The 144,179-nt window shown below is 37.1% G+C and overlaps 1 protein-coding gene across 3 annotated transcripts; it reads left to right on the top strand.

Annotated features, from left to right (window-relative positions):
• Window positions 1-40,420: 40,420 nt before the first annotated feature.
• On the top strand, window positions 40,421-130,134 carry LOC149840779 (oxysterol-binding protein-related protein 1D-like). 3 transcript variants are annotated; one of them, XM_090003325.1, is made up of 9 exons: window positions 40,421-40,617; window positions 40,826-41,576; window positions 53,848-54,201; window positions 102,969-103,050; window positions 103,379-103,833; window positions 127,151-127,306; window positions 127,396-127,704; window positions 127,922-128,266; window positions 129,690-130,134. In XM_090003325.1, exons 2-9 carry the CDS (start codon window positions 41,016-41,018, stop codon window positions 129,876-129,878), a joined length of 2,451 nt encoding a protein of 816 aa, XP_089859451.1. In that variant the 5' UTR covers window positions 40,421-40,617; window positions 40,826-41,015; the 3' UTR covers window positions 129,879-130,134. The 3 variants fall into 3 exon arrangements, with proteins under 3 accessions (XP_089859451.1, XP_089859449.1, XP_089859452.1); XM_090003323.1 differs by lacking the exon at window positions 40,421-40,617 and having other exon boundaries at window positions 40,639-41,576; XM_090003326.1 differs by lacking the exon at window positions 40,421-40,617 and having other exon boundaries at window positions 40,682-41,576; window positions 103,400-103,833.
• Window positions 130,135-144,179: the final 14,045 nt, after the last annotated feature.

Raw genomic sequence — 144,179 nt, 5'->3', positions numbered from 1 at the left:
CGCAGGATATATGATTCTGAACCCGTATTCTTTATATTTTTCACAGCCTCTGAAGCTTAGTGATGAGACCAACTGCTATAGGGAGCCTACCAGGACTGAGTGATTGTTTGACGTTTTACTTTAAGACAGTGTGGCTCTATTTTTATTGATACTCATTTGAATAATGTTCTCAAACTCTAGTTATTGATAAATAAAGTTATTTTAGTTGGTTGATGGTTAATGTAAGGTCCCTTGTGGTGTAGATTGCGATTATGTTTGTAAGGCCTCAGATGTCTAGATATGGTTTCTGCAATTGTTTTAAAGAAAACCCACTTTTCAACGGGGTTGAGTTGGGGTCGTTATAGTTGTCCCCAATCATGATGCAATTGCTAAATTTGGATCTACGAGTCATTGGGCAAGAGGCCCAATATGAATCATAGTAACTAATGACTTGAAACTTGTTGGTGGATGGAATCAGAACCCTTTGCTCTGGAGAACTCTTAATATAAAGAAGGACTCACATGGCAACATCTATAAGAGGCCATCATGGATTGCTACTGAACTGGCTGAGAATGTTGACCGTGAATACGATGTGAGGTCGGGTTATGGTCAAATACAATAGGCGACCCATGAGGCACCAATCTGATTCTGAATCCTCCAACAATGCTCCATCTTCATTATTAAGTTTGATATGTGGTTCCATGAGAAACTGGCTTATCTTGATCCGAAGATAACCCATATCTTGTAAAATATTGAGAGCATATTTTCGTTGGGATAAGAAAATACAACTTTTGTATCTTGCAACTTCAATGTCGAGGAAATATTTAAGTCGTCTAAGGTCCTTCAATCAAAATTGTTCATTGATATGGGACTTAAGTTGCTAAATATACGTGACATCATCTTTTGCAATGATAATGTCGTCCACATAAACAAGAACAAAGATGAGTTCCCCATTTGTAGCCTTTAAAAAAATGAATAATCAACTTAGATTATGAGAATCTTTCTTGAATAAGGTGAGTGGACAACTTGGCAAACTAGTTTCTAGAGGATTGTTTGAGACAGTATAATGACTTATGCAACTTACAAACTTTATGCTCTCCCTGAATGAAAAACTTTGGTGGTAAGTCTATATACACTTTTTCATCCAAGTCTTCATGAAAAATGCATTGTTGACATCGATTTCGTATAGATGTCAATTCTTTATCGTTACAAAGGCTATCAAGCAACGTACAATTACCAATTTGGCAACGAGAGCAAATGTTTCCCTATAATCGAGTCATTCAATATGACTGTAGTCCTTTGCCACGAAGCGAGCTTTATACCTTTCAATAGATCCATCAAAGTGATATTTATTTTTATACACCTATTTGCAACCAACGGGGTGTTTATCCACAGGTATATCCATAATCGACCAAGTATGGTTTTCTTTCAATCTCTTAATCTCTGAAGTCATAACATCATGCCAACATTGATGATTTATAGCATGAGAAACGGTTTTGGGTTCTGAATATTGGGAAATGTCACTTAAAAAATTAATGTTTTGAAAAATATTCATAACATAGGACTTGGGATAGCTCATGATCTGTGTTGTGAACCTTTTCTCTCATGTTGGTTGACTATAGTATGGGGGCAACCGTGCAACAACTATAGTCTTTAAAATTCGGTGGTGGTTGACAGGTTCTTTCAGATATTCAGATATGAACTTGAGTAGGTTCAAGGATTTCATGGTTGAGAGGTTCATATTTTAGATAATGGAGACTAGGATTATTGATCCCATTGCCTTGAACACCAATGAGTTCTTGATTCTCATAAGGTTGAGGCGAGAATATAGATATGGGTAGAACGTGTCCTTCCTCTTTATTTAGAGTATTATGATCTTGAAAAGAAAACAGATTTTCATAAAATTTTACATCTCGACTAACAAAAATTTTCTTTGTTACAAGATTATACATGCGATAACCGCTTGACCATATGGATACCCTATGAAAACTCTTTTGCATGCTCAATTATCAAATTTATGAGAATGATGTATGTTATAAGCATACTCATATGGTGTTTTGCCCATTAAAGGTTTGGAGGAAATGCAATTAATGATATACGCAGCTGTAAGGACACATTCTCCTCAAAACTTAAGGGGCAAAGATGCTTGAAATCTCAAGGCTCTTGCAATATTGAGTAAGTCTCTATGCTTGTGTTCAACCACTTCATTTTGTTAAGGGGTTGCAACGCAGCTATGTTGATGGTCAACTCTATTTTCCTTAAAAAACTTTTGCATGTCATTCGAAAAAAATTTAGTTCCATTGTCAGATCTAAAACTTATAATTTTGCTATTGAATTGATTTTCAACTGGCGAGATATTTTTTTTTTATCTGGACTATGGTTTTTTATTTATTCTGCATAAGATGATCCCATGTGGTTCTAGAATAGTCATCCACTATGGCAAAAAAATATTGTGCTCTGGATAAAGAGGTAGTTTGGTATCCACACCATATGTTGTAATAGATAAGTTGAAAGGGTTTTGACGAAGAAATTGACCCGCTAGGAAAAGAAAAACGAGTTTTCTTGGCCATATGACAAATATCGCAATGGTTGTGGGGAACACAACCACGTAATTTCTTAAAATCTATAAGAGTTTGCAATCTAGAATTTGAAAGATGTCCAAGTCTCAAGTGCCAAATATTAGAGTTAAAAGAAGAACTATTCAGATAAAAGTTGTCACCAATCTGAAACACATAGAGTCCACCATGTTGCTTGCCCACACCAATCTTCTTCTTCTAGAGATGGTTCTGAAAAACACAATGATCATCATAAAAATAAACATCACATTTTAGATCATGAATTAATTTACTCACAAAAATGAGATTGAATTTGAAGTCTAAAACAAAAAAAACGCTTGAAAGAAGAAAGTTTGGCGCCAATCCAACACTACCCACATGAGTCGCATGGATAGAATATTCGTTTGGTAATCCAATTGGGGAGAAAACGTGATTGAAAAATTAGGTTTGATAAGGAATTTGTAATATGGTCAGTTGCACTCGTGTCTATTATCCAATTTTTTGACGATATGGAATCAACAAAAGGCGTATTAAGATTACCTGTTAGATTGATTGCATGTGCTAGTTTAGAATTATCTAAATTTATCGTAACAACTATTTGGTGGAGTTGTTCTTAGGTAAGTCATTGAGAGGTTTGAACAGGGTAAGATTTGTTGCTTTCAGAAGACACAAAGTTAGCGCTAACTTGATTCCATTGACAAACATTGAAGGGTGTACCAGATCGATTTGGAAATCCATGGAGATAAAAGCATTTCGCCTTTACATAGCCAAGTTTTTCGCAATGATTACATTTTGGATGGATGCAATTTTGCTAATTCCAGCTTGGATCCACGTTGATATGAGCATTGGATCCATTTGCAATAACTGCCATTGATTCTTGGTTAGTCGTGACCCTAAGGTCACGTTGCCTTTCTTCTTGCACTAGCAGTGCAAAAGCTTTTGATATGTTTGGCAATAGTGTCATCAATAGCAGTTGGCTCTTTATGGCACTATAGCTTTCATTTAGTTCTATAAGGAGTTGCATTAGTCTTTCCAAATTTTGTTGCTCGTGAATGACTTCTCTCGCTCTGCATGTACACGGTGGACTAGTCATGTATGTGGATAGCTCATCTCATAGGCCCTTCATTTTCGTATAGTAGGCTACTACATAGGTTTGCATCTGTTTGAGGTTTATGAATTTTTGTTGGATCTGATATATGCGTGAGGCATTAGACTGAGAGAATCGGTCACAAAGTTTGACCCATACTTCAGTAGCAGTTTCAGCATAGATGACGCTTGAGGACAAATCTTGATGTAGTGAGTTGAGAAGCCATGATAGGATCATGTTGTTGCATTGTTCCCAGGCAACAACGAATTTGATGAGCGAGGTCGGTTTTAAGATGGATCCATCTATGAATCCAAACTTGTTTTCGCAGAGAGTGCCATAGTTATGGCACAACACCATTTGGTATAATTGTCACTTGTTAATGGCTACGATACGAGCAACATGTCGGGGTTGTCTGAATGATGGAGGAAAAAAAAGCTCTCTATTTCTTTAGGATTCTGGCTTAGTGCACTTTCATTTCTACTATCCATCGTATCAGAACATCACCTAAGTGCTCTGATACCATGAAAGAAGATGAGAATGTGGAGAATTAAATTTTATTCTCTCCATTTGATTCAAAAAAATAAAGAAGAAAAATAATACATATCTATATTACAAAACATAAATTAATTATTGTACATGAAAGGGAAAAAATGTGATAGCCGATCCTCTCTCCTTAATCTTAGTAATTGTATACCTGACTCCTTGATTATCGTTTGATATGGTGGGCTTATTAGATTTCATTTGCTCCTTGATATCTAATCTACCTGATTTCTTGATTATCGTCAGATAATATGGGCTTATCTAATCTCATTTTCTCCTTGATTATCGTCTGCTGATCTCATTTACTTCTTGATTATCGTCTAATAATATGAGTTTGATTATAGAAATTGAATCCCCTTGATTATCAACAGATATTATGCCCTTGAATATAGTAACCGAATACATTAGTTGGAGAGGATAATAATGATAATGGTACACGTACCTGCTTCGCATCTGAGAGGGTGGTGTATGTTCCCCCCCGATGATTCACTGAATCCCACGTCTGTGTTCGGAGCTTTGAATGGGCACCACGTATACAAGCACATGGGCTCGTATTCCCGTGTATGTTGACATAACTTTGCATCGGACTCTGGTGTTGTTGCAAAGACTTAAGTACCCTTTCTTGCTATTCTTCTCATAAAATGATGGTTTGAAAAAATGACAAAAATGCCCTTCATTCAAAAAAGAAAAAACAAACAGTTCAAAAAAAGGACAAACATGTCCTCCATCCAGAAAGTCGAGGATGATGTTGACTCTTCAAAGTCTTCTTCTTCTTTCTCCGTTCAAAAAAAAGACAAACATGTCCTCCATCCAAAAAGTCGAGGATGATGTTGACTCTTCAAAGTCTTCTTTTTCTTTCTCCGTTTAAAAAAAGGACAAACATGTCCTCCATCCAGAAAGTCGAGGATGATGTTGACTCTTCAAAGTCTTCTTCTTCTTTCTCCGTAAAACACTGTAAAACCCTCTCTCTCTCTCTCTCTCTAGAGAAGAAATCAAGGGAGGCAAAGAGTTCTCCCTGTAGAAGGCCATGAACATCAACCCTCTCACACTCTCTCTCTTCTCTCTCTACTTCTGTGCACATCCAACAGACGATCCTACATTGCTCCATCAAACACTGACTCACATGCACACTGACTGTAGCATCGTTCAACTTGAAGAGTTGTGGAGTCTGATTCAGAGTTTTTGCCCTTACAGGAGAAGAGTTTGGGGGCTCCTCCCAGCGTGGGTAGCATCGTTCAACTTGATTCGTTGTGGAGCCTGATTCAGAGTTTTTGCCCTTACAGAAGAAGGGTTTGGGGGCTCCTCCCAGCGTGGGTAGCATCGTTCAACTTGATTCGTTGTGGAGCCTGATTTAGAGTTTTTGCCCTTACAGGAGGGAGGTTCGGGGGTTCCCCCCGACGTGGATCCAACAACGATTTGTAGTATTATCGGGCTTTCTTAGAGCAATTTGTAGTATTTTCGGGTCTCCAACGAAACACTATAGTGATTTACGGAAGACACTATAAATCGCAAATCGCTATAGCGATTTGTAGTGTCTTCCGTAAATCGCTATAGCGATTTGTAGTGTCTTCCGCAAATCGCTATAGCGATTTGTAGTGTCTTCCGCAAATCGCTATAGCGATTTATAGATTCTTCCGCAAATCGCTATAGTGATTTATAATGTCTTCCACAAATCACTATAGCAATTTGTAGTGTTATTCAGTAAACAAATCGTTGTAAATCGCTACCCAAATTAGGATCAACTTGTCAGAGCCATATCTCCCTAACCGGAGGTCATATTCCAAATCCGTAAAAAGTGGTGTCTTTGTTATTGAGTCTAGTTTATTTCTGTAAATTTTCAGCGATTTTTATTGTCATTTCATTCCTCATTTTAACTAAAAACTAGACCCCTATTATTTTGTGTTATTTGAGTTGCACAACACCATTCTCGCTTGACATCCACATCTTGATTCTGGCATGCTCCTTGTTAGATTTTCCATTGATTTCTTCCAACCTTGCTTGAAACAAACATATGTTTTTCTCACCACGACACCCTATGCATTTTTTGACCACGACACCCGAGACCCGTGCCAGGGGGAGCCCCCGGACCCCCCTCCTGTAAGGGCAAAAACTCTAAATCAGGCTCCACAATGAATCAAGTTGAACGATGCTACCTACGTTGGGAGGAGCCCCCAAACCCTTCTCCTGTAAGGGCAAAAACTCTAAATCAGGCTCCACAACAAATCAAGTTGAACGATGCTACCCACGCTGAGAGGAGCCCCCAAACCCTTCTCTTGTAAGGGCAAAAACTCTGAATTAGGCTCCACAACGAATCAAGTTGAACGATGCTATCCACGTTGAGAGGAGCCCCCAAACCCTCCTCCTATAAGGGTAAAAACTCTGAATCAGACTCAACAACTCATCAAGTTGAATGATGCTAACCACGCTGGGAGGAGCCCCCAAACCCTCCTCCTGTAAGAGTAAAAACTCTGAATCAGGCTTCACAACAGTCAATGTGCAGGTCAGCCGGTGCTTGATGGAGCAATGTAAGATCTTCTGTTGGATGTGCATAGAAGCAGAAATAGAAATGAGAGAGAGAGTGAGAGGGTTGATGTTCATGGCCTCCTCAAGGGGAGATTTCTTTTTCAGATAATCCTGCAGTGCAAAGACTGGGTCTTAAATAATCATCTTCGGGGCACTTAAGTCTTTACAACCACTCCTTTTCAAGAATCGTCATTTTTTTGGCACCAATGGAGGAGAGGGTACTTAAGTCTTTGCAATCACATCGAACTCCAATGCTAATTAATGTTGACAAACATGGGGATACAAGATGCACATGCTTACATACGTGGTGCTCTTTGGGACCCCCGAACATGAGATGTAGCTAACTGCCCTGTTCGGGGGGGGGGGAACATACAACCTGCTTCGCATCTTTTAAGCCCATAGCGACAGAGTGCAGGCCCCACATAAAATGTGGTCATAAACTTTCTCTTTGAATCCTTGCTCGATATTTGGTAGTGAGTAGGCTTAGAAGTTTAGGGTATGCGTTGCTTTCCCCAGTTGAGCAAAGGTACCACGACCATTTGAATAAGAGGGATATGTTATAGTGCCTAAGGGATCTGATTCCAAGACCACCCCGATGCAGACTTGTCTCAGATAGCTCCCATTTGACGAGGGGAGCCTTCCCTTTTTCTTCAGTATCGCTCCATAAAATGTTGCGAGAAATAAAAAAAAATCTTTAATTATGGGCAGGATCTCGCATAGAGAGAGGTAGACAGGAATTGAGGCGAACATGCATTAATCATGATCACTCTTCTCACGCGTTATAGATACTTCACCAGCAGAGGTTGTAGTTTCTTCCTGAAACTAAATCACACTGCCCGCTAGTGTTGTCTCTCTCAGAGAGAGAGAGATGTCTTCTGAATCGTCACCCATGCCATACCATGCATCAGTCTTAAATTACTTAAATGAAGGTTGGTTTTCAAATTCAAGTGCATCTCATCCTATGATGCCAAGACCTGAACTCTCTCTCTCTCAACTTCGATTATCAAAGCAGTGACACCGTTAAAATCGATAATGGGATAGGTTTTTTCATCTCACATATTGGTTATTCTAGCATTACTAGATACAATACATGTTCCTCAACCTAGGAAGCAACTTCTATATATTCAAAGTTTCAGCCAAAATAATAATGTTATTTCTGAGTTTTACCTGTCTCACCTGACAACAACCATCAGTTTAATATTGTCTGTGTTGACATGAAATTTGATGACCAATCCCAAAAATTTTAAGAAGCAAATCGAGAGTTTTTTATTCTCCTCCATTATTAGATTGTAAAAACTTGATTTTTGTGTCGACAACATTTTTAAGATGGGATTTAAACTTTTGAAATATAATGGCCACATCAAATTTATTTTTCATAAAAAATATCCAAATAAAGCGAGAGAAACCATCCGCAAAACTAAGACAATATTTAAAACATTGAGTATCAGATATTGGGGCAGATCCTCACACCTCAACAAAAAATCAAATATAAGGGTTTAGCAATCTCATGCATACTACTAGAGAAGGAAAGTTTATGGTGTTTCCCTTTTTGACAAGCATCACAAACTTTAGAGGCAATATGATGAAAGGCAAAATAGATTTAGAAATAACTTGGTGAACGATTCTTAGCGCCAAGTGGCCCAAACGACAATGTTGTTGTCATGTGGCCATTCGCTCTCCAACATAAGTTTTTTTATTGGGACTGAGTTGGACGTGATACAATTCATTCTTGGTTGTTCCTTGAAGTATTTTTTTCCTGTTACTGGATCCTTAATACAATAGTACGACATATAAAACTCAAAAATAGCATTATATTTTGAGTGAATATCTGAACAGGTAAAAGCTGCTTCCTAAGCCAAGAAACATGTAATATATCTTATAAAGCAAAGTTAGACCCAACATTATAAAAGGTAGAATGACCAATACGAGAGATAGGAAAACTTGCCTTATCGATTTTAATTGGATCACTGCCTTGATAATCGGAGTTAGGGAGAGGGAGTTCAAGTCTAGTGTCATATGATGAGATGCACTGCAATCCGGAAACCAACCTTGATTCCTGTAATTAGAGACAGATGCATTTTATGTCATGGGCAACAACTCATAAGACATCTCTCTCTGAAGTAGATGACATTGGCAGGCTGTGTGAATTGGTTTTCCATAGCATTGGCAAGTAACTCCTAGAGTGTTTTGTTGATTGTTAAATTGTCCACCTTGACACCCACGACCATGACCCCTAAATTGACATCCTTGTTGGAAGTTTCTACCATGTCTGCGACCAGAATTGTTATTGAAATTGTTGTTGAACCTTTAATTGAGGTTGGCTTCTGGAGCAACATCATGACTGGTCATGGTGGAGTTGGTTATATGGGCTTCTTTTGATAGAAGCAGACTGTGAAGCTAGTTGACGGAGATGGGCTCAGATCGGGTAGATGTAGAGACTTAGAAGGCTACATACTCACAGGGAAGAACCCATAAAATAAACAAGACAAAGTCTTTATCTAAGAAAGGTTTGCTTGCCATGGCCAACTTATGGGTGATGGATTTGGTTTTTTGAAAAAGCTCATCAATATTTTCTCTCCCTCTTTGAGCATATGTAGTTGCCCTTTTAATTGCAATACACGGGATCGAGAGTGGGCAACACAGGTTTCTCTCAAGGCTTCTTAGACCTCATATGAGGTTTTCAAGCCAACAACATGCGTGTGAACACGTTCAGATAAAGAGGAGATAAGTCAACTAAGAAGTAGTCGGTCTTGGTGTTGCCACTTAATGAACTCGGGATTGAGTATTTGTTTTTCATCTTGGGTGATAAGTTTGACTGGGACTGATCTTGATCCATCAATGAATCTGTGTAAATCATATGAGATCAATAGTGGGATAATTTGAGATTTCCAGAACAAATAGTTGTTTGTGGATAACTTTGTACTCAAGAAATATTATAAGGTAGTTAGAGCAGGAAGAATATAACTCATCTCTGAGGTTGTGCTCACTGATGTTGACAAAGACATGATGCCCAAGGTTGTGCTTTGATACCATAAACAGGTGCAAAAGTATGAATGAAGCACGAACATCACACATTAAACTTGTTTTTTAACATGGTTTGGATCTGAATGATCCTATGTCCACGGCCCTTCACCTCACGATTTCTCTTGGTGAGGGTTAATCTCCACTAAGATGTGTGTATATATATAACATACAGGTGGCCAAGACCAATGATCTACAAGAATTCACGTTTTTTGGAGAGTCCGATTGGGATGTTTTCTTATGTGAGAAACCTTCCTTATGTGAGAGTCCCATAGTTACAAAATTGGTCTTGCATGCCTTTCTTGGATTCCTTGATGGAGAGGACTTCTTGTTGAGTGAGATCTTCTTGAATCTTCACGGTACTAGATCTGAACCTACATATTGGATTCAGATATGATACTCTAACAAACCACTCGGTTACCAATTAGAGGAACTGATACAGTTAGCGCTGCATAGGGAAGAACTCCCTCATTTCACCACTAATCTGAACAACTGCAGATACTATTGTGACAAGCTCTTTGATTCAATTGCACCAACGGGAACCGAAACTCATACTCAGCATGCAGTTAAATAAATACTACCAAGAGATAGAGTCAAAAGCTTTGTTAAAATCCACCTTGAGGACAAAGTATGGTTGGCCGTTGTTTGCTATGTTGTGCGAGATCTCATTTGCCAATGTGGCACAATCATGATATTATATAAGTCACTAGAATATGATAATTAGAAATATAGGCATTGTCAATGCTTTTTTGCAAATCCAACCATGTAGATGTGTTCGGCATGTTCAATTTGCTAGGAATCAACAGTTGGATTGTGTATTTTTGGTGAAAAAACAAGTGATCTTTGAATGGTTGAATATTTTGGAAGATTATGAACTGCTGATTTTAAAGCCTTTAAAAAAACTCACTTATGTATCATAATCGGATGATTCAAGAACTGGTCCTTATAAAACCAAGCATGTAGATCACATACGTATGTATAGATTTAAGAGAAAAGAACAAAAAAATCATGAAATCACGATTCACATGTAGTTCTCAAATTTTAGCGACTCTATTATATAATATGCATAATGCATGTATAAAACATATAATATAATATATATTAACAAACTTAGACGACCCAAGCTGAGCATCCTATGTTCATATTCAAATACATAAATGAGTTGGCTTATAGTTTGGCTCGCAAAGCCCACTTCCTGAATTTTGTTGTGCATTTTGAGAGCCAAGTTAAGCCGAATAGTGAGCTGCATGCCTCATTTTCCAACCTTATATATATATATATATATATATATATGTTTTTCTTGATTATGAGAGCAACCACTAGCCTCCTTCAAAATATGTCCTAGATATGTAGACAAAAAATGAGAGCTTATTGTTTGACTGGTGAGAGTAGAGTTCATGACAATGTTTTCATTTAGTAAACACATACATAGTTATACTAATCATATAGTCAGTCTATTTTTCTTTCATCAACTACATCGGTGAATCGGTGATATATATTATTCAAAAAATCCATAGGAAAAATGAAAGATACCAATGTCAACATAAGTTTTTCCATTGTAAAATTATGACACCCACTGCCAACGATCCAGTAGTGTTGTCATTTGAAAATCATTGCTGGAAGATATCCTTATCATATGCATATTTGTAGCTTTACAATACATTTATTCATGGAGACCGTAGTTCATCAAAGCATTTCAATGTAGTAGGTCTCCCAATTAGGCATCAGTTTTCCTGTGCTATAAATAATATATATATATATATATGTGTGTGTGTGTGTGTGTGTGTGTGTGTGTGTAATATCTAATTTCGACTCACATAAATGGGGTAATGTTTGCTACCTTCGTATGTAAGGAACCCCCTAAATAAATAATATATTTTTTAATTTTTTTACACGACACTCAAGATGTGATCTACATATTAAGTTCAATAGAAACTAACCTTTGGATCATATTTTTCTGATGTATAAACCAGAATTTACAAGGGTTGAAAAATCAACGGCCTATCATTTATCAAAATCTCAAACCTCAAAAAACATACTTTTATGTCAAAAAAATATGATCCAAGGATCGATTCCTTTAGTTTTTTCCATGCGAACAAATCCATGATGTTCGGTTTGGTCAAAACAGCCTTACCCTATGAGTTCCAGCCAGAGGATTCCATACCCATGAAGATTGAAAATTATATCCCCATATAAATGAATGCGGTTCATTGTTTTTCTTTTTTCTTTTGATTTTTTATCAAAATCATGCATAAGTGGGTTTTGATTCATACATATGTCCCAAAGAATATTTTGTTTTTGGCTCTCGTTTTGCAACTCTTTTTACACTAGTGGTAGTGAAAATTTTGAAAAAAAATTGTAGTGTCACTGTGACGTATTTGCATCCATGCGACATAGATTCATGCATGCAATGAAATGGTAACAGGATGCTTGTTACATTAGATTTTCCTTGCCATAATCTTGTTGACTTAATTATGCCCTCATATGAATCTATGAACTTATGCTTCTCTCTCTGATAATAATATTTGAATAGGCTTTTGATTCATAAATGAACATGATCAAACTTATTTTAAGAGATTTAAATCCATTAACATCCTTTTTTTAACCCAAATACACTTAAGATTATATGGCCACATTCCTATAACACTTGGTTTTATTCATCGTGTTTGTTCTAGGCATCAAAGCTAACATAAAACTAATTATACAAGCTGTTTTATTGTATTTATATATGCAACACTTTTACTCAATGAAATCCCAAAATACCTAATTTCAATTCCTATATGAATGCATGTACTTAATTGCTTTTTCTTGTTTTCCCTTCCTATCATAATTATGCTTAATGGGCATTGCTTAACACTAAGCAGATTCATACCCAATTTTGGGAGACTCACCTCTATTACTACATTTGCCTTTTCACGGCTTATGACCGAGATTGTATTGTGATTTATGTTTTGAAATAACGAACTTTGCCCAAACATGACTACAGTATGTTGACTTGACCTACTCGTGATTTTAACCATGCACTGATGAAAGTGTATTAAAACCCACGAAAAAAACTTTTGGGTCAGACCCGGGTCAGGTCCGGACCCGAACCAAGTATACCCTCCCCCCCTAAGCCCTATTTAAAGAGCTCAAGGGTTAGGGTTTCTCATACGAGAAACCCTTCCCCCTATTGCCACAGCCCCCCCTACTCGCACCTCTCCGCCCTCGCGCTCTGGCGACCCACCAGCCGACAGGCCCTCCCCTTCCCGATGACCCGGTTGGCACTACCTCGTCGACCTCCCCTTCTCCTCCCTCGCTCGCTCTCCCATTTCCTTTTTTGGCCACACACAACCCCCGCATTGCCTCCTCTCTTCCTCGTTTCTCTTTAGTTCGACGGCGGAGCTCCGACACCGGTGCTCGACTTTCAACTTTGTCGTCTCTCTCAGGTAACTCTCTCTCTCCTCCTACGTTGTCTTCTTATTAGTCTTCTTCTTCTTCTTCTTCTTCTTCTTATTCTTCTTCTTCTTCTTTTTCTTCTTCTTCTTCTTCGTTCTCTTCATCTTCTTCTACTCTTTTCGGCAAGCCGACAAGGGCGACACCCCCGCCACTTGTGCACGATCGACCGGCAAAGGCTTTGCCTCTACCCACTTTTATTTTTTCGACAGCCAGGGGCAAAGCCTCTACCTCCCTCTTTGTTTCCTTTGTACACTAGGGAGGGATCAGGACCCCTCCCTGTGTCCTCTGTCTGTTGGGTAGGGGTCGAGCCCCTCCCTGCTTCTCTTGTATGTAGGGGAGGGGTCGGGCTCCCTCCCTGCATCCTTTGTCTACAGAGGAGAAGTTGAGCCCCTCTCTTCTTTGTTTGTACGCAAGGGAGGGGTCAGGCCCCCTCCCTGTGTCCTCTATCTACAAGGGAGGAGCTAAGCCCCCTCCCTGTTTTCCATGTATGCAAGGGAGGGGTCGGACCCCTCCCTGCCTTTTTTATACGTAGGTGAGGGGTTGGGCCCCTCCAGTGTCCTCTATTTGCAGAGGAGGGGTCAAGCCCCTCCTTGCTTCCTTTGTGCCTTCTCGGTAGGCAGGGGCAAAGCCCGCCCTGCCTGCCTCTTTGCTATTGTCAGACAGGGGATTCACCCTTGCCTCTTTGCACTTCTAGGAGGCCCTTTTTTACCCTCGTCAAGCAGGAGCTTTGCCCCTGCCTCCTTGCCTTCTTGGCAGGCAGGGGTGAATCCCCTACCTCTGCCTCCTCTTCTTCTTGTAGGGGTTTTTGCCTCTGCCTTCTCTCGATTTATGGACATGCCACCTCTTGTATTCTGTCAGGTAGGGGTGAAGCCCCTTCCATACACATGGTCAGATTGATAGGGGCAAGGCCCCTGCCTGCTTGGATTTTAGGCAGGCGGGGGCTAGGCCCCTGCCTCCTCAAATTTTTGGTAGGGGCCTCGCCCTAGCCCTTGTTATCTCTTCGGCAGGCAAGGGTGAGGCCCCCTGCTGCCTTTGGGTTTCCGTCAGGGGGGCTTCGCCCCCTGTCCCTCTTTGTTCCCTTGTTCGGCAGCAGCATATCCCCTGCCCCTTCTTGATTCTTCTTTTTTATTTTTATCTTACTAACATGATTGTACCTTTATAGCATGTGTAACGACACCCTCCCGTGCTCGTGGCTCGATACCGTCATCACTTACTCTTGACGATGCATGCAACCCTAAGCCTCCCCAAGGTAAGGAAAAGTTGTGCAAAGGATAGTGGACAAATTAAAAATTAAAATAATTAAATTTAAAGTAATTAAAATTAAAGATTAAAAATGGAAAAGAAAGGACCAAGGCCTATATATATATATATACGTATATCTATATACATACGCCTTTAACTCAAGAACGTGGTTTCATGATCCTTGTCCTTTTTACTTTTCTGTCTTTACTGTTTTCTATTACCGTCGCGCTTGATGTGCTGAGGTTTTTTTTTTGCATTTACTTTCTTGTTTTTACTGTTTTCTATTGCCATTGCATTTGATGTGCCCAGGCTTTTCTCTTTGAATTTACTTTTCCGTTTTTACTACTTTCTGTCTTTACTTTGTCACCGCGCTTGATGTGCACAGACACTTTTTCGCATTTAGTTTTTCTTCGTACATTTTTGTCTTTACTTTCTTGGCTTTTTTTTTCTTGTCGCCTTACTTTGGGTGACGACCTACCTCTGGTGGCTCCTCCCATGCAAGCCTCGTTGAAACTCTTACCAACTTTGCTCTTTTTTAGAAAGACGCAAAGTTGTGTACAAGTTCTTTAGCCTTGAGAATAGAATTCCCCGTGTGTGGCTTCAGCTTCTCAAGCGCACACACTACAAGAAAATTGTTAATTAGCGACGGAAATTTGTGACGGATTTTTCTCGTCGCTAATTAGCGACAGATTAGCTAGAGATACAATCTGTCGCTAATTCGCGACGGATTAGCGAGAAAATAACTTTTATCGATAATCTGTCGCTACTTAGCGACGGATTAGCGACTGCAATTTTTTGTCGCTAATTCTTATTACAAGAACACCATTTTAGCGATGGATTTAGAGAGGGAACTCTGCCGTCGCTAATCCGTCGCTAATTCGCGACGGCGTAGCGACAGAATATATTCCGTCGCTTTTTTGGTATTTTGATTTACGACGGCTTAGCGACAGATTCCGTCGCTAAGCCGTCGCTAAATGTCGCGTAAATCCCTAATCCCATCCCTCTTTCTCTTTTTCCTGTTTCGCTGTCTTGCTCCCGCCCGCCGCCCTCTCCCTCCCGCCGCCCGTCGGCTCTCGCCACCGCCCGGCCGCCGCCGCTCGCCAGCTGCCGCTCCCCGTCAGCCTCCCGCCACCGCCCGGCGACGCGCAGGTAATCTTCATTCTTCTTCTTCTTCTTCTTCTTCTTCTTCTTCTTCTTCTTCTTCTTCTTCCTCTGATTCCTCTTGTGATTTGCCTTTGAGCTAAGGTCCAACACCAGCAGAACGATCTACTTCATCATGAGCAAAGTTGTTCAGAGAGAAGTGAGGCTTTTGCTGTCTTGATATAGCCTCTGTTCCTCTGCCCCTTTTGCTTGGTCTATTCAGACCTGCTGCACCTTCATTTCCACCAGATGATCCGAGCCCTTGTGGGTTTTTCTCTAATGCTAATTGCTAAACTAGATGGAATACGTACCTTCTCTACCAGCTCATCATCCAAGCCTAGATCTTTTGCTTTTGACAGAAGCTCGTCATTCAAGTCTTCAGGGTCTTCATGTTGGGAAAGGGCATGGCCAAGCAAGAGCAGCTTGGCGTCCTCCATCTTCAGTTCTTGCACTTGATAAATCCATTGGAACTTACGGAACTTTTTTCTAGAGGTGACCAGGGTTTTAATTAAGCCCCCTCTTTCGATGACGAGATTGGCGAGATCGGATTCGGACCAAACATCATCAAGAACTACCAGAACGCGTTTCTGGTTTGGTGTGCTGTCTTGTACAACCTTTCTTAGCTGCTCAATTGCATCTTTCTCGCCAACAAAATTAGGCACGTCTTTTGCATGCACCAACTTCCGCCATAGTTTCCGAACCACCTCTACCAAATTGGGTGACTTGGAAATAGTCAAAACAACAATATCAAACTCTGCTGCAAAAATGTAAGACGAAGAAGGTGGTCACTAGTCAGCAGTATATTCCGATGGCAAAAAACAAATATTTTGCTTTATGGATCGTCTTTTATATGGATAGTAAGCAAAAAATTTTTAATCATGTGATTGCAAACTGTAATTATGTTTTCCAACAGCTGCAAAAGTCAATATTCTAAAATACACTAAAATTTCTCATATGACATGATGCTGCTTAATAATGATTGACTGCTCATGCATTTTCACAAAACATATATGCACTTATTATTAACATGTTAATCTCAAATTTATGTGACAAATTCTATCAATAACATGTGTTGTGCGGTAGAAAGTGATTAGAGCTTCCCCAAACACTGACAACACCAGCAAGAACATGCAGCATAGGTTCAAAGGATTGGATGAAGGTCTATATGACATGAACATCAAACCTCCGATTCCTCCGATTAAACTTGTCACAATGAATATCTTTGGATGGTCAAGAACATATGATTTCTTCAAACTCTCTAGAAAAGAATTATTTACTTGAAAATATTGATAAAAAAGATAATGCTTAGCAAAGTTATGATTTTGAAAACTATAATCGTTGGGTTAGGGCTTCAAAGTGCCAAACCTAACACATGGATGTCCAGATGCCTTTCGTGTCTTTGTGGAGTCTTCCCTTAATTTTAAATGGTGATTGCCTATCTAAGTTAAAATAACCAGTATTTATGCTATCAACTATAAGTTGAAACTATTTTGGTAACCTTCTTAATTTTTACCTGTTTTCTTTTCTTTCATTCAAAATTTTGTTTGTCCAGTTTTATGTTTCATGTTTTTATCTGATTTTTTTATGTCTATTTCATTCAAATTTTATTTTCCTGAATTTTTTTACAAGTTCATTTTTCTGTTTTCCTGTATTTCAATTTCCAATTGTGTTTTTCTCGTTATTTTCTTGTTTCATTTTTCTGTGTTTGCTTTTCATCATTGCATTTCATGTTTAGATAATTCCTTGTCTGCATTTCTTGTTCTGCTAATTTTTGTTAATCTTTTAGTTTTTCATTCTTGTAAAGTTCTGTTTAGTCTTTTTGCTTTCTTTGCATAAGTGTTTGTGTTTCCCTAATTAGCTTCAATATTCATTGCAGTACATTACTTGCACACTTTATTTCATCGCATTTCATCATTAGATATATCATCATCAGTTTAGTTGTTTTTTGCATTGCATAAGTGTTTGTGTTTCCCTAATTAGCTTCAATATTCATTTTAACACAGTGTTTTTTGCAGATTTCTCAACGGAACTCGCTTGTGCCCCGCCACCCGTGGTAAGTAAGTGACAAAAACAATGCAAATCGGGTAAATACCCGTGGTGAGTAAGTGATGCAAGCGTATCACATGTTATTTAATTTATTGAATGTAACACTTTATTGTTCACACACTCACTTAGTTGTTGATATCTAGGACTGCTTTGTTGGAGTTCGGAGATCATGCTGAGCATGATTTTAATATATGAATATGAAAGTATTCTTATTTTTGGAGTACGGAGTCCATGCTATGCATGGTAGTAGTTAGTGGGATATTGAAGTGTGTTTGCTGCAGGTACATGTTTGACATTTGTTTGATATGAATTATTTCGATGTATTGCAATGTTTGATGTGATTGTATCCATGCTTACATGTAGTTACTTTCAATTTGATTATGTCTTCCATGTGAAATTGTATACTGAAAGCATGCTTCAAATGAATGTATTGTGTCATGAATAGTTTGCACATGAAAATATTAAGTTATCAATGCATGCATCATAATTCTTGTGATTGTATGACATCATAAATTGCATGATAAATTTGATATTTTCTTCATCATAGCATTCTGATGGTTCTCTTTTAACTGGTTAGGATACTATTCGTAACATCATACGACAGAATGATTTGAATTAGTGCAATACTTGATGTCAATGATTTGAATTATTTGAATGCATTGCAATGCTTGATGTGAATGACTTGAATGTTAGAATATGGTTCGTGGAGGTTATAGTGGTCGCTCATCTAGTAGTAGCCAGGCTCAGCCTTCATCTTCACGGGCTCCTGTGATAGGTATATCATATAACTAATTAAATGCTTGATTAGTTCAAATGCACATTCTCAGAATTTTTAATGTATTTTTTTACAGATGATGTTGCGCCTGTACACGACCCACCTACACCAGTTGATCACACAAGTCAACAGCCAACACAGGAAACAGGGTCTTCTCAGGCTGGCACAAGAAGACTCATTCGAATAGTGTATATCGATAATCGACCGTAAGTATTTTGTTTTCAATTATTGCATATCTTTTAAATATTTTATATTGATATTTACTGTGTAACAATTCATGTGCAGCACGAGGTTTGAGCCACAAGAAGTAGTACAGGAGATTAGGAATTCACTTCTTCAACATCTACCAGGACCAGTTGCTCAATGGAAAGAGTACCCAAAGGAAGTGTTAGACAGATTGTGGTCCTCATTCATGGTATACAGTTGTTCCTCATAGTTAATGTGTTTCATATTTAATTTATTTAAGCAATGTCTACTAACTTTCTGAAAATATTTATAGGCTTCGAATCGCTTCACAACTATGGTGGAAGAAAATGATGCAAGGAAGGTGTGGCAGAAGGTGGCTGCCAATCGATTTGCAGACATGCTGCACACTATGAAGACTGCAGCAAAAAAACATATGGCGTAGTAGATGATCCATTACTGTGGAAGGGCCATGGTCCTATTACTATCAGGAGAGATTACTGGGATGAAATGTGCGATAAGTGGGCGGGAGATGCATTTAAAAATCGCTCTGTGAAGGCTTCACAAAATCGATCGAAGATGCCCGAAGCCCATCTATACACAGGTGGATCTAAGACATTTGGGAGCCACCTAAAGAAAATGGTAACTCATCAATATATAATATTAATTTTATAAGTATTGTTGCAAACTTGTGTACTAAATCTTTTGTCATTTAACTTCGCAGGAAGCAGAAAAAGGAGGCAGTGTACCATATAAGGATGTGTTTGTAGAAACACATAAACGAAAGACCACGGGAGTCTTCGTATCAGAAAAGGCGAGAACGACAACGGTATGTATTAATTCTATTAATAATCATTGCAATATATATGCAAGTTATCATAATGTTATCATTAATTATTAATGAATACTTTAAACATTATTTTGTAGGAGGCATATGAGCAACAGATGGTAGAGCGATATGACGATGACGCTACTCAGCATCCATCATTTGATCCTACAGCATGGGTGACTGCAGCAGGTGAACCCAAAAAAGGTTGCGTGTTCGAGTTTTGGAGTAATATGAACACTTCACCAGTTATTGGTTCTTCCAGTTACGGCTCACCGACTTCTTGTGCCGACATAAGCTCCAAGCAGCCGACTATTCTTTCCGGTGATGATGTACGCCTAAATCATTAATGAATCACTGAATAACTACTTTCAATACACCGTCGCCCCCTTTCTCCGAAATGAGATGAAGGCCGTTGTTCAAGATAGGGGATCTTCGATTCCAGGTCCCTCTCAGGTATAATCACATATTCAATTTTTTTACTGCCTTAGAGCACATATGAGCATGCTATAATAAATATAGAGTTTTTTTATTGCATTAGAGCACATATGAACATGCTATAATCACATATAAAGTTTTTTTGTCTGCCTTAGAGCACATATGAGCATGATAGAATCACATATAAAGTTTTTTTGACTGCATTAGAGCACATATGAGCATGATGGAATCACATATAAAGTTTTTTTGACTGCATTATAACACATATGAGCATGCTATAATCACATATTCAGTTTTTTGACTGCTTAAGAACACATATGAGCATATTATAATCACATATTCAGTTTTTTGACTGCCTTAGCACACATATGAGTATGCTATAATAACATATAGAGTTTTTTTACTGCCTTAGAACACATATGAACATGTTATATATCATTTATGATAGAATCACATATAAAATTTTTGGCTTTGTCTGCCTTAGAGCACATATGAGCATGCTATATTCACATATTCAATTTTTTTACTGCCTTAGCACACATACGAGCATGATCGAATCACATATATAGTTTTTTGCCTACCTTAAAACACATCTGAGCATGGTAGAATCACATATAGAGTTTTTTTAGATGCTTTAGAACACATATGAACATGCTATAATCACATATTCGATTTTTTGACTGCCTTAGCACACATATGAGCATGATAGAATCATATATATATATATATATATATATATATATATATATATATATATATATATATATATATATATATATATAACTTTTTGTCTCTCTTAGAGCACATATGAGCATGATAGAATCACATATAGAGTTTTTTTATTGCCTTAGATCACACATGAGCACATGATAGAATCACATATAGTGTGTAATTTATTTCATTATATTTTGTTTATCAATACTGACTGTTCTTTTCTTGTGTAGGCTGCTAGCGATAATCAGGGTAGTGGAGCTGAAGGGACAGATAAAGACAATGAACAAGAAGACGCACAAAATCTTGGCGATGATTAGAGGACTGTGTTGAAGAAGTTCTATTTTTTTTATTTTTCCTAATTGTAATTGTTGAATTGTAAATAATTAAACTTCTTAATTTTAAGGTGGAACGATTAATTGTTGTAGATTCTTGTTATATGAATTTTTTTGTGTGGTTTGTTTTTTATTTACAGGAAATATAAATTGTACAGGAAATAGAAATTGTACAGTTCTCTGTATTTAATTTTCAAATAAATTTTTTTTAATTTTTTTTCGTGTTTGCGACGGATTAGCGACGGACCCATCCGTCGCTATTCATATTAATCTAGCGACGGCATAGCGACGGAAGTAAATCCGTCGCCAAGCCTTGGTCGCCGTTTAGTACCGGCGGATTGGCGACGGAATATAGCGCTTGTTATTTCGTCGCAATTAGCGACGGACCTGGCGACGGAATAATTCCGTCGCCAGTTAGCGTCGAAAAATTCGCGACGTAAGCATACTGTCGCCTCATTGTCGCTAATCCGTCGCTAACCATGTTAGCAACGGATTAGCGACGGAATGTGGTCGTCGCTAATCTACTGCTTTGTTGTAGTGACAGTTGTGCAAAGCCAAGCTGAAGAATTTTAGCATCTGGCTTCACCCCGAGTCAATGCACTTGGGAGAGATATTTCAGATACGTGATGATCCTAGAACATGTTTGGTGTTGTCTATTTCGCAAGATTTAGCATGCCAGACTTGTTGTACATCATGTTATTACGAAACTTTATGTTGGGTTGTCCTCAAGAAACCCATACCCTTATTATCGTAACCATACCTTTAGATAAGTATGATTCTACAATGAGTAGGATGAGAGGTCGTTGGTAACCTCGAAGCATGCGATGTGCACTTGTTGAAACATATAAGAATGGTGATGATTTGCCTTCACAGGTAAGATGCTCGACTGGGTCTAACAGACCAGAGCATATAGGATGGGGCGTCAGTTAAGTAACCCCTGACATGCCCATTCTTCTCTTGTTTCCATAAAGGGAGATGATGGATGGTACAAAAACTTTGATGGATAGGTTGTTAACAACCACCCATTGGGCAAATGACTCGGTGTCTCTAGTCATCAAAGTTAGGGGATAGGACTTCTAGAAATTATCCTAGGTGGTAGATCCCATGAACTTCTGTAGACGTAGGATGCATTCGTGACCACGAATGCCTTTGGGGAACCCTCTCTTGGTTGACCATCCTCTTAGGAGCGGACTCAGCTAGCAATCCGGGATATCATAAAATGCATAACATAATAAACCCTCAGATTCATCTCAATTGTTTCTATGTTTCGCGTCTGTACGTACCCACAAACAAGCTAATATCAAAACAAAGAATATCCTATTCACAATATCTGCTTGAATGTGCATTTTTGATATGGATGAACTGCATATTACATATGCTTATATCCTATCTTAGTTAATTGTTTTAGTTAACTGATCTCCGGTTGTGGAATCAATTATCCATGTTATAAGTATATTATTTATTTGCATAAGATAATTGCTCATGCTTAGCTAAATTTTTGTTCTAGACTGTTCATCATGTTAGTGTAGCTCAATTATTGTTTTAAACGGCTTAGCATGCTAGCATAATATGTCCTGCTTTATTTTTTATTTCATATTGTTTTGCTTGCGTACATGCCAGTTTTTCATGAAACCGACTTATTTTAAGGTGACAAGTAGGTTTATCAAATAGTTGATGGCGAGAAGCGAGATGGCCTGAGACCTCACTCCTCTTCTCACAGTTTTGTGTCTGGGACACCTGTTTTAGCTAGAATTTTGTGTAAGGGAAACCCTAACTTTTGTACAACTTATAGTTTTCATAATGAATATTTGGCTCACTAATTTTTTTGTAAAAAAATATTTTTTATAATGATGTTTTGATGATGGATTTTTACGGTAACGTGCCCAAAGTTGTCAACTTATTTTGTTTTTTCAAAAAAATTGCGTTCTCCGATAAAAACTCGAAAAAATGGAAGGTTTTCTAAGTATTTTAAAAAGAGTTTACAAGTTGAAAATTTTGAGGCATTACTGATGTTGCACTCTTGCATGCAACTTATGCATGTGTATGATATATTGACCATCATTTATTTATTGTATGGTCATTGTGATAATCCTTATTGACAATTGTATAACAATTATTTAACCATTGTGAAACTATTATGGACAGTTTTGTTTTGTAACCACTAACAACTTATTTTTTGTTGGGTTGAACATAAGTCTATATAAACCCAAGACCTCCCCCACTTTAATCATCCAACAATCAAATTCCCTTTTCTCTCTTATATTTCCTATTGCACTTTTTCTTTTTTCAATCATTTTTGTTTGGTTTTATGATAAGCTACCTAAAGATAGTTGCATTGATTTTTCAGCGTTAGCTAGTATAAAACATTAACCTGACTTTGCAAGTCAAAGAAAACTCTATTAGACCATAGTTATTTCAAAAACTATTAATCAGGTGATAAGTGAAGCAATATTCACTTAAACGTAGACCACATTTAACACGTCTCCAAGCCACTTTATTTTGTTTATAAGTTACAATTGTTTGCAGCTATATATTAGTAAATTGCTATCCCAGGGTTAATTTCTCAGTTGAGTTTATCGTATAATTAATCATGTAAACAATATTAGCTCATATCTATATAGTTTAACCCAAACCATTCCACATAAGCTTGTGGGTTTTCATCATATCTTTGATAAATTTTACTTAGCCAAAGATTTAAGCAAATAATAAAGGATTAACTAATTAAGCTTTCCATATGTTTATTTAAGCTTATTTAAATTATCAATTTTCCAACCTTTTACATTCTTTGCATCTTAGTTGTTTTGCCACAAAGTTAAGCTCAGCTTCATTGAATATCTAATAACATATTATTATTTTAGTAAATTATATCATTTATATACACTGGATTAATGTCCCACCCTCATGGATGAGGCAATATAGAAAGCAACATGCAATTTCGAGGATAGTCATATAATCCAAAATTAAGTTTACTGTATGTACAATTCAAGGAAAAAGAAAATGAAATAATAGCTATTATATGCTCCTCTTTCAAAACTAATATCTCTGCCTTCATTTTCATTCAAGGTTGAAGAAAGAAAATGCTGGCGACAACGTCTTTCATTATGAAGATGACCTTTGTGTAATATGGAAACTTGGTAACTTTAAAAAAATCTACAATTTTATCTATTTTTTTTTTTTTAAGAATGAAAAAAATGCACATAGATTTAATCAACATTCTAATAAAGTAGAAAGTAGTAGTTTATCAGGCCAAACCAGCCATTCTACCAAAAATTGATTTTTAAACCGTTGAGTTTCAACATCCATCAATATGCAATTGATTAGGGCTTCCAGTCCCAAGTTTAGTTAAGCCTGTTAATGGTGCGGTGAAATCGTTTCTAAAATGGATCATTGAGTGGAGCATCGTAGATCAGGTGAAGGCAATCTATTCTCACTTTACCACTAAGAGCTCTCTCTCTCTCTTTATTGTTTATTATGTTACTTTAGATAAGTTTTATTATAATTTTGGTAGGATTCCCTACTCTCTCTCTCTCTACCTCCCTCTCTCACTCTCAAGTTGATTAGTTGGTTTTGGTAATTTTATTAGGATCTTTCTGATTTAACAGTCTTGTAGATTATCTCCATAACGTCCTCGTCTACATAAAAACATTCAATCTCTTTCTTTCTCTATCATGTGCATGATAGGGGTATTATGACCAAATATATTGAAAAATAAAAAATGCCATTCCAACGTACTAAAATCTCAATGCAATTTAGCAAAAGTTTATTAATTATTTTGTTGAAGTAGCATGATTCTTAAAGGGCAATGGCATGGTGGCTCACACATGATTTTTGACCCATGTCATAGGGACAAACCATTTTGGGATTGTGTCCCTAGAAACAAACACAGTGACATGCATGGATATTATTTTACTATATTTTAATAAACTATTAATATTTTTTAATATTGCTAACATCCATGTCATTGTGTCCTATTTTTAAAAAAGAGTTCAAAATTAAGAGTTGAACTCTTGTTGCGTGATGGGTCATACTCATACCTTTGCGACATATATTTTGACACATTGACATGTATGGATATTATTTTAATATTTAGTAATTTTAATATTATTTCTATATAAATATTTTTTAAACATTAAAAATGTCAAAAATTAGTTTTCAATGTGGAAGGGATACAAACAAGATTTTTCTATTCTTTTATATTTTGGTTTTTTCATTTTCACTTTCCTATTTGCATGAGGGGGGCTCTATCCTAGATAAGATAAAAAGCCAATGCCCCTTTTTCAAAGTGCTAAGAATCAAGGCTGAAAGAGATTGTGATGAAAAAAATTCTCCAATACACAAACAAGTAGAAAATGACCTTGATGAATAGGGGATAAAGCCTTGCTTAAGAATCTATTTTTTTTTTAACTTTGAAAAAAAAACATTCAAGCTAATTTTTGAAAAGATGAAATATACAACAAGATTTTTTTATGAAGAAACTTGATATTTGTTTGGGTTTTCAGAATTAAAGCAATGTTAAGGGATATGCAAACCTTTAATCTCTTTGAAATTCATTTTAAATGATTGCTTTTTGGCATGAGAATGAAATCTATGATTAAATGATTATTCATTGATTGCATACTTGTCTTTTGTTTTAGGGAACTCTTTCGAAAATAGTGATGTTGGTGCATTGAGGTGGATCTCTTGTTTCATTTAAAATTGATATTCTATCTCTTATTTAAACATTGAATTTTGAATTCAATTGATTCTGCTTTCCATCCTCTTTTGGGGGTTGTTATGGATGAGAGACCTGCTTTGCACCCACAAAATTTAGTTTTCCTTCCTGATTCTAGGTTGGGAACAACAAATATGTACTTGCCCCAATTAGGCTTTTGAGACATTTGGTCTACAAATTGAGATTTTGTAATTGAAAAAAAATATTTATATCAAGGAATAAAAACAATGTCTTTTTTAACTTAGCCTCAAAAGCTTATTTTATTCTAACCTTTGCTTTGCATTAGACATATGATTGGAGCCTTCCTCCTTGCCATACACTCGGAGGTAAGTGTTAGCCTAAGTTCACTTTTCTTTCATTTTTGCATCTTTTTTCTTTTTGTGCTTTTATGTTGGCATAAATATAAACCTCTCATTCCTTTCTCTTACATTGTGTTTTTTGTGTTCTCTTTTTTTTTCAATTTCGTGTTTTTTCTTTTTCCTTCCTCATTTCACAAAATTTCTAAACATGATTTAATACTAGGATCTTAAAAATTCATTGTTTTTATTTCTTGAGTGTATAGAGTTGGTCATTGGCATGGTTCCTTGGTGGGCTTACATCGATCCCTCAAAGGTTAGCTCGAACTTCACAAATGAGTTATTTTCAAATGAACTAAGATTCTCTGCTTCACTGTGACTTTAACTTTCCACAGTGACACAATTCATTCGGATTTCGAGTAGGATTGATTGAATTTAAGAATCATTGCTTTAAGAAACAATAGAATGCGACTTCTTTTCATGCAAGTTTAGATTATATATATAATTTATAAAAGCTTCCAAAATAATTGCTCATACCCCTAGTTGAGGTATAAAAATGTTCAAATTCATTATATCGATTGGGTTCAAGAAGTTCATCACTTTGTGGAGCACATTTTGCCCCATATGCTATTTAAACAATCTTTCAATCATATATTGAAAAAAAATCATATTCCCTTGAGAGTTTTGAAAGTGTTCAAGAATGCAAATTCTTTTTGGGCAGATTCTAAAAACATGAAATGAGTGTTGTTGTAAAGAACCAAAACATTTGGGATACCAAGATTTGTTTGATTTTTTTAGATTTTTACAACATAAGCTTCTTTAGTTTTTTTTTTTGATAGATTTTACTATGTTTCAAAATTTTTGGGGATTTTTGAGTTTTTTGAATTTTTAGGTTTTCCTTTTTTCATGGATTTTTTTTTAATCTTTTCAATTTTTTTTGGAATTTTTGGGTTGCTTATTTTTAGTTTTTAGTGATTTTTGGAATTTTAAAGTTTTTTTTTTTTAGGATTTTTCTTTTTTTAAATTTTTTAAGATTTTTTGTTTTAGTATTTACATATTTACATCCATCTCCCTTAACTAGGGAAACGGAGATCCAGTAATTGACCTAATGAGTCCTCCTAGATCAAAAGGAAAAAGATGATGAAGACAAGATTTTCCTTATCACTTCTAAAGATGAGAGTCCAATCCCTCTCCCGTTTTGGTATATGAACCCTTGGGCTCAATAAATTCAATCATAGTTTTCAAGGCGAGACTCCCTATTCTTTTTTGCTTTCCTCTGCTTTGCAATTTTAGCACTTTTCCCTCTGCACTTAATATCAAAATGTGTTAGAGAATAGACTTAATGTTGGATCACATCTTATATAGGTTGAAACACAATAACACAAACACATGCACACACACACGGTTTTGCGTGGTTCAATCAAGTGTGCCTATGTCCATGGTAATCTCTCTCTCTCTCTCTCTCTCTCTCTCTCTCTCTCTCTCTCTCTCTCTTTGTTTAATATTTTTCTTGAGAGAGGAGAGGTTTATTTATAATGCTCGTTTGATTAAAAGAGGGAATATGTTTCTTGAACATTCCCTATTCAGATGATCTTGACTCTTAAGATTACATATGTTTAGGACTCTCTTTTGAATATGTTTATCTACCTTCAAGTCTCCTTGATTGATGAGGTGCATAAGTGGGTCATTCTTGAAGTTGAACTCTTGATTCCTCTTAGAGTCTTGATCTATCTTGAAACCATGTGGGCCCACTGAAGGATGCCCCACATGCCCATCTTGATCATCTTTTTTATCACCTTCTTGCAAGCTCATCCCCTGAGCAGTGAGATTGAGCTTGGATCTAATATCCTTAAACTACCTAATGGATAGAGGTTTGGTCAAGACACATGTTATATGATCCTCTGACACAATGAATTTAACTTTAAGTTCTATCTTTTTTACTTTTTTTCTACCAAAGTGAAAATCTATTTCAATATGCTTCATGCACTCATGAAAAACTAGATTTTTTGCCAAGTATGTGGCCCCGAGGTTATCACACCATATTACTAGGATTCTGGTTGCTTAGCATGTAATTCACGTAAAAGATATCCTAATCACGTGAGTTCATACATAACTCCTGCAAGATCTTAGTATTTGGCCTCAGAATTCTAATATTATTGAGCTTGCAGTGCCATATATCAGAGGGAAATCTTAATATTTGGCCTCAGAGCTCTAATACCATTGAGCTTGCAGTGCCATATGTTAGTTGGGGTATCTTTTTTAGCATGAAACGTCTATACTCCTTTCTTTGGTTCCACATTTTCTTGGTTTCAGATGTATAATCCTCCTTCACTTCGTCCCTTTAAGAGGATAGCCCTGTTCTTCAGATCCTTAACATAAAAATATGTAGGGTAAAATTCAGAGATACAATTGTTATCATGCATAAATTGAGCAATAATAAGTAAATTTTTCTTGATTTTAGAAACAAAAATGTCTATTAGCATAAAGGACCTATCTTTCCAGGGGAGTTTTATATTACTTGTTATGGATATGAGGAGATTAACACCATTACCAACTATAACTGAATTTGGACCCTAATATTCCACTTTATTTGTCATACCTTCTTCTACTGTGATCATATGATGGGTGGTGCCTGTGTTAAGGTACCAACTAGAGTTTTTAACTAAAGATGTATTCAAGAAAGCAGTGAAAGCTTTAGGAATACCCTAGCATGGTCTTGTGGTATGATTTTTTCAGCCACAAAACTGACAAATAACCTCCTACTGATTTCGACTTTCTTTTTCTTGATTGCAATTACCTCTGCGCTGATTATTCCCTGTAGGAAAAACACGGCAACGACACCAAAGTTTTTAAATTTTTTGTCTCTACCTCTGCCGCCTCTAAACTATCTTGAAAAGTCCTAACTACGACATATGCCTTATTGAGTAAAGAAAGCGGTAACAGTAGTCTTGAGATAATATCTAATTTATCAATTGGATCATTTTCCCTTGATTCAACAATATATCATAAGATTTAAAAATAGAAGGCAGCTCGTCAAGCGAAGTAACAATGGTAACAAAGCTCTCATATTCATGAGTGAGACCATTTAAAGTATAATGTACCGAATCGTCATCACACATGTTTCATTCACAAAACTTAAAAAACTAAAAAAAATGTAACATGTTTTTAAATATTTTGTTATGAATTTTTCTTCCTTGCTAACATCTTGGAGATATTTCTTTGATTGCATGATTCTAGGGGTTAGATTGAAAAGCATAAGCTTTTTCAAGGACTACCCATGCATCCCTAGCACTGGAGATTCTAACAATTTGACTGAGCATAACCTCAGTCATAGTTTCCTTAATCTAGCTTAGAACCAATTGATCAAATCTTTTTCACACAAGATATTCATGATTTATAAGATGAATTTTACCTTCCTTAGTCACACTTAAATATTGCTCTGGAGAAGGGCATGAGCCATCAACAAATTTAATCAAATTCTGACTAAACATAACTGATTCAATCTAAGATTGCCACAACAAATAATTAATGCGATCAAGTTTTACCGCAACAAGACTCGAAAAGGCATTCCACTGGATCGCGACATTGAGAACCAAGGATGCAACCATGGATGATCCAGACCCATATGAGAACAGGACATGTTATTAACAATTCGTTAACAAAAATTGACAAAATTAAAGACAATGTGGCAATTTCTAACAAGTATACCTCTAAGGTCAAGGATAACAATGATTCATTAAATCCTAAAGACAATTCACAAATTCTTAATTGTATCCTTTTAATTCACAATAACAAATCAATTATCGTTAACATTAAACCAAGATTGTATCAATAGGTTGACTTGTTTTGGTCATATATCTCCTAACTGAGTTAGATTGAGACGTGAATTAATGTGTTGGAAAACTAACATCCCCAACTTTAATTCTTTTTTTGGGTAAAAAACTAAATTCAAACTTTTATAGATAAAATCACACTCAAAGTAGGTCCTACCTGAAAAACATGATTTTAGTTAGATAATCACCTTGTTTTGGTCATAACTTTTGGTTTCAATTTGAGATTGACCTGATTACTATCACGTCGAAAAGCTAAGGCTTTCTAGTTTTGTTTTGTTTTATAAAAATCTTGAGGATGCCATTTTGAAGGCAAAAATATATATGAATAAAACATTGCCTTGAAAAATATCCAAAATACCCTGCTCTTAAATAAGAACTTCTAAGAAAACTATTTTTGGTCAAAATTAGGGTGTCTACAACTTTGAAATTTGGTTTTGTTCAAGAAATTTAATGAAAATATTGGACTTTGCCTTGAAAACTTGGTTTTTGATGTTATTGTCCTTGTTGCTTTCACCAGGATTTGTGTCAAATGTCACTGCCCTGGGCCTCATCTTTGAATGTTGATGGCTGTTTATGGCTGCTTTGATAAAGAATTGGAGGTGGAGTAACCTATCTGTTGAGGTTCTCCAATTGGATTCATGACCAGGTGGCATTGCCACACTTCTTTACACATGAGGTTTGGTCTAGATAGAAAGATGCTTTGGAGAGCACTCTCAAGGTTGGTTTTTTAGAATTATTTTTGGGAATCCCACACGAATCTTCTAGCAACAAGATCAGAACAAGTGGCATTGGGTTTGAATTATGGTTTTGACTCAGTTTCTATCCCTTTGAGTTGATATGGACCTACTTTCCTCTCAAGGTTGGGGTCCATTTTTTAATCAAGCTGTTGTTGTTGAACAAGATCTTCTTTAGGAATTGCAAGGACATTTGGAGAAGGGAAGTTCCTGTTTGATGAAGAGATTTCATCTGGCGAAATTCAATGGGATTTGCATTATAGGCAAAACTTTTGTAATCATTAGTTGTGATTGCAATGAGTTGGTTAGGGAAAACAAAGAGTTCATAAGAAGCTTCAGTTGGATTGCAGGGCACTTCACTTAGATTTGAAAAGATGAAAGTTTCATAAGCAAAAATTCCTTTTTGGGAAGATGGAATTTCACGAGGCAAGAATTTACCAATAATGAATTTATTTTGAAAAGCTACAAGTTTTTGGGAGCTTTATGAAAATTCACTCATTTTTGACGTGCTTGGAAAAGCAAAAATTTTATAATTTGGATTTTCAAAATTTTCATGGTAATTGAATTATTCAAAGGAAGGAAGTTTCTCTTGAGGATTCCTTAATAGGAATCTCAATTTTATTTTGAGGAAACATTGTTTCAATTGGGTTTATTGGGTCAGAGATTCAAGAATTTCTTCTGAAGGGAGTGGGAGCCAAATTTGAGGAAGTAGAATTATAAATTTCAGTTGATTTTGATGGAGATTTTTTTTTGTTCTTCAAAAGGCATGAATTTTATTTAAAGAAGGAAGGGATAAGATTTCCTATGAACTTAAGAAATTCTATTTTGAGTAGGCTTTCTTGAAGTAGAATTTTTTTGGGAGAAGTCATTTTGGTAACCTCTATTGATGAAGTCATTTTCAAATGAGGTTCCTGCATCACAATATTGACTTGCTCTTGTGGGGAATAACCCTTAATTTTGTTGACTCTATGTGAATAAATAATTCCTTCATACAACCCTCTATTGATAGCAATCTCTATCCATTATGCCCATTTGATTAGCTCTTCAAAGCTTTCAACCTGAATTGTGCTTAATAACCTTTTGAGAGGTTAACTTCGCCTGTGTATAACTCTTTAGTTATACACTGTCGGTCCCAAGCCCGGATAAAGGAGGAGGGTTGCGGTAGGCCTGTGACAGCCAGCATAAAAACTTAGTCATACCCTATGAATATGAACCAATATGAGAATTTCGTTGGGGCGTTCCCTACTGAGCGACGCACTGTACTCTATAGGCCCGGAGGCAGTGATAAATGGGCAAGGGTTGCTAGGTCGTCGTCTGGAAGTGACGCGTTACACCGGCGCCCGAGTGTGGTGTCAAATAGGCAAGGGTTCCCTCACTTTGTTGGACGGGTGGGGGTAAAGAAGTTAGTCCAAGACCATAAAATTAGGTTAGCCACTTGGAACATAGGGTCTTTAACTGGTAAGTTGGTAGAGTTAGTAGATGTTATGTGTAGGAAAAAGATTGATATTTTATGTCTACAAGAGACCAAATGGGTAGGTGAGAAGGCAAAAGTGATAGAACCTTGGGGATATAAGATTTGGTATACAAGAATAAATAGAAATAGGAATGGAGTAGGGATTGTTATGAGTCGTGAGTTTATAGATAATATAGTTGAGGTCCATAGGAAGGGTGATAGGATTTTACTTATTAAATTAGTATTAGGTACAAATATTATTAATATTATTAATTAGTGTTTATGCACCTCAAGTAGGTTTAGATGATTCCATTAAGCGTCAATTTTGGGAAGATTTAGATAGAGTAGTACAAGGGATATCTTATGGAGAAAAGCTTTTCATCGGTGGTGACCTTAATGGACATGTAGGCATTAGTAGTGATGGATTTGAGAGTATCCATGGAGGCTATGGTATAGGAGAAAAAAATGAAAATGGAAAAAGGATTTTAGATTTTGGTTTGTCCTATGATATGATCTTAGCAAACACTTGGTTTAGGAAGAGAGAGTCTCACCTAGTAACATTTAAAAGTGGGGTTAATACGAGTCAGATAGATTTTTTCCTACTTAGAAAGAGAGATAGGGGTTGTTGCATCGATTGTAAGGTTATACTGGGAGAAAGTGTAGCTACACAACATAGAGTCTTAATTTTAGATCTTAGAATTAGACAATGCCGCAAAAGGGATAGACATAGGATAGATCCTAGAATTAAGTGGTGGGCACTGAAAGGAGCTAAACAAGGAATGTTTATAGAGCGGGTAGTTAAGGAAGTTGATTGGTGTCTCGAGGAGGATTCAAAATCTATGTGGAATAAGGTAGCGGGTGGCATGAGAAAGGTGGCTAAGGAGGTATTGGGTGAGTCTAAAGGCGGTGCACCGCTTGGTAAGGATACATCGTGGTGGAACGAGGATGTCAAATTAGTTATTAAGGTTAAAAGAGAGTGTTATAAAAATCTAAGTAAAAGTCGTGATAATGAGAATTTGGAGAAGTATATGATACCAAAGAAGGAAGCTAAAAAAAGTAGTTCGGAACGCGAGGGATAAGGTATATAAGGAGGTTTATGACAAGTTGGATGCCAAAGAGGGTGAGAAGGATATTTATAGGATTGCAAAAATGAGAGATAGGAAATCGAGGGATCTGGGTATGGTTAAATGTATCAAAGATGAAACGCAAAAGGTTTTAGTCAAAGATGAGGAGATTAAGGAGAGATGGAAAGATTATTTTGATAAGCTATTTAATGAAAGTCATGCTCAGAATCTTGGAGACTTTTCCATTCTTTTTCATAAGATGAATCGTGACTTCATGCGCAAGATTCAAAAGAAAGAAATTGCAGAGGCTTTGAAGAAAATGAAATCAAGAAAGGCAGTTGGCCTAGATGGTATACCTATCGAGTTTTAAAAATGCTTGGGAGAGAAAGGTTTAGAATGGTTGACAAATGTTTTTAACAAGATTTGGTGACAAATAAGATGCCTAATGAGTGGAGGAAGAGTACTTTGGTGCCTCTATATAAGAATAAGGGTGATATACAAGATTGCACAAACTATCGTGGTATAAAACTCATGAGTCATACTATGAAACTTTGGGAGAGGGTGATTGAGTCTAGGTTGAGGAAGGTTGTCATGATATCGGAGAATCAAATTGGTTTTATGCCTTAAAGATCTACTATGGAAGCTATACATCTTCTTAGACAACTTATTGAGAGAAATAGAGAGAGGAACAAAGATTTGCATATGGTTTTTTATTAATTTGGAGAAGGCTTACGATAGAGACCCTAGGGACGTTCTCTGGTGGACAATGATGAATAAATGTGTTTCTCTCAAGTACATTAGTATAATTAAAGATATGTATGAAGGAGTAGTAACCAATGTTCGCACTTGTGGAGGGGTGACAACCAATTTTCCTATAACGGTTGGTTTACATCAAGGATCTGCTTTAAGCCCTTTCTTATTTGCTATAGTGATGGATGAGCTTACGAGATCAATTCAAGAAAATGTGTCGTGGTGTATGTTGTTTGCTGATGATATTGTTTTGATTGATGAGTCTAGAGTTGGGGTTAATGCTAAGTTAGAATTATGGAGACAGACATTGGAAGCAAGAGGTTTTAAGTTGAGTAAGAGTAAGACAGAATACATGGAATGTCGATTTAGTAAGCAACGAAATAGAGATGGGAGTGTAGTGAAGCTTGGTGAGCAAGAAATACCGGTGGATGATTCTTTCAAATATCTGAGATCTATCATTCAAAAGTATGAAGAAATTGATGGAGATGTAAATCATAGGATAAAGGTTGGGTGGATGAAATGGAAGAGTGCAACTGGAGTGTTGTGCGATTGTAGAATGCCATTGCGGTTGAAGGAAAAGTTTTATAGGACGACTATTAGGCCCGCTTTACTATATGGTACGGAATGTTGGGCTGCCAAGAGACATCATATTCAAAAAATGAGTATAGCTGAGATGCGTATGCTGAGATGGATGTGTGGAAATACAATAAAAGATAAGATTCGGAACGAGGAGATACATAAGAAGGTAGGCGTTGCACCTATTGAAAATAAGATGAGAGAGAATCGTTTATGTTGGTTTGGACATATTCGATGAAGGCCTAATGATGCTCTAGTTAGAAGGATGGAGAAATGGGGAAATATATTAGTTAAAAGAGGTCAGGGTAGGCCTAGGAAGACATGGATGGAGGTGATAGAAACAGATATGAATGCTTTGAACCTCACCGAGGACATGGCATTGGATAGAAATGAATGAAGGAGAAGGATTCATGTGGAAGACCCAGAATGATTTTCTTTGTTGGTTCATATCTTCGACCCCAATTGTTTTGCGATGAAGGCGTAGTTGTTGTTGTTGTTGTTTGTTGAACCTTTTGAGAGGTTGGGTGAAGTTACCCAAAATAATGGTTTGAGCATTCATTTCTAATTTGGCTATGCCATCTTGTTGTAGGTGGTCCTTCATTTATAAATGAAACTTGTTGCACTCTCACCCTCCTACTTTAATTCATAAAAGCGATTGATGGTCGGAAGTGCCACAACATTAAATCAAAATCTTTTCAGAAATAACTTTATCAAATCTCTAAATGTCTTGATTTCCTAGAGATCCACAATTGAAAACCAGATTAGAGAATCATCTTCCAAACTTCTTGAAAACCACCTCATCATAAGGCTGTCATTCTAGTAATATTTTTGACAAACTTGTAGGTAAAGGATTTCTTGCCTCATTGAAATTGATGAATTTTGGGCATCAATAATCCCATATTCATCATCTCGGTTATGCAGGAAGTCTTCAAATGCATATTTTTTCTTAGAATTCTGCCTTTGAATTTGTTGATTTAATTCTTTTATTGATTTTTCTAATTCATTTAGCTTCTGTTCACACTCAAAACTCCATGATGACCCTCCTTTCTCAAAACTCCATGATGGCCTTTCTATCCAAGAAATATAATACTTGGAAATTTTTGGCACAGGAAAATTCAGTAGCTCCAAGTCTAAAGAGAGAGGATAAAAGAAGATCACATGCAAAGTGGACATTGTTTTCCATAAAGTTTTTTAATATTTGTTGGGGGTAGAAAAATAATTACCTAAGATCTGCTTGACATGGAATGCCCCAATTATTGTGAGAAAGCAAAAATTCCTTGGGAGATACCAACATGGAATGCCCCAATTATTGTGGCCCCAATTAAACATACAGGTGATTCAAAATGCAAAAAATTCAAATTATCATCCTCAAATATTTCAAATAAACACCTCATCTTAAAAAAAAAAATCAAATAAGCTCTCCTCTCACAAGGTCAAGCTGGGGTGCCAGAGTTTTACATTGCCGAAACAGTTACCTTAGGTACCAACGGGGCCTCAGCTTGTCTGGTAGGAGCAGCTAGTGCACGTCACTTTGTGTTGGGACGTTGCTAGTTCGAATCCCAATGGTATCATTGTATAACTGGGGGTCTGCCTAACCCCAGCTTGCCTTTAAAAAACAAAAATACATATTTTTGTGCTTGGAACGTGCTTAGATAGCCCGGTATTGTCTTTATAAGTTTTTTTCTTCACGAAATGTGTCCTCTTGGTTAGTGACAAAACATTTCCAAATTCACACTCAAAATTTCTCAAATGTAAACAAGCTTTGCATTTTCGACAAGTCATCTTGTGTGACTCTGTCAAGGCCAAAGATCAAATATTGGTTAGGAACCCAAAAAGTTTTGGGTGTCTACAAATTTATCATATGATGAAACCACGAATTTGAATAACTCATAAAAAACAACAAAAAAATTCAAACTAAGAATCTATTTAAGAAATTAAAATAGCACAAAATGTCAAAAAAAATGCAAAAAAGATTGTACTTCCCACATGTCTAAGATATTTTTTAAAGTTATGCTTTACTTTAGGAAGAAATTTCAATAGTATCAACTACATACATGAGGCCTTAAGCCTTAAGACTATGTGATAAAATATCAATAAAGTAGGACAGTGATAGGATTTTGATATAGCCTAATATAGCTTAAAGAGGCCAGCAATAATGTAAAAAGACATATTAAGATAATATACAAGAGTAACTAGGTGAGAACCTTGTGGCCATAATAGATCTTTTGAAAAAAGTAAGATGTTACTCACGTTTGCAATTGATGTAGATTCTAATATCTAAGTGATATAATGCATTAAGTACGTACAATCTGTTAGAGTAGAATGATCCTTATGATGAATTAGATTTATATGATCAAAATTTAAATTGGCCAAAATTGTACAAAAGTCTTATCTTGTCAGCTTTACTTAGGATAGGAATAAAGTTTCACATAAGAATGCTACATTAAGTTTCATGGAGATTTTTTTATAGGTTTGTAACGTACTGTCTAGCTAAAAATCATAGGTACAAGCTTTGTCCAGTCAATTATGGTTGCATGACCACGTAGATGCATTCAACATGGTTTATTTATTAAAAACATGTTTTGATTCATGAAAAAATAGTGGATTGTGAGCTATTGATTTTTTTAACACTTGAAAAACCAACTTACATGGCATAATCACATGATCGAAGATATGTTTTCCACTAAACAAACCATGAAAATCATATCCGTAAGGTTAGATTAAAAATATAAAAAAAACATGAAAAATATGTTTTTTACTGGATTATACATATTATTGGTAATGACAGATGTTTACCCAATATATACACATATTTAATCATGTAAAATTATCTAATTAAAACATTCTCAACATCAACAGCAATCATTAAATACGTAGTAGTAGTTTCTCAAATAAAAAAAATTTACTTTAGTCAAGCATAAAAGGCCACGTCTTTTCAAAGAAACAGTAGGAATCCGTTCTTCAACAATAAAAGACATACTTTATGCCATTCGTTTATCAAAGTTAAGCTATGATCCAAGAGTTGATTCCTACCATTTTAACCTTGTTGAACACATTCGTGAAGTCAGGATTGATCAAAACAACAGCTCTAACTAAGGTAGCAAATGCTATATATATATATATATATATATTATCAAGACAACAGCTCTCTCTCTCTCTCTCTATATATATATATAAAAGAAAGGTACGGCAAAACACATAACAGACTCATTGTTAAAAAAGGAGAGGAGTAAATGTGGGGCGATAGAGAAATAGAGGAGGTTAGCAAACTGAGGCCTGAAACCAAAAGAAACTTTAAAAGTTCAACTCAAAATGCTATGCACAAATAGAAAGACAAATAAGCTAGCTAGTAATTGGATTGTTTTGTCAACGAGCCCAAAGAGCTTAGCTAAGCTAAGCTTTCACTATTCGTGCTTGGGTCAGTATTCAAGCTATACGAGTTGGCTCATGGCTTGACTCACCAAACACATGGGATGAGCAGATATGGGTATGTTTGGTTGCATCTCACGTGAGATGGAATCAAATGGGTTTTGAAGTCATATGACTTGAAATCACATATTCCACCATGTGATTTCGAAAAGTCACCTCAAATGTTATTTCAAATCACATATCTTTTTTTTATTTGCATGAGATTTCAAATCATGGTTATCCCACCAAATGAGATTCATTCTCGTTTGCATGAGATTCCAAATCACATGTTTGGTTAGTTGCAAATGAGATTTATTCTCTCATGTGCATTTGAATGCAACCAAACATACTTGAGGTTCTTGCATGTTGAGATTTGCCAAACAACGAGTTGCTTATTTTTTGTTTGGCAGCTCTTAGTTAAGGAGAATTGGATATTATGTGCATTATTTGTTTAGTGAAAAACAAAATTGGGGTTGTGATTAAAATGTGCATGGTGGGATTTTATGTTGGATCCAGATAAGATTCAGATTCATGTGGCCATGCAAATTTCAAATAGGTCTCATGCCATAAGATCAGATGTGGGCTCACTCTCACCTTATTCGCATAGGATCCCCACTAAATACAGTTCAAAAATTGCTTTTTTTCTCTGTGCGGCAAAACCAGCAGCTAACCTGAGGAGGAAGAGAACCCAGCTTATAAGAGGGCTTTTTATTTTTGTTCTCTCTCCTCAACTACTGCGCATATCCTAGCAATCTCCATCATTTTATTCTCTACAAAACCCAACAATTCACAATGCACCAAAATTTACTCCGTAGAGATACCATCTAAAGTATGTTCCTCTGCAAGCGATTCTGGTTGAATGCATCTCAGGTGACAGATTGAGTGAGAGAGGTTTTGTTGACCTAAGAACACAATTAATACGTGCCCTATAAACATGGCACACTTACCAGCTGCTACCTAAGCGCACACTTCGAAATATACGTAAAGATCTGAGCAACTCACCATATTCAGCCTCGCTTTGTTTGTACCGTCAAAGAGGTAGGTGAGAAATTAATAAAAAATTAAATTTGAAAATTACATTATAGTGCAACACAAAATTGCAACACCTGTTTTTGAAGTAAAAAAAAATAATTTTTAATAATTAGTCATTGGGCCAAGCCTCTCAAGGTTGTTAAATGCGATGAGGCGAAGCGAGGCGTTGAGCCTGGGCTTCGCCTCTGAGGCGTACGCCTCTCACAACTGGAATGGAAGTGAAGCGGTGGGAGGGGAGGCAGTAAGAGAAGGACCACCCGCCCAGCTGGTACGGAAGCAAGGGATATGCCGGTCGTCCGGTGGTCGGAGAAGACTGAGCAGCAGCTGCAGCACAGCAACTCCGATGGTCGGTGGTCACAACTGGTCGGAGGTTGATGAGGGCGCATCACAGCAACGCCTCAGTACCTTGAGCGTGCGCCTCGCCTCTGAGGCGTATGCCTCAGGTGCTGAGGCTTACGCCTCTCACAACACTGAAGCCTCTTGTCGTTCATACACAGCCTGACCCATTTGAGCTGAAGTAGGCCGGAAGTTTTTAAGTCCCTTCAGCTGATCAGCGGCCAACTCATATAATAGACCCACGGGGAATTAAAACCTCCCAAATGAAAACCCTCCCAAACCTTCTCAATAGAAATTTTTTAGTAGTTTTTTTTTTTTTTCAAAATTCTGATGGTACAGATGTGTTCAGCATGATTGATTTTAATATAAATCAATATTTGAATCATGAATTTTGGATAGAAAAAGCAGTGTTTAGAGCCTCGAAAATTTATGAAAACCTTACCCAGTTGATTTCTAAACTTATGAAAACTCGTTGATGCATAGGAATCAAATGTTTTAAGAACTGATTTTAAGAATTTTGAAAAAAACACAAAAAGTCCAATAAAACATTCATTGAGGAGGTTTTCATTTCCCATAAACCCACCAGCCAACTCATTTGCCCCTTACAACAGGGCAGGCAGCTAATGATTCGACCTATTTGGGTCGATCTGCATTAGGCTTTTGGGCCCATGGTCTAGCCTAGATCACTGAGCTTTGGCCGAACCCATCATCTTCGACTCGGCAACAGCCCGTTGACTATATGACCCATCGCCTACCTTTACTACGAGTTGACCATATCTAGTCCGGGATGGACTGTGTCAAGACTTTTGAGCCATGCTCTAGCCTAAAATCGTTCACTAGGTTAATCGGTTTTAAAAATAAAAAAATAAAAAAGTCAAATCGTTCTTGAGTCGGCCCTTTTTACCACCAGATGACAATTGACATTAAAAAGTTAAAAAATGCTACAAAAAAATAAAAAAATGAATTTAAATAGACTCTTTTTGTATTTTGACAACATTGGGCCGAACCCATCAACAATGTATATCCCGGTATGACTGCGGCTCGGTCCATTGACTGTCTAGCTCAGTGCTCACCTTTACTCCGAGCTGACCTGATCTCCACGAACCTTGATGAGTTGGTCTGGTCAACGTAGTCTCCACCTACGTAAGCCTCTTCTTCACCTCTCTCTTTCAAGTCTTAATAATCCCTCTTTTCAAACCATGACAAAAGTAATTACGTCGCACATGCACTTTCGATGATTTGCACGTGATGCGAGCTGTTGGATTTTAAGATCCGACGGTTGCGCTTTAAAATCGTTCGTGGGGTGGTACAGCGTACACATGTATCATAGTTGATCGCTCGTCCCTGCTCGAGTAATCAAAATCTTAAATAGGACAAAATAGAAGAGAGATTTATAAAAAAACAAGAAAAAAAAATTGGTATTAATTATCGAGTGGTAGAGTGCGGAGTCAATAAGGAACATGATTACAGAGTGTCGACTACCGTTGCATGTCATTCAATGAGATCCGGCGCTGCCTGACCCATCTCCATCAACCTCTTGCCTCTGCTGCTACTGCTGGGCAATTGTTTTTCTCTCTTTTCACTGGTATTATTCCTTCAATACCCCATTGCGACTTTCATTTTGCTTGGCAGAGAGAGAGAGAGAGAGAGAGAGAGAGAGACGGTGGGTAATTATAGTTTTGGGTGTGCACCCTGTGCTTTTTATTTTCTGCTCCTTGGAATCTACACACAACCGTTCCACCTGCAGTCGATGTAATGTCAGTGACAGAAGCTTTCTTGATCCCTTTCTTCAGCGCCGTCCTCGTCTTCTTCTTCACGGCAAGAGAGATGCTCTTCTCCGCCGATCGGAGACCAGGGGCTTCTGCTGCTTATTGCGTTGCAGGATTTGGGTTGATCTTCTGGAAAAACTGAGGGGACTGATTGGGAGCTTCTTTCGGGCTTTCGTTTCAAGGGTTGTTCTTTGATCGGCCGGCAAGGGGATGAATGATGAATCCTCTGTGCTGTATCGCTCCTGTTTCCCTCGACCGGCAGCGGAGCGACTCGGCGGCGGTCGTTGCTGCAAGAGGTGGTGCTGCCACTCCCTTGCTGGAAGATCCCGGCCTCAGGTGTTCCCGGAATTCGGGCGGGAGCGTTAACGGCGGCGGCAGGCACGGCGGTGGCGCTTGCTCTCAGTCTTTTAGCAATGTCACTTGTTCGGAGAACGGACACGATTCGTGCCGGACGAAGGAGACGGCGTCTACGTCTGCGATGGTGGCGCTGCCGGATGCGGTTGCGATGGAAGTCCGGAATGTGGCGGGGATACTGTACAAATGGGTGAACTATGGGAAGGGATGGAGAGCGCGGTGGTTCGTTCTCGAGGACGGGGTTCTTTCGTATTACAAGATCCACGGGCCGGATAAGATCTCCGTGAGCGAGGAAACGGAGAAGGGCGTTCGGGTGATAGGCGAGGAGTCCGTCAGGCATATGAGGAAGGCGAGTTGGGGCAATGGCGTGCGATCGATCGCCGCGAAGAAGAGGAAGCCGTTTGGGGAGATTCACTTGAAGGTTAGCTGCTAGACATAGATAATTTGTTTCTTTAGTTTCTTCTTCTTCTTCTCTTCCCTCGATGTTCATGCAATGCAATGCATCATTGAATTGATTTGCTAATGCTAATGCTAAAACCATAGTTGGTACAAGAGTGGAACCTTGCGCTTCTTTTACGCTTCTGAAATTTGATGAGAAGCTGGCTTCCAAATAATGAGCAAGCTTGGACTATCGGAAAAAAGAAAAAAAATAAAAGCTTGCATTTTTTAGTACGCAATCGAACTTTCTTGATGGTAGGGTACGCACTTTTTTCATGTTAGAATAACTCTACTTCTCAAAAATTAATGCTTTTATTATACAGAACCTGTGTATGATGAAAGTGCGATTTTTATTTATTTATTTATGCCACTTCCTACTGGCTTCTAGCGCGATGCTTACTCATTTTACCTTATGCTTCCAAAATGCTTCATGCTTCACGATTTGAGCATCACTTCTTGCTCTACTAACTATGGCTGAAACACAAAGCAAAATGGTTCGCGGTTTTCTCCGTAATAGGGGCATCTTACATTTTCCATGACGACATCGACACCAGAAAACCGGGTTGTTCTTTTTTTCAACTTGAATGGAAGGTGATGCATTATATATACTTATCACCTTTTTTTGATATATTCGCCAGTAAGCATTTAGATATGAGCTATGTGCCATGCTTAAAGTTTACCGATTTCATGATGCGGACCTTTGCTTGGAAATCATCATGCATATTTCCAGGTACACTTTCTTACAACTCTCTTTTGAATGAACATGTCGTTATATAGAAAAAAAAACGATCTGGGAGAAAATATATGGTATGTTATAGTTGGAGTGAGATAAAAATGGATAAGGGATCAAGGGGGAAAAATTGGATCTATGTCCAACAGATCACACCTACATTGTTGTTGTTGTGTTTTGTATGGAGATCTCAATCAACACACACATCTCCCAACATTTGCTTTCTTTGGCGTATAGGCCAAAGGATCAGTTATAAGTCTGTTTGTTCTTCCATTCTTATTGTACTTCTTCTTCTTTGTCTTCTTTTGGTGAACCAATTGAGATCTCTTGCAGTAAAAGAGCTGCTGTTCAAAAGGAATATGAACTCTCTCTCTCTCTCTCTCTCTTTTTCTCTGTAAATAAGTATATGTGGCTCATTAGAAAGAAATACATATACAATATTGGTCCTTTATATCACGTTCAATGTTGTAGAACTGTTGGTTGGGGTCTGTGGTCGGCTGTTTGAATGTTCATGTTATGGATTCACCCTAAACAAGATGAGCTTGAATAAGCCAAGCTCATCTCTTTCAGCTCATTTTACCAGTCCTATGTGTGTATGTATGTTCAATACACAATCCAACTGCACCCTTGCACCTGTCTTGGAAGATGACCTTGTTGTGTCCAATAGGGGCATCAATACCTATGTGCCACAGGCTTCTACTGACTTGCTGTTAGGGCGCATTTGATATTCTGATAAAATATGCACTTTTTTTTCAATGGTTAGATTCCCTATTTTTGGGGATATTTATTCCTCCAAAACACAAAGTGACGGGGCAAAATTTTTGCAGAATTTGATATGTAGCTGAAAACAGGTGAAAAACATCTTGCAACTTTTTTTGCCATGCCATCAAACACTCCCTTATTGTAAAATGTTCTAGGGTATGTGCCAGTGAAGTAGACGATCTAGTTGTTATGTGACACTGCTTTTACCAAAATTGGATTGATCTTTGGGAAGTTCTCTATATGATTGAATTGCTCGACTTAGGGTGCCAACTGCCCAGCTTAGGCACCATTGTCAAGGATGCTTAACTTTTAAACACCTATAGGATAGCTACAGTAGGTTTATTCATCACATGGGCCTTTATATCTGAAGAACATTTGAGCAATCTCTGGTTGGAAAAGTCCTTTCCTTTTGAGAGCGAAAGAAATTTGAATCCGTGATGCATATTTATTCCCTGGCTTAGCAATTCTATGGGGTTGTGATCCACTTATTAGGGATTAGATATGGAAAAATATTAACCTTGTAGAGGAGGAATAGTCGTGTGTTAGTCGAGATTAAACTAAGAATCATTCCACTAAGACTGTATGATATTATCTGAGCTTGTATCTTATTGTATAATAAAATGCGAGTTTTGCATTACCACCTATCTTTGCTTCAATTAAACAAGGGGTGAGTGGTGATCCCTAATAAGGATAATGGCATTCTTGAGAGCCTTGAGCATGATCTTTCTTAGGGTTGAGAGTCTTGAGACCCATTCTGGGTTGACTTCATCCATTGGACAGGTAAAATAATGTTGGGGCTGCTTGAACTAGATAAAAGGAAGGATTACCAATGGAGCAATGAATCTTAATTTCAAACAGGAGTAGCACATATGCCACTAGTCACCATTTAATGTTGTCTTTAGGATCAAGGAAATCTGATATTCTTTAGGAAATTTTAGTTGTTAGGGCGAGGATGGGAGGAAGTCTAAGTCAATCGATTCTATCTTCAAATGGTGAGATTCCATTGGTTGTTATTTACATGATCAATGATGATTACAAATGCATATGTTGATTGAGATTCATGTTGCTAATTGGTTGTGGTTTCTCATAGGTGCTATGACAAAGAGCTCTCTTTTGTGTAATTCTTTTATTGTATTATAGAACACTTGAAGGTCTTTTGGATAGTGTAGCACGTCTGAAGTTATATATCCACAAAAATTTTCTTGGACTTTTGTGCATATGCTACATGTACATGAATGAATAACTCCACCTGGTTTATGGTAGGTGTGATATTGGGCTTAACTAGAAAAATGGCGCAGTCCACCATTCCTTATTATATGATATTAAATTTGCAACCGGAATCGATACATTGACTAATAGTTTAATTGTTGGTTGATTTTTCTCAAATAATAGCTTAGATGCTTGTTGAGGTAGCAAATAATAATGCATGAATCTCTCTCTCTCTCTCTTTGTGTTTGTCAAGGCAAGCTGTCAGGCTCTTGTGCTCTTCCGCAAAATATGGTATACAAGTTTGTTGCAATTAATCCGTATTCTTGTGTCTATTTACCTATCAAATGCAAGGAAAACTTTATAGATATGAGCATTCGTTCACTGGAGGGTCTAAATTTGTCTTCTTGAACGGGTAGGTAATCTGGCAAAAAAATATGTAGTATTTGAGGGCATACAAATTTTTTAACGGGCCCCAACTAAAACTTGGAAAAAGAAACTTCTCCCATCCTAATTCATCCTTGAACCTTACATGAGGTCTTTAAATTGTTCCTTCTTCAATCTTTTGACAGTGGAGATGACAATCAACATCAATATGTTTTGTTCTCTCGTGATCAATTGGATTGGATGTAAGGTGGCTAGCTGTATTATTGTTATTTTAAAGGCTCACAAAAAGCTTCATAGTCATGTCAGGCCCTCAAGAACCATTTTAGCCATAACACATCACATGCTCCATGAGCCTGTTAAGATATATACTTATATATATATATCCATATATATATATATATCTATATCACAGGGATTCGGCCAGACAGGTACCGCACCCGCGTCGACGCGACGCGGGTGCGGGAGCAGGTGCGGTCAACTCGACCCTGGGTGCGGTCAACGCACCCAGGGTCATTTTGATACATTTTTTTGATTTTTTTTTTTAAATTTTGCCGTATGAAATGGTACAAGGGTGATTCTTTGGACAAATCAGAGGTGTCGGAAAAATGCAAAGGGTGTTTTGGAAGGGGTGTTGTTTTAGAGTTGATACCTGGGGATTTGAAGGCAATAGGAAAAGGTTGCAGAGTCCTTGTTGCAGTAGCTCCTGTTGCAACTGCACCACCGGGGACATCGTATAAATCGCTCGACCTGCCCTCACTGTTATAAAAGGTGGGGCTGTTGTCACAACGGGAGAAGGGAGGCATCCTAAAGGGGAACGCATCGGTGCAAGACAACTTTTGAGGCGCCGGACTAATACCTTCCCTCTCTTCACAACCAACTCCTCTCTCCCTGTCCTCAAAACCACCACCATCAACACCAACACGAACACCACCAAAAAAAGAACACCACCACCCACCTCCATTAAAACCACCAAAAAAAGAAGAAAAATACTACTTTTTTCTTAAGGAAAATACACAAAAAACCTTGCTTTTTCTTTTTATCAAAAGTCAGCAAACCAGACCACAAATGGAAAACAACTTCCCTATGAAGCCACCAACCTAAAGGGAATCATTCACGGCCAAGGCTACTGCTGCGCCTGCAAAGCTCCCTGCTGTGCCTGCACTACTACTGCCCCGGTCTCTGATGCGCAACCAATCTCCCCCTTTCATCCTTCGCTGCTTCCCATGCTTCCAACATTCGGCCTTTGGGACAAATTAGTAAAGCTAATGCTGCTGCCCCTTATTACTTCAAATCACATCACACTAACCCTTTACATGTCTCAAGTGTTGCACCCAACCAGGGTTGGGGACTCTAACCAAAGTTCCTTCACGTGATGCACTAACTGATTGCCCCCAACTAGTCTCACCTCCACTTCCAGAAGGAAAAAGCGCAAAACACAAAATCTCCAAATATCTTATTATATGTCATAAAGAAATCTAAAAATGTAAAGGTAGAAAAGATGGCTGGAGGCAGTACGGTCACGAAAACTGAGGTCAAAACTAATAAGATATTGACTGGTGATTTTAAAGCCCGAGTAATTACATCCTGACCAAGGAGATACAATGATATTCTACTTAAATTAAACTAATGGGTCTTGGTTTGATCTTCTTTATAACCATTACAATAAAAAAAATGACGTGAGCACTTGATGTGGTGAAATGAGGTTTGTGGTTAGAGGGGAAAGGGCGGGCAGCTAAGGTCAAGGCCGTGCCCGGCCAGTTAATTATTTTGCTAGAAAGTGACGTGAGCGTAGCTGGTGGTGGTATTGATTAGGCCTTGCCCGGAACAGAACGGCCTTGCCCAGGACCCGCATCGGGGGAACCCGGACCCCTTATATATATATATATATATATTTTTTAATTTTTTTTTTGCCGCACCCCCGCACCCGGGTTTTTTGGAAGTGCCGAATCCCCGCACCCACACCCATGTGACTTAGATATATATATATATATATATTGTAAACCGAAATACCCAGCAAGGGTATTTCAGTCTTTCTACTGTGATAGGCGTCAACCCATTAGGGGCTGACAACCTTTTTCCTTTTTATTTGTTTTATTTATTTTTTGGTTTTTGTGTTTTGGGGCAGCTCCAATATAGCTGTTGGAGCTACTCCCAACGGTCATAAATATGACTGTTGGGAGCAGCCCAACAGCCATATTGGAGCTGCTCCCTAGTGATCCCATTTGTTATAAATAGGCCTTAAGGCCTTCTATTGCTATAGCTCTCAAAAGAGAGGTTTTCTATTCAATAACATATATTTTGACCCTTGTGTGGGTGTTTTGGCTTGTTCAATCAAGTGATATACTTGATTGCAGTGTGTTTTGTTTCATTTCATTACATGGTATCAGAGCTTTGGTGCTCTTGAGGCATACTTTCATAACTTCAAAAGGGAGGATCGTGATAACACCAAGAGGAGGATCATGGATCGTTGCACCGGGAAGCATGCTACCTCTTCAATTGTGTATTATTTTTTTCTCTCTCTCTTGCTTTCCTATCTTTCTCTCCTTTCTCTTCTCATTGTAAAGAAATAGAGAGTGAAAGGGAAGTAATAGTCTCCATTCCCGTATGCCTAAATGATACAAATTATGTGATGTGGGCATCCATAGTAAAGCACAAAATATGGAAAAAAAGCTTATTGGGTTTGGTGGATGATTCCGAAAAAGAGCCTAAACTCATTCTCACCAAGATTGAGAATTGAAAAGAAGTTGCTCTCCAAGGAGAAGAAATGTCTAGAGCCATTTGTGGTTGTGAAAAGAAATGAAAAGAATGGAGGATGGGTCATTTCAAGATAATTGGATGGCTCATCAATAGTGTGGCCATCCACAAATGTTCTAGTTTGGCAAAATTTGATTTTGCTAGTGATGCGTGAAAATATCTTAAAAACATGTATAGTCTTAAAGATATTGCTCACATATTTAATGTGCAAAACAAGGTAAGAACCATGACCTAAGGAGAGATGAACATTATGGAATACTACAATTCACTCTCTCTTCTTTGGGATGAATTGTCTCTTCTTGAGCCAAAATGGCATTTTCCACAAGATGTAGAACTCTGCGAAAATCAAATCAAAGCGAAGCATTTCTACCAATTTATTAATGATTTTAGGCCCGAATTTGAAGGAATAAAGTCAATTCTTCTTCATAGAGGAGGGGTATCTTCTATAGTAGAAACACTTGAAGAATTGACTCTGGAAGAAAATAGATTGAAGAAGCCTTCCGCTTTAAATGAAGAATTCGTGTTTGCCATGTCAAAGCCCGGTAACCATACTAGAAGCTATAAACCCCCTCATTTTGTAAAAAATGACAATTGAAGAAACCCCAACTATGAAAGGAATGAAAGGAGGGTGACCATAAATACAAAAAAGGCGAAAAAATCATTTGCTATCACTGTTATGAATCGGGACACATCAAACTATTTTGTCCCCAAAAAAAGAAAGAAGATCATAGTGATGATAAGCGAGTTGCTTCGGTTGAAAGCCATGATGTTTATGACTCCAAGTGTATCAACTCAGTATCTTTGACTCAACTAATGGAGGCACTGCAACCAATGCTCAAAGGTCAAACTTCTTTCTTCTCAGGGGCGACCGTATCTACAAATAGGGACACTGGTAAGACTTCTTGGATACTTGACTTCGATGCCTCTTTTCACATGACTCCAAATGAGTCCATATTATTCGAATATCATACTAACTCAAAAGACTTATGTTTCAACCGCCGATGGAACATCTTTGAAAATCAAAAGTCTTGGAGTATTTAAAAACAACCAACTTTTCACATGCCAAATATTCAAGTAACCCCAAAATTGAATTTAAATCTTTTATTCATCTCTCAAATTATGGATCATGGATGCAAAATCTTGTTTTCATCTAATGATTGTTTAATATAGGATCTCCAGTCCGGGAAGCCGATTGGGCGAGGCCATAGAAGAGGAGATCTCTATGTAATGGACAACCTTGAGCTATCAAAACATAGTTTTGTAATTTTGTGGAAAAACAAGACATAGAAAATTGGCACAAAAGACTAAGACATCCTAGCATGTTCTAATTACAATTGTTTCCATTTCTTACAAGTTATAAAGGAAAAGTTTTTGTGTGTGAATATTGCATTCTCGGAAAAATGAAATCCTTACCATTCGGACCAAGGCATTTTATATCTAAAAATCCATTTGAGTTGGTACATTCGGACTTATGGGGACTGGCTCCGGTTGTATCCAAAGGGGGTGTATCCTATTATGTTGTATTTGTGGATGACTATAGTAGACACTCTTGGATATTTTTTCTTAAACAAAAATCAGAAGTATTTGATTGTTTTAAAAAATTTCATCACTATACAAAGACTCAATTTAAAACCAATATTCAAAAGTTTAGAACTAATTCCGGAAGAGAGTTTGTGTCAAAAGAATTCTAAAATTATCTTAGCCTGCATGAGATTGTTCATAAAAAATCTTGTCTATACACTCCTCAACAAAATGGACTAGCCGAAAAAAAAGCATAGACATATCATTGAGACCACTCAAACACTTCTTATTTCAAGAAACGTTTCTAAAAGTTTTTGGGCCGAAGCCGTCCTTACGACAGTTTATCTGATAAATAAAATGCTTTCAAGAAACATTGAAAATGTCTCTCCGATTGAAAGGTTACTTAAAACATCACCCGGTTATAATAGGTTAAGAGTCGTTGGATGCAAATGTTTCGTTCTTACTAATAAAAATGACAAACTTCTCCAAAAGCTATCCCTTGTGTCTTCTTAGGCTATGCCGTAAACCAAAAGGGATACAAATGTTATGACATTGAAAGAAACAAATTGTATGTTTCACCAAAGGTTACATTTATTGAAAAGAAAATGGTTTTAGCAAAGAAAAAATCCAAGTGAGTTGTGATTATTCATTTCTTTTTGATCTTATCAATGAACATGAAACATGTATTCATGATATGCATGAGAGTGAAAATGAAAATACTCATAATGAAAATGGAAATATAGATGAAGGTCTTAGTAATGAAGACATACCTCATGATAATATACAAACCTATATTCGACGTACAAAAGATCATCCACCATGTGCATTGGAAAGATATTCATAAAATCAAGATGCGGATTCTTCTAGTATTAGAAGATTCATAAGAATATGGGATAGATTATAATGAGACTTTTGCTCCGTCGCCCGAATGACCACTGTTAGAACCCTGATTTCTATAACATCAATTAAAAAATGGTCAATATTTCAAATGAATGTAATAAACGCCTTTTTAAATGGTAATATAGATGAGGAGGTATACATGGATCCTCCACCAGGTTTAAGTTTAGCACATGAAAAAAATCCTTCGGTTACGCAAAGCATTGTATGGTTTGAAACAAGCCCCCAAAGCTTGGTATGATAAGTTCAGTAGTGTGATGACAAAACTTTATTTTAAATCTTGCTATATTGACACTGCATTGTTTGTTAAGTCTTTAAATATAGAAATGGTAATATTACTACTTTATGTCGATAACATGATTATCACAGGAGGTGACAAACATGGAGTAAATCAGATAAAAAATGTCCTTAAAGACAACTTTGAGATGACAAATCTTGGTTTTTTACGTTACTTTCTTGGAATAGAAGTGACTTACTCACCTCGTAGTTATTTTTTGTCACAGACTAAGTATGCAAGCAAAAATCATAGAATGATCAGGGCTTTCAAATGACAAACGAGTTGATACTTTAGAGGTCATAAATGCAAAAATGAAGATAGATAATGGAGAATCTCCAAAGGACCCAACTCCATACAGACAAATGATTGGCGCCTTGTCCTATCTCTCCATTACTCGACTTGATATTTCTCATGCTATTCATTCTGTTAGTCAATTTCAACATGCTCCCACTACAGTACATATGAGTGCTGTAATGAAAATTATTAAATATATTAAAAATTTATTAATTATGGATTATTTCTTTCATCCTCTTCCTCATTAGAAGTCATTACATACTCTGATTCTGACTGGGGAGGTGTTGTAAATGATAGACGCTCATCCACTGGCTCCTGTGTTTTTGTAGGTGATTCCTTAATTTCATGACTATGCAAAAAGCAGCAGAAGGTATATCTCTCCTTCACTGAAGCTGAGTATCGTGCCATGACAACAACTACGTCTGAGTTGGTATGGTTGAGACAGCTTCTCGAAGACCTGGGAGTTCATATTGCGGAACCTTCACGATTATGCTGTGACAACAAAAGCACTGTGTACATTGCAAGCAATACATATTGAAATGGATTGTCACTACGTTCGTGAAGAATTCCTGAGGAAGACCATCACATTGCCCTACGTTCAGTCTGAGTATCAATTAGCGGACTTCCTCACCAAAGCGCTTCTGTCTCCCAAATTTCACTTCTTACTTGGCAAACTCTCAGTTGTTCCACCCTGAGTTTGAGGGGGGTGTTAATATATATGTATATATATATATATATATGTATATATACATATATACATATATACATATATACATATATTGTTATCCGAAATACCCAGTAAGGGTATTTCGGTCTTTCTACTATAATAGGCGTCATCAGCCCATTAGGGACTGACAACCTTTTTCCTTTTTTCCTTTTTATTTGTTTTATTTATTTTTCGGTTTTTGTGTTTTGGGCCAGCTCCAATATAGCTGTTGGAGCTGCTCCCAATGGTCATAAATATGACTGTTGGGAGCAGCCCAACAGCCATATTGGAGCTGCTCCTAGTGGTCCCATTTGTTATAAATAGACCTCAAGGCCTTGTATTGCCGTAGCTCTCAAAAGAGAGGTTTTCTATTCAATAACATATATTTGACCCTTGTGTGGGTGTTTTGGCTTATTCAATCAAGTGATATACTTGATTGAGGTGTGTTCTTGCAAGTTTATAAGTGACGTGTTTTGGTGTTGATTCATTTCATTACAAGCCATGGTGTACTTGGCTTAGCAACTACATCATGCTTCTTGTTCATTTAATTGATGAGATTAGCTACCTACAAGTGCATAATATCCTAAAGCCGGCCTCTTATCCTCTAAGGAACCCATCCAATCAGCTTTTTTGAATACTTCAACATCAAAATATCCATCAATTTGTATATAGAATTTCTTTTCCTAGACACCCCTTCAATTACTTGAGGATTCTAAGTTTGACTTGAATGGCCACAGTAATTGTGTACTCTATGGTTGGTTTAACAATTGTTGAGTAGATGAGCTTTCCGACTAGTGTTTTGTATCTTCCATCATCTTCAAGTTTCTTGTGCTTCTTGTCTACCATAAATTCTTTTGTTCGGCAAACTTGCAACTCGGGCTCGGATCAAACCCTTACTGTGTCACCGAGTCAGCAGGTTGACTCGGACGAGTCAGGACTCTATATTTTATAGTGTAAGCATATGAATAAGACATGGAAATAACTAAACTTCAAGCTAATATATCAATAGCTAAGTTACAAAAACATATAATTATACGTGATTATTAACTTTTTCATTGAACAATATTAGATTCTTCATAACAACTGACTTTATATAAGAATTATGCATTAAAATAATAAAATACATGATAAAAAAATTATTTAGGTTGGATCGGCAGTCCTTAATCGCGGCCCAGTTGGGGCTCGGGCAATTCCCGAGTCGACTTGCCGGGTTTGCCAACTATGGTTTCCATAGCTTTACTTGCTAACATACTGGTTTCCTTAAGCAAATCAAATATAGATCTTCTTTGTGACATCATAATTCCTTTTTCTTGATCGGGCTACATCTATCCCAGGAGAACATTATAGCTCTCCCAAGTGTCTGTTATCAGCAACTCATTGCAGACATTTTTTGGAGCTTGTCATTTCTGTGATTTGGGATTTGTTACAATGATGTCATCTACATATACAATGTAAATGCAAATCCTCTTTCCATGTTTCACAAATAGTGTGATTAGATGTGCTTCTCTTGTGCCCAAATTTGATGATGACCTTTCTAAATTTGTCAGACCAAGCTTTATCTGATTGTTTTTAGTTCAAAATTGCGTCCTTTAGTTGCCAAACCTTTTCATTCATTTCAACCATGAAACCTTTGGCTTGATCATGTGTACTGCTTCATTCAGCTCTTCATGGAGAAATGCAGTTTTCGCATCTAATTGTAGTGTTGCCAACACTTATGTGCAACAAGGGGTAGCAGTGTTAGTAGAATTGAGATGAACATGAGCAAATGTTTCATTATAGCCTATTCAGTACATCCATGTGTATTCTCTAGCCCTTAATGACTAACTTCATTTTGTAATAGATTCTTCTTCACTATAAATACTTGCTTCTTATGACCCTTTTCTTTTTAGGAAAATTAGTCTTCTCCCACATCTCATGCTTCTTCAAGGCATCCACATTTTATTTGTTATGTATCTTTCACTTGGAATTCATCAAGGCATCCTTCATGGTCTTAAGCATGTATCAATACAAAACTTTATTGGCTTAGGTCACATTATGATATGAAGGAAAATGAGCGGTGGATCTGAGCTACAAAATCTCTTACCTTTCTCAAGTGCAATGAGAAAATTGAGATTAAATGGTTCTTGGCCTGAGGCTAAGATGTTTCCCATGTGGTAGGTTCTTGAGAATCTACAATGAAGAGTTCTTCTACCATGGCAGTACTTTGATTGGACGACCACAAATTTTATCTCCCAAATCTTCAAAATGGTCTCGATTATCTGCAGGAACCAATGGGAGATCATCATATGGAAACTATGTCCATAATGTATGTGGAGTCTATGTCCATAATGTTGTGTACCTTGAGCCCTCCAATGAGCTTTACTTTCCTAGCTGGGGATAAGGAATTTATAACCAATATTACAATCCTCATGCCATGATTTTCTGCTTTCCCAGTAGAAATTTTGCTACTACATTGATTAATCAATATGGAATTGTTGCATGGGATATTTTTTTTGGTTGGACTAGCATCATCTGCTTCATTTGTCTGTGACATTGATAATAGTGGAAATGTTGTAACTATGGTTTCCATTATCATTCAATTTGTACAAAGTTAGTTTATGTTTGTTTTGCATATGAGACATCCAATGCTCTTAATGGATTATAAAAAATAATATTTTCCATAATCTCTAGTTTTAATGCCTTTTTGTGTGCTAAGTGACCAATCTATTTTTGGGTTTTAGGTTTCTTCCATTCGGGGCAGCAAGTCCGATGATAAAAGACTCTATATATTCTCTGGTACGAAGACACTTCACTTGAGGTGTGAATCTCGAGAGGATCGAACCTCATGGATTGAGGCGCTGTCAGCTGCAAAGGATCTTTTCCCTAGAGCGATTACAAACAATGATCTGTCTCCCGAGGAAATTACTGTTTCAACTGACAAGCTGCGATGCCGTTTGCTCCAGGAAGGGCTAAGTGAGGCAGTTATTAGAGATTGTGAGTCTATTATGCTGTCAGAGCTTTCTGATTTGCAGGATCAATTGAGGTCTCTTCAGCAGAAACACTACGTTCTACTTGACACACTGAGGCAGTTAGAGGTCATTTCATTGCATCCTTGATACTTAACAATTTTCATTTAGGTCCTCAGAATTAACCATCTTAAAAGCATATGATTATAGATATTTACATATCATGAGGTTGCTCATATCCTACCATTGAGTATTTTGGGGATCCATGCAGCATCTATTTCTTGGTTAAAATTTTCATACATGTGTGTGTGCATACATATATTCATACACACATCTGTACACATACATATTCTTTCATTGTTCTTTTTTTTCTTGAACTTGATTTGAACGATTCCCTCCTGAGTTAGTTGATAGGATTAGTTTTCATGGCAAAGAACACAAGAGATTGTTATAAGGGAAGCAGAAGGCTCAATAATTTAATATCTTTGAGTGGGTCGGTCATCATACACTATGGAGAGTTTACCTGGCAGAGGCGCAAGAAGAAACTGCAAACCCTGAGAGTACCTGCCTTTTGTCATCCTTTTTTGAATTTGGTGATGCTTCTGAAATCTATTATATGATATTGAGGGCATTGGAAGCTATCTACCCAGCCTCATTGAGCTTTTTATCATACCAACAAACTCCATTATTTCATTCTGTTCAGTTCTCCTTGAAGAGAATGACCAAGCTCAATTGCCTTCTTTTATTTTTCTTCTGTCTCTAGAGAGAAATTTAGAAGGTGCAGAAAAAGGAAATATGTGGAGAGAAGGTGGTAGGAGGAAGGATCAGAAAATATTGGCTAATGGTTATCAAATCCTACTGAGTTGGCTGGTCCGTATATGCTGAAGGTCCTTGCATAGGGACTTGACTTATGCAGTTAAAAGTGCACCTGTTGCTTACCTATGTGATATGCAATGTATACCAGTGCTTAGTTAGTGCCTGGTCAACACCTAGGTGACGGGTGGGCTCAAGGTGGGCTTCTAGGAGGGTGCAAAAACATAGCTTATTGAAATTTCATTTTTGCTAGATTGTTTACTTTTCTTAAATTTTTATTTAAAATTTATTTTTGGGGGTTCTAGGTAAACTACATAGAACATATTGAACGTTAGATAGCATACATAGAACTTGACTTAATACTCTACAAGGTTTGACCTGTTAACACACTCAATTTTGGATGATGCTTGAAAAATCTATTGTTTTTTGCCAAATCAGATTCTACAGCAGATCAAGAAAATCAGTCATCTCCAGGCCCTTCGCCACCTTTTGCTCTTTGGATTCGACTGCATAGAGAGTAACTGGAACAGGCATTTACTCATAGCTGCAGAATGTGCTCAAGTCATAAAAAAATGTGCAGGGATGATTTATAGAACTATGAGACCAACTAAGCAAACAAAATGATACGATGGGTTCCAAACATGCACTTTACAAGCTTGATTATCTGACAAATTTTCCTGGGACATGTTTGGATGATGTCGAAAACCAGGTTGTGGCCTGACTCTCAGTGTCAACCCTTATGCCACCAAATCTGTGTATTGTATCTACCTGTTTTGCCAAACCTTCATAAGAAAATGTGGTTTTTCAGGATTGCTCACACGTGTGACTCCTTACCCCACATCCCAAAGCCCTAAACCTAGCCACCTTCAGTGACAGTGTTTTCTAATGATGTCTGAGTTGCTTTGGCAAGGTTGTCTCCCTTTGTGGAGCCGGAAAAAGGTTGCTGGGAGCCCTTTTCCATCCAGTGCCTCTCCCCCTGTCTCTGGCCAGAAAAGAGTCATGGCTGGTTCTTTTAAGGTCAGTCTTTTTCTCCTTTTCTCTGGCTGGAAAAGGACTGTTGGTTGTCCTTTTCTGTCTGGCCTCCACTCTCTTCCTCTTTCTGGTAGGGATAGGGCTAGTTGGAATCCTTTTTTGGCCAGTTTCTCTCTCTCTCTCTCTCTCTTGCGCGATGGACAAAAGAATGATGCTAATGGCCCTTTTTCAGCTCCTGCCAGACACCGAAATGCCTTTATCTGCATTTGATTTTGTGCTCTGTAGTCTTGTGATACATTTTTCTGGTACAGAGATTATTTTCATCTGTAAGCAAGCGTGGGTTTTATGACCCTCTAGCTCATAAATGCAAAAATTGTGATATTTTTGTTTCTTGATTTATTGGTTTGATCTTCGAGAAAGGAGCTGTCATTTTTTTTGTTTGGATTTGAGAATCAAATTCTTATCTTCCATTCTGTCCTTGTTTATGGAAGTTTGATCTGGTTGTGAGTATGGTTGATAGTTATTGAAATTTGAGTTGGTTGATGCTAAATGTCAGTGATTTTGATATTGTTCTAATGCTGTATATTGGCTTTCCACCATTTTTTGTCATTGTCCAAGTCATATAGGTTTTGGGATTTGACTAACCATAGTGTGCTAATCTTGATCATTTGAAGATGATCTTGAAGTTATTACTTTATGTTTTGATTTCAACTTCACAGATTCCCTTCCTTGTTTACCTTTGGCATATTTCATGAAAATAATGTGAAAATATGATATTATTCATGTCTATGGTCAATTCAAAATCTAGGAAAATATTTTATCTATTTTTAGGTTTCCTATTTATCAATCCTGGTGAAATTTAAAATTTGTTACTACACTTGAAGTCAGCTTGATGCACCCGTGAACATGTACACCGTGCCCCTATCATGCCCATCCTGAATGCCAAGATGTTGTTTATGAAATAGAGATCATGAAGGCCTGATTCCTCACCGAAGGCTTATGTTTCCAATGGAGCTTGTGCCTTGTCTTCTCTTTATGATTAGGAATTTAGGACCTAGAGGTTCACCCACTTTTCAAAGGCAGTTTGTTTTGGTTACGATCTTTCTATGGCTGAGACTTTTTAACGATTACGGCCTGGGTAAAAATCATACATGCATTTAGGGCAGCATCCCTGATTCAATTTCTTCCCAATATGGAGTCCTATTCATTTGGCAATTGTTGAGAATAGGTGGTTCTTTGTTTAAGTTCTTTTATATTAGAGGTCTTTTGAAATTTTGTCCTAATAAGGACTTAGATGTAATTTCTCTTTTTGCCTCTCTCTATTTAATATAGAGAGAAGCCCTAATCAATTAAGTAAACATGTTTTCTATTGTGCAGCCGTCTCTCTCTTTCTCTCTCTCTACACACACAGGTGGCTGTACATCCATCTTCTTCTACATGGTATCAAAGCCCTCGATCTCGGGAGCGTGATCAAGGACTGATCTTCATCAACGAGGAGCAATAACCCTACGACTTCTTAAAATCAGGTTTGGTGGTGTTTGATTTGGGAAGATCTGATAACAGATCTGGGATGTTACCCAGATCTGTCGTCAGATCTAAGGAGAAGATCTAGATATGTTCTCCTCATCTGGAGGTCCTACCGGGAGTCGAACCCAGGTCGCTGGATTCAAAATCTGGATCTCCTGCCGCGACCTTGTGTTGCCGAGTCCTGTTCCTGCCATGACGTGAGATTTTTTTTTCCTTGGGTTCGTGAGTTGTCGAGGTGTGTTCCTGCTGTTTGGAAGCAACAGAAATCCTCATTTCCTGTGTTGCCGTGATTGCTGAAGTTCTCTCCTGTGCTGATTGCGTGTGATCAGATTTTTGCTGAGTCCTTTCCTGTGCTGATTGCGTGTGATCAGAATTCTGCCGTGAATACAGATTTATTTTCTGTGCTGATTGCTTGTGATCGAAATATAATTGATCTGTCTAACTGTGCCTTGAAGACTTACTGGATGTCGTGCCTTATATGTTGGAGAACAACAGGTGTATTGAATATTTGTTTTGCGACTGCATTCTATCATTGGTCGTGATGTGTTTGGGCGCAGCAATGTTCGTGATTCCTGAACTTTAGTTGTTTTTAGTGGGTTGGTTTATTTCAGAATGTGGTTTTCAACAGTCGTGATTCCCTGCTGTGTCGAGTTTTTTTTTTGGAAAGAAGCATGGTAGCTTAGGTTACCCTTCTGTCGTGGAAAATAGCAGGTGTGATTTCCTGTTGTGTTGAATTTTGTTTTGTGTGTGGGCTGCTGTTTTTTGTGGAAACAGCAGGTGTGATTTCGTGCTGAGTTGAAAATTCCTCTTGAACACTTGCTGTTCAAGTGAGGTAATTTTTTTTTAATTTGGATCACATCTTCAGTATGGCTGAAACTTCGAAATGTGATTCCAAAATGAAACATATTGGGGAGTATAAGGCTTTTGCCAACCCCTTCTCGTATGGCTCTTCCGTAAGGTTGAATGAAACCAACTATGCCAGGTGGTCCAGAACTTTTATGATGTGGGTATCTGGACATCGTCGAAAACATATTTTGTTGGAAGGCGAACCCATTGAGAAATTGGGAAAATATGTTACTTGGGATAAAGATAATGACATAGTTATGTCATGGATCATGAATAGTGTCAAACCCCATATTGCAGATGGATTAATCTACTATAATACAACCAAACTGATGTGGGACAATCTTCGTGATACATACTCACAAGAAACGAATGTGAGTCGTATCCTGCAAGTCAAACAAGAAATATATAATTTGCAACAGGGAGATCAGACCTTGGCCCAGTACTATGCCTCTGTCAAAGCTGCGTTTGAAAGACTTAATGCTCACAGGCCTCTTTGTTGCTCGAAGCAAAAGGATCATCAAGAACAAACCATGGTTGCTCGTTTTCTTACAAGTCTTTCTTCAGATTTTTCTGTTGCAAAAGTTCAAATGTTGACTGGATCAGATGTTCCCACTCTTGCTGATGCTTACAATCGTCTGAGTAGACTTGCGATCTCTCTGCCACAATCTCAGCCTGTGACTCAGTCATCTGCTCTTGTTGTCCCATCTAGTTATGGGCGTGAAAATATTCAGAATATCAGAGGACAAGGACATGGACATGGTATGGGAGGCAGAGGAAAACTTTAATGTACATTCTGTGGAAAATCTGGACATTTAGAAGATCGTTGCTGGGATAAGCATGGTCGGCCAACCTCCTCTTCATCAAAGTCATATACTCCAAAAGCAAATGTTACTACTATCGAGGCAACAAATGTACAAGAGAATATCGCTGAAAATGAAAGTAGTATCACCCTTAGTCGTGTGGAATATGATGAGCTGATAGCTCTTTGACCTTTGAGTTCCACCCCTCCTGTAGCTGGTGTTGCCTATTCAACCGTAAATCATCTTCATCCGACTGATAATAAGTGGGTTATTGACTCTGGTGCATCCAAACATTTGTGTGAAAATTCACGTGTTTTTTCAGATCTAAAGGATATTAAGGCTCAGCTTGGAGTCTCATTAGCCGATGGGAGCTCCTTCCCGGTTGTTGGTCTGGGAAATATTTCTATATCCTTCTCATTACAGTTGAAAAATGCTCTTCATGCTCCAAACTTTCCTCAAAGTTTACTCTCTGTTAGTTGCCTTATAAAAGAACAAAACTGTAGAGTAATATTTGATCCAATGGGTTGTTATTTTCAGGATTTGCTGACGAGGAAGAAGATTGGTGAAGGCTATGAAGAAAATGAAATTTACTACCTACATCATCCAATGGGTACTGTTCATGCTGCAGTGGAACATTTATTCAGTCCTGTTCAGTGGCATCGTCGTCTTGGTCATCCTTCATTGTCAAAGCTTCGGTCGGTCTTTCCTCAGATTCCTTCCACCACATCATTTCAGTGTGAAACATGTCAGTTGGGCAAGCATCATCGAAGTTCGTTCCCTTCGAGTAAGAGTCAGTCTAGTAATAAAGTTTTTGAACTTCTTCATGCAGATGTATGGGGTCCTAGTAAGATTCCTACTAGGACTCAGTGTCGTTATTATTTTGTTATTGTTGATGATTTCTCTAAGTTATCATGGGTATTTTTAATAAAAGAACGATTTGAAGTTCCAAGTATTATCAAATCCCTAATTCTTGAAATAAAAACTCAGTTTAAATCTATTGTCAAGATTGTTCGCACTGATAATGCTCTCGAGTTTAAATCAAAAGGTCTGTTACAATTTTACCAAGATCATGGCATCCAACCCCAAACTTCCTGTGCCTATTCATCTCAACAAAATGGGGTGGATGAGCGAAAACATTGCCACCTCCTTGATGTTGCCAGGACCATTATGATTCAATCCAATGTTCCTGCCTTCTTCTTCCGTGGGTAATCAAATTCCATTATATATCCTAAAACCTAATGCCCCACTTTTTTCTTTCTCACCAAAAATATTTGGATGTGTTTGTTTTGTAAAAAATACACAAACTTGGCCCTGACCGTGATAAATTAGCCGCTCAAGCTACAAAATGCATATTTATCGGTTATCCAAAAAATCAAAAGGGCTATCGATGTTATGATCCTATTTCTCGCCGAGAGTATGTCAGTGCGGATGTATCTTTCCTGGAATCCTCTCCATATTACTCTAGTTCCGGTTCCCCGTTGCAGGTTGATCCAACTGAGTCTTTTCCATTACCTATACCTCATTTTCCGTTGGAATTTGTGCCCTCATTACCGAACCAAACTTCATCCACTTCCAGATTTAATAATCTTCCATTACTATATGTGTGTAGAGCTCCACTTCCGCAAGAGCCTTCATCTTCTTCTTCTCCTGAGGTAAGTTCTACTGACAATAGTGATCTTTAGGATGATGATAACAGTCCTATTGCTCTACGAAAGGAGACAAGACAATGTACTTTATATCCCATATCTCATTTTGTCTCCCATGCCAGAATTGGACATCAGATGAAGTCTTTTATTTCAGCTTTATCTGCTGAAACTATTCCTCTGAACTATCAACAGACAGAACTTGATAATCGCTGGAAGCTGGCTATGCAAGAAGAAATGACAGCTTTAGTATCTCAGCATACCTGGGATCTAGTTGATTCCCCAGCAGATGCTGACATTGTTGGATGTAAATGGGTATATACAATAAAGTAAAAATCTGATGGTTCTATTGAAAGGTACAAGGCCAAATTAGTCGCGAAAGGGTATACTCAGATATATGAAATTGACTTCTTTGAAACTTTTTCTCCTGTTGCAAGGATGGGTACCATCCGTCTTGTTCTCTCAGTAGCTGTTCAGCATGGTTGGAGCTTGTGCCAATTAGATGTGAAAAATGTATTTCTATATGGGGATCTATCTGAGACCTTTTACATGCAACAACCTCCAGGATTCGAGGTTGAGGGGGAGTGTCAGAAGGTGTGTAGATTGAGAAAGGCGATTTATGGCTTGAAACAAAGTCCTCGTGCATGGTTTCAAAAGTTGTTTGAAGTGATGTCAAGCTTTGGCTTTAATAGATCAGCAGCAGATCATACACTATTTATAAAGAAAATTAGCTCTGGCATAGTTGTTATGGTGGTATATGTGGATGACATCATTCTTACAGGAGATGATGTGAAAGCTATTGAAGCCACAAAGGCTCATCTTCAAAAACACTTTGTTACAAAAGACCTTGGTTCACTCATGTATTTTCTGGGTATAGAAGTTGCTAGGAGCCGTGAAGGGATGGTTTTGTCTCAACGGAAGTATGTTCTTGACTTATTAAAGGAAACTGACATGTTGGGAGCTAAACCAGCAAATATTCCCATGGACCATAAAGTTCAGTTGTTTGAAGAGGGGTCAAAACCAGTTGATAGCAAAAGCTATCGCTCCCTAGTAGGGAAGTTATTATATATAACTGTGACCAGGCCGGATATTGCTTTAGCAGTAAGCAAAGTTAGCCAGTTTATGGACAAACCAACTGAGGTACACTGGAATGCAGCCATAATGATTCTCAGATATCTAAAATCATCCCCTTGAAAAGGGTTATTGTTCAGGAAAGGTGGAACTCTGGAGATAGTAGCCTATTCTGATGCTGACTATGCTGGATCTGTAGTAGATAGAAAATCTACCACAGGATTCTGTATGTTTTTGGGAGACAACTTGATTTCATGGAGAAGTAAGAAACAAAATGTGGTTTCCAGGTCGAGTGCAGAATCAGAATATCGGGCTATGGCCCAAACAACTGCTGAATTGATGTGGGTTTGCACTGTTTTTAATGATCTCCAGGTGAAGGTTCCCTCTCCAATGACCATGATGTGCGATAACAAAGCGACAACATATATATTAAACAATCCTGTCTTTCATGAGAGAACAAAACACATTGAGGTTGATTGCCACTATGTAAGAGATATGATTCAAGCTGGTCATATCACTACCAAATACCTAAAGTGTTGAGAATAGGTGGTTCTTTGTTTAAGTTCTTTTATATTAGAGGTCTTTTGAAATTTTGTCCTAATAAGGACTTAGATGTAATTTCTCTTTTTGCCTCTCTCTATTTAATATAGAGAGAAGCCCTAATCAATTAAGTAAACGTGTTTTCTATTGTGCAGCCGTCTCTCTCTCTCTCTCTCTCTTTCTCTCTCTCTCTCTACACACATGTGGCTGTACATCCCATCTTCTTCTACAGCAATGATATCATAAGTCTCAGAGATGGAATTGAAGGTATTTCCCTCTACCATTTTGAATACATGTTAAACTGTCACATAGGTATGTCTATAGGTATAGCAAAAAAGGTCACATGCACAAACTTTAGCGAAAAAGTCTCCTCTAAAGATCCATTTCTGGATGCATGGTGTGCGGCTGCGTGTCCGTATCTATTGATATATGCAGGGGATAAGCAGCTACGCCCTGCTCTGTCTCTTTCTATATATATTAGTAATATTAGTAATGAAACGGTACCTACTCGCTTGCGATAACCGTTGGATCTTTTGAGATCCAATGGCTATGATTCACCTTAAATATGCATGCAACTTACTTAAATGAGATCTGTATGCTTTCCAAATTCTCATTAAAAGAGAAATTAATGGGCTTATTTCAAGGATGAACATTTAAGAAAGATTGAGTTTCTTAAATGTTACATCTCTCTCTCTCTCTCACTCACACATGCATATGTAGATAGACATGGATGATGATCTCTCTCTCACTCACACATGCATATGTGGATAGACACGGATGATAGCATGATTACACATGCATCCATGCCTTTCCGCATTGGACATGGTTGTTAGACATGAATACATGTGTGAGCATGCCATCATCCATGGATGCATGTGAGCGCTATTAGAAAAGTCCACCAGATTCATCAACACAGAAAGCAAGGATGAGAGAAAGTGAGAGAGGAGGCAGCAGCAGCAGCAAAAGGACAACTTCTTTTCTCAGCCTAGAAGTCGTGCCCTATTTCATATATTTATATAACAGTAACTCGGTTGGGTTAAATATGTTGGATCCAGACCCAAACACAAAATACAAAATAAAATACAGAATACAACTAGAGAACCCGCGATCCAGTTCATTAACTGGATATACGATACAATCTTAATACCCTCCCTCAAGTTGTGCATGGTCCTACACCATGGACAACTTGCCTTTTAGATACCAAAATCGCGCACTCATAAGTCCTTTGGTGAATAAATCAACAACTTGATCTCCTGTTGGTACATAGGCCGGAATAACTTTTTTGTCCTCTACCTTCTGTCGAATGAAATGTTGATCAATCTCTATGTGTTTCGTTCGACCATGATGGATAGGATTGAAAGCAATTTGAATGACACCTTGATTGTCGCAAAATAGATTTGCAACCTTCACTTTTTCTCCTATCTCGGTTAATAAATGCCTTAACCATGTAACTTCGGCAGTAACAGATGCCATGGATCAGTACTCAGCTTCTGTGCTAGAACGTGCAACGACACATTGCTTCTGACTACTCCATGCTATTAAGTTTTCATCAACGAATACACAATACCCGGAAACTAATTTTCTATCGTCTGGATCTCCTGCCCAATCTGCATCTGCATACACTTTTAGTTGTCTATGTCCCCCCTTTGTCTTTGATTGACGATAAACAAGCCCATCTCCAAGAGTCCCCTTCAAGTACCGAAGAATTCTTTTAACTACATTCATGTGTTCTGTACGTGGGTCGTGCATGAACTGAGAGACTTGATTCACTGCATACACAATATCCGGTCTCGTAAAGGTAAGGTATTGAAGCATTCCAACTAAGCGACGATAGTACTTCGGATCTTCGTAGATCTCCCCATCTTGAGCACTGAGTTTATGGTTTAACATGCTAGGAGTATTCAATGGCTTGCAGTTCTTCATCCCTGACTTCTCCAAAAGATCCAAAGCATACTTATGTTGAGTCAACGAGAGGCTAATATTTTGTCGATCCACTTCAACCCCCAAGAAATATCGTAGGATACCTAGGTCCTTCATCTTGAACTTCTGACTCAACAAGATCTTTGTGGCCTCTATATGTTCACAAGAACTCCCTGTAATAATGATGTCATCTACATATATGAGAAGCAAAGTACTCACCAGGTGTTCTCGAAAAATGAACAACGAATGATCAAGTTGGGAACGAACGAATCCATATCGTTGAACTTCGATGAAAAAACTGTCAAACCATGAACAAGATGCTTGCTTTAGCCCATAAATAGCTCGTCGTAACCTGCAAACATGTGTTTCAGGATTATTTTCTGCATAACCTAGAGGCTTCTCCATGTAGACTTCCTCCTTTAGATCTCCATGTAAGAATGCATTTTTAATCAAGTTGGCTAAGAGACCATCCATGCTGAACCGCCAAGGATAACACAAGTCGAATGGTTCCCATTTTTACAACTGGACTAAAAGTCTCATCGTAGTCTTCTTCATATGCTTGCGTGAAGCCTTTAGCAACAAGTCTTGCCTTAAATCTTTCAATGGATCCGTCAGGCTTGTACTTGATTTTATATACCCACTTAGACCCTACAACATTCTTATCTGGAGGTCTAAGAACTATTTGTACATTCATGCAAGGCTCTCATTTCTTCATTCATAGCATCAACCGATTTCGATGACAGAAAGGCTTGAGAGAAGTCAATGGGTTCTTCCTGCTTTTCAACCTGTGCAACAAATAATTGCATCTTTGTAGAAAAGTTCTCGTAGCTTACCCATCTTTCAATGGGATGTCTGATCCTTTCTGAACGTCTGACTTGCTCAACTACGTGGGGAGTATGTCTGACCTGCTCAACTATGTGGGGAGTATGCCTCCTATTCTCCCTGACATATACTGCCCCTTTAAATCTTCTATCATCTGAACAAGATGTGCTAGATGTCAGAACCTCTTCTGCGATGGGAGACTGTGATTATCGCAAAAAATTTTCCTCTCTTGTGGTTTCTCTCTCATCCTTCTCTTTTCCTTTTTCTAACTTCTATTTTCCTCCTGTTTGAAGGGAGAAGAATAAAAGAAAGAAAAGAGAAAGAGAAGAGAAAAGAAAGAAAGAAAGAGAGAAGAGGAACTCTTTTGCGGCTTTTCACTTGACCTTTATTTGAAAACATTTAGAAAATTACTCGCCTCCGTTATTGAAAATGTTGCGGGAAAATGGAGAGACGGGATTCGCTCGTCGGTACGAGGTTCGACCGTTCCTGGCGCCTTTACCAGGGGTAATCGAACCAAGGATTGGATCTATGCCTTTTGCTTTGCCTAAATATAATCTAAGAATTTATTCTAACTCTAAATGCACAGAGAATCATGCTTGTGCAATGCAAAAATGTATGCTCCTTTTGAAAGATGTTTTGAAAATTTCCAAGTGTTCTGAGATGAATTTGGCAAAGGAGTGAAGAAATGATTTAATCTAACTTAGAACTTTGAGATAGATCAGAGGAGTTCTAAGTTTTTTAAGTAAATCAGGATTGGAACAATGAATGAGGAGGAATGACTTAAAGCTTTAAAATGAAGTTCCAAAGTCAGAGATGGACTTTGAATTCGAACTTTTGAATTTAGGAAAGGAGATGAATACTTGAGATGAAATTTGGATTTAGATTTTGAAGTTTTGAAATTTAGAATGGATCTGAGAAAATTAAATGGTATTTAAGAATAGAAATGGAATTGAAATCTAGGATTGGAATTGGGTTCCGGATACTAAACAGAATGGGATCCGAGATTTGGGATCCAAGATGGACTTGGGTTCTGGATCCTAAAATGGAGTAGATCTGAAGTCTGAGATCCAAATGGAAGTTGGACTCTGGATCCTAAAATAGATTTGGATCTGAAGTTTGAAATCCGATATAGTCTTGAGTTCTGGATCCTAAGATGGAATTGAATCTGTAATTTTGAGATCCAAGATGAAATTGGATTCTGGATCCTATAAGGAAATTGGATCTGAAGTCTAAGATCCAAAGTGAAATTTGGAGTCTGGATCCTAAAGAGGAATTGGATCTGAAGTCTGAGATCCAATATGAGTGTTGAATCCTGGATCCTAAAATCGATTTGGAATTTTAAATTCAGAAGATGAATCAAGAACTTCCAAGTTTGAATTGAACTTGGAAAATGATTTTTTTTGGAAATTGAATCTTGAATATACAAATGAATTTCAAAGTTGAATTTGGATTTTAAATTCAAGATAGAATTTGGAATTCGAAATACAAGATGATTCTGGAGTTTCAAAGTCAAATGGGACTTTGAAATTCGAATTCTTGAGTCCTTTTGAGAAATAAAATTGAATTTGAATTTATAAATAGGATTTGATCTGAGAAATGAAGGAAAGAATTACTTGGATTTTATGAAAAAGAATTTAGAAATATGATGCAAATCTACACTAAATGATGAATGAATTTAAATTTTTGAAATTGGATTTTGAAAAGCTATTTCATTCTTTAAATGAATTTAAAATAAGATTGAAGATATAATACATCCTTGACTATGGTCATTGAACGTATTATATAATAATCTATATTTAAATTCAGGTGAAGAATAAAATACAATTGGTGCTTTTATAGAATTTAAAATGAAATTAACTCTCAATATACCCTGACTATGGCCATTGATATATATATATATATTTTGAGTTAATTTTAAGTTAAATTCTAATAAAAGAAAAAAGATATTTAACTAAAATATGATGAATTTTGAAAACGTATCGAGTGTGGATCCAGTGTTATTTCGTAAAAGATAAAAATCCTAAGTCTTGTTTACATCCTGACTATGGCCATTGATGTAAATCATCAACTTAGGATTGATTTACCTCTTACGAAATGGTGCACGTGCCATTCGTGTTTCACCATTTGTGAGAATTTTGAGAAATAAAGGAAAAGATGAAAATAAGCAATTCACTCATTCATTCTATATAAAACAGGAAATGTAACTTCTCATTACTATTCTAGCTATTACAATAGACATCTGAGAATGAAGCTCAAATTTAGAGGAGGGAATCAACATTTCTCATATACCCCTACAAAACAAGTTTGGCATAAAGTAAGATACATAAAAGAACAAAGAATATATATAAGAAATGATATATATATAGGAGATGTCTTATTGTTAAAAATTCCACCAAGTTTATAAACTTCATAGAAGCTAGTGCATGTGCCATTAACATCCATCACACATTAACATTATTTAAAAAAAATAAACTATATGCAATGCAACCTAAGCTAAGCAGGAAATGTAAATTCTTATTCCAAAGTTTAATTACAAATTACATCACTATTGAAATGAAAATAAAGTCTTCAATGTACCTGCAAAAACTAGAAAACTTGGTTAATGAATATATGTTGGCTTTTCTAGATTTATCCAACAATATCAGGAAATTGCTGGATTTTGCTAGATATAAGCCTTTTTGCCATGATTCCCTTAAATCAAAATGATAAAATATGAAATAAAATTGAATAAATAAGGAAGATAAAATATGAAATTTCGAAATTGGGGTCCAAATGACCAAAATACCCCTAATAACAAGACTATGGCCTTGAAATTAGGGTTTTCAGAAAGATATTTTGATAAAATGCAAGTTTTGGAATTTGAATATAATAAACTAAGCTAAATATGATGTGACATGCTTAAAAATATGAAAATTAGGGTTAGGGATTTCGAAATTTAGGTCAAATGACCAAATTGCCCCCGATAGCAAGACTATGGCCTTGAAATCAGGGTTTTTTTAAAAAGAGATTTTGGTAAAAACTTAGGTTTTATGCACTAAATAAAATCAAATGAATACAAAATTAAACCTAAAGCATCCTAATATGATTATGAACATAATAAAACCCTAAAAATATATGCTTATGCACGAAAATCCAATAATATCACGAAAACTGTGATTTTAGCAGTGTTTTGGATCTTTCTGGAACCCGGTTTTGCAATTTGCTTAATTCAGCCATCAAATGGATTCCAAAATCCATAAAAATTGGTACCTGCACTTGTTGTAACCCTAATGTCGAATTGGAATTATAAAAATAATTTTTTGACATTAAATTGATCCGAAAATTGCATTAAACCCTAAAAATATGCTATTTTTGACCTAATTCACCAACCAGTCTCAGTCCAAGACCTGAATCAGGGGTCAAATCTCCATGGAAATTTATGAAATTTTACAAAGACTAACTAGAAAGGAAAACAGAGATTTACCAATTTACAGATTGGAAAAAACATCTTTGGTTAGGGAGAAACCCTTCCGGCAATCTGAGCTAACATATTCCACTTTTAACAGGGATTAAAACGGCTACTCCAGATTGAAAATACAGACATAAATAGCAATTCTAAACCAAAATCTCTGAAATTTTAGTGGTGGACAGTAGACAGAAAAATAACAATACTCACTTTTTACAGATCATGAATCGGATCTGTGGTTTGGGATTTATGACTAACACAAGTCTGATTAGGGTTTTGGTAAACCTTAACGAGTTTTAAATTTAAAAACAGATTCCCTAAAAGGGGAAAAATACTAAACAGTAATCAAAAAATCCGAAAATTTTACAGCAGACAGATCTACTCAATGTGAATCCATAGCACTTTACAGATCTAAAATCGGATATAAGATGAGAGAAATATCATCACAGCAAGTTACCTTCTTGATTTTAACCACGATTTTAAAGCTTTAAAAACCCGATTTGATGTCTGATTTTTTTGACAGGGTTCCCGAGATCCAAAACCTCTGATTTTTCTACAGTAACTCAATAACTCATGCATGCATCACATATAAAAAAATTAGAAATAAACAATGAGTGCTTCAATCCGAAATAACATCATCTTTACTGTTCTAAACCTAAAACACACAGAAATTTAAGAAACTTGAAAAACCATGCATTAACTAATATAAATCAATAAAATAAACCATAAATCAGTAAATAAAAATTATTTCTATGCTGTAGAACGTAAAACAAACATGAATAAACCATGAAAATAAAATAAAAAACAGGGAATCAATGGCTGGAATTTGATATCACCTTTAAAACATAGATTTAACCCATTAAAAGGGGTAAATCATATATTTTATTGGTTAATAATGCAAAGAATCATATTTAAATCAATTCTAATGGATTAAAATCTCTGTAAATCATCCAAAACAGGGTTAGATCACCTTCTTGGATCGTTCTTGCTGATTCTTGATGGTTCTTGAGGTTAAATCCATGGTTTAATCCAGGAAGATGATGGTGCCAATGGCTAAATCATGCTTAAAACAATGAAAAACATTAAATAAAAACTAAAAATTAAAGAAAAACATTACCTTGAGGTTGCTGCAATGGAGGAAGGGCTGGAGAGGAGAGAGAAGCTCCAAGAACTCAATAGGAGAGAGATGGGAAAATCGACCCCCCTTATGCCTCTATTTATAATAAAAAAATTAGGTTTAAAAATTGACAATTTTGAAAATTTTAGACTCTAAAGGGGGGGGGGGGCGATTTTTGGGTGGAGTTACCTATATGCCCTTAGTCTAAATTATCCTAAATAGTTCCTAATTAACCCCTAGCTAAACCTAAGAATCCCCCAAATGTGGTGCCACTTGGCATTCTCTCACATTGGGTTTTTAAAACACTTTTAAAAACCTTTAAAAACACTAGTTTTAAAAACTAACTTTCAAAAATGGGTTTTTCAAAATGGTTTTGACTTTTCTAAACCTCTAACACTAACCAAGACATCAACTAACCCTAGTCTAGCCCTGACTTACTCGAATATGGCGCCACCCCGAGTGGGCCCTACTTGAGTTTTTCAAAAAGCGATTTTAAAACTTGAAATTGAAGGAATTTTCAAAAGATTTTCAAAAGTAAACTTAAAATTAGGATTTTTGAAATGGCATAAGGTACTGAGTTAGAATTCTTCTGGATATGGTGCCAACTGAGTGGGCCCACATCGAATTTTGAACATTTTTGAAATAAACACTGAAAATGGCTTTGAAAAGGGGTTAAAATCAGTATTTGAAATTCAAGATCTTTGAAAATAGGGTCTCAAGCGAACTGGAACTCCGGGTTAGAGTCCTGAACTCTTAGGACTCTGAGATTTTAGATTTTAAAAGCCAATTGAAAGGATTTTCAAAAGATTTTATCAAGAAATGATGAAATAAGTCAGAAAACACAGTCAGGGTTAGACTCCCAACTCGACCGAACTCTAAAATAGAGTCCTGAACTAACTGGACTCTGTGAAATGACCTAAATTTCGAAAACAAACGAAAAAGATTGAGAATGGAAGTAAAACAGACTTAAAAACCAGACTTCTGACCGGATTAGGACTCTGAGACAGAGTCCTGATCGGACTGAAACTTTCAAAAATTTGAGAAATTTGATGAATAGAAGCATTCAGAAGCGACACCATCTAAATGGGTCTCATCTGTGAATTGAAATCGATTAAAGTTTGAATTTGAAAGGAATCCAGATTGTTTTCTGAGAAAATATTTCGAAATACAAAGTCCTGGGGTTGGAAAATGACAGAGTATTGAATAAAAACCCAGGTTTTGAAATTGATTTTGAAATAAAGCTTTAAAATTCAAATCTGGATTGAATGTTTTGAAATAGGAGTGCTGGATCTCGAAGATGAGATGTAATGACATGCAATGCTATGCAGAATACATGCAATGATCTGTAATAACTTATGAAATGGACAAACACTGGATGAGGGTGAAAATTTGGGGTGTTTACACAATGTCAGCAAGGTAATTTTATCCTGGGGACCACAGCCTTTTAAATTCTTAGATAGACAGCAGGAAATTAATGTTCCCCAATCGGCAAATGACATGGGCCTTCACATAGCAATATTATTAAGAAGATCATAATAACATTAACAACAAGCATCTAACTTGTAGCCATACGATAAAATGGAAGGCAATTATGTACATATGGATAAATAACATACAGCTGCAACAGATAAAAGGGACCTGTGTGAATATATGCTGAAGTAAGTGGCTAATGACATAGAGAGGTCATTATGAGAACCATAATTTCATCTTATAACTCCACTGTAATTGACCATCAAATTTTGGAGATTCGAAACACTTACCAGAGTTGCAGGAGTGCAGAGAAGAGGAGATATGCTATGCGTTTGCTTATTCAGCCACTGAGCATTGCCTAACAGTCTTATTCCGCCCGTGATCCGAGCTTGATATAACAGATTGAATTCTGTTTGTTCAGCAATTCAGGAGGGTTCTGCACTGACTGGTATTTCAGATGCTTGACGAATTAGGAATTCTGATCCTTGAATCGAGAATCAACTTACTTTCTGAATGAAGTGATGAAGCCAAGTTGCAGAGATCACATGGCCCTTGACTTTGTTCCTGTCTAGTACCATTCTATTCACTATCTATGCTTTGCATTCATAGTCTCAAGGATGGTCTTGAGGTAACCATAGTGTGGATTGTGAGCGTCAAAATCAAGTGTTTGGCACACGTCTCTTTTCCAGGGACCCGCCTCAAAATGATCAATAAAGCCCATAAAGATAAGCACTTCCTTAAACATGGCAATGACTGAATGGAGTACCATTCTGCCGAAAAAAAATGCTCAAGTCAATATAGTCCAAACTAACAAACAGAAAGCGTAGATCCATATTTAAAATATATATATATATATATATATATATATATATATATATATATATATATATATATATATATATATATATATATATATATATATATGAAGAATCAACTATTCAACTCCATCTCTGTACAACACAATTTGGGAAATCCATCCTTGGCAGTGGCAGCCTATATAGTTTTTTTTTTTTTTGAAAAGCTTTACTTAGGAGAACTCAATGGCCTCAAATACAGATGAATGAAGTGGTGTTTAGTCAATGAACATGAAGACTGATGCAAATTAATGAGCAATTGATTACATAAAACACAACAATTTGCTCAAATGACTCAAAGATCTTATATGGAGATGGCATCAGGCATGACTTTGAGGGCATGAAACCAAACACCTCTTCTGATTATCACCTCTGCAACTTTACCATAGCATTCAGGCCCTTGGAAACATCATCTTTATCATATATCTTCAATCTCAGAGATACCTATGTTGACACACTTTTGAAGATCTATGGACCCTGTGGCATGATTTGCAGAATCATAAAGAGATATCCTTACATCAATGAGAAGCTCAAATTTGTGCTTCTTTTGAATGTTAAGCACACGTAGACCCTTAAACAGAACTGCATCTGCTAAATACACAAAATCGCAAAAGAAGCATATAATTGGATTTTATCAGATCATATTAGTGACCCCTGCTGTGAGCCAATCATATGTCAAATTGGGGTTTGGTTAAGTCAATAATGCCAGTCAATTTCATTTCAATCACTACATGCAGATGCCCTGCTCTTGCTCCATAGAGCATCTGCGTAAACACATCATGCGATCACCTCGAACCTGTTTATTCCCAGTAGCAGTAGCTCTCGCTGAAGTCCAAAGCCATGTGATACTTACAGCTGAAGTTTTTAAGGTAAAGGTAAGGATAGACCTCGTATCAGATTCCATGGATGGATAATGAAACCAAGAGGAGATGGATTTCTCCGTGGGTTAGATCCCAACAAAGCTGAATCATATTGAGAATTAACAAGTCGATAATCCATGATAATGCAAATAAAAGAATGATAAAACAGAAACCTCATATTGAGCCACCGAATCTTCCCCAGAAATGGATTAAAATATGAACTCAATGTGTATTGACCATACTGGGACCTTTTCATTCATGCTGGCCGATAAGATGGGTGAATGTGTTGCATAACCCCTGAAAGGCAGAAACATAACATTAGAAACAAAGATACAGAAACCAAAATGCTGGAATTATAGAGGATGCAACTCGAGACCCGGAAAACATTTATCATGATTTGCTTATAATGCCTCTATACTAGATTTTCACAGAAAATGAACTTCAAAGTGAGTATTTTAAACAAAACACTCTCATAGATATGGGAATATACTCACCTTTGCTGGCTTAAGACACATTTAAAACTGATTACCTCTTACCTCGAGTTGTGACTATCTAGGTGCTCCTAGATTCAGGTCATATTCCCAAGTGGTTGTGCAAATGTCATTCTTGAATAATGGTATAGGCACCCTTCCATTTTATAATGCTTCTTCCCCTTTGTCAGGGAGGTCCCATTCCTGTTTTTTTTTTTTATCACTCGATTTATAGCAACAGAGAATAAAGTTAACAGCCAGCAGTAGACCAATCATGAAGGTCTTTCATCTAGCACAGGATCGATCAAATGGTTAGGACAAAGCATATAATTAAAAATCTGCGAATGCTCTTCTCGACAGATAGGTACTGTGGAATAATCATAGAAGTCAACATGAATTATATAGGTCATGTACAAGGATAATTGAATAAATTGCTAACAAATGTACTGAAAATAAAAGACTTCCTTCATCAGGGATTATAAATTCAGTGAGGTTTATCCAAAACCGTGTTTCTAAACATGTAAGAATTATTCTTGCTAACATACCCAGATTTTGAAAATAATCTGAAAACAGTAGATAACCTGAGCAGCCGGAATTCAGAATGTAGGGTTACCAAGAATAGCCAGCAACTTGCGACTCTTCTCAAAGTGTCTGTCAGCCAATCTAAACCCTCATAAAGGCTTTCTTCTTTGATGGCACAGATTTTCTGGATATACCATCTTCTAATCTTCAGATCATAAAGACTAAGCTCTTGACAAACCCTCACTGGAGTCATGGCCCCATTCGTGCTCTGTTTGTTTTCGAATATCAAGACGTCATTCCACAGAGGTCGAAGCTTTTCCTGGCCACCAACATCCCACACAGTGAACTATACATTTTTTTACTTTTTTTATTGAACCCCCTTTACATTGAAACCTGTTCTGCAGAAACCACTTGCTATGATGAAGTACTCTGAAGATCTCTGCGTTTTAACCCAACTACGTGTCCTTGCATTCTCCTAAACACAAATAACTGTATCGCAATAGTGTAGGGTTCTAAAAAAAATGTAATAAGGCCTATGTGATTTTCCAAACCTGATGGGCTGGAACTAACCCATTGCATCAAGGGATCTAACTTACCATTTATGGATGACATGCCAAATTTCCATATAGACAGAGTAATTGGCCGTGAGTATCTTAAAAGCCCGAAGAATTCCTAACCGATCCTGATTTATAAAGAACTAGTTCATCTAAAGAAACCCAAGGCCTCAATTTCCGGGATGAGACCTAAAGACAAGTGGGACCAAAACAGAAGAAGGTACGAACCCCTGCACAGATTTGGAACTAACCAACAAAGAGAAGGAACGAAAAAAAAAAATGGTGAGATGAACAATCAGAAAGACAATCGATAAAAGATTAAATAAACGAATGATGGTAACGATGAACGAGATACAGTCGGGCACCATCAAAATCAGAAATCAAAACAGATGATTACAATCGACAAGGAAAATAAAACAGATAGCTGGAGATTTGTAACGTAAACAGATTATCAAAACAGCATCAGAACCCCGATGCAAACAAGAAATTGTGATAATCCAATGTAAAATTAGCTATGGATTGGGATGCAATATAAACGAAATCATAAAAACACAAAAGGAGAAAAAGAAATGAAAGATGTGTTGGAATCCACCATTCCGTTATTATCGCACATCTGTAGATCGGTTATGCTATCAGCAATTTGATATTATAGGGGTGCTTCTAAAAAAAAAAAAAGAAAAAAAAAGAAAAAAGAAAATCTAAACCATAGGATTCGTAAAAGCGGACTTAAAAAGGAAAAGATAGTAAAAAGGAAAAGATAAAAGAGGGGAATATGGGAAAAGGCAGAACTACTTACCTCGGTGGGGTCCGGATGGATGTCGAAAGAAGAAGGAAAGAAAAGACCAGGGGAAGAAGCAAGAAGGGCTCTGAGTTTTTCCTCCGTAATCGCCGATCTCCAGCTACTTGGGAATAAGAACCGGAAAAAGAATAGGAAGCAGAAGGGGGAATGAAGAAGAGGGAAGAAGGTGCGGTGGTAGGGTGAAAACGGGTGGTGAAGGAGGAAATGGGGAGGTGAAGAAGCCGGGAAGAATGGATGCTTAATGGATCCTCGATGGTATTGGATGCCGATGGAAAGGTAGGAGACGGATCGATCGAGCGAAGAAGAAGAAGCGCTCTGCCGTGGGACTCCCTTTAGAATCGAAAATACAGAGGAAAAGGGGAGCCTCTTGTGTTGCTGGAGCTGAAAAACCTTGAAGAAGATCGATGCCCACCTCCGATCCCCAAGGTGGCTTATGTAGGAAGTGAAGGCCAGCTCTAGAAGATGCTTATGTTAGAGATGAAGGGCGGATGAAGGGTGGAAGGCGATGGAAGGTGGAAATCGGGTGCATGTGAAGTTGTGGATGATGAACGCAGGAGAAGGGAAATCCCCGGACGATCGAGGGCTGGGATGGCGACGCCATTGATCCCTGGGCGATTGAGGGGAGATTGCACATGGGGGACATCTCCAGAGTCTTCTGAAGAAGGGGAAAGAAGAGGCGCCTTCGTAACCCTAAAAAACCGAATCTTCGTTTAAAAGTTTTTTTTTTTATAAAAATTTTCAAAAGCTGGTCCCTTTTAAAGATTTTTGCAAAAAACTGGTTTTTGTTAAAAAGATGGTTTTCAAAAAGAGTTTTTTTTCAAAATCCGATTTTTGTTTCTTTTCTTTTATATATTTTTTTGTTCTTTTCTTAATTTTATATATCTTTTTGATATTTTTGGAATAAAATCTTAAAATTTACGGAAAAACAAGGATTTCAACTAATTTTTTTTGTATTTTTGAGAAATATTTACAAGAGAAGGTTTTCAAGGCTATTTTTGAGGAAATTTCTTCAGAAAATGGGTTTTGACCCAAGTTTTGAGGAAATATTCGAGTTTTAAACCTCGAATCGAGAAATACAACTCGATGGATCCAAACGGATACCGGACGAAGTGTCTGAGCTTTTCAAAAGATTATTTTGGTAATTTTGAGAATTTAATTTAAAATTGGATAATGAAGCTCAGATTTGGATTTTGATAATGGATCCGGATCCGAAATTGAGTCAGATATGGAAAATGAATTTAATTTCAACCAAATTTTGAGAAACAAAAGGGAATTTAGATTTAAAACTGACTCAATTACCCAGACAATGGGGGCAAAGGGCAGAAAGGGGATATTTACAACATTTTGAAAAATTTGGGGTGTTCACAGAGACACTATAGATTCCTGAGCATCGGTCAATGCGTTCCCACTAGATATCGCATTGGCTTCCATGGACTTATACTCATCTGTCACTGTACGACATAGAGCAGGATCATGTATCTCTAGCTGATCAAATAATTCATCTGCAAGCCACGACTGATAGCTTTCTTCTTCTTTGATAACTCTATCTCCTTTGTTCAAGTTCTGAACATTGTTCTCATCAAACAACACATTTCGTGAGCTTTTAATGCGTCGAGTGTCTGGATCATAGCATCAATATCCTTTATATTCATCTGCATACCCAATAAATCTGCATCTACAAGCCTTATCCTGAAACTTGTTACGCTGAGAACTATCAATGTGAATATAACATACACATCCAAACACTCGTAATTCATTGTATTTAGGCTGGGTACCAAACAACACAAAATAAGGAGTCAAATTATCCAACAATCTCATCGGTAAGCGATTTATTACATAAACCACAGAGTGGAAAGCTTCTGTCCAAAGACTTAAAGAAATATGTGTATCATGCAACATACTTAGAGCACTTTCAACAATGTGACAATGTTTTTTTTCCGCAACCCTATTTTGTTGCGGTGTGTGTGGGCAAGATATTCTACGCCTTATCCCATTATTTTGGAGAAATTCAGTAAATTCTTTTGATAGATACTCTCCCCCTCCGTCACACTGGAATTGTTGGATGATTGTCGAGAATTGATTGACAACAAGAGCATGAAATAAACGAAAGAATTTGACCACCTTAGATTTATATTTCATAAAATAAATCTAAGTATATCTGGAATAGCTGTCAATAAATATGACATAATAACGACTATCAGACAAAGAGGGTTATGGAGCAGGTCCCCAAACATCAGAATAAACAAGTTCAAAAGGAAGAGAAACTCTTTCATTTATTGAATTAAAGGGAAGTACATGACTCTTACATAGTTGACAACTCGAACAAAGGGAACCATCAATCTTGTTATATGGACTTTGAAATAAAACCGCTTGGCACAAGTTTCTCAAGAAAAGAGTTACTACAATGACCCAAACGACGATGCCAAATATTTGGCTTATTATACGAAGACAAACTCAAACAATCCTTAGACGAATCCAATTTGAATGACTGATCAATGGACGATTTTGACCTAGCCCTTCGATCAGGTGAAGAAGTTTCTTTGAGGACATACATGTAACGACCCCAAATTATACCATTTGAAAATGCGGAATATTTTTTTTTTTCAATCAATGCGAAAACCTTCCCAGAGATCCGGTGTTTTCACAGTTCCAATTTCCCTTGGATAGCCTAAACACCACAAACAAACTTGCAACCATCATCCATAAGAACCAGAACAATTCCTTTATTTATGAATAAGAGTAAATTTCAGAGACAAGGTTTCATTCGACTGAAAATAAAACAACAACTGAAAAAGCAAGAAGAACTGAAACAAAAAAAAGAGCCACTCTGTCCCCTGCTGAAGCTGTCAAACCCAAGTATGACTCGCATCCATTCCCTGTAGCCAGTCCAACCTCACTGTTCACCATTTCTTGTGAAAAATCAACAAAGTAGGGTGTCAGAACCAAAATTCTGAGCATATCTACTTCTAAAGAAACCAGGTGAGACAAAGAACATGGATAAGATTTCATGTAATGATTTGAGTGAGTGCAGATATAAAAATTTTCAGAACTTAATTAGCCATACATGCAACCCGTTACATATGTCAGGCAGGAAGAAACAATAAGGCATGAGCATATACAAGAACTAAGTAACAAGATCTTTAAATAACAATACACCCACCATTCTATCATAATTTATAGAACAATTCAATTATGCATGATCTAGTGCATAGCAGGAAATATGCATGATCATGTGCAATGCATGATTCTCTTTTTTTTTTCTTTCATTTAAGTTCCATCTTTCCATATGCATGCCCTATTAAATGTACGCAGCTTTAAGTTCCTCTTTTTAATTATCGTTGCTCGCGGATACACCAAACAGGTATAATCTCCGAGGTCAAGTAGGTTCCCAAGGTAGCTTAACACACAATTTGTATTTTATTACTGAGTTTCAACTTAGCCCTCGACCGAATCACCTTCGGAACATTAGACCTCCACATCTAATGTCGGGGACACAAGGGACACCCCACACCCACATGTGCCACTTCCTTGGTACTATAAACAACAACTGTGTCAAACATACCACTCCCGGGTAAAGTGACAGACTCTCCATAAAACCGTGGTCAGGAGAAAGAACCTCAATATCGGGTTCAAGGGACAAAATTACAACACACGGAGTTTTTGTAATACCTTCACAGTCTCCCCAATACCGGATCTCTAAGATTCTCATACTCCAGATGAGATATCCCAGAACGTATATTACATTGTTCTTATTCATTATATTTTTATTTAGGTCAATTCTTTAAGTTTGCAACACCATATACAAAAGTAAAGTGAAAACCCGCATCCTCCCTTGCGGGGACCCTTACGGGACTCCAGCCCGTATAAACAACTAGAACAGTGTAATATTGTGCTATACCAACTTATGTGGTTTAAGTGATGCAGTTCAAAATATATATGAAAGAAACCCAACCCACGACTCTCCAGGCCGGTGATGGTTCATTTAGGCCATCGATGCATCACATAACAAAACAAAAGTAGTATTTTATTTATAACACTAGGCCAAAATGCCAAAAGCATGTGCACTCATGCAATCATAAACCCAATCATATGCATGTCATTACTCATTCATATGCATTTTCTCTATGTGTGGTACCTACATCATATACGTGTATTAACCAATGCACATTTCTTTTGAATGTGAGTGTACATGTAAAGTTTCACATATTCATCAAGCATACATGCTCAAGAAGAAAATCAGTAACCGAGTCATGCTCGCATTCATGATTGCACAACCAGTATCATGAGATGCAAAAATAACATTGACCAATTATCGGGCAGAAGTGTAAGTTTTGCCATATGCTAGGGAAGTTGGTCGGCCTTACCAATCCCAGACTCGCCAACCTCCTAGCTAGAAACATAGTCAATTCAGTCCAGGCGACTACATATCAACCAATCATACTGAAATGCCATAGATTTTTAGGAAAGAAAAGTACAGTTTGTATAATGTCAGGAGCCAGTACTACGAAAAGTAATCACATTTGAAACCACAAGGATTGACTGATCACGACCCAGGGCCTACGATTTCAGGTAGCCTTCATATGGGACTTGTGCATAACTTATGTGATAAATCTGTCTAGCAGAACTAGTGATATATATGCTACAGAGACAAAATTAATAACCTTCTGGCATGAGCAGGTAAAGCAAGCTTATCAAGCATAAAATTTGCACGGTACGTAGGGCTGACCATTTCGAACATAATTAGTCTAATGCATGTATACCAGCAAGCATTCAAGCTGTTCATATCCCTATTGCCGCATCCGCACAACACCCAGTTTTACAACAGAATTTTATCTCTATGTCACAGTAACACAACCCAAAGATAAGTGGGTTCCTAACTAGTCCATTCCCAACAAAATTTTATTAAGGCTATTCAGCAAGGGAAATCGTTTTGTTTCTAAATAGATACACAAATCTAATCTCAACCGTAGTGTCACTTCTGAAGGTGTCAAACAAAAAGGGCAAAACATGCTTGTTGCGATCCTAGATGCCGATCTACCCAATCTAGCTTCACCCAGTGTGGAACCTCCTTCAGGTATGAACATGGACTATAGACAGTCGTTTCAACGAGAGCTCACCCCTCGATGGAACATAAATTTTAGTGTAACCCCCCGTTTTTTGTATGAGAACACAACTAAAGATTCACCCCCTTGATGTAAGTCTAATTCAAGAACGTGAATCCACTCCAAGAACATGTAACCGATCCAAGAAACACGATGCCCAAATGGAGACAACGACTAGCAAACCAGGATTTTAACAAGGAGAGAAAAACCAGGTGGATTCATTAGCATACACAACATTTTCTTTTTCAACCACAAGAACAAAGAATTTGGCGAAGAAACAAGAGGGAAAAAGACTCAAGCCATGGGAGACATTCCATGGTCGGCCATTACCCACGAAACCTCAACGGCCCAACCTGTGTCTTTCCTTGTTGGAAAACAACATAGAAAAGATGCCAAGAACACAATTTCTGTATTACCCAAAAGGGTTTCCATAGACCCTCATCTCAAACAACTACGTGAGACCTATATCCACATTCGATCCCTCGCCTAAAATCGATAAAAGCATCGTACCTTTTTGATGATTTTCTGGCGATCGGATGCTGGAGACGCGAGTACGGAGCTGGCTGAAGTCGCCCCTCACTGCTGCCGTGATAGGGATGCTCGCCGTGGCCTTTAATGGCTGCTGGTTGCCGCAGTTTTCCAACGACCACCTCTTCTCCGGTGCACGCCCAATCGACAGAGCGAGAAAGGGAGAGTGAGAGAGAGAGTCGAGTGAAGAGAGACAGGAAGAAAGTGCTCGGAAGGGGTTTTTCCCCCCTTTATGGCAAGACGTTGCTCCCCTCCTATTGGAAAATTGGAAGGGTTGGTTACGCCGGGCGTAACTGCCCCCCTCCTCCCCTTTTGTTTTCTTGAACTGACCTGCAAGAATCGTGCCCTAGGCACGATTCTTGTTTCGGTTTACCTTTAACACACGCATGCGGGTCCTCCCTTTTACAAAATGAACTCGGGTCTGGGTCCGAGCCCGCGACCCGCGACGCTGGGTCCATTATTAAAATGGACCCGGGTCGCCCGTGAATGTCGGATCCTCAGTTAGATCTGGATCCAACTGTGGGTCCGACCCTATATACCAAAATTTTCTTCTTCTTCTTATCTTATAATTAATATTAATTATCTTTTTTATTTAAAATTAATGTTATACGTATAATTTAACCCCCATTTTGTGGGTTATTTACGGATTCGGGTAACGGGTCCGAACTTTGCTACTCGGGATCCAAATCCAAATTTGGATCCGGGCTGGTTATAAGAGTGGATTCGTCTAAAACTATTTACTGCTTTCTTTATTTTATTATGATTTTTATATATATATTAAAATATAGATACAGGTATATGGATCCGGAAGGTGGATCCTGGACCCATCTACGCACCATCGTAAATAGTTATCCCTCGAATTATTTAATTATTTAAAAATTATTGCACTTATATATACATATAAGATTTACGAGGTAAATTTATTCGTAAAGATCCCTTTATGGGTCCTGGATCCGAAATTTGGATCCCAGGCCCAAATCATATAGAATCACTTAAATTTTTCGGGTATTACAATACATGTTTCCTTTTCGCTCTCCCTCAATGAGTATCTTCTTCGTGAGTGGATCCTTGACACAGACAGAAGGAGTAAATTCGACGCAAGAGTGAATATCGTCCACAAGTTTAGAGACAAATAATATTTTTGACTATATTAGGAGAATGAAAAACATTGGACAATTTTAGGGAACCATCGGAAAGAGGAATATTCACATTTTCAGTGTAAGTTATTGGATGGAGAGTTCTATCTCCAGTTTTAATACTTGCTTTTCCATTATAAGGGATAGGTTTCGAAATCTTACCAATATCATCTTCACGTGGGCTGCAGCTCCAGAATCAATGTACCAAGTTCCCTCATCACCCTGTTTGAAATTCAATCCTGACAACGCTGATATTAACAGATTTTTGACGTTTTCTTCATCCCTTTGATTTTCTCCAGTTTTTCCCTTACTTCACGACCCTGTGACATTCATTTTTCCTTTGTTTTGCGGGTTGTGCCAACAATTTGCCTTAATATGTCCATTTTTGTTGCACATATAACATGTTGGGACATTTTTGAAATTTTGGTTTCCTGAAAACAAGCCTGACAGTGTGTTAGGCGTGGGCAAACAATCCGCGCCCCACTTGATTATTTCTTATCTGTCCACGTCCTCCTCGAAAGCTTCCACGTCCTCTCCCTGAATATGTTCTTGTAAACAATACTTATTGGCTTCCTGAATTATTGCCTACATCTTCTCATTTAATGGAATTTTCATATTGTAGCAATTTGGCTTGAAGGTCCTCAAAGTTAGGAAGTGAAGGAAGACACGGGAGAGACGTAACCAACATGTGATAATCTGATCCAAGCCTGTTTAGTGTTTGTTGTACTTTGTCCTTATCAGAAACCACACAACCCACCATAGCCAACTAATCTGTGATGGTCTTCACTTTGTTCATATACTCTGTAAGAGTCATGTTCTCTTTCTTTAAGAGCTGATTTCCCCTCTTTAAATGCAGAATTCTTGCCTCTGAAATTTGTGAATAGGTCTTCGCAAGTTGTTCCCACAACTCCATCGCTGAGCACTCATTTGGAATGCCTACAAGAACCTCTTGCGAAAGAGTAGAGGTAATGTAGGCTACAACTGCTTAATCTCGTTTTCTCCAAGTTGTAAAATCAAGATTTCGAATCAACCTGTTAGAAGCCTCCCCTTTATCATCCTTAACTTCCTGTACGATAAATTCTGATGGATTGTGATGACACAAAAATCATTCCATCTAAGTGTCCATAGAGATCAAGACTCTTGATAAAAGGCAGTATCTACCTCTTCCAGGTCAAATAGTTGGTATTGTTCAGTTTTTCAGAGATAAGCTGACCTAGAAAGCTAGATGGCAAGGTGGTAGAATCCATGAAAATAGAACTGGGACAATAAAAATATAGGATAATGCAACTGAACGTAGGCAGCAATCAAACGGTCTCCTTTTTTTTAGGCAACCTTTGACTGCTGCCAAACACTCAAAGAAAGAAACACAAGACTGGGTAACGTCAGGTCTGAAACAAAATCAGATCAGACTGAGACAAGGGGAAAAAGAGATCCGGAAAGAAGAACGTTAGATCTGATCCTAGTTTCAGATCTGGACAGGACAGATGCAGCAAAAGGAACAGATTTTACTTCAGGTTCCATTTAAGATTTGGATCAGCAGATGGCAGGTTTCAGATTTGATTCCAGATCTGTTAACAGAATTCACGTCTGGACAGAGTCAAACCTCAGATATTTGACAATCTGATGCAGATCAGATCAGATGTAACACAGAAAAAAGAGGAGGAAGACAAAATCAAACGACAGGCAGGGACTGATCTGGCTATCAGATCTAGGGCACGGGAAAGAAGCTCTCAAAGAAGGGAAGAGAGCAAAAGAATAGAAAGAGGAAGAGAAAAGAAGGGAGCAGAAGGATAGAAAGAGGAAGAAGCGACACACCTTTTGGAATCGATTCACTGTGCAGAAGCCACGATCAAAGATTCTGCCCGCTCCGATACCGTATTAGAAAAGTCAACCAGATTCATCAACACAGAAATCAAGGATGAGAGAAAGTGAGAGAGGAGGCAACAGCAGCAAAAGGACAACTTCTTTTCTCAGCCTATAAGTCGTGCCCTATTTCATATATTTATATAACAGTAACTGGGTTGGGTTAAATATGTTGGATCCAGACCCAAACACAAAATACAAAATAAAATGCAGAATACAACTAGAGAACCCGATCCGGTTCATTAACTAGATATACCATACAGTCTTAATAAGAGCATGCCATTATCCATGTATGCATGTGTGAGCATTGAAATGAAATGGGGATCTTCGAAACACGAGCTTAGATTAACAAGAGCAAGTGTAACGCCCCGAAATTTAACCCAAATTTTTAGGGATTTTTTTTTTCAAGTGGAAACAACTAATAATTCTCGGGTTAAGCATTTCAGAACGATACAGGAAGGTAAAAGCAAACCACACCATTTATTTCCACTTTAATAATAATAAAATCCAACATCAGAGTTTTCACATTTAGTCTCAAAACAAAAATCTCAATCTGAAAGTAAGCAGAACCGCCAGGGAACAAATGGATCAAGTCTCGGTCAGCGCCTCATCCCGTATCGCTCATAGAACTACTCTTCTCCTGAAAATAATAGAAATTATAGGAATTAGACTACCACGTCTAAGTAAGAAAACTGTAATTATTCTTGCAAGTAGATCATGTGTCAGATGTGATGTGGGTGTTGTGTAGGAATTTCAGTCTAAACATAAACACATAGGGAATTCGATGCAATAACAATAATAGACATATATCTGAATAGAAAGGTAGATGATGTAACAGTTTATACTTAAGCACAAAAAGCATTTTACTCAATTACAACAATTAAACAAGGTATTAAGCAATTAAAGCAGAACTTACACTAACATGAATAACATCTATATAAAGTCCATAATATGAAATCAATTAACTACTATGCGCACAGTTTAGGATGTGGTTTTATCATAAGCACCGAATATAAAGCATGATGAAAAAGTAAACAGTTGTCTCTTTAATGACTCCAACACAGTGATACCTAACTGTTCTAGTTAATATTTATCTTTTCTTATCCCGCGGGTACACACGGGCTAAGGCAACCATCACAGAAGAGAACGTTCGGGGGTATATTATTCAAAGTTGTTTTATTAACCCGAACATTCTAACTGTGACTGAAATCCCAAGGGAGCGGCCAGTGACCGAGAGAAACTCCCAAAGGCCAAAACCCAAAACAGAATGCATCCCTAACTTCTGCAGAAGTACATAAAACTACCACCTAGGACCAATTGGTAGTCTGGGTCCCCCAACTCCGAGGACTGGGGACCAACGAGTCACTTTAGCTCGAACAGAAAAACACGTCCCCGGAGTTTTGTACCACCTACCCTCTCCAAGGTAAGCCCGAACTGAGTGGGTTAAGCTTTTCATTTATTTTATTTCCCGAAGTACAGGGCATTTCCCCAACTTCCTTCTACTATCCTAACAGTAGAATTCCCAACCTTAATCATTTTACCAAGGTGTATAGACAGTTCCCATCCTTTGTCGTATTGATTGCATAACCTACTCAAAGCGCTCTGGTGCCTTTAAACCAATCAAGCAACAATATTTTACTTTCATTTTCATGTGGGTTCACATCATAACTTCGACGGCCTATTTAAGACCCTCAATACCCTAGCTAGACCTCCATATGTCCACAACAACCCGACCCATATGTTCGGTTATCAAAACCTCATTTATCATTCTTATTATCATTTATTTATTCCTTAATAGCAAATTGCTACAACTCCTCCGGGTATTATGAAGGGTGGCATGTAATACAAGCTCTGACAACAAGCAAAAACACAGTTGGTGTACTTTATTGAACGTGCAGTATAGTCCTAAAGATTTGGTAATATATGTATTTCTCCCAACATCCTCTCATTCGAACATTCCACAAGATATACAGCTTATTTGGCACTTGATACTTTCAGCAAGTATGTAGTGTTAGGCAATAGTACTTCAGCAAAAGTACAATTTGACAAGCCTATGAACATTGGAAAATAAACATCTTAATGGCCATTTGAATCTTCTAGATGATGTACACATAAAGAATCATTGGAACCCTGTGAAGGAATATGCAGTTGACCCATATAAATTAGGCAGTTTAATATGCAGCTAAACATCATTTTAAATTGCTAGTTACTATGGAGTGAACACCAAATTTACATGCCGCCTAATATACAACTAATCATCTATTTAAATTTACAAGTTACTATGCAGTTTAATATGCAACTATCTAAGCATTTAACATAAAGTGAATACGAAATTAAATACTAGATTGAATCTCAACCTAACATGCAACTAAATCGACATGGAGCAACAGTTTAATATGTTGTTTCATATGAAACGAATATGATCATATAATGCAGCTAACTAGGCATCTAGCAGTTGATTAATCATGCAGCTTCATATAACATGGGAGACCATTATAACAGACAGCTGATTAGTCTTTGCACCCTCTGGAATACATACAACCAACCTTGATTAATTAGGTAACAATCGTTATCACTAAACAGATACAAGACTCAATTATTGGCAGCACCTTGGTTTATCATAAGTAATTCAACTAAAAACATAGGAGTTAAACATGCATTCACATTGATTAAGCCTATGCAAAACAAAAGTCCAGACCTTTACAACCCTCAAGCATGGCCATATGTGCACAGACTCTGTGTCAGTCTACTATAACACCTCAACTCTGTTACAGCAAATTTTCCAAAACATAAAACACCACAGCGCAGGAGCTTAATATGCGACTAACCACCACTTCAATACACAAGGTACACAATCTACCGTTTTAGTTCTTTAGTGGGCACCCAGTCCCTACAACCCAAAACCGCAGGTAAATCATAGATCATCCTCTCACGAGTTAGATCAGCCTCTCACGAGTTAGGTAAAAACAATTTCATAATCAGTCCAAAAGATTTGCACAAAATAAATACTAAATTCAAGAGAATATAGTCCCAGCCAAGTCATGCAGTCCCAAAGATTATATACAATGCTAAGTCATAACATTTACATGAATGTATATATATATTTACAGATATATATATATATATATATATATACATAAACCAAAAAAAATTCAGATGAACGTGTATACAACTCAATCACAAATTTCATTAGGTCTAATTAAATCATGAAATCCCAAAGAGACATACACAGGGATTAGATCATGATTCAAAAAGAAAAGAAAGGAAGCATCCGAAACCCCAAATTGTTGATTTGGAGTTTCCGGTTTGGGGTTGACAGACAACCCCCAACAGGAGATTTTTCCCCATTTACAACTCGACAGTCTGGGTTTCGGACAACCCACATCCCACCCGATCTATGCTCGACCTGAACAAAAATTTTACAGGAACCCTACCATTTTCCCGGTGAGGTTGTTGCGGCAGCTACGAGAGGGGTCGGTCGGCCTGGACAGCACCACCACCGGCGAGGTTGGCTCCCCACTGCAAGGCCTCGAGCTGCGGCTTGGGATTGGAGGTTGATTCGAAGTTTAGAGAGGTAGAAGAGAGTGAGAGAGAGAATAGAACAGAGAGAGAGAGAGAGAGAGAGAGAGAGAGAGAGAGAGAGAGAGAGAGAGAGGTTCTGGGTCCCCTCTTTGTAGGAGGGTGGCCTCCCGAAAAGGAAGGGCTCCTCCTCCCGGCGGCTGCGGTGTGCTCTCCTTCCCCTCGCTCACGCTCTCAGCGTGTTAGGGTTCAAAAGAACCCTAACGTGAGATTTATCGGGGAAGAGGGTTTCTCCCTCATAGCTTTATCGGGCAACCCATATCGGGTTGCCCCCCCCCCCCCCCCTTTTTCGTTTTACAAAATGTGGGCCGGGTCCGAGTCCGAACTGCGACCCGCACCCGGGATCCAACATGTTGGATTCGGGTCTCATTAAAGATGTGGACCCATAGTTGGGTCCAAACCTCAACTAATGATATATATATATATTATCTATTTTTCTCATTTACGTATATATATGGATATTTAATAGGTTTATATATATATAAGTGGTATTTACTTAAGTATGGGTTCTGGATCCGGAACTTGGATCCGTGCCCAAATCAGCCTGTATTCCGCATACAACATTAAAAATTTTAATGGAAAAATGTCGGTTATTACAGCAAGTGTCAAGAATGACACTAAAGCATAACCCTTAAAAAGGGTATAACTGGAAACAAAATAAAAATAAAAATGTATTCTTTATTGATATGAAAAACCAATTGCTTAAGAAGCATTGGAGTAAAATACAAGAGGGGCTGCACCCCTTTATATACACAGCTGAAAGAGGACTCAATAGAGCTGTTGGACTGTGTCGGTCCAACAGCTCTATTGCTAGTCAAGTCTGGACATGACTTGACTAGCAACAGTCATTCTAGTTCAAACTGAACTAGATGACATAAAGACAAAAAATAAAAATAAAGGAAAAAAATTACAGAAATGAAAGAAATGAAAAATGTATTTATATAATAATATAATAATATAATATTATTATATATACATATATGTACAATTTTACATTTTAACAAGCATGCCATCATATGTGGATCCATGTGTGAGCATGATGGCCTGATCATATGCATCTATGTCCAATGTGGATGGACATGGATGCATGTGTGCACATGTCATCATCCATGTCAGGTGAAAGAGAGATTCACATGTGCATGTGTGTGTGTGTGTGTGTGTGTGTGATAGAGAGAGTCTGAGCCATGTAACATTTAGGAAAATAAATCTTTCTTAAATGCTCAGTTTCCCTTTTAATGGGAATTTAGAAAGCATGCAGCTACAATTTAAGTAAGTTGCATGTATATTTAAGATGTATCACAACCGTTGGATCTCAAAAGATCCAATGGCTATTAAAAGGGAGTAGGTGCCCTCGGAGCACTGTATCATTACTAATATATATATATATATATATATTAACTAGAATATGAGAACTAGAAATATGTGCATTTCCAACACATTTTTTTGCAAATCTAACCATGTGGATGTAACGACCCCAACTCATGCCCCTTGAAAAAGCGGATTTTTTTTTAAACAAGTTGCGAAAATATTCCCAGAGATCCGGGGCTTTTACAGTTTTACTTACAACTGGATAACCACACACCACAATAGAGCTTACACTTATCATCCATACCAAACAAAACCATTATTTATTTATTGAAATACTGCTAAATATGTCTAGAGACACTTGCATAAATGAATTATTCAGAGTGCAATAACAACTAAATAAATAAAAAATAATACAAAAGTAGAGCCATGATGTCTATCTGTGATCTATTTAGCAAGTGTGTGACACCCGTGACTTTACCAGACGTCAATAGCTTCATTGATTTTCTGCTCCTGCGAAAAACCATAAAAAGAGAGGGTAAAAAATCTGAAGAATTCTACGTACAGATCCCTCTAATGAAAATAAATGAGCATAAAAAACACATGTACAACTTTATGCAATTTTTCAGAGGAATGCAATTATGACAATTACCTAATCCAATTTAAGCATTCATACAATATCTAGTAGGTATACAAGAACCTTAATCAACATGTATTTCAGTTTAAGTAGCAAGGTATTCCACATGCATTAAAATTTAACTATCACCCATCCAACAACATATGACATTTAAAAGAAGAAGTAAATATTGCATGTTCTAATGCATAGCAGGGTTATGCATGATTTATGTGCAATGTATGAACACCTTATTGTCTTTCATTTAAGTTTCCTTTTTCATATGCATGCCTATTAAATGCATACAATTTAAGTTTTTCTTTTTAATTACCATCGCCCGCGGATACACCAAACGGATAAAATCCTCGAGGTCAAGTTAGGTTTTTAGGGTGACTTAACACACAATTTGTATTTTATTTCTGGGTTTCAACTTAGCCCTCGACCGAATCACCTTCAGAACATTAGACCTCCACATCTAATGTCGGGGACACAAGGGACACCCCACGCCCACACGTGCCACTTTCTTGGTACCATAAGCAACAACTGTGTCAAAACACACCACCCTCGGGTAAAGTGACGGACTCTACCTAAAACCGTGACCAGGAGAATGAACCTCAATATCAGGTTCAGGGGACCAAATTTAAGCATACAGAGTTTTTGTATCCTCACAGTCTCCCCAAGACCGGATCTCTAAAATCTCCATTCTCCAGGTGGAAGATCCCAGAACATATGTTACACTGTTCTTATTTCTTATATTTTTTATTAAAGTCAATTATTTAAGTTTGCAACACTATATACAAAAGTAAAGTGAAAACTTGCATCCTCCCTTGCGGGGACCCTTACGGGACTCCAGCCCGTGAAGACAACAGGAACAGTGTAGTAGTGTGTCATACCAACTCTTGTGGTTTAAGTGATGCAATTAACATATAAGAAAAACAACCAATTCCACGGCTGTCCGAGCCGATGATGATCCATTAGGCAATCGATGCATCACACAACAAAACCAAAGTGATGTGTTATATAACATCAAACTATTGTGCCAAATGTACGTGAACCCATACAAAACAAAGTCAATCATAAGCATGTAATTTCTCACCTCACATGCATTTTTGTCATGTGTATTTCCTACATCCCTACACACGTATCTATGTCAAGGCATACTCCCTGTGGGTGTGTGTGCACGTGAACAAAATTGTTTATTTTGCATGTCCATGGTAAGTGAAACCTCAATCATTTAGCATCTGCATACTTTTCTTAAAGATGTGTATTCATATCAATACATAGATACATTAAGTAAATACGCAACAGTCAATGCGATGTTTTCTTTTCAATGAAATGATTTCTCTTCGATGTACACATTTGATGCATACCCATACTCAATATTCAGACGTAATGTAAATGCATAATTTGAGCTAATGCGTGGATTCACCATCAACAGGTAGACACTCAGCAATTATACATATGCCCTAAAATCCCCAGATTTCGGATTTCACACCTGCTCCCAGTTTATGTAGTCAACACTACATTTGAACATTGAATCATACAAACTTATTTAGTCATAGGCATTTGAAAATTTCGTTCCAGCATGCACATAGCTGAAACCCTACCATTCGTCAAAGTCCAGAAGTATACAGATACAACACCTGCTACAAGACATATTTATTTATTTATATATAGTTTTTTTTTATCATATCCTTTTTTTTTCCATTTCGGCCATATGGGTAGAATGACTCGGATTTTCCATGCAAGAGGTTCATTTCCGAAGCCTTTAATATAGAATATAGCAACGGACATGATTATGGGAAGATCAACAAATGCAAATCCAAATCAGGAATTTATTGCGGTAGGCAGACATGCTGTTTAGGATGTTTAGTGCTTGGAACATCTCTTCACCTTCTGTCCGGTTTAACTCAATTCTACTTAGCATGTTTCTATGCTATCACAATTGACATGTGTTAACCCACAATTTGGAACACATGATAGTTTGAGTATTAAAAATTTAGAATATGCGCTAATGTAGGCATGGGGATATACTCAGAACAAGAAATTATCTGAACAATATAAGGTTAACATGGAAAATAGTCAGAACCTGCTATAATCCGTATATTAAATCGATAGCACCTAAATATACTCAGACATCGGTTAAGCAATTGCATGTTCAAGGGAAATACACGGCCTTTATACATGTTTACTAAGAATATAAAAAAAAACTCAACAGATTACAACACTAAAAATTTCTTTCTTTTTCACGATAGCCGAACTAGGAACCCCTTTAGCAGACATCGACTCACTTAGCGAATGTCGACAATACCCTTATGAAATTAACCCCCCCCCCCCCTCTTTTTTTTCATCCTGGCAGTAAGAATCCCCAAATCGGTCGATTTGGGGTTTCCGACAACCTTCATATCCTCCTTTAAGCATAAAACTGAAAACCAGGTTCCCCTTTTTTTTGTTTGGGCATGACCCAGCCAGAGCTTGTCGTGAAATCGATCCACCATGATCTCCATCATTTTCTCGGAGGTTCCATCCAAAGAAAAACAACACAAAATCGAACCTAGGTTCGATTTCTCATTCATTTTCACAAGAGGGGACCCGTACCTCTGTCTGGCGCTAGGTGGCTGCTGCAACTATGCGAGGTTGATCCCGCCGACCCCGATTGCTCACCGTGAGGAACGCGGGCACGAACAGGCCCTCCTACCTTCTGATCGCCGAAGATGAGACCGGCGGCAACTTTCTTGCCAACGTTTTTTTTTCTGTTACACAGGGCGCGGCCCGGGTCCGAACCCGAGACCCGGTAACCGACCTCGAGTTTGGTCCGTGTCTTACCCCTTTTATATGGATCCACAAGTTGGATCCAGATGGATCCAACTGTGGATCCTCGTATAAAGTTTATATATATTTATTTGTTTTAAATATTTATTATTAATATTATTATTATTATTTTTAGTATAAACATTGATATCATTTATACATAAATACCCCTTATGGGTCCTAGATCCGAAATGTGGATCTCAGGCCCAATTTGCATATTTCGAAATATTTTGTAATATAAACAAAAATTAATAGCGAAAAATTACGGTTTTTACTGTGGATGTGCTTGGCATGGTGAATTTGCTAGGAATTAACCATTGGATCATGTATTTTAGATGAAAAAAATGTGATTTTTGAATGTTTGAATATTTATGAAGATTATGAGCCATTGATTTTAAAACCTTAAAAAAATCATGTTTATGCATCAAAATCGGATGATTCAAGAGTGGTTTCTTATAAATCCCAGCATGTAGATCACATCCCTACAATTAGATTCAAGAGAAAAGGACCAAAGTCCATGAAAATAGCGGTTCACAATTAGTTCTCATATTGTAGTGATTCTATATATATGAAATGATGCTTTATGCACCTTAAAATGGACAAAGATGGCCCCTCATGTTTGGCCAGATATTAGTTGCTTACAAAAGAAGAAACGAGTCTGGTATAAGCTGTCATGGGCACGGAACTCGAGACACAACCGAAAGACAAACAAAAAGGAACTAAAGCACAAACATAAAGAAATAAAATGAATAATTTTTATTAATAACAAAATAAACAAAAATTATGAACCTTACTACAAAACACTCAAACACACACCATATCTACGTCCATCCTCTCTCACCTATACAACAAAGGATGAGTAATATATATAGGAAGACATAACAAATAGTTTGACTAACTAATCATTAGAGCTAGTCCTAACAGTTAGTTTGACTAGTTAGATTAGCTGTTAGAGCAAATTCCAACAACTAGTTTGGCTATTCAAACTAACCATTAAAGCAAATCCTGACGGCTAGTTAGCCGTTACAAGCGCCACGGCTAGTTGGCCATTCAAAAAATAACAAAAAAGAAGAAAAAATATTTAGTCATTTTAATAATGACCAAAAAACCTAATCTAACCTAAAGTATACTTACTAGTCTAATAGGTGTACATAGAATATACGTATCCTAAAAAACATAAAAGGTATACCTAAAGTATACCTTGAATACAACTCAAATTAAATATACAAGAATACACATCAAAAGAAAGAAAGAAACAAAGAAAATACCTAAAATACACTTAGGTATACTTTGGTATATACATGACATACAACAAATAGAGAAATGCTACGCATATCTAAACACCCCCCCTCAAACTTGCAGTGGATCATCAAAGGTTTGTCAGAACAGGATAAGAATGGGTCTCCAATTGTCTCAATAAATGATCTCCAAGATGAAAACTTCAAGCTTTACAACCTCTTCAAAGGAAAAACTTCAATCATCATTAGAGTTTCAAGCACTCTAATCTTCAAATCTCCATGAAGCTTTAACTCAATCCACAACTTCTCTAAGTTCATGAACTGAGAAAACAATTACAAATATATATATATATATATATATATATATATATATATATATATATATCCACGACTTCTCTTAGTTCATGAACTGAGAAAACAATTACAATATATATATATATATATATATATATATATTAAAAACAAAATAAATAGTTATGATATTAGAATTAGATATATATATATACATATGGAGGGATGATGGTCAAGAATACTAAAAACACATGAAAATACAACATATAAAAAATACAACAATCATTTATACAATTCACTAGAAAAAACTATTTAGAAATATTTCAAAAACATTTACAATAATCATTGAAACAAGAGGTCATAGCCATAATTTAAACCATGAATATTAAAACAAAAGACACTAGAAAACTTGATTCAAAATATTTCAAAAGTAATTAAGAGATACAATAATCTATCAAACAAGAACCACAAAATATTAAGATAACTTTGAAACCATTTCTCAAAAACCCAATAAGTCAAATATTTATATTCACTAAATCAACATATCTCCAAAGTGGGTAACAAAATATCAAATTCCTAGTGACTAAAATAATGATACATCATCATAAACCATCAAGAGGCAATCATGCTCAAACATTTCAATTGCTTAGGTAGACATATCAATACGAAGATATAAATCATCAATAATTCTAAACTACTAAATCATATTGTCAATAAGTAACAATCATATGAGAGTAAGACTAGAAATGCAAATTCTCATAGGATCATAATAATCTAAATTTCAATAGCAATAGCCATAGCAATATCAATATGAAATATTCAATATATATCAATCTATGCGAACAAAGCATACTACAATGCATAATGCATGCTAATGGAGTCTTGAAAAAATAACCATTTCCCATAAGAAGGCAAAAGTGCAGCAGAAAAGATTAGAAAATACATGAAAAGATTTTATTGATCCCACATACAACAAATTTTAATATCAGAAGAGACAAGTTTTTCACAAATTGCAGCTTGGTTTTATAAAAACAAGAGTTTGATCACCACAAGCAATCACCTACCTAACCTCTGACTTAACAACCATAAAATCTGAGTGTATTAACACAGGACAAACGATAAAAAAACAAATGTCAGCAATAACCATACCAGTGACCATACACCAACAACACTCTCTATCTAAACTGACAATAAACACCAGCTACAACTACAAGGGGTGCACACACCTCACCTCCCAAATCGTTGTAAAGATGTGAACAACGCCATCAACTACAACGGGTGCACATAACTTACTACACACATGGTTATATAACTGATAAAACGAGATCCCTTGTCCAAAGAAAAAATCACTCAAATAAGAGGGGAGAGTGAAAAACAAGATATTAAAATATTGTATTGAAAACAAACTAATATCAACAAGAAGATAAACAAGATGATTTGAAATTGGCAAGAGGAATAAATTTTGTAATGTGAGATTAATTCATAGGAACCAATATGGTCACAAATAAATAATAGTTTAGTCATCACAGATATGATCAATATAAGCATCCAACATAATAACAAGGGCCAAATAAACAAATGAGTGATACAACACACTCACAGAACCAGAGATCAAATAACTTTTAGAGCCAAACCGAGTGCCAACATTACACTCATAAACTGACAATCTAAATTGACAAAATAACGAGGTGCACACAACTCACCCCAACAATCCAACATCTTTGGCTCCATAACAATGAGGTGCACACAACCATCTCAAAAAGTCAAAAGAAATAGATGATGCATAAAAAAAGATGTTGTTATGGACTAAATCAAAGCCAAAGAAAGACAACAAGATAACCTTGAAAAATACTTTCCAAAAGAAGGTTATAAACAAGAGCCAATCAAATAAAATCTAACAAGGTTTGAAACCTCTAAAGAATTAAGGTGCAATCATATGCAAAACAAGATAAAATCATATCACTAAAATCCTCTTGAGAAGCCACAAATAAGTCATACAAAAGTCTCATAATTATATGTAACAAATTTTCATAAGACATAGAACCTTGTAAGGAAGGCAAATGAAAGGCAATGCATGAGGAAAATACTCAACAGTGGAATAATCACAATGCCACTAAGGCTAAAACACACAAGCCACACAAGGACAATATAAGCACTCAAGGCCACTAAGGGCACAAACAAGGTCATTAATGCAAAAAAACACATACTTAAAACATTAATTTTAATGAAATAGAAGGTGGGCACACACAAAGCCACTAAGGGCATAAACACAAGCCAATTAGACAAGAGACCACACACAAATTAAAAAGTATAAATTTTATTAATCTCACAAAATGCACAAAATCTGCATGAAGAAAATCATATTATAATATCCAAAGAACACATGCATCACAATCTATGTCACATGGGTGCGGGTGCGGGGGTGCGGCACTTTCAAAAACCTTGGGTGCGGGGGTGCGGCACCGGGTGTGGTCAACGCACCCAGGGTCGGGTTGACCGCACCTGCGTCGAGTCGCGTCGATGCAGGTGCGACACCCTGCTAGCCGAATCCCTGTGACTTAAATCACAATATGATCGTGTAGATATAGTGCATGTTAAGATATCTGCAAAAGTGCCTAATACACTCAATACATGTAACGACCCCAACTCCTACCTTTGAAAAATGCGGAATATATATATATATATATATATATATATATATATATATATATATATATATATATATATATTTTTTTTTTTTTTTTGAAAGAAGAGTCGCGGAAAACTTCCCAGAGACCTGGGTTCCTACAGTTCCAATTTCAGTTGGATAACCACACACCACAAAGCAACTTACATTTATCAATCATAACCAATCCACTGAATTCTTTTATTAATGAATCAATAAGAGTAATATGTTCCATGTCAAAAGTGAAATATCAAATTGCAGGAAATCAGAAGAACTAAAAGAAAATAACAGTAGAACCACTCTGTCCGTAAGTGAAGCCGTCTGAAACAAATGTGACCCTCGTATCCCTCAGAAGCTAGTCGACTTCACTGATCACCTGTGCCTGGGAAAAACCAATAAAATAAGAGGGTCAGAAATCCGAAGAATTCTGCGTACAGGTTTCCCTAATGAATCAGATAAGAAAAAGAGCATAAATAAGATCCATGTAATATTTTGAGGAATACGATTATACTCAATTCCTAAGTCAATTAACCATTCATGCATAATTAAACATTTAACAGGAGGGAACACGAAATATGTAACATTGATCACAACTTTATCAATAAGGCAATTAAATGCAAAAGAGTTCAACATCATACAATGATCAAAATAAACGACCAAGGGAACAGGTAAACATGCATGAACTAATGCATAGCAAGAATATGCATGATTTATGTGCAATGCATGAACCATTTATTATTTTCCATTTAAGTTTTCCTCTTTCCATATGCATGTCCTATTAAATGCACACAATCCTTAAGTTCCTCTCTTTAATTTATCATTGCCCGCGGATACACCAAACGGGTACAATCCCCGAGGTCAAGTAGGGTTCTCGGGGTAGCTTCACACACAATTTGTATTTTATTATCGGGTTCCAAACTTGACCCTCGACCGATATCAGGAAACAACACCATCCATCAGAACCTTGGAAAACAACATCCAAAGTCGGGGACAACATGGAAAACAGCATCCACTGGCGCCACTTTCTTGGTATACCAAAACAAACTCACAGCTGTGACTAACACACCACTTCCGGGTAAAGTGGCGGACTCTCCCTAAAACCGTGGCCAGGAGAAGAACCTCAATATCGGGTTCAGGGGCAACAAAATGCACACGGAGTTTTTGTATCCTCACGGTTTCCCCTAAACCGCAATATCCAAGATTCGCACGCTAAAGGAGAGACATCAAGGAGAAAGTGAATTACACTGTTCTTTATTTTCTTTTATCTGGTTATTAATTCATTTCTTTTACATTTGCAAATTTACATGCAGAATTAATAACATAAGCTTGCACATCAGCATGCTAAGCTTTTCACGAGACCACCGCCCACGACAACATAGAACAGTGTGGTAAAACAACAAATCTCACATTTGATTTGTTGCAATGCATCAAAATAACTAAATCAGAGAACGACTGGTTCTCGAGGCTCACCCAGCCCCTGATGATCCCATTGACCATCAATGCATTCATAAGCAAAATCATCAATCGCATGCTTCTATGCATTATTTTTCACATGCTTTTCAGTGCACTTTCGTGTTTTTGCAAATTTTTGTGCATAAACACTAAATTTATAAACATATGCATGAGTTCGCACATATCCAAGTTAAAGATGCATGCTTCCAATAAATGCTTTCATTCCATACACATGCTCATATCCCATGTATGATTTTATTTAGCCTATGCATTCATGTCAATGCATGCTTTAACATACATGTTCATGTCACATACACACTTTGATGAAATTACACATTTTAATCAGCATGTGAATCCTTCAAGTGGTGGTGTACGTGTCAATACATCAAGTTAGTGTACGATATGCATAAGATGTAACTTTGCAGCAAATACTTTGATTTTAGCTAAATGTGTGAAATGCAGGAAAACAAAACACATCATGCTCTTACACACATAGGTCTGAATATCAGGTAAGCATAAATATGAAAACTTCAAGAAGAACTGAACCTTACACAAGCTAATTTAACTCAGCCTAAAATATTTAGTTTAAGTCTTGGAAAACAGCCTGTACGATAACAACTGAAAACATTTACATGTTTAGCTAAATTATGATAACACCTATAACGTTTGTGTCATGGGTGTATGCCTAACAATCTTTGCACGTCCATATGCCTCTTAATTACCTTGTAAATAGATATGACAGGATGCATGACATTAATCAATTATGCTACCAAGAAATTTAACAATCACGAAGCACATGACCACTTACACATGAGTATAAAAATAAAAACAAAAACAATATAACCATGCAAAGCTGGACTAACACAGGTATAATGTAGTCTTATTTGAGAAGCAATGACCCAACCAATGCACTTGGATGAGGCTCCACAGCCACCAGGCTGGGCCTGGCAGGCCAGCCGAATTCGGCTGGGCTGTCAGCCAGCCCACATAAAAGAACAATAGATTGTCCTAACTGATCACCATATTGCTATTTGATAGATAAAAGAATAATAGATTGAGGAAATATTCCCCATACCTAGAAAAATGCTAGGAAAAGGGTGTACAGTGCACTAGTTGAAGTAGAAGGCAATGTGCAGCTTTAACCATCTTTTCAAACCCAAATTCTCTCATAGAGAAGCAACCAAAGTAAGAAAGCTTGCATTTTGTTTTCTTTAACAATACATGTATGTCAAATAATGGATCAGGACCATAACATACCATACTGTAGTTCATGTTATTTGTATCTTAAATATAATCATCAAGATGATTATGAATTGCAAATGACTTGAGAATGATGGATCTGTATATCATCCTTTTACAGAGACAAGCAAACTATCACAGGCATTTCCCCCAAGGAGATATTCCAACTCTTACACCTCTGTAAACTTTCAGCTCCAAAAATGGAAAATGGACATGTTTTATGTTTTTGATTTGGTTTCCACAAGAACACAAATGACCAACTTTCAGATTAGCAAGAATACAAACATTCAAGAATATGGTTTAAACAGCCAAACCAATAAAATAGACCTCCTTGAAATAGAGAAAAATCTAAAGAAAGTTGATGACAAACCAACTGATCCAATTATGCCAACTTAAAAGCAAGATAGCACCCATGATAGTAACCCAATATGCTGCGGACAAGTTTCCAAAACCAATAGACATATCAAAACCCTCCACCCCAGCAAACCAAAATCAGGAAAAGTTTCCCAATCACAAATCATGAAAGGCTTCCCAACATAATAGAAATCTCACAAATATGTCGATTTGGGGTTTCCGGCGCCTCAACCCCAAAATCTGCCTCTCTTTCCAATGATTCCCCTAAAATATTCCATGGAAAGCAAATCTGCACCCTCTTTCTCACTCGAAATCAAGAGGAAAACCCGTACCTATTTAAGAAATTTTCCTGCGATTTCCGGCGATCGGAGGCACGTATGCACAGTCGGCTGGGGCCGCTCCTTGCTGCTGCCGTGACGTGGAGATCGCTGGAGGTCGGCAATGGTGGACGTGGGCTGCCGCAGCTCGCCGGCGACCTCCTCTCACCCAACTAGACAGAGAGAGCGATAGAGGGAGAGAGAGATCGAGGGAGAGAGATGAGGGAAGGGAGAAACGAGGGAGATGAGGGAAGAGGGTGAGACCCCCTCTTCCACCTCCTATTTATCGCCGAACCCCCCCTTCTTGCCGAGATGGGTGGGGTTTCGGTTACGCCTGCGTAACCCCCACCTCTTGCCCCTTTCTTGATTTGTTGAAGACCTAACGGGCAACCCTTATCGGGTTGCCCCTTTCTTTAAAAAGGGTTACACAGGGGGTGCGGCTCGGGTCCGGACCCGAGGCCCGTAACCCGACCCCCAACCATATGGATCCATCAGTTGGATCCGAATGGATCCAACTGTGGATCCTCGGATAATTAAATAAGTAAAAAATTTAAATTTTATTCATATATTATGTTATTAGTTTTATTATGAATATGGATATAAAGACCATTTTATGGATCTTAGATCCATATGTTGGATCCAAACACGGATCCAACCTTAAATACTCGTTTTTTTCTTTTTTTTTTTCTTTTCTTTTATACTATTAATTATTTATTTAACTATTATAAGTATAGTTTTAATACCCCATTGTGGGTTATTTACACGTTCTTTTATGGATCCGGTAACGGATCCGAGGCCCAAATTTAGAAAAATACCCGTTATTTTCAAATAAATTTAAATAAATAAATTACAAAATTTGAGGTTATTACAATACAAGAGTATGTATTACAAATCCAACCATGATAATAGTATGATTTTCATAAGGAAACATGTCATGCATGAGAAAAAACTTTGCTTAATATTAAAATCGTATGCTATAACTAAGTACTATAAAGTGCTCATGCATGAAAATATTAATATGCATATTCAAAACTTAAAAAAACTCATAACCTCATACATTATCATATAAGGCCACTAAAGATGCCGCACACAAAAGATAATTTAAGAGTATGCATGCATTCAAATTTCAAATACCAACAAGTACTCATGCTCTCAGAGACTAAATCACTCAAGTACATATTAAATATAGTTAATTCAAAACGTAAGAATCAAACTAGATCTCATATAAACACACATGCATATCACGAAAACATTTCAAAAAAATAAATACATATTGTAAATTACATCAAAATATATAATAAGACTTTAAATCAAACTCAATAAGAATGCAATGAAATCCAAGGACAATGCTCAAATAAGTTTAAAAAAGAAACATTTAAAACCTTTTTTTGTAAGAATAACATCCAAGAAGACATACCAAACAATTTCAAAGAGTTCGAACATTTTCTTATTAACAAGCATAAAACAAGAAAGTTCCAAAAAATCTTAAAAATTGATGAACAATTTTAATAAATTTTCAAATATATGATAAATAAGTGCTTTCTCATGCATAAGACATGAGATAGACAACACAAGCAAAAATAATTATATCTATATAAAAATTAGCATACATACCGGATCAAGATCTCCCTTTAATCTAAGCTATACATCGGTCACGAGTCCTTCACGAAGCACGGATTCAAACCAAAGAATCTCAAGATCCCAAGAGGTAAGATACCAAGAAAGTTTTTTTGGCTCTAATACATTGTCACGAAGTGGCACAAAACCCGAGTCACAACCGAAAGACAAAAAAAGGAACTAAAGCACAAACATAATTGATTTAACAAAAAAAACATATTTATACATTCACAAGAACACTAAGGAATAAAATAAATATTTTTTATTAATAACAAAATAGACAACAATCACAAATGAAACTCATTACAAAACACTCAAACACACACCATTATGTACATCCATCCTCTCTCACCTATACATCATAAGGATGAGTAATATATAAAAGAAGGTATAACGACTAGTTTGAGTAGTCAAACTGGCCGTTAGAGATAGTCCTAATGGCTAGTTTGAGTAGTCAAACTAGTTGTTACTTGTTAGAGTAAATCTCAACATCTAGTTTGACTATTCAAACTTGCCATTAAAGCAAATCCTAACGGCTAGTTTGACTAGTCAAATTAGCTGTTACAAGCCCCAATGGCTAGTTGGTCATTAAAAAAATGACCAAAAAAAAAAACAAAAACCAAAATAAAATATTTAGTCAATTTAATAATAACAAAAAAACCTAATCTAACCTAAAGTATACCATAAGTATACTTACTAATCTAATAGGTATACATAGAGTATTCCTATACTAAAAAACATAAAAGGTATACCTTGAATACAACTCAAATTAAATGTACAAGAATACACATCATAAGAAAAAAAAAACAAACCTAAAGTACACTTAAGTGTACTTTGGTGTATACAAGACAAATACAACATAGAGAAATGCTACATATATTTTAACATGGGCCAGGTTTGGATCCAAAAATGGTCAGACTGTACCCATGGCCGTGTAGTTCCCTGTTGACATGGGTATGGAAGGCTCCCATAATCTCCCATGTTACATAGAATTGATTCACATGCCAAAATAAATGTCTGAAAAACCTTGCTTAAATGAATTCTCCCATAAGAGAGATAGAAGTCCCTTCCTGAGGTGCTTCATTAGCAGCTTAGCACTTATGTTGTAATCAGATATCAGCAAGCATGTTGATTAAGGTCCTCAAAGTCTGAACCTGTTTTCAGATTTTTACTGGCTTTATTTGTTGAAGTCTTTTGGCAGAATTTTGTTGATTAAGGATTTGACTCTTACTCCTAATGGCTCTTCTATTATCTATTACAATAAGATTTCATTTATGTTGACAGAGAACAGTATTTGGTTGCATTAAGAAAGTCTCTTTATCTTAATTATTACAAAGAACACTGCTATTGTGAGAGATAATGGCTTACATTTTGATGAGAATGTTCCGGATTCTCACATCCACTTCAGGCTACTTTCCTGTTACTTCACATCTAATTTACTTCTGTTTTGTTGTTTAGGCTACCATTTCCAAATCCTGTTATCAAATAAAGTTTTGGATCATTCTTTTTCACGAATCACTTACACTATCAACTACTATATTTCGATATTCATTTGAAATGATATTGCGTCTATTTTCTCATTGGTCATTTAAGTGTATAACTTGGCCAAAATGATCACACGTTTTTGAAAACTTGATGTTCTCGTAAATTTTATTAATATTTATTGTGAAGAGAAATTAGAATTCTCTGGGTATCTAGTCTATGTCTCAAGTAAACAGTTTTTACTTTTGTTTCCTTTCAGACAGAGAAAGTGGAGCTGGAGGCTACTGTAGTTGGTGAAACTAAGGACAGGGACATGGGAATTGTAAATGGGAGATTTAGTGGTAAGTTTTAAGGATGCGTCATCAGTATCTATGGTTGCTGTTTAACATCATGTGACTTTTGTGCAGTCTTTTTCATTATTGGTGCTTATCTATTCATTTGCATCTTTTACAATTGTCAACCAGTTCATACAATATCTTGTTCATTCAAGTTTCCTCATCTTAATGTGTGAAAATGGCAAAGCATTCTGATCATTAGATATATTTAATGTTGCTGCATAACTTTGATGTAAATTATTTTCATCATTGTACCAGTCACTTTCATAATCAATTTAAACTGTGGATTTTAGCTCCCATTATCTCTTTTCTTTTCTTTTCTTCATTTATGCAGATTTTTATTCAATTCTGTCAGAGGGAACTGGTACGGATTCTGAAGCAGATAATGAAAGCCAAGATGGTCCAGATGGAGAAACTGATGAAGATGATGGAGCATTTTTTGATACAAAAGAATTTTGGGCATCAGAGTCTTTAAGATGTTCATCGACTCTCTGTGGAGAGTATAAAACCCTTTTAGATTTCAGGTATCCAGGCTTCCCAAATGATGCTGTTGTAAGAATAAGAACTGTAAAATTCCCCTATGTTAGAAGGAGGACCAAATTGCCTGAGCCAAAAGAAAAAGAAAAGCCTGTTGGCCTATGGTCAATTATCAAAGAAAACATTGGGAAAGATCTTTCTGGAGTTTGTCTTCCTGTCTATTTTAACGAACCGCTTTCTTCCTTGCAAAAGTGTTTTGAGGATTTGGAGTATTCTTACTTGGTTGATCAGGCATCAGAATGGGGCAAACAGGTTTGACATTCATTACCTTTTAAATTTCTGACATGTTGATTGATACATGGTGAAATTATTTTTTCTAGTCATAAAAAAATCCAGATACTTCGTAAAACAGGATGCTACATGCAAATTACCAAAACAATGCCTTCTTTAAAGATTTGGAGAATGATTAGAGCTTTTGTAAATTTTAAAAATCTGAAAGGCTATAAGGAATTCAAATCTTTAAACCGTAGTATTTTGAGAATACATCACAACAAATATGGTTTTATGAAAGCAAAAATACTTTTCATTAAATGCCGTCACATGTTCATGCAGGAGGTTGTATTGATATTAGTAGAAATTACAGTCCTGGCTTAGGCATTCCTTCTAGATTTTGTTCTGCTGGTCAAGATGTCCAAGAAACTTATCATTGCGTGAATCTAAAGAACATGGTTAAGACATAAATAAAAACCATAGTTTTAAAACACAGTGACTCTTGACTCGGCTGGGTCAACCCGGTGACTCGGTCAGGTCATGTTAACTTTATATTTTATATAAAATATGTATATAGATATATACTTTAATTTTTTTTATAATATGCTATCAATATATTGTATATAATATGCTTTATATGGTATTTTTATAATATGTTTAATGTATAATTTTATTAATATATGTATTACCATATTTGTATATATAATATACATAATATTTATATTATATTTCATATAATATATGCAATTATATACAAAATATAATATATATGTATATATATGTGTGACAGCTGAGTCATGCTAAAACTTGGCTGACTCGACCGAGTTTTGTTCATTTCTGGGTGATTTGCTTGGTTGACCCAGTAAATGTCCGAGTCAAACTGAAGCAACCGAGTCACTGGGTTGACTCGGCAAGTTTTTAAACCATGATAAAACTACTGTGTTATCAATATGGCAAAGAAACAGTAGTTCACAATGGGTTACAAGGAATTTAAAGAATAATGCAGTTATAGGTCATTTATATGTAAAGGATGTTACCCATGAAAATATATTTTATTTGCGCATCTATTTAGTGTATGTTGTGTCAAATTGGAGGTTAGTGGAAATGGTAAAGTTCTTCTTCAAACTTATCTACAATGTGCTCTATGCTATGAACTCTTTTGATTGGTCACTCTGAAAATACTTGAGGAATTCCTTTTTGGAAATGTGTTTGATTATGGTATTAGTTGGCACATCAAATACCTACTAGTGCTGTTTGTCCTAGAATGCGTGTCAAGTTTTTAGGAGTATTGATGTCTATCTCTTCCGGGTGCACTTTTTAAGTAGACCTGTAACGACCCCAACTCATACCTTTGTAAAATGCGGAATTTTTTTTTCTAAGAGTTGTGAAAAACTTCCCAGAGACTCGGGGTCCTTACAGTTCCAATTTCAGTTGGATAACCACACACCACAAATAAACTTACATTTATCATCCATAATCAACCAACTAAATTCTTTTATTAATGAATCAATAAGAGTCTCATACTCAATGTCAAAAGTGAAATAACAACTGCAGGAAATAAGAACTAAAAGAAACAATAGTAGAGTCACTCTGTCCGTAAGTGAAGCAGTCTGAAGCAAATGTGACCCTCGTATCCCCTCAAAAGCGAGTCGATTTTACTGATCACCTGTGTCTGGGAAAAACCAATAAAAGAAGAGGGTCAGAAATCCGAAGAATTCTGCGTACAGGTTTCCCTTAAGAAAAAAAACATAAATAAGATCCACGTAATATTTTTGAGGAATACTGTTATAAGCAATTCATAAGACAATGAACCATCCATGCAGAAATAAACTAAACATTAAGCATGAGGGAACACGAAAGAAGTAACATTGATCAAAATTTAATCAATAAGGCAATTAAATTAAAAAAAGATCAACATCATGCAATGATCAACATATAACAACCAATGGAACAGATAAACATGCATGATCTAATGCATAGCAAGAATGTGCATAATTTATGTGCAATGCATGAACCCTTTATTATCTTTCATTTAAGCTTCCCTCTTTCCATATGCATGTCCTATTAAATGCACACAACTTTTAAGTTCCTCTTTTTAATTTCCATTGCCCGCGAATACACCAAACGAGTACAATCTCCGAGGTCAAGTAGGGTTCCCGGGGTAGCTTCACACACAATTTGTATTTTATTACCGGGTTCCAAACTTAGCCCTCGACCGATATCAGGAAACAACACCATCCATCGAAACCTTGGAAAACAGCATCCAAAGTCGGGGACACCATGGAAAACAGCATCCACTGGCACCACTTTATTGGTATACCAAAACAACAACAGCTGTGTCAACACACACCACCCCCAGAAAAAGTGGCGGACTATCCCTAAATCCGTGGCCAGGAGAAGAACCTCAATATCGGGTTCAGGAGCAACAACACGCACACGGAGTTTTTGTATCCTCACGGTTTCCCCCAAACCGCAACATCCAAGATTCCCACACTACAGCAGGGACATCAAGGAGAAATGAATTACACTGTTCTTTACTTTCTTTTATCTTGTTATTAATTCATCTCTTTTACATTTACAATTCAACGTGCAAAAATTAATAACATAAGCTTGCAAAACAGTATGCCAAGCTTTTCACGGGACCATAGTCCGTAACAACAAAGAACAGTGCAGTAGAAACCATAATATCACTTATGATTTGCGCAATGCATTAAAATACTAAAACAAGGAACAACTGGTTCTCGAGGCTCACCCAGTCCCTCCGATGGTCCAATTGGCCACCAATGCCCTCAGAAAAAAAAATCATAAAGGGTATGCCACTTAAGCATTCTTTTCACATGCTTTTCAATGCACATTCATGTGTGCCAACGTATCAATGTCTATGCAACACTAATAGTTATATGCACTCTTATGCACGTCCCTATATCTCAATTTAACCATATGTATGATCCAACAAGTTCAGTTAAAGCATTGAGAACAGGTTATATGACAACAACCAAGGATGATTACATGTTTAGCTAAGTCATCATAGCACTCGTAACATTTCTGGCGGTAAAGCTTAAAATACAATGTTTCACAATTATATAGCATCACATGATTCCATCTAAAATCGGCATGCCATACACAGGTTCATATTGAATCAAAAATCTTAATGACAATAAAGATTAAAACACAGTTTTTCTTTTTCTTGTGTAGTGCCTATATACAGCCAGCAAAAGGGTCGGCGACGGTTGGGTTTCAAGGGTTTGTGCAGAAGACTATATTAAAAACTTGGTTTATTCACAGTTAGGATCACCATAGGAAATACATGTATACTTTTGTTTTAACCTGCTTAAACCTGAAAATTTCTAAAGTGAACCCATAGTCGTCGATTTTCATTCTTGGATTCACACAGAAGCTGCTTACTATACTTTTGCTATTTAACAGTATGTAAGAAGAAAATACCCATGGTACACACATGAGTCTTAGGTTTGGCAATTGAATCATAACTAAAAAAAAATTCTGTTATGTACTGAACACAGATGAACATTGAATCCTTCAAAAAAAATCGAACAGACAATGCACTTAACATAGAGATCACAAACTGTTATTGAACTTAATACACCATTTACACATAACAAGTGGCTGTAATTACTTAACCATTAAGATTGTAACATAAAGCCTACAATCAATATTCACCATCATTTTAATCAATTCTAAGCTTCCTGCCCCACCTATACGATGAGAGACTAACAAATTGATAGTATAGCTGCACCACCAAAATTCCTATCTATATGAGATTTAGACGTTCCTTGGTTGATGCTAATTTTGGAATTTGAATTTCTGTTTGAAATGGTTATTATATATATATTTTTCGGTAATAGAGTTGTTTATTCAAAAGGATCCTGTAAGTGTATATCTTCCTCCATAAGGTCTGAGAGTCGTAGTTCAACGACCCGAAACTCCACCCATCAACGGTCCGAAATCCCCAAAACTGTCGATTTGGGGTTTCCGGCACCTCAAGCCTCTCTCTAATGATTTCCCTAAAATATTCCATGGAAAGCAAATCTGCACCCTCTTTCTCATTCAGAATCAAGAGGGGAACCCGTACCTCTTTGCCGAAATCTCTGGCGATCGGCAGGTTCAATCGTTGCGAGAGAAGGGTCGGCTGAAGTCTTCCCTCGCTGCTGCCGTGACAGGGGTACCTGCCGTAGCCTGCGGTGGCTGCGGCTTTCCGGCAACCTCCACCTCTCTGATGCACGCCCACACGAGAGAGAGAGAGAGAGAGAGAGAGAGAGAGAGAGAGAGAGAGAGAGAGAGAGAGAGAGAGAGACCCTCTCTCCACTCCTCCTTTTATACCCACTGAACCCCTTCTTCGCGAGATGCAGGGTTCGTTACCCCCCCCCCCCCCCCCCCTCCTGCTTCCGATTCTTGAAAACAAGAATCGTGTTCTAAGCACGATTCTGTTTTACGCCCCCCCTTTATAATTGAAATCGGGTCTGGGTCCAAACCCGTGACCCGCGACGCTGGGTCCATTTTAATAATGGACCCGGTTTGCCTACGAGTGACGGATCCTCAGTTGGATCCGTTTGGATCCAACTGTGGGTCCGACCCTATATACCAAAATTTTCTCCTTTTTATTAATATTAATTATCTTTTAAATTTAAAATTAACATTATTCATATAATTTAACCCCTCATTTTGTAGTTTATTTACAGATTCGGGTATATGGATCCGAAAGGTGGATCCCGGACCCATCTACGCACCCCTTTTTAAATAATTATTTTCCGAATTATTTAATTAATTAAAAAATATTGTACTTACACATACATATCAAGTTTACAAAGTAAATTTATTCGAAAAATCCCTTTATGGGTTCTGGATCTGAAATTTGGATCCCAGGCCCAAATCACTCTGTTATGAAATATATATTATAATATATTTAAATAAATGCCTAAAAATTCTGGTTATTACAAGACCTATCCAATGATTGATATGTCCAACTGATTTGAGAATGGAATCAACTGAAGTATCCATTTTTCTATGTTGAAGGAGTCATCCTTTCCTTTGGTTGAATATATTGTTACTTCTCATTCTAGAGAAATAGAGTATCACACTATGTTTGGGAAGAGGTATTTTTAAGGGAAATGGTGAAAATGATTCAAGGGAAAATTGGAAAAAATGATTTATAAGGAACTGGATTTTTTTCCCTGTTTAGAAGCACCTAATGATTCCTCCAAAGATTAAGTCCATCAATTCTTTTGGATTCTCAAACTTGTTTGGGGCACTAGTGAGAGAAATCATGGATGACTGAAGGAATATAAGTAATTAAGAATGAAGGAATTGGTGAGGGTGGATTCATTGCCTTTTTTTTAAACCAATTCCCTCTTGCCAAACAACTAAAAGCAATTTTGGGAGCCCTTGTGTAAGGCCCGAAAAACTAACAACAACTTGGATTCGGGTTGGATTCGGACCCGGACCGACTCGGGCCCGGACCCAACCTGAGGCTATTGCCTCCCTCGTGTCTTTTAAAGACAGCGAGGCAGGGCAGGGGTTTCATACACGAAACCCCTTCCCCTCTGCTCTCTCGTCTCTCTCTCCCCCGACCGCCTCTCCCACTCTCCTTGTTTTTGCTCTCCGACGACCCACCGCCATCGGCGACCTCCAGGTACGCATCCTCGCCCTTCTCCTTTTCTTTCTGTCTCTTTCTCCCTCACCTCTTCGTTGTGCAGGGAGGGGGGGCCGAGCCGCCTCCCTGCTGCCCTAAATCGCAGGGGAGGGGCAAAGCCCCCCTCAGTGTGACTCCTTTTAGCGAGGGAGAGGCTGAGCCCCTCCCTGTGCCGTGTTTGGTAAGGGAGGGACCGAGCCCCTCCCTGCGCCGTGTTTGGTAAGGGAGGGACCGAGCCCCCTCCCGGTGCCCTCTGGTTGTAGGGGAGGGGTCGAGCCCCTCCCTGCTCCCTGTTACGGCAGGGGAGGGGTTGAACCCCTCCCTACACCATCTTTAGCAGGGGAGGGGCCCAGCCTCCTCCCTGCTCCCTGTTACGGCAGGGGAGGGGGTCGAGCCCCTCCCTGCTCCTTGTTACGGCAGGGGAGGGGGTCGAGCCCCTCCCTGCTCTCTGTTTCGGCAGGGGAAGGAGGGGGGGGGGGTCGAGCCCCTCCCTGCTCCGTTTGACGGCAGGGGAGGGTCGATCCCCTCCCTGCTTCCTTTATTGGTCAGGGGAGGGGTCGAGCCCCCTCCCTACCTCTGCTGTTTTTCGACAGGCAGGGGCAAGGCCCCCTGCCTCTTCTCTGGCGTCAGGCAGGGGCTTCGCCCCCTGCCTATTTGTTACGGATTTTCCTTTGGATATCCGAATTTTGTACTATTTGGAAACTTATTAAATGAAAGTGGCTTTTTCAAGTGTTTTGCAAGTAACATGGATTGTGCGTTTTGGTTCTTTTAGCTAACGTGCCCAAAGTTGTCAGCTTGCCTTTCTGAATTTAACAAAAGAATAGTTTTCCGCTGATTTCATAAACAAACTCTAAAGGAAAGAGATTTTTTCTAGTATCTTGCCTGTTTTCTGAAAGGTTCGCAAGTTTGAAATTTTGGGGCGTTACACCTTGAGTTTTAAAAACCACTCAGACTCCCTTTGATTCTTTGATGCCCACCTGCCAAAGACGTCGTAAAACAATTGGATTAATTAACTAATCTATTACTGCTCTGATGGCTTTCAAATGATGAATATTGTTGGTGTCTTGAGATTAGAAAATGTACAATAAAAGACTTCTGGTTTATAGCATTATTAGATTGAAATATAGTCTATCATGTTTGAAAAAGAGTGACAAATGGTGGAAGTGATATACTCTTTGAAAGGTTGCTGAGGGACATGTTATCTTCTTGTAAGTTATATCAGCAGAGTTTTTGGATGAAAGCAACATGAGTTTTATCCAGAGCCACCTTCTGAAGATAATATTTGATATTGATAACCTAAGCTTGTTAGTGCTACATGAAAAGTGACTTCTGGTCTCTTAGTGGACTCTGAAAAAGTTACAATTTGATGGATACATGAATGAGGGATATCATGGTTGTTTTTCTCCAAAATCTTGGAGACGACATCCTATACAAGGATAGTTTCTCTAACAAATTCCTTCCACTATAACTTGTAAGAAACGACTCAAAGGTTGAGACCTACGGAGGAAACTTTTCATTGCTGATGATACAAATATGACCTTTAACATTGGATAAGTTGTAAATATAACACTCCGAAATTTAACCCAAATTTTGAGGATTTTTTTGTAACGGAAATATTCAAGTTAATCGGGTTAAACATTTCAGGCACATTACAGGAATCATCAAAGCAACTAACATTCATTTCATTTCTAATAAAACTTAAAACATAAGTTCAGAGTTCAGAATAACTGAATGATATAATTGACAATATTCAAATTAAATTTAAACATCTCGAGAACACAATAGATCATATATCCAGATCCACGTACCATCCCACAACTGCTCTGGATCTTTATTCTCCTGAAAAATAATAAAATAATTTGTGTCAGACTACTATGATTTTGTAGAGGTACTATATAACAAGTGTGCAAGATAGTTGAATAATTAAGAACAGTAATATATGAGACTAAGCATGTCATATCTACACAGGGGAACTAGTCAATTGTAAACCACAGTATTTCACGAAATAGCATAAAATGAATCATTACATGAACAAGTAATTAATCAGATAACTCATCACATGCTCAAGTAACTAGACACATGTTTGAATAACTATTAACAGGTTCAAGTAACTGATAATAAGTTCAAGTTGAGGTAACTAATAGCATGTTCAAGTAGGCTCGAATATGAGCCCATTTTGCGAGAATTGCAGGTAGCTTAAACTCAACAGTCACTAAGCATCAATGAAGCTGTAAATAATTGCAAGTGACAACTCCACTATCACCAAGTCATCAATACTGTATTAAAGTTTCATATGAACATGATTGGTAATTTGCATAGTACTAACGTCTTATGCAATTTTAAATTTTATGATCAAGAATTTGCAAGACACACATATTCTAATGTATGTATTTCATATTGCATAGGATTGGCAAATGGGTATAGTGCTAACAACTTATGCAGTTTTAAATTTTATGAGCAAGAACTTGCAGGATACACAACTTTAAAGTATGTATTTCATATGCACAGGATTGGCGAATGGGCATAGTACTAACATCTTATGTAGTTTTAAATTTTATGAAGACAAGCTAAAAAGTTCAAGTGAAAAATCTTCCAATATCACACTGAATGCTACATCAAAATCAGTGTGGATTAGCTAGGTCCATTTTTAACCTAATGGCTGTTGTCAAGCACATGCATACAGACAATTATCTTGCTGATTCATGTACAGGAACAAATAAGTTTCACATATTAAATCTGAAACAAAGAGAAAGAAGAAAATTCAGTTTCAGAATACATGAGTAAGAAACAACCACATCTACCAGAACTCAATTAAGTCGATACCTTTGATAACTTATCCCTTGACTGTTTCAAAACAGAAATTTAAACCAAAGTATCACTTATTTACGACATAACTTTCTTTCTGTAGTGATAATGACAAAGAAAACATCAGAAAGGAACAACTTTCTGGTGTTCTTCCCAGTACTGTAAAAACAGGGATTTTAAACCCATGTCTTCACGATTTTTACACCAAATGCTAGCGTGCGATAATGGAAATAACGAAATAAAAAAAAATCCAGAGGTAAGAACACACAAGCCACTATTTTAGTTGCTGGAACAGATTAAAGAAAGTTTCAGAGACAAAACACGCAGAGCACTATATATTTTTTTCCCATTGAACTCATACAAGAGAATATCGAAGGTAAAACACGCAGATCACTAAATTTTTTACATTGAACATATCCCAGAGTATGTCAAGGCAAAACAGGCAGATCAGTAAACTTTTTTTTATTAAATCTATCACAGTGTGTCTAAAGCAAAACACGCAGATCAGTAATCTTTTTCATTGAACATATCACAGAGTGCATCTAAGGCAAAACACGCCGATCAGTAATTTTTTTTATTAAACATATCATAGCGTGTAAAGCAAAACACGCAGATCAGAATTTTTTTTTTCCATTAAACATATCACAGAGTATGTATAAGGCAAACACGCAGATCAGTAATTTTTTTCACTGAATATATCTAAGAGTGTGTCTAAGGCAAAACACACAGATCAGTGTTTTGAACAGCCCAGGTTCACGCAAATTAGTCATACCAGAAAATATATTTCTATTATTGACCGATTGGCTTTCAAATGAACTGTTAAATTGTAATTTATAAGACAATGTATTTTCTATATATATTTTCTATATATAAAAGAAGATACATATACATATATATATATATATATATATATATATTTCATATATGTATATGTATTCATCTACTTGTATATATAAAATATATATTTCTTTATTGTATTGGCTGTAGGGGTATTTTAGTCATTTCTACATTTTACACATATTCATGTTTTTGAATATGATTGTAATTCCTCCTTTTTATTTTTTTATTTTTGTAATTTTTTTCATTTCTTATTTTTGTTTTTTTTATATAATGTTTTTGTACACAGTCAGTGGCTGACTGTGTACAGTGTACAACAGTCAGCCATTGACTGTGTACACAGTTTTAAAAATATAGACGTTGGGCTGATTCCCAGCGTCTCTAATAAGAGCTGTTGGGAATAGCCCAACGTCTCTTAAGTTTGCTTATAAATAAGGGCTATGTGAGCCCATTGTATGCACGTATTAGAGTAAGGAGTTGTCTCCTTAAGCTTATAAACACTGTGCATTTATTGCACTTTCTTTGGTGTAAAGCTTATAAACACTGCATTTATTGCACTTCTTTTGTGGTGTAAAGCTTATAAACACTGCATTTATTTTGTGTATTGAGTATTTGAAGTATCAAGTTATTTGAAAACTTGATTGTTTGCAAGGATTCTTCACATGAACCTCCTCTTGTTGCATCTATACAAATCCTTTTTTTTTCTTTTTTATTTGGGTTTGTGCTGCAACCCACGATATGCTTGAAACAAAGCACACAACAAACCACAGAAATCCTACCTTCGCATTGAATTGAGAGCCCAACTCCTTGGCTGTTTCCTCCTTGCGACAGTAGCTCTGTGAAGACAACCTCCTCTGGATCGTGTAAGAGAGAGAGAGAGAGAGAGAGTTTTATGGTTTTTATGAGAGGGAGTTAGAGGAGAATGGGGAAAACGAGAGAGAAATCGTGGGTGAGAAGAGGGGTTCAGTTTTCCCCTCATTCTCTCCGGTGTGCGTGAGTGGAGAAGCTTCACACACACCCTTTTGTATTGCGTTATTTTTTTATTTACTTATTATTTATTTATTTTTTAAATAAGGCAGGCTGCGTTCGGCAGGCCTCTACCTATGTCACATGGGTGCGGGTGCGGGGATTCAGCACTTCCAAAAAACCTGGGTGCGGGGGTCGGGGGGTTCCCCCGACGCGGGTTTTTTCAAATTTCATTTTATATACAGCTGCACGCACCCATCTCGTCAGGAGAACAGTGAATACTAATAGCCAGCAAGGCTACCACCATCATTATCATTTATTATGGAGAGAGAAAATCCTTTACGAAAAAAAGGATTAGCAAGGCTACCACCATCATTATCGTTTATTATGGAGAAAGAAAATCCTTTACTAAAAAAAAGGATTAGGAGCAACAGCTGCTGTCAGCTGCAGCAATTGCAACAGTTGTCTATCATTTATTATGGAGAGAGAAAATCCTTTACAAAAAAGAAGGATTAGGAGCAGCAGTGCTGTCAGCAGAATTTTTTTTTTTAAATTTCGCAGCCCATTTCATAGGGCAATTTTTTTTTTTTTAAAAATCCAAAAAAAAACGTACCTAAATGATCCTGGGTGCGGTCAACGCACCCAGGATCGGGTTGATCGCACCCGGTGCCGCACCCGCGTCGAGTCGCGTCGACGCGGGTGCGGCACCTTGCTAGCCGAATCCCTGTGACATAGGCCTCTACCCGATTCGTAACCCAACCCAATTGGGTTTCGAACTTGCAGTGTCCCAACGCAAGGTGACGTGCACTAACAACACTTGCCAAGCACGAGACATATATCTATTTTTTTTTCAATTTTTGCAATGCCCCAACTCGTGATGGCGTGAGCTAAAAAATCATGATTTGTTATTAATATTATATATATATATTTGATTGGATCTACTTCACGAAGACCCAAGATCCATTTATATTTTTGGATCAATATTAGGACTATCCGGGTTCATCCAAAGACCCAATTTTTTCTGGGACTCAATTTAGAAGATCCTAAATCCAAGATCCGATTAAAATTCGTGGATCCAAATAAAATATCATGGATCCAATATCAAAGATCTAATTGGGCCATTGCGATTCCAATATAAAAATTCAATTAAGATATCAAGGATCCGATATCGAAGATCCAAATAGGATATTTGGGATCTAATATTAGATATCCAAATAAGATATCTAGGATCCGACTTCGAAGATCCGAATAAATTATCTGGAATCTAATATCAGGTATCCCAATAAGATATCCAGGATCCAATATCGAAGATCCGAATAAGATATCCAAGATCTAATAAAAAAATCCAATTCAAAAGTAAAAATACCCCTATATAACATTCCGGTGATAAAATTTAGGTTTATTTATGTGACAAAATTCACAAACGTTACAGTTGGGTTAGTTTTTTATTTTTTGGTCTTGTTTGAACCTAGTCAACAAGAGAGTCGTTTGGATGCCCAACGACTCTATTTTGGAAGGACTCTCTTGGAGCCTCTCGTGTTTGTGTATATATAGGGGTTGAAACCCCTCCCAAATGTAATGCTTCTTGCATAGTCTTGATCAATAAAGTATTATTTTTATTTTATGTTTGCCCCTTTAGTGGGTGTTTGTGTATGAGCCCATTTTGTAGCCTGTGAATGTTCGTTTGGTGTTTTGGTGAAACTCTTTGAGTGTCCAATTTGTTGTTTTGGTCAATATCTTTTAGAGGACCTTGTTTCCTTTAATGGTATCAGAGCTTGGAGATCAAGCTGATTTTTTGGTGCATTGGGAAGCTTGCCACTCAAGATTTGTAAGAGATAAAGTCTCTTTTATAAAATTCATTTAAGTACGTGTGGGATTGTTGTGCTCTCTTGGTGGTGGAGTGCTCGTGTGTTCGTGCTCTTATTTAAAGGTGCTATCTTGGTGGTGGAGTGCTAGTGAGCCTTTTGATTATTTCTTATTTTTCTTCCTCTTCTCTATCTCTTATTCTTTCTTTTAGCCCTTGTAAACATGGATGACAATGATAATGTCACCCTAAAACCCATGAAACTCAGTGACAAACTTTGAAACATGGGCTTCAATCATGAAACACTTAATATGGGGAAAATGGTTATGGGGATTAGTGGATGGATCAGATTTGGAACCTAAACTAATTCTTACTAAGATAGACAGAGAAAAATAAATGAAAAGAATGAAGAATGAGTCATGTCAAGATTATGTCTTGGTTCATTAGTAGTGTTGTTATCAAGAAGTACTCGATCTAGCTAAATTTGAATATGCAAATAAAGCATGAGACTATCTTAATAGAATGCATTCTTTTAAAGATATTGCTCACATTTGCAACTTGCAAGACAAAGTGCACATTATTATTAGAATATGGGTTGGATATGGATCCATTTAATATTGGATCCATATCCATTCCCAGGCTTTGTATTTTAATATAATGAGTTACTTATACAAGGGTATTTTTGTCCACGTGTGAACTATTGTAACCCTATTAAACTAATGATGTATTAGCGCAGACCCGTGAAGGAAAGTGGCTGCCGATTCTCAACAACATTAGAGCTCTCTCTCTCTCTCTCCCTCTCTCTCTCTCTCGTCTTTGATTTCTGCAGGTATTCTATTATGGTATCAGAGCGGTGGCAGGTCTGGGCATAAAGCACGATCCTTCAGCTTCTTCAGTCAGCCGAGTCTTTCCCATTCAGCATCGGCTCCATCTCTTCTTCCAGTTAGCCGAGTTTTCTTCTCATTCAGGGGCTGAAATCATTCAGCCGAGTCTTCTTCATCTTCTTCAGCCACATCCAACAGTTGACCCTCATCTTATCCAGCGTAACGTGCAAAGCACGATCCTTCAGCCGAGTCCTGACATTCATCTAATCCAGCGTAACGTGAAAAGCACGATTCTTCAGATCGAGTCCCCTGTGCCGAGTCCCCTTCACCACTTCAGCAAATCACCTTCTCCAGGTCGAGTTCCCTGTGCCGAGTCCCCTTCATCCTCTGCAGCAGATCACCTTCTCCAGGTCGAGTTCCCTGTGCCGAGTCCTATCTTTCTAGTTTCTAGTTTGACAGAAAAAGATTACCTATCTTTCTAGCTTCTGCTGTGAATATCTATTGGTCGAAGTTTGTTTTTCAGTTTTCCTCTAATATTTCTTCTTTCTATTCTTTAGTTGTGAAAATTTATTCTTTAGTTTCCTGTTGATTCATCATATTTAACATCTTATATTCTGATTTCAGTAAAATCGAGTTCCCTGGTTTTCCAACCAGGAATCTGTTTTGATATCCTCATTCCTTTTCTGTCAAACTTTCCATACCCTAGAGCTCTTATTTCCCTTGTCGTGACATTGTGCCGATTTCTGCCAACTGTAATAAAACAGCTCAGTTTCAAAAAAAAAAGTGTTGTCAACAAGCCTACAAATGGATACTTCAACCAATTCGGGTCTTTCTTCCAATTTCTTGGGGCAGCTAGTTTCGGAAAAGCTAACTACAAACAACTATCTGACTTGGAAAAGGCAAATTGCTCCTTTTATTCGAAGTCAAGACCTTTCAGGTCACTTGGATGGCTCTATTCCTATGCCCCCAGAATCCATCATAACCGAAGCCAAAGAGGATGGAGGATTGCCGAATATTGTTCGCAATCCTGCCTTTGTTTCTTAGATGAAGCGCGATCAGGCACTTGTCGCATACATCACTTCCACGTTATCACAAGAAGTACTGATTTCCATTCCTGATGATTGCACATCCAAAGTTTTGTGGGAGGCTTTAGCTCAAACCTACTCTCAGATATCGGAGGCCAAAGTGTTGTTTCTCAAACGCGAATTTCAAATGCTAAAAAAGGGGGCAATGAGCATCATTGAATTCTTAAATCAAGTCAAAAGCATCACAGATCAGTTAGCCATGGTTGGATATCCAGTGTCAGATAAAGAAAAAGTGCAGCAGACACTGAATGCTTTGGGACCAGAATATCATGTTCTTGTAACGTCTTTATTGTGTCTACCTACGCTACTCAGCTTTGAAGAATTACGTGCTAAACTCTTTCAGTACGAGATGACTCTGAAAAGCATGTCTGATGCTTCAGCAGGACAATCATCTACGCATGAAGTTCTTGCCACAGGAATAATAGCTGATCGTTCACGAGGAGGACGTGGCAGAAGCAGGGGAACACCAATCCAGGGTGGACGTGGGTTGCTACCTACACCAAATCCTAATGTCAGTACTTCAAAGAATGTTCCCACATGCTACCAGTGTAACAAACGTGGTCACATCAAAGCCAACTGCTGGTTCAATCCACAAAATCGGAATAGAACACAAAATAATAGAAATGCTGCTACATCAGGAACTGCAGGTACATTTCGAGTCAGTGATGATGCCAAGGATCTTCTCTTATCTGCGATGGCCAACTTGAATCTAAAACAGAGTGATGATGGAATATGGTATGTTGACTCTGGGGCAGCAGCACATGTCACTGGCAATGCAGGTAAGTTCTCTACGTTGACTCCTTATCTTGGTAAATCTAATATCGTAACTGGAGATGGGACTCACCACCCTATTTCAAACATTGGCAATGTCCTCATTCCTTTGTCTGAGTCATCTATTTCTTTATCTGATGTTGTTCATGCGCCAAATATAAAGAAAAATATTATCTTTGTTTCTAAGCTTGTTGACTCTACCAATTCATCTGTGGAATTTACTCCTACTTCTGTCTTTGTCAAGGATCTTCAAACGAAGGAGATGTTCGCTAAAGGAGAGCGACGTGGAAACATGTATGTCTTCAATGAAGATTCAACCTCCAGTGTCCTGAAGCCCAAGTCTGATCATATCTCCAAAAGCGTCTTAAGTATATCCAAATGTAATAAGCCAGATCTCTGGCATTCTCGTCTTGGTCATTGTAGTCAAGTCTTTATTGAAAAGTTAGTGTCCAATGGTTTTCTTTCAGAGTATGTTTCATCTTCATTGAAGGATAAAATGTGTCCCCGTTGTCAGGTCTGCAAAAGTCATGTACTTCCTTTCCATCAAATAAATAAAAGAGCCTCCATGCCCTTTGAAATAATATGTTCTGATGTTTGGGGCCCAGCCCCCAATCCTTCCTCTTCTGGAAGCAAATATTATGTATCTTTTATTGACAGTTTCTCTCGTTTTACCTGGATATTCTTTATGAAACACAAATCAGAGGTTTTTTTCATCTTTCGTCATTTTCATGCCTATGTTAAAACTCAATTCTCCCAAAACATTCAAATTCTCCAATGTGATGGAGGTGGTGAGTATTCCTCCAAAGAATTTTTAGACTTTCTCCAAGATAATGGGATACATCGTAGAGTTTCTTGCCCGTACACTCCACAACAAAATGGAATTGCTGAACGTAAACATAGACATATTGTGGAAAGTGCAATGAGTATGATGCATGGTTGTAACTTGCCCATTAGTCTTTGGACAGAAGCTTTTCACACTGCCACTCATGTGATAAATCGTCTTCCTATGTCTATCCTTGAAAATCAGTCTCCCTATTACGTTCTCTTTGGTGCACATCCTGATTATGATGAGTTACGAGTTTTTGGATGCACATGTTATGTACACATTGATAAATCCATGAGAACTAAATTTCAGGACAAAGCCTCCATATGTCAATTTGTTGGTTATGCAGATGAACATAAGGGCTACAGGTGTTATGACCCTGTCAATAAGAAGGTCAGGATTTCCAGAAATGTTGTTTTTGATGAAAATAGTTTTCTGAAAAGTAAAACAAATCACAATCAAGAACACGGTGATGCAGCTGGTAATTGGTATGATCCATGGCTTAGTGCTGAACTTATTTCACATATTGCCGAAGATACTATTTTGATCCCTGAAGACGTACATGGTGAGACAATTTCAGATGATGCATCACAAACAGCATGTCTGAGATACAAAGGTAATGTGTATACCAGGAGACCCAAAGAGCAAACAAATGTACCTGCTGAAGAAAACGTTGCATTGCCTGATAACAAAGAAGCACCAAGAAGATCAGGTAGGATAAGACATCCTATTGAAAAATGGGTTAGTTATGACAACATTTCTATGGACTTTCAAATTTTTCTATCCAAGATTGAGAAACATGATGAACCACTTGGTTTTCATCAAGCTGTCCAATCCAACAAATGGATTTAAGCGATGAATGAGGAGATCGAGGCACTTCATGAGTGTCAAACATGGGAGATAGTTGGGCGTCCTCCAGATAAGAATGTTGTTGGTTCTAAATGGGTATATAAAATTAAATATAAACCGGATGGTAGCATTGAACGGTACAAGGCACATCTCGTAGCCAAGGGTTTCACTCAAGAATATGGTCAGGATTACGATGAGACATTCAGCCCAGTGGTGAAAATGGGAACTATTCGCATCATACTTGGCTTGGCAATTGAACATGGCTGGACCCTTAGTCAACTTGATGTTAAAAATGCATTTCTTCATGGAAATTTAAAGGAAGAGGTCTACATGGAGCAGCCTCAAGGTTATACAGAGGGAGACCCAAAAGAGTATGTATGCAAGTTAACCAGAGCCTTGTATGGTTTGAAGCAAGCTTCCAGGTCATGGTTCGAAAGCTTCTCCTTAGAAATTCAGAAACATGGTTTCTTTCCTTCCCAACTAGATCATTCTCTGTTCATATACAGAAATGATACCACCCTGGTTTTCTTACTCATATATGTTGATGACATTGTGATCACTGGTAATGCTCCAGACCACATTCAACGAATTAAAGTTTTATTGAGTATGCAGTTCAAAATGAAAGACCTTGGGGAACTGAGATATTTTCTTGGTGTAGAGGTGGACAGACAAGATAACAAAATGTCATTAACTCAACACAAATGCACTCTTGATCTTCTGGCTAAAGCAGGAATGACAGATTGTAAACCTCTACCTACACCCAGTGTTGTCAACCAAAAGCTCAGTATTTGTGATGGTGAGTTATATCCTGATGCAGTCAAGTATCGCAGTTTAGTGGGCATGTTGCAATATCTTACCTTTACTAGACCAGACATTGTATATTCTGTTAATCAAGTATCTCAGTTCATGCATGAACCAAAGACTGGTCACATGGATGCTGTCAAACGCATCCTTCGCTATCTAAAAGGAACAATAGGCGATGGACTTACGTATATTCAATCTTCATGGAAGTTCCCAAAACATAACATACTGTCCTATACAGATGCAGACTGGGCAGGGGATCCAGATGAGAGGAGGTCTGTTTCAGGATACTGTGTTTTCATTGGAAGAAATCTTGTCTCATGGAGTAGCAGAAAACAGAAAGCTGTGGCAAGGTCTAGCACTGAGGCAGAGTATAGATCTATGGCAGCCACCACTACAGAAGTGACCTGGATTAGGCATCTACTTACAGAAATGGGGGAGGATATTTCAAATTCGACACTTATGTGTGATAACAAAAGTGCTATACAAATTGCATTCAATCCCATTCATCACAGTCGAACTAAGCATATTGAGATTGATCAACATTTCATCAGACAAAAGATAGCAGACAAAGAGATTGAATCAGTTTATGTGCCTTCAGAAGATCAAATTGCTGATATGTTTACCAAAGGTCTTACAAGTCAACGTTTCTGGTATCTGAAGAACAAGTTGCACATGGTTCACTCCCATGCACAACTTGAGGGAGGGTATTAGAATATGGATTGGATATGGATCCATTTAATATTGGATCCATATCCATTCCCAGGCTTTGTATTTTAATATAATGAGTTACTTATACAAGGGCATTTTTGTCCACGTGTGAACTATTGTAACCCTATTAAACTAATGATGTATTAGCGCAGACCCGTGAAGGAAAGTGGCTGCCGATTCTCAACAACATTAGAGCTCTCTCTCTCTCTCTCTCCCTCTCTCTCTCTCGTCTTTGATTTCTGCAGGTATTCTATTAATTATGACTCAAGGAGGAAAACGTATTAAAGAATACTTTAGTGAGTTGTCCGATCGTTTGAATGAGTTGGATTTTCTTAAGCCACAATGACATTGTCCTGAAGACATAGAACTCCGTCAATGACAAATTGATGCTGAGCATTTCTATCAATTAATCAATGGTCTAAGACCAGAGTTTGAGTCTACTAAATAAACTCTTCTTCATAGAGTAAAAGTCCCCTCTATTGAGGACACTATTGAAGAGCTAAGTATGAAAGAAAATAAACTAAAAAAGAAAAATCTAAAGATGATAATTCGGTCCTAACCGTGTCTAGGCTAGGAAACAATGTACATTCTTACAAACCACCATATTATAGGATACCTAACAACGACTACTATGAAAAACAAGGCAACGAGTTTGAGAAGAAAAAAATTATTTGTTATTATTGCTGGAAACTGGGACATGTCAAGATATATTGTGCTAAATTAAAGAGACCTTAAGAGAATAAGGTAGCCTCTCTTGCACAAGAGTCAAGTGGGTTCAAAGTTACACAAGAATCAAACATCGGGAGTATGTCATTAACTCAACTTGTAGAAGCTCTTCAACCACTTCTCAAAGGAGCTTCATCAACCAGAGCGACAGTCTCTTCTGTTTGCATCTCTGACCTCGGTAAGTTCTTTGGCTTCTTGATTAAGGTGCCTCTTTTTATATGACACCAAATTGTGATATTTTATTCGAATGTCGTAACTCAAGCGGATCAAATGTTTTTATTGCTCATGGGACATCTCTTGAGATAAAGTAAACAAGAAATTTAGAAAATGTTTCAAAAGGTTTTTTTATTTCATAAATTAGATATATTCCCAAGTTAAACTTAAATCTTTTGTCTGTTTCTCAATTATCTGATCATGGGTATAATGCTTTCTTCTCTTTTATTGGTTATCGAGTGCTGGATCGCCAGTCAGTGAAGCTGATTGGGGAAAGCCATAGAGAATGAGGTTTATACTACATAATTTTTTTGAAAATACCCAAGAATGACTTTTGTTGTAATATTCAAAACTAGATTTTGATTTATGGTATAAAAGACTTGGCCGTTATAATGTTTCCAAAATCCAGTATTTTTCAAATATGAAAAAAATTTGTAACCTTGAAAAATTTTCATGTGAAGACTCTATTCTTGGCAAAATGAAAAGATTACTATTTCAAGAAAGGACTTTTCTCTCTACACGACCACTTGAGTTGGTGCATTCGGATGTTTGGGGTCCAACACCTGATATATCTAAGGGTGGGTTTGCATATTATGTTATCTTTATTGATGATTTTGCTAGACATGTAGATTTATTTTCTCAAATATAAATCTGAAGTCTTTTCATATTTTCAAACATTTCATAAATTGGTTAAAAATAAAATTCAAAAAGATGTCTCTATCTTTCGCACTGATTCATAGGGAGAATTTTTATCAAAAGATTTTAAATTACTTGGAATGAAATGGTATTAAACATAAAAAATATTATTCCTACACTTCATAACAAAATGGTTTAGCTGAAAGAAAACACTGGCACATCATAGAAACCGTAAAAACTCTACTTATCTCAAATCAAGTACCTAAAGAGTTTTGGGCTGAAACCACATTGACTGTAGTTTATCTTATTAACAGAATGCCATCTATCACCTTAAAAAATATATCACCAGTTAAGAAACTGTTTAAACTGACTCTTGATTATTCCCGATTAAGAGTTTTTGGGTGCTAATGTTTTGTTTTCATTGATAAAAATGATAAACTTTCTCCTTGCGTTATTTCTTGTGCCTTTTTGGGATATGCCGATAACCAAAAAGGCTATAGATGCTTTGATTTTAAAAATAAGAAATTGTATGTTTCAAGAAATGTGTCTTGCTTAGAAAAAAATCTTTGAATTTGAAAATTCTAAGGAAATAACTGAGTATTCTTTTCTATTGAATCTAATTCCAAAGTTTGTCAATTGTGATGCTAATTATGATGAAGATCGGGATATTAGAAATGATATGGTAAGTGAAGAAGAATCTTATGATAATGAGATATGTAAAGAACAATCTTAAAATCAGGATTGTATTCAATGTTCTAGACGTAGTAGTTCTGAACATCCATGTGCCCTAGATAAATATACTAATAATGAAAACCATGTAGAAATACAAACTAGAAGGTCATCTAGAGTATCTAAACCCTTGGGAAATTTGTGTCCTATAAGTCATTTTCACCTAAGTACCAAGCTTATATTGCATTGATACATTCCTATATAGAACCCTTAAACCATAGTTTAAAAACTCGCGGGGTTGAGCTGGTGACTCTGCTGACTTGGCCCGGATCGCCTAGTCATTGAGTAAAAAAACAGGTATGACCTGGCTTTAACAAAACTCGACCGAGCCATGGGCGATTTATGCGTATATATACATCTATAATATATTATGTATATAATTACATATATTATATGAAATATTTAACAAAACTCGATCGAGTCATGGGAAAGTAATGTATATATATACATATATAATATATATTATATATATAATTACATATATTATATGGAATATAATATAAATATTATGTATATTATATATAAAAATATGATTATACATGTATTAATAAAATTATACATTAAATATATTATAAAAAATATCATATAATGTATATTATATATAATATATTGGTAAAATACTATAAAATATAGATAATATATACACATATTTATATATTTTGTATAAAATATAAAGTTAACATGACCTGACGGAGTCATCAAGTTGACCCTGACAAGTCACGAGTCACTCAAGAACAAGTTGAGTGATGAGTTACTGAGTTTTAAAACATTGCCTCAAATTATGATGAAGCAAAGAAACATTCTAAGTGGGTAGAATCCATGAGGGTAGAATTAGATGCCTTAGAAAAGGCGAATACTTGGACGGTCCAAGATATTCCCCTAGAAAAGAAACCCATAGGTTGCAGATGGATATATAAGATAAAAACCAAGAGTAACAAAGCTCTTGAAAGATACAAAACTATGTTAGTTGACAAGGGATACTCTCAAGAGTATGAAATAGATTATGAGGAAACCTTTTCTATAGTTGCTAGGATGACTACGGTTAGAACTGTAGTAACCCTTGCCTATGTGAAGAAATGATCTATACATCAAATGTATGTTAATAATGCGTTTTTAAATGAAAATTTTGTTGAAGTATATATGGAGGCACCACATGGTATAATTATTCCTAAAGAAAAAGATCTTTGGTTAGATAAGGCTCTGTATGATCTTAAATAAGCTTTAAAGGCTTGGTATGATATATTTAGTGAGGTTATACTTGATGTTGGATTTCAATCTTGTCTAACTAACACAACTTTGTTTGTTAAAATTTCTGATGCGGGTATTCTTCTTCTTCTTTACGCAGACGACATGATCATCACTATAAGTGATAAACAAGGAGTTGAACATATTAAAAGACTTCTTAAAATACATTTTGAAATGACTGATTTGAAAATTTTAAAATATTTTTTTGGTATAGAATTTGCTTATTCTTTTAAATTTGCTTTAGATATCTCTCAATTATGAGGCCTGGTATCTGTTGACTCAATCTAAATTTGCTTTAGATATTGTTGTCAGGTTTGGTATCTTAGATGATAAGAGAGTTGATACTTCTGAAGTTGTCAATGTCAAAATGAAGATTGATGATGGGGAACCATTTAAAAATCCAACACCTTACAGACAACGTATTAGGGCACTGTCATATCTCTCAATTACGAGGCTTGATATTGTGCATGTAATTCACACAACGAGCTATTTTCAATATGCTCCCACCACTGTTAATATGGGAGCACTTTTGCGTATTGTTAGATATATCAAAACTTCTATTTTTTGAGGATTTTTCTTGTTTGCTTCTTCTTCCTTATATTTAAATGCTTATACTGATGCTGACTGTGGAGGTGATCCAAATAATCGACACTCAACCACTGGTTTTTGTGTGTTTTTAAGTAACTTGTTGATTTCATGAAGGTGCAAGAAGCAATAAAAAGTTTTTCTCTTATCAACTGAAGCAGATTATCGAGCCATGACTACTATCACTATAGAGGTGGTCTGACAAAGAAGATTGCTGGCAGATATGAAAGTTCAACACAAAGGAGCATCATGAATGTGTTGTGATAACAAAAGTTTCATTTACATTGCCAACATTCAAACCTTAAATGAATGAACTGAACATATTGGGATGGACTCGCTTTGCTCCTAGATTCCACTTTTTCATTGGCAAACTTTTGGTTATCCAACCATAAGTTTGAGGGAGAGTGTTAATATATATATATATATATATATATATATATATATATATATATATATATATATATATATAGAGAGAGAGAGAGAGAGAGAGAGAGAGAGAGAGAGCTGAACATATTAGGCCCCATTTTTCATTTTGCCCCATAGGTTTTAAGTGTTTTATGATAGATCTGAACCGTTAGATGTGTTTAGCATGCTCGATTTAGTGGGAATCGACTTTTGGATCATGTTTTTTTGATGAAAAAACAAGTTTTTCTGAGCCGGGAAAAACTGATACCTTCATAGCCATTGATTTTGGATCACCGGAAAAACCTGTATACAGGTCTGATTTTGACGATCCAAAAGCCGGTTCCCACTAAACAAACCTATAGATCACATATACACTGTTAGATGTGAGAAAAAAACTTAAAACTATGATTTTTAACGAGATCTAATGAAAAAGGGGGCATAAGGAACACGTTACTCATATATATATATATATGTATATATATATATATATATATATATGTGTGTGTGTGTGTGTGTGTGTGTGTGTGTGTGTGCGCGTAACTAGGTTAAGTTAGTTAGGTTAGTTTTGTATTTTTTGGTCTTGTTTGAACTTTGAACTAGTCAACACTTGTTGACAAGTCAACAAGAGAGTCGTTGGGAGGCCAAACGGCTCTATTTACAGCTGTAGGACCCTCCCAACGACTCTCTTGGATATTTTTATTCCGTGTGTTTGCCTCTTTAGTGGGTGTTTGTATGTGAGCCCATTTTGTGGCTTGTGAATGTTCTTTTGGTGCTTTGGTGAAACTCTTTTGAGTGTTCACTTTGTTGTTTTGGTAAATATCTTTTGGAGGACCTTATTTCCTTTCAATGTTAATGGAGAAAACTTGGTCTGGTAATTTGGTCTGGAATGCGATGCAGGGGAACAACCTGATGAGGATTCTAAATATTGCAGCTTTCGCTGTCTCTGGCTATGCATCAACAGAAGGCCGACAGTGCAAACCTTTCAATCCTCTACTTGGGGAGACCTATGAGGCTGATTACCCTGATAAAGGCCTTCGCTTCTTCTCTGAAAAGGTTTGCAATTATCTGTCTTCCAAGTCTCATCAGCCTCATGTTTTGGGAAGTGTCCTTTCATCTTATGACGTTATGGTCTGTGAATGCAGGTGAGCCATCACCCAATGATTGTTGCATGCCATTGTGATGGTAGAGGGTGGAAATTTTGGGCTGACTCAAACCTGAAAGGCAAATTTTGGGGCCGATCCATTCAACTTGATCCCATAGGGGTTCTTACACTCCAGTTTGATGATGGAGAAACGTTCCAGTGGAGCAAGGTCACCACTTCCATTTATAACATCATAATTGGCAAGATTTACTGTGACCATTATGGCACCATGCGCATCAAAGGTAGTGGCAATTATTCTTGCAAGCTCAAATTCAAGGAGCAGTCAATCATTGACCGAAATCCCCATCAGGTATAATGACCCAAAAGATAAAAGTGCACAAAGGGTGAACTAAATAAATATGTTTTCCTTACTAATATTTTGAACTTTTACAATACCACCACAATATCTGCATAAGCAGATTTTAAGCTAATTTTCTGACCAGTTTGAATAGTATACATCCATATAATACAGGAAGTGACTTGTAAAATCATTGACAAATACAAGCAATCCTCCTCTGTAAATGCAGGTACAAGGCTTTGTACAAGATAACAGGACTGGACAGAAGGTTGCAATGTTAGTGGGGAAGTGGGACGAGGCCATGTATTATGTACTGGGTGATCCTAGTACAAAGCCCAAGGGTTATGATCCCATGTCAGAGGCGGTTCTGCTGTGGGAAAGGGACAAGTCTATTCCTCAGACTAGATACAACCTCACTCCCTTTGCCATCTCTTTAAATGAGTTGACACCTGGTCTATTGGAGAAGCTTCCTCCGACCGATTCCAGGCTCAGACCAGATCAGCGGTACTTGGAGAATGGCGAGTATGAGATGGCCAATGCAGAGAAGCTTAGGCTTGAACAGTTGCAGAGACAGGTACACTAAGAGATCACACTCCATGTTTACTGTCCATATTTCTTACTGATGCTGCATGGGCTTGGTGGTTCCATATCAGTTGACCTGTATCTACTATTCTGGCTTATGTTTAGCAAACAATGTGCATACATTTATTAACAGTAGCAACCTCATGTTGTGCCCCTGGATTGTGAATTTTGTGTCTTGGCCTTACATAAAATGCTCCCTGAGATGAGGTCCGGTTTGCTGATGTCAGCTCACATCTGCTGGCTTGCAAGTTGGGCCAAAGATGAAATTGGCCCTCAAGAGCCCAAACAAAAGGGAGAGTAATATCAAACATTTTTCATGTGAACTATGCAACTTTGCCTGTTTCTGTTCTATGCATAATCTTGTGTACCCTTAATTGGATTAAAATACTTGATTCATTCATTTTTTTCCTTTAAACCTGTGATATATTTGGAGAATATGTTGTGAAAACTACCAATATCTGCTATGTAACATTGGTGCTTCTGCACTCTCAGAGCATCCATGTGGCACCTGCACCTATTTTATATGGTCTAAAATTGTCCATGTTAAAAAAAAAAACTCGTAATTGTATAACTGTAAATGCATTATATATATGGGTTAATATTTGGTGCTAATGAAGGTACAAAACTATTTAGTAGAAATCACCTTTTCATATTTTTTTGATTTTTTTTAGATCAAACCCTATGGATATGATCTAGAAGGTCTGTTTAGTAGAAAACGAGTTTTCAATCACGTGATTGTGACATATAAGCTAGTTTCTTAAGGGCTTCAAAAATCAAAGGTCCACAATGTACTAAAATTTCATGACTCAAAAATTCCTATTTTTACATAAAAAAAACGATCCAAGGTTTGCTGAACACATCTATATGGTCAGATTGAGCTGATACAACCTGAAATGATTTCCAGCTCAATAGTTAGAAACCTTCATTAGTACCAAATATAAACCCTATATATATATATATATATATATATATATATATATATATATATATATATATATATATATATATATATATATATATATATATATATATATATATATATATATATATATATGCACCTCCACAACCAAGTTTTTTGAAATTGTTGTGTTTCATCCTTTGCACCTGAACCTATGTAACATAGTTTATCGAGTATTTACATGTCTGCAAATGGGTATGGGTCTTGACAGCCAGAACTGTAAACCTACTACAATTATTCTTAAAAATATGAAACACATTGCTGTCTCTCAACCTGGGTCATAGTAATTTTTTTTTCATTAAAAAAAAGACTTGGGTCATGTAATTTCCAGATTAGGCAATGCCTTTAGAATGTTTACTGTTACTTGAAAAGGAAAAAAGTGCTGACATTTTCTCCTTGTATGATTACATGGCAAGTGATCTAAAAAGGCTTATGCTGATGTGAATTTATGGCACAGGCACGAAAGTTGCAGGAAGGAGGGTGGCAGCCGAGATGGTTCAAGAAAGATAAAGAGGATGGATGTTATCGGTATAATGGTGGCTATTGGGAAGCGAGTGAGAAAAGGGCATGGGATGAAATTCCAGATATATTTGGCCAGACTGCACCATCAACAGACTGCCCCACATCTGTGGGGCAAGGTATTTAGATTTTCTTGTTTCTATCTTCTCTCTTTCCTCCATGTAATATGTCTACGGTGGTTGGAAATGTTTGTTGGCCCACACCAAAACATAGATCAATCAAATGAAGATTTTGCCATATTCAGGAGTTCTACCACAATTCTTCTCAAACTGAAGCCATATTAGGTGAGCATCGGACTGAATGTAGCAGTGAGGATGAGAATATTATAGATGTAAAAAGCCATTCTTCCTCTTTCAACAAAGGTTTGGGAATGTTTCAGACAAGTTGCACTTCTTCAAGTCAAAGTTGAAAGTAGTTGATAGTCTTTATAGGGCTGGTAAAGCAGCTGAAAGAGCTGAACTTAAGGCATTCAAGCTTAGTTCGTGCTTGTGGCTAGCCAGCCAAGCTGGAGCTCATCATGAGTCTAAGCTAAATGAGCTGAGCTTGTGCTGGCTCATTTTAAAAAAGGTATATTTATTGAAAGCTGGAAGCAATAGGATTTGAATTCTAGATCTCTTGAACCAAGCTCAAGCCTCATTTACAAAACAAATAGATTCTCAAAGCTGAAAGCTATAGAATTTGAACTTTAAACCAATTGCTTGCAAGCCCAAGACTAGCCATTTTTTCTACATTTTACTTTGTGATATATACTGCGTTTAATATGTTAATCACTACTTAGCTTGCCTATATGAGCCGAGCCAAGCTGAGCCAATACCTGTTTTTCATGTTCAGTCTGTCTAGCCTATTTTACAAGTACACATGAGCTCTTTATGAGCCAATCACATGTTGAGCCATGAGCAACTCTTGTTTTCCAGCCCTAGATTTTTATGGTGCCACTTTCAAAGTTCTAGTTCCCCCATACCCTGTTTTTTCATTAAACCCATCATGCCCCTAGCATTGTACGGCACCACCAGACTCTGCACTTTGACTTCTATGCTTTATTTGCTATCAGCACCCAGAACTGTCACAAGTGAATCTCAAGCGTGATATATATATATATATATATATATATATATATATATATATATATATATATATATATATATATATATATATATATGTGTGTGTGTGTGTGTGTGTGTGTGTGTGTGTGTGTGTGTGAACTGGAAATATGAGAACAAATGTGTGAACCACGATTTTCATGAATTCTTTTGTTCTTTTCTTGTGAATCTAACCGGATGTGATATGCATGTTTGGTTTTATAAGAACCCACTCTCGAATCATCTACTCTCGAATCATCTGATTTTGATGCATAAACTAGATTTTTTGAAGGCTTTAAAATCATTGGCTCATAATCTTCATAATATTCAAGTATTCAAAAAATTTATTTTTTATTGAAAATACACTATCCAATGATTGATTCCTAGCAAATTCAACATGCCAAGCACATCCACATGGTTGGATTTGCAAAAAAAAATGTTGAAAATACTCATATTTTTAGTTCTCATATTCTAGTCTCTCTCTCTCTCTCTCTATCTATCTATATGTATATATATGAGTGCTGGTAGGGTGCTCTAGGAGCACCTAACCACCTAGTAGAAGCTATAACTTTTCATAGTTCGTTTTTTTTTAATGATCAGACCCTATAGATATGATCTGCCTGCATTTTTTAGTAGATAACAAGTTTTGAATTATGTGATTGTGACGTGCGTATAGGTTTCTTAAGATCTTCAAGAATCAACTAGCTACAACGTAACAAAGTTTTATGACTTCAAAAATCTTATTTTATGTCCAAAAAACATGTTTCAAAGGAATGATTAGCTATCATGCTGAATATATTTATGAGGTCTGATTGAGAAGATGCAGCCTACACCTATGACTTCTACTAGGTGGCTGTAGGTTCAGTAGGCAAGCCTAACATTAGGCAGACCCTTACCAGTTCAGTGCAAAAAATTATGAATATAGTTCATACATCATTGGACACCAGAAATCTGTCCGGTGGTTTGTCAGTCCATAGTTTGGAGTAGCCAATAACACCTAATGAAGCCAACTGACTAGCAATGTGATTACAAGATATGGGTACGCTATGAACTCCAAATGCATGGATTGTATGAATGCATTCCAAAAAGAATTGATGGATCAAGCCACCTTAGTTAAAAATTTATCTGTTGTATAGGTTGTACAACTGTATCCCTAAATCCCAAGGCGGCAGAGATCCAAGTCTTGAGGGATGAAGGTTGACTTGTTGATTTGGGTATGAATGCTGACTTAGTTCGGACCCTAGACAGCACTAAAAAACTGAGATATTAAAGAGAAATTGAAAACCAATTAGGAGGGAATATTATATGTTAAGGTGATAAACGGATCTCACAATTTTTGTGCATATGAAAAAGAGTATGGTATCTTTTGACACACAATTATGTCAAAAGCATAGTTACCCAAAGGTTCTCGCTACATGGGGAAACTCCTTACTTTTCCAAAAGGAAGAGAAGCTCTGGGGAACCTGCTTTTGAAATATGAGAAACTCATTCCCTTAAGTGGGAAGCCCACTTCTTTCTCATTTCTTGAATCAATTCCCTTTCACTTCCTAGGTTGCCTCTTGCTTCCCACACTTCCAATGTTTTTCATATTAGAAAATAATAATTTTTAATAACAAACTTGCATGTTAGTTTAATATCCTTCTATACTCATGTTTATGTTATTTCTTATTTGCTTTTGCTCATATTACTTTTTTATATGTTCCCTTTTCATTTTTCATGTGCTTGCATATATAATCACTTCACAACCGTATACTGCTTCTCCCTTCATGCTACTTTTTAACACTCGCTTCCATTTCACACATTGCTTCTCGTATCCATTTTGTTTCGTAGTAACTATGGTCAAAAGGACTTTAGCAAAATGATCATGGATAAGTATAATAGGACCCTATTTTGGATGACTTTGTTATCCCTCATTCATCACTTTCAAGGTACTTTAAAAAGAAGCAATATGCATAGTTGTATACATGTTAAATAGAGTTCCAGAGTTATTATGTTTAATCCTTGTGAGATGCTAGAAACTACAGTTGTCTTAACATTTTGGAATGTGGGGACTATGGAAAGATTTTAGATCAGTCTAGGGCCAAGTTGGATTGCAAGCCCATAAGATTCATATTCATTTGATACCAAAAATGACAAGTTACTATTTTATCAATCCAAGCATAGCTTGATTGTAAATAACAATACCAACTTCTTTGAATAAAATACAAGCTTCCATGTTTTTTCTTATGATCTAAAAAGTTACACTAACGATTTTTGATGTTCCCTTTAATTTTCTTTCTTAAAATCTAAATCACTATATGCCTTTGAAACTACAGAAAATCTAGCCACTAAATGTAGTGTAAGATCATCCTTTAAACAAACAGAGACCCATCCATGTGCTCGAAGTATTTACTGGAGGTTAAGAGCCACTTTCTTTCTCCCACAAGATGCCCATTCAATTTACAATTTCCTTTGAGTTTGCTTGAAACATTCAAAATTTCTCTGAATAAAGTAAAATATATTCCAAATTTGAAAGAATTGCCATTTAACATTAAGAAACGAGACAAAGTTCAAGAATTCTGATTCTCTTCAAAATCCATATAATTAGTCCTTTGTTCTTATATCTTCTCAAGAGCATATATTTAAGAAACCAACATTATATCCTATGTTAATAGCGCTACATAGCTAGAGGAAGAAAAAAACTGACAATAAAAAAAGATTTTTCCACGATTATGGCTCAATCAGATAACATCTAAGAGCAACGCTTTTCCTATGCTTCATTAAATCCAACTAAAATTGTATTTAAATCTTTATCTATTTTCTACGATTAAGCCTGTTTCTAGATTCGTTTTCTAAGTTTATAAAAATCAGGCAATTTAGATTTATATGGTTAAATAAAAAAGTTGAAACACTTCTAAGGATCCATGCTTTGGCCCATATGGGATTAAGATCCAACCAACAGAGTATTTGGTGCCGCACCAATTGTGCCTTACGTCCCCAGGTTACAAGCATGTGCAAGAGCAATGTTGTTAGAATAGTGTCGGACCCTGAATCGATTATCTTCAAATGGATTGTGTAATTGGCTGATTACGATTACAAACAGAATCAAGTTGAATTGGCCAATTTTTAACTAGAAAATGACGTGTTAAGAAAATATTAAAATCATTAAAAAGTATTTTAAACCATTTTAAAAATAAGCTGAACCAGCTCAGTTCCATATCGATTTTTGGCTGATACGATACAAATCGGTCTATTCAGGCTGATTCCAAACGATACTGCCAACATTGTGCAAGAGTGCTTCCGTTACAATTTCTGCAATGACTACCTTGATATAATCAGTCTTATGTCAGATACATTATGGGGAAAGCCCTATTTAAACAGTTAATATATGGTCAGTTTTCCATGACATCCAAATGAGTTTTTTTTTAACTTACAGATGTAATTTAATGCTTTGATTAGTGGGAATTGGCTCTTTGATCACCAATTGTGAAATATAGACCATTTCATGATCCTGGAAAATTCAATGGCCTACAATGTACTAAAATTTTGCTGCTCAAAAAATCATATTTTTTCGTTAAAAAACATAACGTAAGAGCCGGTTTCTAGCATTTGGAGTATGCCGAAACCATCTATCAAGTCTGATTGAGTCAACACAATTCGCACCTATGATTTCAAACTCATTCGGATGGTCAGGTTGACGACCAAATATTAGCTTACCCCCTATTTAATTGGTCAAAGATTTGTCTCTCATACTTAACAAATCGCTTCTCAGAATTTTGAAACTAATCCATGTCTTATATAATACTAACAACAATAACAATGATATATTTTCACATGCTTTCTAACAAATTTCAATTTCTCTCAAAAATACTAGTAAAAATAAATAATAATACGGCAAACCTAATGTTGCCCCAAGCTAATTTTCAAATTCAAATGGCAGGTTCGAGATCCTTTTTTCACTTTGTTCTGCAATCTATTCTGCTAGTTATGTAGATCTTTACCTGAGTGTGGACTGATGTTTTTTGATTTTTTTTTTAAGGACCCTATGTATGCAATTCCCCAGTTCTTTATAGTGGGTAGAATACATCAAAATAGGAGGTTTTAATGTCTGTAGGCAGTTTGAAAGCAATCTAAAAGTCAACAACGTACAATGCACTGAAACTTCACATAAAATCGCATTAAAATAATTAGATCCAAAGCACGTATCTTACTAATAAACTATGACAAATACATTTATATTGTCTGATTGACTAAATACTACCATGACTTTTTACTAGAGAGTATGGTACCTTTGAGTTATAATAATAATAATAATAATAATAATAATAATAATAATAATAATAATAAGAAGCTGCATCTGCTGCACCTACATCCACTAGTAGCTAAAATCATGGAATGTATCATACTTAATTGGATCTCTAGGTGTATTCATCGTACTTCATTTGATAGGAATCATCTCTTGAACCACATTTTTTGGTATATATATATATATATATATATATATATATATATATATATATATATATATATAGTTGAGATTTAGAGGGCCTAGCATCACGCAAGGTCAAATTAAAAAATAGAGGCGACATACACAATCACAATAAAAACCAACAAAGAAGAAAACTATGCACATAAATAAGGATAAACCACCTACATCCATGGGAAGAGCTTGAAGAGTCTTATCATTAATAACCAAGCCAGGTATCAATACAAGAGAAGATAAGCAAAACCACAAACAAGAACAACCATACCAAACCTTCAATCCTCTTAGATGATCAACGCGTGCAACCAAGGCCTTCTTTCCTAATCACCAAGAAGAAGACAACTTCTCTCTCAACTTTTCTCAAATCTCAAGAGAAGCCCAAATACTAGATAGCCACCTAAGCGAGCACAACCACCTTGTCTTTCTCAATCACTCGAGACAAAAAAATACCGCACATTTCCCAAGAGAGAATTCCAAGACCCGGCAAGTGAGGATGCTTGCCAACCTTATTACACTACAAGAAAAATGCTACTTAGCGACGGAATTTTGCGACGGATTTTTTCCGTCGCTAATTTGCGACGGATTATCGAGCGAAAACTATTTGTCGCTAACGTTTGAAATATTTGCAAAATTAGCAACGGAAATATCTCCGTCGCTAAAGTCGTCGCTAATTAGCGAGGGATTAACGACAACATTTTTTCGTCGCCAAAACACTACAAAAAGGCTAATTAGCAACGGAATTAGCGAGGGAATTTTTCTGTCCCTAATCCGTCGCTAAGTAGCGACGAATTAGGGACAGAAAAATTCCCTCGCTAATTTTCGTCCCACCCGAGGCGCGAAATTTTCCCTCCCTCCGTTCAAAATTTTTCCTCCATTTGTTTTTCCCTCCCGTTCGATTTAAACCATCCCCACTTGAGGCGCTTCTCAGGACGCCAGAAGCCCCGCTGACGACGCGCACAAAGAGTCGATCCCCACCTATGGAGAAGTCGCAGATGGAGCCGCCATGGCTTCGCCAGAGCCGAGACGTCAAGGGGGCGACAAAGAGGAGGCTGTTGTTGGTGAGCCACTGGAGCCTGTCGGAGTCGAAGAGAGTGGCGACGAAGAGGAGGCTGCTGTTGGGGAGCCACTGGAGCCTGCCGGAGTCGCGAAGATCTGCGCGGAGTCGCGAAGATGTCGTACTTGTTGCTCCTCCCCTTGCAGCTCGCGAAGATCCGCGCAGAGTCGCAGCTGAAGCTGAGCGCCCCCGCCGTGAAGCTCTTCGGCTGGTTCTCGTGGCCGACCTGGAACTTGAAGAGGAGCTCCCCCCGGAACGCGCCCCCGCCGTGAAGCTCTTCGGCTGATTCTCGTGGCAGACCTGGAACTTGAAGAGGATCTCCCCCCGGATCCGCGCGGAGTCGCAGCCTGCCGAAACGCGTCGGTTCTGTGCAAAAAAAATTGCTCCTTGCCGGAGAACGCCGGCAGCGAGCAATTTTTTTTTTATTTTTTTTTTAAATTTAACGACAGATTAACGACGGATATTATCCATCACTAATTTAAAATAGCGAAGGACTCGCGATGGATCATATTCGTCGCTAATCCGTCACAAATTAGCGACAGACTTAGCAGCGGATAAGTTCTGGCACTACTTAGCGTCAAAAAAATCATGATGAATGTTTTCCGTCACTAATCTGTCGCTAAACTGTTTAGCAACGGATTAGCGTCGGATTAGCGACAAATTTAGGTCGTCGCTAATCCACAGGTTTCTTGTAGTGTTATTGTTGTGGTTTATTTAATTTTGCACATGATTTTTTAACAAATTGTTATCAGAGTTTCATTCAGTCATTCCGTAATGTCGATAATATCGATATTGAAATTCGATGGCATCATGAGTTTAAGCCTATGGCAAGTGAAGATGCTTGCCGTATTGACACAACATGGATTGAAGAAGGCCTTGTGCAGAAAAGTGAAAAAGTCTCTCACCATGACTGATGATGATTGAGATAAAGCCCTGGCTGCTATTCAATTTTGCTTGGCCAATGAGTTCTTTAAGAAGTCCTCACGATGAAGACAATTTCTCAGTTTTGAGAAAAGTTATCAGTTGATTGCTTTGAGTTGAGCCTTGTGGGGCATTTGTAGAAAAGTTGAAGAAAGTTTACTATTTGTGAGGCTTTGAGTGAATTCAAGTCAAGGTGGAGATTTGTTTAGTGTGCCTTGAATTCTGGATAGGCTTAACTCCATGACCCATTTTGATTTAAAAGATTATTGCAATAGAAAATCTATGGGAACCCACTTTCCTAATCTCATGTGAAGACCTAATCTAGTAAAAGGACTACTACAACTTTTCAACTCATGTAGAGCTGTCTTTGTAAAAGTTCTATTTTTTTATCTTCTTTGGAGTCCTCCTTAGGGTAGAGTGTTATCCTTATGGAGTGAGAGTCATAATTAAAGTAGGCAACCTTATGTGTGAGTCATAAAAATGGGGCTTTAGATGAGATGTTTGAGAGTGCTTTTTGGGAGTGGTTCCTTTGGAGAGAGAGCTTCTTTGGCTCCTTGTGAAGGCTCGGGTGTATATCTTCTTTTGTTCATAATATTAAAACTTTTCTTTCCTTTGCCCATAAACCATGGTCAGAGACCGAACCACGTATATCTTGTATTTTTTTTGTATCCTTTTTATTGTGTTTTGTTATCGTTTTGCTCATGATATTATGAACAGATTATATATATATATATACATCAAAAAATTGTTCAAGCTACCTTAAAAATAATGCTATTTTTACATAATAGCCGCAAGATATCACAATATTTCTCGAATACCCACCAACTCAATTTTCCTGAACATGAGAGCATTTTTTATGATTTTATCCTTATGTTAAAGCATGAAACATCAAAATTCACCATTTCAATGAAACTGAGATATGCCTATACGGTTTTAGTGAAACTCACTATTTCAGCAAAACTCATCGCCAGCGAAACTGAGATTCGCCTATACAGTTTTAGCAAAACTCACAATTTCAGCGAAACTGAGACTTACCTATAACGTTTTTGTGAAACTCACCATTTTAGTGAAACTCAATATGATATTCGATTATACATCTAAACAACGAAACTCAATTTAGTTGCTACTAAACTAACAAATCTTAGTTGAGAGACTTTTTTTTTTCAACTACTATTCTTTCCCTCTATCCTCGTCATCCCCGTCACCACCACCACCACTACTTTTCCACTATCACCGCCACCACCATCATCACCATTGCTATCACCACCATTACCACTACCACCCTCCATCATTTTTTCATCACCACCATTACTAGCACCACCATTACCACCGCCACTACTATCAAGGTTGAAAAACTCATCATCATCCAGTTGACTTGACTCGATGACCCATTCTGAAATAGGTACCAAACAAGTCACCAATTGAGAATAATTCATTTTTTTTTTGCCTAAACTCACTGTCAACTCAGCATGAACTAACTAACTCACCCTAAATCAGTTAAACTTGGCCTAAACCATTCAAGTTGAGACATTTAATGAATCCAATTTTTAAAAGTTTAGCCTTTTAGAAAGAAACCAACCGGAATTAAAGACCGCAAATATGCCTATTTAGTTCTTTCTTATCATTAATGCTTAGATTTTTCCTATGCCATGCACTTTTGAAAAGAAGGCAATCATAACTTCGTGATTTGCTCCTTGCCAACATTGAGTCTTAGTTGTACGAAATATTAATTAAGAGTTAACACAGTGGAGGTTGGGCTTCAAACTTTGGGTTTCAGATTTTTGGCCTTCTATTGTCTCTCTCTCTCTCTTGACAGTATAAACTCTAATGACCTAATATAATGATCTCTTTTATTTTTTGTACTTTCTCTTCATTTATTAAATATTTTAAAATTTAGATGCATTTTATTAGCTATTTTATAGCAACCGGGTTTCACTATTTTATTGCAACTGAGTTTCACTAAAACTTATAGGTTCAACTCAATTGTGCTGGCGGTTGGGTTTGGCTGAAATGTTGAGTTTCACAGAAATGTTGAGTTAACTGTATAGACGAATCTTAATTTCGCTGGTGACGTATTTTGCTAAAATGGTGAGTTTCATTTAAATGGCGAGTTTCACTGTTTTATTTTATTGCAGAAGGGTAAAATCATCAGAAATGCTTCCATATTTAGTGAAAATCAAGCGGGTGGATATTATAAGAATATTATAATATCTTGCAGCTATTTTGTGAAATAACATTATTCTTAGGATTAATACGGTTATTTTTCACATATATATTTATATTTGAAATTTTGGTACATCATGAACCGTTGATTTTTTAAAGTTTTTAAGTCTTACATGCATGCATGATCAAGAATGCATTTTTACTAAACTATTTTGGTAGATCATATATGTAAGGGTTTTATTGAGAAATGATTTCAAACATGATTTTCATTAGTTGGGGGTGTAGGTGGACCCGTGAACTCTATCATTACCAGAGAGAGAGAGAGAGAGAGAGAGAGAGAGAGAGAGAGGCTCGTGGGGAGCGCATGTGGGACAAGATGCACCTGCTTTTGTTATTCATTGCTAATACGAGATTGTTTTGAGCAAATCTAACCTCATGAATATGTTCAACATGGCCAAAATAATAAGAATTTACTATTAGATCATATTTTTTATCATAAAATATAATTTTAGGGTTGAAGATTTGGTGAATTGTAGCACTATTCATTTTTTAACCTCTGCAAATCTTACGTCTTAGAAAGCAAGATCTAAACACTGATTTCTACTTACTCAAACATATCGATCACATATGGAGGATTAGGTGTATAAAAAAATAAAAATATTACATATTTTTATTAAGATGTTCCTCACCCACTATAGTAAACATTATATATATATACATGTATATAAATATAAATAAATAAATATGAGAGAGAGATGTGAACCTTGTGGAAAGCCCGTGTGTCCAGCGTGGACATAAGGAGACCCATGTTGGAAGCAAATATCAGCCTGCATTTGTAGCTATGGTGCCCTTCATTTAATTCAATTCTAAATTATTTTTCATGAGACATAATAAAAATGTTTTACATATGTTGGTAGCTGTAAGGACACATGACAATTCTATTAAAAAGTTATAGGCCACTTGGCCCTGTTTGCCACGTTCTTGGGGTGCCCTGCAAACCAATCCCAGACAGAATTTCCCTGTCGGCTTGTGGTCATGTTTGCACATTTTAAATATGCTGCTGCACTTGAGCATCTACCATCTGCTGTTGGCCCCACAGCTGACAGGTTGTATAGTAAAGATAGAGGGTGCGGAGGTGCAGCAGCAGATAGAAAATGTGCAATGTAATTACACCCGATCCTGCTTCGTACTGGGTCTTGACTTGTCTCGTGAGCAGGCGGGGACATATACGGGCTTTTAAACAATCGTTAATGAATGAGTGCTTCATAAAGACTCATAATCGATTTGGCTGCCTTTAGTTATGATCAGATTCAATTTTGAATTTGTTTTTTTTCTTAGATTTATGACTCAAAGAAAGCCACACCTGACACAAAAACTTGGTCATGCTAGCTCAACCTGACATACCTACAATCGTCATGCCGGCCGTGGTGTAAAACTCCTAAGCTAAGATCCCTGCCCCCGCCGCCTATACTAAAAAGTAAAAAGTATTTCAGGTTCTTCCTTTCACCTTTAAGAAAGGAAGGTTGAAAAAAATGGCATCATACTGAACTTAAGTAGACCTTACCCATCAAAGAGTGCATCAACAAAGAATTTCAAGGAATTTTTTTTGTGTTATTTACAAAAAACTTGCCTTTTTTTTTGTTAATTTTTTTTGTTATTTACAAAAATGTGCCTAGTTTTTTTTATAATTTAAATTAATACCTAAAAAATACTTATAATCCAAAATTACACCTAGCTAGTTTTATGTTCCGTTATTTAAATTCATAACACAGACAATAGTAACTATTTTTTTAACCATATTTAATGATTAATAAATTCAAATATATGCCCTCATTAAGTATGCATTTCTTTCTCTCATTAAGTTTCTTTTTTCTTTATATATGAAGGTAAAATGGACTTTTTAAAGGATAAAATCATGAGAAAATAGGAAAACCAACTTAAGAATTGACCATAAGTGTGATTTTGGTAACTGAAAAATAAATTAAATATGCATTCGAATTACCAAAATTTTTGGGTATGAGTCTAAATTATAAACTTTTTGGGTTTTTTTTCTAAATAATGGGCGAGCTAGGGTTAGGAAGACCCTTAAGGGTTTATTCAAGAAAATTCCCAATTATATGATCAATAATTTTAATTAATTTAAAGGTACCATTGCCTTTGTTTCAGACCACCTTGTTTTCAACTTTTTGCTTATGATGTATTTACCTCTTTAGCACTCTCCAGTGCTTATAAATTGTCCTTGGCTTAAGCAACTAGTGTACTACTGTAACAGGCCCCTTCCTCCCCCTATCTCTCTCTCTGTAGATTCTCAAAGCTTTCTATAAGAAGTTCATGCTTTCTTGCATTCTCTCTCTCCCTCTCTCTTAATTTATGTGATTGTACTCGTGTGTGCTTGTGAGATGGTGCTTGCACGCATCCTAATGCAACCTTGTGTTCTTTGCTGTGAGTGTTTGTATTAGTTTCCTTAACTCGTCATGCTGACTTGGACGAGACTACCAAGTGTCGCACAGTGCTTCCTATAAGCCTGTGAGAACTGATATTGGAGCCTATTCGAGAACTAAGGAAGGGAAAGAGGGGTAACTATCAAAACCCTCGATGATTGTTTCGATTCAGTATGGATTTGAAACCAAGTAAACTCATTTAAAGTTCCACAAAGGAAAAATGATAGAAAAGGAAAAAGTTGTTACAGAGGCAGTGAAAATGCCTCGCATGAAAGAAATGGTTAGCTCTATAGAGAAACGGGTGACCAAAGTTAAGAAAAAGATGACAGAGTTAACAGCAGATGTTCGAGCATGTTCCAATGCGGTTGACAGGGCACAAGATCAATTCAAAAAATTAGATGGTGATGTAAGGGCTGAGATCGAAGAATTGATGGCCACAGTCCAAGAGCTGACAAATTGGTTGAGTACTTAGGAGATCGAAATATGTGAGCTTTGGGAGAGATATGGAGTCTTGGAAAGGCTACTGGGGAATGATATTGGTGGCATGGGTAACACAAAAAATTTAGAAAATACTGAAAATGGGGGAAACACGGTGGTGGTTCGACACGAAAGACCCACACTGAAGTCAGTTGAGCCGACAAAGTTTAAAGGGGAAAGAGAAGCCATGATCATTGAGATTTGGATATGGGATGTGGAGCGATTCTTCGACCAAATTGAGATCAAAGAAGATGCTGATCGGATACGCATTGCGGCTAGATACTTGGTTGATAATGTTGTTGTATAATAGAGAACACAATATCATAACATAGAACGAAGAAGACTGGTGATTGATCCATGGGACGACTTTAAGAAAGAGATGCGGGAATATTTTCTCCTGCATAATACTAAAGAAAAGGCTCATGACAAGCTGATGGCATTGAGACACATAGGGACTATTCAGAAATACTTTGGCCGCTTACTCATTAGCGATGTTTGATATCGAAGACATGGCTGAGAAGGATCATGTTTACTACTTCAAAAAGGGACTAAAGCTTTGATCTCAATAAGAGTTAACTCGATTAATACCGACTAACTTGAGTAGCACTTTGGCCACAACAGAACAAATTATCGAAATGCCCCTCGTGTGGTGGACCTTAAACAAGGCGATTTCGTAGGGATGATCGAGTAAATGCAACAGGTGGATAGGGAGAAAATCAATATCGGCCACCCCCTTGAGATCAAAGGGACAAGACTCAAGCACGACCAGATGGAATCCTAAGAAATAGACTAGCCCCACAAAATCAGAATCAAAGGTACCATCAAAACGTTCAGTGTTGATATTGCAATGAAAATCACTTTATACGACAATGCCCTAATCCAAATCAAGGAAATACGAGGAACAGGGTTGTTAATGCTATAGAGGGTGAACAGGAACCCGTAGGAGAAGAAATCAAGATGGGGGCCTTACAAAGGGTGAATGTTTTAAAAGGATCTACCTTTGCAGTGTCTCTAGTACTTAGAGGTGACCATCAACAGAAGAGCTGCCAAGGCGATGATCGATACAGGGGCCACACACAACTTCAGCGCTCTGGAGGAAGTAGGAAGGCTAGGTTTGCAGTGGGACCAAAAAGTGAACCGCATGAAAGCAGTGAATTCAATCACACAACCCATCTTGGGAGTATCCAAAAGTGTAATAGTCAGTGTCAAGAAGTGAACTGGCAAGACTGATTTCTTGATTGCTTTGCTGGACGATTTCAAGGTAATCCTAGGCATAGAGTTTTTACGGGCGAGCAAAGCGGTACCAATGCCACACTAGGATGTTGTCAGTTTTATGGGTGAGGTGTTTCTATCGATGATCCCAGTTTCAACGTCATTGTCATTGAATGCATGCATGGTTTCCACCTTAGAAATCAAGAGGGGCATCCAAATATTCCTAGTAGCAATGCAAGAAGAGAAAGAGGGGAGCTCTCTGAGGATATTCTGCCACCTACAATTGTTGTGTTAGAAAAGTTTCGTGAGGTGATGCCACTCGAGTTACCAAGACGATTGTCACCTCATAAATAAGTCGATCACAAGATAGAATTGGTGCTAGGGGCAAGGCCTCCTGCCATGACTCTATATATAATGTCTCAATCAGAGTTGGAAGAATTTAGGAGGCAGCTAGATGTTGGGATCATTCGTTCATCAAAGGCACCCTTTGGTGCCCCAGTATTGTTTTAGACGAAACATGATAGGTCCAAGCGATTGTGTATGAATTATAGGGCCCTTAACAAGTTGATTATAAAGAACAAGTGTACCCCTTGCCCTTAATTGCTGATTTGTTCGATCA

Source organism: Nuphar pumila, chromosome 4 (genome assembly GCF_984573655.1).
Source record: "Nuphar pumila chromosome 4, dmNupPumi1.hap1.1, whole genome shotgun sequence".
NCBI classification, from domain to species: Eukaryota; Viridiplantae; Streptophyta; class Magnoliopsida; order Nymphaeales; family Nymphaeaceae; genus Nuphar; species Nuphar pumila.
The sequence above is the reverse complement of the archived record's forward strand: the minus strand, read 5'-3'. Positions and strand labels throughout refer to the sequence as shown.

Bases quoted from the DNA above. Each gene is read 5' to 3' on its own strand.
- LOC149840779 (XM_090003325.1), top strand. From the start codon at position 41,016: ATGATGAATCCTCTGTGCTGTATCGCTCCTGTTTCCCTCGACCGGCAG. The intron at 41,577-53,847 runs GTTAGCTGCTAG...TTTGGGTTTTAG, and splicing joins TTGGGGAGATTCACTTGAAG to GTTTCTTCCATTCGGGGCAG. The intron at 127,705-127,921 runs GTATAATGACCC...CTGTAAATGCAG, and splicing joins TTGACCGAAATCCCCATCAG to GTACAAGGCTTTGTACAAGA.